This window comes from Bubalus kerabau, chromosome 21, assembly GCF_029407905.1.
Source record: "Bubalus kerabau isolate K-KA32 ecotype Philippines breed swamp buffalo chromosome 21, PCC_UOA_SB_1v2, whole genome shotgun sequence".
NCBI lineage: Eukaryota > Metazoa > Chordata > Mammalia > Artiodactyla > Bovidae > Bubalus > Bubalus kerabau.
This window is the reverse complement of record NC_073644.1, coordinates 56,815,831-56,960,009: the sequence shown is the minus strand read 5'-3', so window position 1 is coordinate 56,960,009 and position 144,179 is coordinate 56,815,831. Positions and strand designations below refer to the sequence as shown.

General features: G+C 39.6%; 4 protein-coding genes, 1 non-coding gene and 1 pseudogene across 18 annotated transcripts; 1 reads left to right on the top strand and 5 right to left on the bottom strand.

Moving 5' to 3' along the window:
- Positions 1-2,055: 2,055 nt before the first annotated feature.
- On the bottom strand, positions 2,056-2,162 carry LOC129636353 (U6 spliceosomal RNA). Its single transcript, XR_008706894.1, has one exon. It is a non-coding gene; the product is annotated as a U6 spliceosomal RNA (small nuclear RNA).
- Positions 2,163-7,231: 5,069 nt separating this feature from the next.
- LOC129635982 (endogenous retrovirus group K member 25 Env polyprotein-like) lies at positions 7,232-9,050 on the bottom strand (annotated as a pseudogene).
- A 12,130-nt stretch (positions 9,051-21,180) lies between these two features.
- LOC129635768 (uncharacterized) lies at positions 21,181-38,926 on the bottom strand. 3 transcript variants are annotated; one of them, XM_055558927.1, is made up of 9 exons: positions 38,500-38,926; positions 35,557-35,778; positions 34,583-34,789; positions 32,822-33,052; positions 30,056-30,209; positions 27,961-28,070; positions 27,293-27,406; positions 25,887-26,033; positions 21,181-23,147 (listed from the first exon to the last, which is right to left on the bottom strand). In XM_055558927.1, exons 1-9 carry the CDS (start codon positions 38,578-38,580, stop codon positions 23,013-23,015), a joined length of 1,401 nt encoding a protein of 466 aa, XP_055414902.1. In that variant the 5' UTR covers positions 38,581-38,926; the 3' UTR covers positions 21,181-23,012. The 3 variants fall into 3 exon arrangements, 2 of the variants coding, with proteins under 2 accessions (XP_055414902.1, XP_055414903.1); XR_008706444.1 differs by lacking the exon at positions 21,181-23,147 and adding an exon at positions 26,713-26,842 and having other exon boundaries at positions 25,904-26,033; XM_055558928.1 differs by lacking the exon at positions 35,557-35,778.
- A 14,517-nt stretch (positions 38,927-53,443) lies between these two features.
- On the bottom strand, positions 53,444-87,024 carry C21H18orf54 (chromosome 21 C18orf54 homolog). Of its 10 annotated transcripts, none has more exons than XM_055558923.1 (9): positions 86,760-87,023; positions 86,070-86,166; positions 83,355-83,677; positions 81,301-82,083; positions 80,825-80,975; positions 78,085-78,187; positions 71,495-71,626; positions 71,065-71,135; positions 53,444-53,616 (listed from the first exon to the last, which is right to left on the bottom strand). In XM_055558923.1, the coding sequence occupies exons 3-9, from the start codon at positions 83,629-83,631 to the stop codon at positions 53,604-53,606; spliced, it is 1,530 nt and encodes a 509-aa protein (XP_055414898.1). In that variant the 5' UTR covers positions 83,632-83,677; positions 86,070-86,166; positions 86,760-87,023; the 3' UTR covers positions 53,444-53,603. The 10 variants fall into 10 exon arrangements, 8 of the variants coding, with proteins under 8 accessions (XP_055414898.1, XP_055414897.1, XP_055414899.1 ...); XM_055558922.1 differs by lacking the exon at positions 53,444-53,616 and adding an exon at positions 55,953-55,992; XM_055558924.1 differs by lacking the exon at positions 53,444-53,616 and adding an exon at positions 56,403-56,710.
- A 115-nt stretch (positions 87,025-87,139) lies between these two features.
- STARD6 (StAR related lipid transfer domain containing 6) lies at positions 87,140-107,009 on the top strand. Its single transcript, XM_055559040.1, has 8 exons — positions 87,140-87,891; positions 88,531-88,614; positions 90,058-90,155; positions 90,321-90,399; positions 93,614-93,740; positions 97,458-97,575; positions 100,013-100,106; positions 106,481-107,009. Exons 3-8 carry the CDS (start codon positions 90,062-90,064, stop codon positions 106,680-106,682), a joined length of 714 nt encoding a protein of 237 aa, XP_055415015.1. The 5' UTR covers positions 87,140-87,891; positions 88,531-88,614; positions 90,058-90,061; the 3' UTR covers positions 106,683-107,009.
- An 8,049-nt stretch (positions 107,010-115,058) lies between these two features.
- On the bottom strand, positions 115,059-138,879 carry POLI (DNA polymerase iota). Of its 3 annotated transcripts, none has more exons than XM_055559045.1 (10): positions 138,732-138,879; positions 136,964-137,086; positions 133,444-133,608; positions 129,524-129,676; positions 127,517-127,753; positions 126,399-126,577; positions 125,507-125,598; positions 123,010-123,140; positions 117,727-117,932; positions 115,059-116,126 (listed from the first exon to the last, which is right to left on the bottom strand). In XM_055559045.1, exons 1-10 carry the CDS (start codon positions 138,877-138,879, stop codon positions 115,311-115,313), a joined length of 2,250 nt encoding a protein of 749 aa, XP_055415020.1. In that variant the 3' UTR covers positions 115,059-115,310. The 3 variants fall into 3 exon arrangements, with proteins under 3 accessions (XP_055415020.1, XP_055415021.1, XP_055415022.1); XM_055559046.1 differs by lacking the exon at positions 138,732-138,879 and adding an exon at positions 138,235-138,691; XM_055559047.1 differs by lacking the exons at positions 136,964-137,086; positions 138,732-138,879 and adding an exon at positions 138,235-138,690.
- Between the last annotated feature and the right edge of the window lie 5,300 nt (positions 138,880-144,179).

The following is a 144,179-nucleotide window of genomic DNA, read 5'->3' as shown; positions in this document are numbered from 1 at the left end:
GATATGCAGATGACACCACCCTTATGGCAGAAAGTGAAGAGGAACTACAAAGCCTCTTGATTAAAGTGAAAGAAGAGAGTGAAAAAGTTGGCTTAAAGCTCAACATTCAGAAAACGAAGATCATGGCATCTGGTCCCATCACTTCATGGGAAATAGATGGGGAAACAGTGGAAACAGTGTCAGACTTTATTTTGGGGGGCTCCAAAATCACTGCAGATGGTGATTGCAGCCATGAAATTAAAAGACGCTTACTCCTTGGAAGGAAAGTTATGACCAACCTAGAGAGCATATTCAAAAGCAGAGACATTACTTTGCCAGCAAAGGTCCGTCTAGTCAAGCCTATGGTTTTTCCAGCGGTCATGTATGGATGTGAGAGTTGGACTGTGAAGAAAGCTGAGTGCTGAAGAATTGATGCTTTTGAACCGTGGTGTTGAAGAAGACTCTTGAGAGTCCCTTGGACTGCAAGGAGATACAACCAGTCCATTCTAAAGGAGATCAGCCCTGGGTGTTCTTTGGAAGGACTGATGCTAAAGCTGAAACTCCAGTACTTTGGCCACTTCATGCAAAGAGTTGACTCATTGGAAAAGACTCTGATGCTGGGAGGGATTGGGGGCAGGAGGAGAAGGGGACGACAGAGGATGAGATGGCTGGATGGCATCACCGACTCAATGGACCTGAGTTTGAGTGAACTCCGGGAGTTGGTGATGGATAGGGAGGCCTGGCGTGCTGCAATTCATGGGGTTGCAGAGTCAGACATGACTGAGCGACTGAACTGAACTGAACTGAACTGATTTGAACCCAGTTGTTCCTTTTTTCCTTTTTTAAAAAAATAAATTCTTTTTTTTTTTTTAATTTAACGAGTGAGGCAATTTACTAACCCAGCATCACTTGCTCGAACGCTCCTTGCTGTCAGCCATCACCTGTCCGGCGATGCCATCTGGACCCTCCCTCCATGAGGTGTCAGCCTGTGGGCCCCTCTCAGAGCTTTCCCGCCTTTTTCAGAGGGCCCCGCGCTCCCGCCTGCACTGAAGAGGCAGGATGCCGGGTCCCTGTGCACCGCTATGTCTCAGTCACCAAGCCTCTCCAGGTGTAAGGGACAGGGACAGGTGTAAAACTGGTTCTCATGGTCCAGAGCAAGTGCTTGAAGCCAGCTGGCTAACACTGCCTACCTGTTCAGTGATTTCGGCCTCTCAGATCCTCTAAGCAAGGCTGCCAGGCGCTGACAGACTCCCAGGGGCCTCTCCCCATCACTTGGTTTCTAGCTGCCTTTGCCCCCTGCCAGGGCACCGGGAGCAACAGCGTTTCCCACGCAGCTTCCGGGCATTGGGGGTCTCAAGAGAGTTCCCCGTGTTCTACCGCTGGTCTCTCTCTGGACACACTGCTGTGCTTATCCACAGACAGGAATGGGTAGGGAGAGACATTTGTGGGTGGCAGGATTTTTCCTGTTTAGCTAGAATTATTTATTTTCTTTTTAAATTTTTTTAAATTTTTTTAAATTTTATTTTATTTTTAAACTTTACATAATTGTTTTAGTTTTGCCAAAAATCAAAATGAATCCGCCACATATTTTTTCAATTGAAGTATGGCAAAAGAGTCGGACAGGACTGAGCAACTGAACTGAACTGATAACTGCTGTTGAATATATATATCACAGGGGTATAATGTAATGTGGTATTGGAGAAAACTCCTGATAGTCCCTTGAACAGCAAGGAGATCAAAGCAGTCAATCTTAAAGGAAATCAACCTTGAACATTCATTGGAAGGACTGATGCTGAAACTGAAGCTCCAATACTTTGGCCACCTGATGCAAAGAGCCGACTCCTTAGAAAAGACCTTGATGCTGTGAAAGATGGAGGGCAGGAGGAGAAGGAGGCAACAGAGGATGAGATGGTTGGATGGCATCACTGACTCAATGGACATGAGTTTGAGCAAACTCTGGGAGATGGTGACGGACAGGGAAGCCTGGCAAGCCGAAGTCCATGGGTTCTCAAAGAGTCGGACATGACTGAGCAACTGAACAACAACAAATAATATGAGTCACAATTTTTTTTTTTTAAAAATATGGAACACTTCACGAATTTGCGTGTCATCCTTGCGCAGGGGCCATGCTAATCTTCTCTGTATTGTTCCAATTGGTTATATCCCATTTTTAGTTATATGAATGTTGGCTGTATTCCCTGCAATGTACAATATATCCTCATAGATTATTTTATACCTAATAGCTTTTATCTCTTACTCTCCTTTCTTCTCCCCACTAATAATCACTAGTTGTCTATATCTGTGTCTGCTTTTTTGTTAATATTCATTAGTTAGCTGTATTTTTTTTGATTCTCTATAAAAGTGATAGTGTACAGTATTGGTTCTTCTCTGTATGACCTACTTCACTTGGCATAGTGCCCTCCGAGTCCATTTATGTTGCTGCAAACCGCATATTTTTGTTCCTTTTTATGGTTGAGTAGTATTCCTTTGAATATATACCATATCTTCTTTGTACGTTCATCTGTTGATGGACTCTTAGTTTGCTTCCAAATCTTGGAGGTTTGTAAATCACGCTGCTATGAACATTTGGCCACCTGATGCAAAGGGCTGACTCATTGGAAAAGACTCTGATGCTGGGAAAGATTGAAGATGAGAGGAGAAGGGGACAACAGAGGATGAGATGGTTGGATGGATCACCAACTCCATGGACATGAGTTTGAGTAAACTCCAGGAATTGGTGATGGACAGGGAGGCCTGGTGTGCCACGGTTCACAGAGTTGCAAAGACTCAGACATGACTGAGCGACTGAACTGACCTGAACTGATGAACACATTGGGGTAGTATCTTTTCAAGTTAGTGTTTTGTTGGGGCGGGGGCATTTCTAAGTGATACGGTAGTTTCATTTTTAGTTTTTTGGGAAACCTCCATACTGTTTTTCACAGTGGCTGCACCAATTTACACTCACCAACAGTGTAGAGGGTTCCCTTTTCTCCACATCTTCACCAACATTTGTTGTGTCCTTTTTGGTGATAGCCATTCTGACAGGTATGAGGTGATATCTCATTGTGGTTTTTATTTGCAGTTCCCTGATGATTTAGCAAGGATGATTACTGAGAAAGGGACATTGGAACAAAGCCCTGAAGTTGTGAGGGAGTTAGAAATCTGACTGGAGCAACCCATGCAGAGGGGACCACCAGTAAATGGTCTAATTCTGAAGCATGCCAAAAGTGTTTGAGGCTCGGCCCAGAGGCTGGTGTGGCTGGAGTGGAGTGACCAGGAGGAGCAAGAGTAGTGGAGCCATAAGGCCAGAAAAGTTATGGGGATGAGGCACAGAAGCAGTGACCATGGAAAAGGAAAGGTATGGAGGGACTTGGGGGCAGCTTGGACAGGTGTAGCTTGGAGAAGTGGGATATGGAAGAGGGTAGGGGTTGGAGGAGGAAGATCTTTTAACTTCTGAGTGAGATGGGGAGTGTCTTGAAGAAAGGATGACGTGACCTGCCTTACTTATAAAAAGGACCTCTCTGACCACTCCAAGAATAGACTGAAAGCAAGAGTCATAGTCAGAAAGAAAGTCAAGTTAAGAAACTCAAGCTAAACAGGAAAGGAAATGATAGCGGCTTAGTCCGAGGCGATAGCAGTGGAGGGAGTGAGAACTCGTCAGATATAGAGTGGACAGAGGATGTGAGACAGGAGCAAGATGACTCTGAGCATCTTGGCCTGAGTAAGCAGAAGGACAGAGTTGCCACTGTGACATGATGTATGACATGTGCTCAGTCGCTCAGTTGTGTTGGACTCTCTGCAGCCCCATGGACCACAGCCTGCCAGGCTCCTCTGCCCAAGGACTTTTCCAGGCAAGAATACTGAAGTGTGGTGCCATTTCCTACTTTAGGCGATCTTCCTGACCTAGGGATCAAACCTGGGTCTCTTGAGTCTTTTGCATTGGCAAGCATGTTCTTTACCATGAGCGCCACTTGGGAAGCCTGGCAAAGTTGCCATTAACCAAGATGAAAAATGTTCAAATGGAATTGACTTGGGAGAGAAGACCAGAAATTCACCTTTTGTCATGTGAATTTGAGATGTTTCCTAGACAAGCAAATAGAAATGTCAGGCAGACTGTTGATAAGTCTAGGGTTGAAGAGGGAGGGTCTAAAGGAGAGATGAGTTTAGGCAGGGGGAGGGGTGACAGCAGATTTCCAGCACCATCACAAGTCAAGCTGCCATCTAGGAACTAGGGACGTGGATTAGGCATGCTTATCATTTCATCGGACTTCCCTGGTGGCTCAGACGGTAAACCGTCTGCCTAAAATGTGGGAGACCCGGGTTTGATCCCTGGGTTGGGAAGATCTCCTGTTGAAGGAAATGGCAACCCACTCCAGTACTCTTGCCTGGAAAATTCCATGGATGAAAGGGCCTTGTAGGCTACAGTCCATGGGGTCGCAAAGAGTTGGACACGACTGAGCAACTTCAATGTCAAAAAAAAATGTCAGTATCATTTCATCACAGCCTTCTCTAAAGTGTGAAAAAGAAGCTTTACACTAAAGATAGGCCTAAAGTCACAGTCTTTGCCATAGTAGCCCATGTTTAGCCTCACATTGCCAGGAGAAGCACTAGTTTAAAGTTGCTATTGAATTTTTTCCTGAAACAGCATGTACAATTCTCTAAGGTTGTGTTCCCAAAACAGAGAATCCAAAGAAGGTGGCAAGCATATCCTTCAGTTAAGTTCAGTTCAATCTCTCAGTCATGTCCGACTCTTTGCGACCCCATGAATTACAGCACGCCAGGCCTCCCTGTCCATCACCAACTCCCGGTGTTCACCCAGACTCACATCCATCAAGTCAGTGATGCCATTCAGCCATCTCATCCTCTGTCATCCCCTTTTCCTCCTGCCCCCAATCCCTCCCAGCATCAGAGTCTTTTCAGGTGAGTCAGCTCTTCACATCAGGTTGCCAAAGTATTGGAGTTTCAGTTTCAGCATCAGTCCTTCCAATGAACACCCAGGACTGATCTCCTTTAGAATGGACTGGTTGGATCTCCTTGCAGTCCAAGGGACTCTCAAGAGTCTTCTCCAACATCACAGTTCAAAAGCATCTGTTCTTTGGTGCTCAGCTTTCTTCACAGTCCAACTCTCACATCCATGCATGACCACTGGAAAAACCATAGCCTTGACTAGACAGACTTTTGTTGGCAAAGTAATGTCTCTGCTTTCGAATATGCTATCTAGGTTGGTCATAACTTTCCTTCCAAGGAGTAAGCGTCTTTTAATTTCATGGCTGCAGTCACCATCTGCAGTGATTTTGGAGCCCAGAAAAATCAAGTCTGACACTGTTTCCACTGTTTCCCCATCTATTTCCCATGAAGTGATGGGACCGGATGCCATGATCTTCGTTTTCTGAATGTTGAGCTTTAAGCTAACTTTTTCACTCTCTTCTTTCACTTTAATCAAGAGGCTTTGTAGTTCCTCTTCACTTTCTGCCATAAGGGTGGTGTCATCTGCATATCTGAGGTGATTGATATTTCTCCTGGCAATCTTGATTCCAACATGTGTTTCTTCCAGTCCAGCGTTTCTCATGATGTACTCTGCATAGAAGTTAAATAAACAGGGTGACAATATACAGCCTTGACGTACTCTTTTTCCTATTTGGAACCAGTCTGTTGTTCCATGTCCAGTTCTAACTATTGCTTCCTGACCTGCATATAGGTTTCTCAAGAGGCAGATCAGGTGGTCTGGTATTCCCATCTCTTGAAGAATTGTCCACAGTTTATTGTGATCCACACAGTCGAAGGCTTTGGCATAGGCAATAAAGCAGAAATAGATGTTTTTCTGGAACTCTCTTACTTTTTCGATGATCCAGCGGATGTTTGGCAATTTGGTTCCTCTGCCTTTTCTAAAACCAGCTTGAATATCTGGAAGTTCACGGTTCACATATTGCTGAAGCCTGGCTTGGAGAATTTTGAGCATTACTTTACTAGCCTGTGAGATGAGTGCAATTGTGCGGTAGTTTGAGCATTCTTTGGCATTGCCTTTCTTTGGGACTGGAATGAAAACTGACCTTCTCCAGTCCTGTGGCCACTGCTGAGTTTTCCAAATTTACTGGCATATTGAGTGCAGCACTTTCACAGCATCATCTTTTAGGATTTGAAATAGCTCTACTGGAATTCCATCACCTCCACTAGCTTTGTTCATAGTGATGGTTTCTAAGGCCCACTTGACTTCACATTCCAGGATATCTGGCTCTAGGTGAGTGATCACAACATCGTGATTATCTTGGTCGTGAAGATCTTTTTTGTACAGTTCTTCTGTGTATTCTTGCCACCTCTTCTTAATATTTTCTGCTTCTGTTAGGTCCATACCAAAGGTTAAAATCTCCAAAGGAAACCAAAACTTTACAAAGTTACCTTTTAACTCACTCCTTCATTAGCGAGGGCTGGACTTCCAGTTCCTAGAAATTACCCATTTCTAAAACAGTTCTGTCACTACCACACTCCAGCGCTTTGTATCTAGGAAGTCAGCTCTTCAAGCTCCAATTTCCTTACCTGGAAAGGAAAGCAACTGGCCTAGCTCACTGAGTTTCAAACCTTGTACTGATTTGTTTGAAGCGGGGCAGGTGAAAGCTGGTACGGGCTTTGAGCAGACCCCAGTTTGGCTCACCTCTGCTCTGAGTCCCAACTCTGTGCAGATGCTTAGGCACCACAGGAGCACAGCTTGCAATTACTGGACTAGCTGGTCCCTTCCCAGCTCTGAAGTTCTCTTTCTCTCTTACAACCTTCCTGAATATGGCTGTAGGGTGAAGTCAAGCAATAGTGAGGATCAGGAAGGCAGAGAGTATAGCAGTGTTGGGGATTTTCTCCCCGGGACTTGGAAGCAACGAACCTGAATGACACTTGGACAGTCTCTTGCAAGGACTGACCAGTTTATTTCTGCAGTCAAGCCTTTTTATAGAAGCAGGAACAAAGAGCTTAGAGTATACAGCCAGCAGAGCGTGTACAGGGTTAACACCTAATCAGTAAAAATATTTCAAGGACAGCGCACTCTAAGTGACCCATGTGCTTATCCCATAACCCGTTTTCTCAAGCAACATCCTTAATATTTATTATTAAATCTTGGCGCCAGGCATAACCAAAGGCAGGAGATGTTTTTCTGCCCGCAGCACCAAGCTGGAGTACTTCTGGCCCTTCGCCATTTTCCCAAGGACTTCCTCCAACCGGCTATTTTGTACTGGGCTTCCCAACATATCCTCCTTTTGTTTTTAATTTAAGCATGGCAGCTGCTAGTTAGACTCCGTTGTGAGAGGCATGGAGTCTTGAGTAGAGACATCTATGTCCTATAAGCAATGACAGAAAAAGCAGGGTGATTAATTCATATATAAAAATGTTGCTTCCTGAAAACCAAGTTTTAGGGTCTAGAGACGATAGGGTTTTGGTTAAAGTATCATAAAATTGAGTGCTGTACAATTCCTTAGGTACCTTAACTTGAAAATTAGCAACTTGTTGTTTCAACAAGTTGATGTCTAACCTTGAGTTATCTGTGAGATCCTGCAAATGTGCTTTAACTTTATCCCAAGGATATTCAGTGCTATTATAGGGCATGTTAGTCAGACAAAAAGAAGTAAAATTCCAGTGACAACGTATACGTGTTTGGAAAGTCAGTTGCTGCACTTGATCTCCTAAGTGGATAACCACAGTTCGTAACTCATTAATTCATGTTTGTAATTGCTGATCTACTTGAGCTTGTCGAGTCCAAAGATCATGAGAGTCTTTGTGCCAAGCAGTGATAAAATCATGATTTTGTATAGAATTATGTAAAGCCATACGGGACAAAGTTCCTACAGTCACAATGGAGATAAGGCTTAGGATGCCTGCAACAATCCACCCAATGATGCGTTTAGATCGCCTAAGTCCAGTTTTCAACAATACAGAAAGAAATACAGGATCAGTCCAAGGCTCAGTTAAGTTTACGGGAAGCCGTAACTCAGATCTTTGTTTAACTAGTGCAATGCTAGCATTGTGATATGAAATGGTGTGATTAAGGCAGGTATACAATGCACATGCAGTACAATTGACAATCTTGGTCGATAAGTCAATATCAAAATCCCTACAATAAACAAGTACGGAAGATGAACACATGATTGAATATAGCCAGTACTATTGTATAGGAAGGTATAATTAGAAGGACGAAACATACCCACAGTCCCATAAACACTAGTGAAGTGCTCTAAGGCTGCTGGAATTTTCCAAATGTGCCATTGCTCTGGCCCCACAATGGGGACGACAATCCTGGGTCATGGGGGTGATAAGCCCCCATTATACCAATTCAGCAATATGTCCTTATTAGTCCAGAAACTTGTCTTAGATTTATGAAAACCTCCAATGCTTGATCTATTAAACCAGGAGCAGTTATGATGTTCCTCCTGCTCTTCAGAACAGTTTACAAACAACCCGTGAGGTCCCCAGTCAACAAATTTAAATGTATGATTAGTATGATTTTGCTGAATTACAGAAACTTTCCCAAATTGGCCTCAACAATCAGACCTATGTAACAGTTGTATCTCCTGTTTTCTTCTCCAAGATACAGTATGACATGAAGGTTCCTCTGGTTGAAAAAGCGAGTTCGAATAGTTGGCTATCTGGCCTGGATGATGTCACTCAGAGCCATCGAGTAAGAAAGATGCCGTAGCAAACATTCCCAGACGCAAAGCAGTCCCACTGTTGGCAGAGTATGCCCAGCACTGTGGGAAGACAGTCATGCAAAGGGGGTGAGATCCGAAACAGATAGGCAAGGTTTTGAATTCCATGGAAATGTTGATTGGTTTTCCCTCATCTTCTTCATGAATTGGTTGCTTTATGGACCAGGGACTTGGAAAATGCATGCTATCATTAGTAAAGATCATAGGGGTTTTATCTACCCAATCCACTATGGAGAGAAGTGGTGGGTTGGGTATGTATGCCCAATAAACATATTCTGCACTTACCCCAGAGGAAGAGGAAAGAACAGCTAACATTGCCAGAAACAGCTTATCTGGAGTCATAGGAGTTCCAGTACTCTTCAGTGTCTGCTCAGCCTGACAAGTCATGTTTTTCACTTGAGCCCGTGTCGGGTAAGGATTCAGACGATGGCGTTTCCTCATTGACGAGACCCTTCTCATCAACTTCGTCACTTCCCGAGGGAGTCCGGTCTTGGGGTCCCTCTCGGTAACGGACATGGCAAAGGGGAACCCAGATTTCCTCTCCATCTGCAATGACAAGACCATAACCCTTGCCTAGGAGTCATAAGATTCCTGGCAGCCACTGATTAAATTGCTTATACCATATTAGTGTATTGATTTCTAATTTGCTGTTTTTGTCTCCTGCAAAATGTCTATCTGCACGACTGTCAGAATTTTTTTTGTTAAGTTTAACAAATTTAGGGAATAAAGAGTTAAAGATAATAATAATTGAGGGTTCATAGGATAAGAAGTGTATCTCCTCTTCCATATTCCCCCTTTCTGTTATTAAATGAGTTTTTAGGGTGTGGTGGGCTCTTTCAATAATGGCTTGACCCTGAGGATTATAGGGTATTCCTGTAATGTGTGTTATGTTCCATTCTGATAAAAATGAATGAAACGAGTGTGAGGTAAATGCAGGCCCATTGTCTGTTTTCAGGACTGAAGGAATCCCCATAACAGGGAAGGTGAGTAAGAGTGCAGAAATGGCGTGTTTGCTGGATTCTGAAGAGATAGGTATTGTCCAGATAAAGTCGGAAAATGTATCAACTGAGACAAAAAGCAAAGAAAACTTTCCTAAGGAGCAGTGATGAAGTCAGATTGCTGAAGGAAATTAGGTTGTTGCCCCCGGGGGATTAATTCTTGAAATAGTAGTCCGTAAATGCAGAGGGGCGCAGACATCACAGGTTTTAATAATATGCCGTGCTTCAGCAAGAGGAATATGGTATTTAGAGTGCAATCTGTTAGCATTGGTATGAAGATTAGCATGTTCGTCACTGGCAGACGTAAAAATGGGAGCTATGAGCCTGTCAATAGCATCATTTCCTGTAACCAGAGGGCCAGGTAAACCTGAATGAGCACGTATATGTGCAATAAAGAAAGTTCCGTATGTGAGCGAATTAAAGCTTGAGTCTGTGAAAAGAGAGTATATAATTCTTCATCTAGGTTATATAAAAAGGCAGTAACAAAATCAGGAAAAAGGGAAGCAAGGTATTTGGAATCAGTATATACATTGAAGGATAATTGTTGAAGCAACAAAAGAGCATATAAAGCATACAACTCAACTCTTTGTATTGAAGAATAGGTGGCGGGTAATTTCTCTTTGATATCAGGGCCGACAATCCCTGCTATGCCTTTCTTGTTGCCATCAATGAAATAGGTGGGTGCATTGGAAATAGGCTGGGATGCAATATTAGTTACAATGAATTTAGTACATTGTAGAAAGTCCCATAATTTTCCTTTAGGCAAATGAAATGAGATAACATTTTGAAAATCATTTCATGCCATTTGCATGGTCAAGTTATATTGTAAGGCAATTTGCAATTCCTTTTTTGTCAAGGGAATGTGTATTGCATATGGATCAAATCCAGTCAAAGTTTGTATATGGCTTCTTCCTGACACAATTAAGTGCCCTATTTCCTCAATATATGATACAATTTTTTTAGACTGTTTAGTATGTAAATATACCCATTCTATTGGGCTATGTTGAGCTATAACTGCAGCGGGCTAATGTTCAGTGGGGAATATATATATAAAGAAACTGGTTGATCATAATCTAACCGAGTTGAAAAAGATTGTTGAATGCGTTTCTCCACTAAGGCCAGTTCTTCTTTGGCCTCTTTTGTTAGTTGCCTAGGGCTATTAGGGTCAGGGGATCCCTCTAAAATTTTAAATAGATTTTGTAAGGCATAGGTGGGGATGCCAATAGATGGCTGCAGCCAATTAATATCTCCTAGCAATTTTTGAAAATCATTCAGCGTGTGTAGAGATTGCACAGAAATTTGAATTTTTTGAGGTTTGATTTTAGATTCTTCCATAACATGTCCTAAATAATTAAAGGGTGCTTTCCATTGAATTTTATCTGGCGCAACAAGCAGGCCATGATTTTGAAGAGTAGTAGTAACTTCATTGTATAACTGTTGCAAACAGAGTTCAGATTCCATAGAAAGAAGTATATCATCCATGTAATGAATTATAAACACAGTAGGACATTTATCTCTAATAGGTTGTAATAAAACAGATATGAGATATTGGAAAATGGTAGGAGAGTTCATCATACCCTGAGGTAGCACCTTCCATTGAAATCTTTTAACAGGAGCCATGTGATTTATAGAAGGAACTGAAAAGGCAAAACATTTTCTATCTTTAGGGTGCAGAGGTATAGTAAAAAAGCAGTCTTGTAAGTCAATGATAACTACAGACCATCCTTTTGGTACCATAGAAGGGGAGGGCAATCCGGGTTGTAAGGGCCCCATAGGTAACATGGTATTATTAACATTTCTTAAATCTATCAACATTTGCCATTTTCCTGATTTCTTTTTTATTACAAAAATAGGGGAATTCCACGGGGAAAATGAAGGTTCTATATGAGCTTTTTGTAATTGTTCATTTACTAATTGCGTAAGAGCTGCCAATTTTTCTTTAGTTAGGGGCCATTGAGGTGTCCATACTGGGGTATCAGATTCCCAATCAAGAGGCAGTGGTGTTAACTCAATGGCCCCCATTAAAAAGGTTCATTTAAAGAAATTGTGGCTTTCGTTTGTTCAAGAAAATCCCATCCTCATAAATTGATAGGGATATTAGTAATATATGGTTTAAGATAAACTACAATTTGATCAGGGCCATACACTTGTAAATAGGATGCATTGACAAAAGTTTGTGTGGCATCAGTTTCACCCACTCCTAATAGTCTAGAAGGAGCCACAACCTTACCCCAATCAAGGGGCCATTCTGCAGCTCTAATGATTGAAATGTTAGCTCCGGTATCTAACATGCCTGTGAATATTTTTCCCCGTATGCATAAAGTAAGCATGGGTTTCTGATGTTCCTTTAATAAGGTGGATAGTGCAGCTGTAAGGTTGGTACTGCCAAGGCCTCCCTGCCGAACTTTATCAGATGCCTTCATTGGTTTGACATATGGCAAAAGTAATAATTGTGCAAAACGTTCCCCTTTTTGTAAGTATACATTTCCCATTTTCACAACATTTACCATAACATGTATTTCCCCTTCATAATCTTCATCCACAACACCAGTCAATACCACTAAACCTCTCATTGTGCAGCTACTACGTCCCAAAATTAGTCTCACAGTCCCAGGTGGAATCAGGCCATAATATCCAGTGGGAACTTTGTGGGGGTTGTATAATTCTATTAGTTCCATATCATAAGGACTAGGTATATCAATGCAAGCACTTTTAGATGTAGCTGCTTGTAGCGTCGTAACGTTAGGTCCTCCTTTTGTAGTGGGGCTAGAGGACGGCCCCTTTATCAGTTTCCCTGTCGTTTTTGTTGTGCACCAGGGTTCAAAGTGTTTCCATCCTTATCAAATTTAGAACGACATTCATTCAGCCAATGGAACCCCTTTTTACATCTTGGACATACTCCTGGGGGTCTCTTCTTATTAGTAGTATTATTATTTTTTCCAGCCTGTGTTGGCATGCGACATTGTTTTTTCATATGGCCGGGCTTCCCACAGTTAAAACATTTGGCATTAGCAGCTTTCTGTACATTAAAGGTTTCCAATGCTGCCAATTTTGCTCTATGGGACACAGATCTGATATCCCTACATGCTTTCAAATATTCCATAAGAGAGCCAGTCTCTCGAATTGGTCTGAGCACGGATCGACATTCCTCATTAGCATTTTCAAAAGCAAGTTGTTTTAAAATAATATTTTGTAAAGTCACATCCTTAATTGATTTCTCAACTGCACCCTTTAATTTTCCTATAAATTGAGAATATTCCTCCTCATGTCCTTGAATAATCTTAACAAATGAACCATCAGAGTTAGCGCTATCAACTTTTGCCCATGCCCTGCAGGCAGTTTTTTTAATGAAATGTAACATCTGAGAGGTAATATTAGCTAATTGCGCAATCATATTCGCCATGGCTCTTGTTCCGGTGAGTCTATCATAGGTTAAATTGGCAGGGTTACCATGAGATTGCTGGTCAATCAGCATTTGTTGGGCCTCATCATTAACCCATATTTGCCACTGAAGTAATTGTTGAGGATTCTGAATTATCTTTGCTATTTGAAAAAAATCATATGACATCCAATGGTCAGCCCATCCTCTGAGAAATTCTATACAGTAAGGAGAAGTAGGTCCATACAGAGTGCATGCTTTCTTAAAGCTAGACAACATGCCAAAATCTAGATTAGCCCAAGTATTTTGGCCTTGGGCAGGTTGATTAAATTGCATTGGGAAAGCGAAAGCACAAGCAGGCATCTCCGGAGGAGGAGTGAAATGATTAGTACGAGCAAAGTTAGCAATTGCTGTTACAGGCGGAGCAGAAGGAAAAACCTCAGATTTGGGCTGTCCGTTGAATGAAATGACCTCCATTCTAAGTGGCTTCAGTTTTGACACATCCTTATATATGTCTCTAAGTTGTTTTTCTAAGGATTGTGTCTGATTGAGCATAACATTCTTATATTTCAAAGCACCTTGCATATCTTGCTCCTTATGCTCATATTCATGTAAAGATTGAATAGTTTTTTACTTCCAAATCAACGTTATGCCCTTCAATTTGTTCTATGATAGCCCGTATGAGTGACCATGTAACCCTTGCCGATATGCTTGCAAAACATTATTTTTAACCCTTTTCTATATGTCTAGATTGAGTGTCCCCTCTTCTGGGAACCATGAATTGTTCCAGTAAAATATGATAGCAGTCGTTCAACTGATCTCTTGAAACATTAACACTGCTTTGTTTCAAAAAATGATGCATTATGGAAATGAAAGGAATTTTACTGCTATGTTGTCCCATCCTGCTTACCTCTTTCTGCAGGGCTCGTCGCTTTGTTCAGCCTTCCTTTCAAGTCCCTGTTCATGGCGCCACTTGTTGGGGATTTTCTCCCCTGGACTTGGAAGCGACGAACCTGAATGACACTTGGACAGTCTCTTGCAAGGACTGACCAGTTTATTTCTGCAGTCAAGCCTTTTTATAGAAGCAGGAACAAAGAGCTTAGAGTATACAGCCAGCAGAGCGCGTACGGGGTTAACACCTAATCAGTAAAAATATTTCAAGGACAGCACGCTCTAAGTGACCCATGTGCTTATCCCATAACCCGTTTTCTCAAGCAACATCCTTAATATTTATTCTTAAATCTTGGCGCCGGGCATAACCAAAGGCAGGAGATGTTTTTCTGCCCGCAGCACCAAGCTGGGGTACTTCTGGCCCTTTGCCATTTTCCCAAGGACTTCCTCCAACCGCTTATTTTGTACTGGGCTTCCCAGCAAGCAGCACATGGGAAGGGGCTTTGATGAAGGAAGTGGGGTCACCACAAGCAAGAATTTTCCAAAACACAGTATAAGCCATGTGGCACTCCAGACAGTTGTGGTGATGCCATTGCAGGTGACAGATTAATCTGATCCATGACACTTAATGGAGGGGGATTTTCACTCCGTTAAACAAAGGTACTTTGGGGAAAGGCTTCAGATACTAATTTGAGTTCATATTGATTTCTTAGATGCCTATTGTGGATGTGTGACTGGTGTTTGGACCCCAGCCCTACATCTAATCCATCGTTCAGATCATGATATCCTTATTAGGAACTGTCCCTAAACCCGTCGTACAAAACAAATTCAAATTTTCCACACATATTTTATAGCAAGGCCTCAAAAGGTGACTCTCTATTCTATTTGACCTTCACATCTTGGGTTTGGGGAATTTTTAGTGCCCACAGATGCAGGATTCTCAACATTTCATTTTACAAATGGAAATGGTTCTCATGCCCCAAGCAGAGGCACGTGGAGGGACCTCTCCAGATGAGCTCTGCCTCTGCAGTCACTTTTCCAATCAGGCAGCCCCAGGGTCAAGGACTGTGAGGAGGGACTTGCCAGAAGGCTTCAGCAGCCCCTGCACCATAATCCACCTCCCGGACAGCCCTCCTTGCAGTCACTGCAGAGTTACAGGAGGGTCTGCATCTCCCTTAGCGTCTAAAACCACAGCAACCATTACACTCTTCCTCCCACTTCCTCCTCCATTTCTCCCTGTCCTGCAAACCCTGATAATAAATATAAAAAGAAATATCAGAAAACAAATGCACAATTCTCTTGTCTTTGTTATATAACCACTTTGACTGCAACCTAAGAATCTAAGTTGACTTGATTCCAGTGAATCAGTTCAGCTCAGTTGTTTAGTCATGTCTGACTCTTTTTGACCCCATGGACTGCAGCACGCCAGGCCTCCCTGTCCATCACCAACTCTCAGAGCTTGCTCAAACTCATGTCCATCGAGTCGGTGATGCCATCCAACCATCTCATCCTCTGTCGTCCCCTTCTTCTCCTGCCTTTAATCTTTCCCAGCATCAGGGTCTTTTCAAATGAGTCAGTTCTTTGCATCAGGTGGCCAAAGTATTGGGGCTTCAGCTTCAGCATCATCCTCTGCCTTTTAGGTCAGAAGAATAAGTTGGAAGAGTGTTGAAATATCCTATTGATTTTCTTGATACTGCATTAGTAATTGAAGTAGACACATTCAGACAGCTATTGGCTTTACTTCTGCACTATGCATTAAAATGAATGAACTGACACATATTTAGTAAAAAGAGGACCTTCAAAACTACAGAGCTACTATTATAAATTTCATTCTGCAAAGAGCCCAGGGGAAAAACTCTTGATAAAATCAATTGCTCAAACTTGAAAGGGTTATTTCATCTAAGCTATATGTTTGTGAAGTTTAAATCTCTCTCTCTTAAAAATAGCTGCTGTTAAATTTATTTTTATGAAGTACTAGCTCATTTCTCATGGACAAGGAAACCAGGAGAGGGAAAACAGTTATGAACAACTTGCCAACCAAACAAGAATGATGTTTTTTTATGAAAGCTGGTAATAGGTCACCTTCCTTTATTTCTAGGTCACCTTCCTTTACTTCTCCCTCCCTAATTAAAGAAAAAGGACTTCTGTTTGGGGGAAAGTGTCACCATGGAATTGAACCTGGCTGGTGTAGCCAGCATTGATCACATTCCTCCCACCTGATGGACTGGGGTGGAAAGAGTTGGAGTAAGGAGAGTGTTAAAGGAAAAGAAACTTCAGACAGAAAGTGCTAAGTTTTTAGCACTTCTCTCTTCTTAGATCTCAGTTCTGCCCAGATAACAACCATGTAGAAGAAAAAAAAAAGCAGGGACAGCCCCAGCGATGAAGGCCACCAAGAGGACCTGACTTCGAGTCACTCCACTTATACACATGTCATGGCTCGCTACACTGAATCAAGGAGGTGACACATGAAAGCAACATGTCTATCTGAAGAAAAAGAAAAAAAAAAAACTAAGTGAAGAGGAGGAGCAACAACATGAATGAGTTTTGAAAACATAATCTTATGGAAAATAAATCAAGTCCCAAAAAGCACACAGACTATGATCCCATGCATACAAAGTTCAAAAACTGCTTATCATATTGGGGGTGGTGACGGAAGCTGGCCCACAAGAGGACTTGCAGGTAATATAATATTTCTTGATCAAAGTGCTAGATGAATGCACATGTTCTGTTTGTAGAAATCACCAAGCTGTACACTTGCAATTGGACATTTTGCTTCTGTATGCTTTATCTAAATGAGGAACTAAAAGTTAAAGACCTAAGGGGTAGTAGCTAAACATATAGGCCAAAGTAGATTATATCTGGCTAGAAAAGTTTTCCAGTCAAAAGCAAATATTTTAAAAGAAAACTGAACATGTCTCATGGAAAGGAAATTCAAGATTTCTACTCCAGCCCTTAAAACTATAGCTTTCCCTTTTCTTGTATGTGTTCCTGCTTCTCTCTGTTCTGGAACTATCTGTGTATTTAAGAAAGCCTTCCCATACCCAGGCGAGGTGGGAGCTCAGAACTATATAAACTTGTAAACTCATCTCCAATGGTTTATTTTACATTAGAGAAAGTACATTTGAAAGGACAATCCATCCTGGTTGACAGAAATTTCTTCTTCTTGGCTTTTACTATCTAAAACGCTTTACAAAGAGAGACAAAATTATCTCCCACGACAGCAATCCTCTGAGCAGTGCTGATTCTGGAGGAAAAGTTATCTAGGTACTGGAGACATTTAAAGGCTTTACATGAATCACTTGAGACCAACCTTAGGAGTAACTGTTCTATTTTTATTTAATTTATTCTCGACACTTACTAACAGCTGCAGCGTACTGCATGCTTAACACCAAAACAAAAACAAATTAAAAAACACTGCCTCTTAATTGTCCAATTTCCTGAAAAGACAAAAAAAAAAAAACAAAAAAAAACCCACAGATACTACTCTTTCCTTTGCAAATTTTTCCTAGGTGATGATTTAAATATCTTAAAATTTTCATTGACCCTACATCCAAAGTGGTCTTTTGGGATGTGGGCTAACGCCTTCACTGAAGTTCCGTGAGTCCAGGCTCCCTCACTACAGCTGGCCCTTCTGGTACAACATCCATTTAGCCTGCACATCAAAGCCTGCTCCCTTTCATTGAGAGCTACTCCACATTCTGAACAAAGGAAGATGGAATTCAACAGGCTAACATAATAAAACAATAGGTATATTGCCAGTAGGATGAAGTTGGGCATTCCTGAATCAAGATAAGAGATGTAAGGGACACCTGCTGAGGCTACATGGGGTTTCTTGTTAATGTTTAAAGAACAGAAGTCAAACACTCTTATCTGGATGACTAAACTTCAGGGACTAGAATGAGGTGCCTTCAAAAAAAAAAGTAGAGGAAAAGCAATTTTATGAGAGTTATGAAAAATTTGAGGACCAAGAACTGTTATGACAGTCTCTGGAATGGGAACCACCAAAAAGATTGAGTGTTGCCTTCTCTGGAAATACGAATGCTTAATATAGACTCATCTCTTTCATTTTTTTCAATTCTGCTACTATGTACTCCTTGTGTGTGTGTGTGTGTGTGTGTGTGTGTGTGTTCAGTCGTGTCTCTGCGACCCCATGGACTGTAGCCCGCCAGGTTTCTCTGTCCATGAGATTTCCCAGGCAAGAATACTGGAGTGGTTGCCATTTCCTCCTCCAGGGGATCTTCCTAATCCAGGGATCAAACCCTTGCATCTCCTGCATTGGCAGGTGGATTCTTTACCACTGTGCCACCTGGGAAGCCCCTTAACGTAATCTAAATGAATAAACATTCTTTTGAATACTCATGATAAGGGCTGGATTCATACAGGGGTGGGGAGGGAAGAGAAATATAGAACTAAATAAGAAACATTTAAATTATAAATTTGTAGAGACCACATCTTCATGTCTCCTGTGTATCCCAGCACAATGATAAGAATATAGTAAAGGCATAATTATTGAAAATGAGTAAAAAAATTCATAAAAATAAGGCCTGAGTAACATTGTATGACTCCACTTATATGAGTGACCTAAAATAGACAAATTTATAAAGACAGAAAATAAAGGTTACCAGGAGCTGGGGAGGAGAAGGGAATGGGGAGCTAGTGTTTAATGGGTATTATGTTCCTGCTTGGGATGATGGAGAGTTCTGGGAATGGACAGTGCTGGTGACTACGCAACAAGGTGAATATACTTAACGCCACTGAACTGTACACCTTAAAATGATGACTTTTATGTTATGTACATTTTATCAGTATAAGTGTGTTAGTCTCTCAGTCACGTCTGACTCTGCGACCCCATGGACTGTAGTCCGCCAGGCTCCTCTGTCCATGGAATTCTCCAGGCTAGAACACTGCAGTGGGTGGCCATGCCCTTCTCCAGGGCATCTTCTTGACCCAGGGGTCGAACCCGGGCCTTCTGCATTGCAGGCAGATTCTTTACCATCTGAGCCACAATATAAAAATTGTTTAATAAAACTTTAAAATGAAAACTCAAGCAGGGAATACTTGGCTACATAGGGACAGTGATCTCAGGGGGCTCTGGTCACCTCTTTACAGAAGCTACAGGTGGTTGGACACCGGGCACGTGCCAGGCACAGAAAAGGAAAAGCGCTGTTGGCACTGGAGCTGCTGAAGTGCAGGTGGCAGAAGCCACCTCTCCCACTTGAAGATGGTCCATTTCCTAGTGTAGAGTTCTGCTTCAGGTGGAGGAATTTTGTATATACTTGAAAACAGTAATCAAAAAACTCTACAAGGATACCACAGAGCAACTAACCCCGTGAGCCGTAACGACTGCAGCCTGCACTCCACAACAGGAGAAACTATCACCGATGAGAAGCCTGAGCACGGCGACTAGACAGCAGCCCCTGCTCCCTGCAGCTAGAGAGAGCCCACGTGCAGCAACCAAGACCCAGTGCGACCAAACATACAGTAAAGAAAAATAAATAAACAAAACATTTACTAGCTGACCCTTTAAAAAAATAAACTCCCCAGGGGAGGTGCAAAGCACCTCAAAAGATCCGGACTTTGTCTCAAATATCTTACTTACAATCTGGGCACCTTGTCGGGTATCACTTTGTCTCTCTGCAAACTGAAGCACTGAGATCACATGATACATGGCCTCTATCAGCTGTACAACTTCATTGTTTCTACGTCATCCCTTAACTTCTTTTTTCCGACAGTTCCAACTTAAGTACACTGAAGAAAACATAGGTTTTCATCTCTTTAGCATCACTATTCTTTTCTGGACTCTCCAGTGTCCTACTGTTCTGTATAAAGGAACAGTGCTCCAAAGTGAACATACGAGTTTCATGAAGCTATGGTGAGTGCAGAGAGTGGAAGAAATACCACTTCTCACTTCTAATTATAGCACAAAGTCACTGTGGCTTTTTTTTTCCACTTTCTTAGTTTTTTTTTTTTTTTTTTTAACAGTAGTAATGCTATATAACTGAAAATCACTTGCAACCGTTGGTAAATTACGGTCATTAAGAATCAAGTTATATAGTAAAAGTAACTATTTTCCTTTTTCTAAATTGGTTGGGCGGTAAAAAGCAGCCTGATTACTCTGTAATAGGAAAGGATAAGAATATGAACAAAGAAACTTTTTATAACCGCCTTGTACTATTTATAAGCAGTAAGGAACACACAGTGGTATTTACCTAACCTTGTAGCTCCTCTAGGCAAATCAATTCGCTCCAGTTATTCAAAGCTGTTGTTAAAAAGTTCTAAAGATTTAAGAACTTTTTATGTACAATTCAAACCATTTCAAATGAATCAAATGTAGCTGTATTATAGACTGGGTGTGTAAAGTGAGTAAGGTAGGTTCAGTTTTAAAGGAGGTTTTCAGTCAAATGCCTGGGTTTTGCCTAAATGATGCCAAATAATCAGTCTGATTGAGCAATTCACTCTTCAATCTATTGATTTGATAATAAATAAAGTAGGTATACCAAAAAGCTTAAAAGCACTTGAGTAGTAATGGATGCAATTACCCTAAGGAATAAAATGGTATTAAAATTAGACATCAGCTTTCCAAACAGGGAAAAAGGACTGAAATTAGAACCACCAAGTGAAAACTAAGAATATATCCTCCCCAAGGAATTTCCTGGCGGTCCAGTGGTTAGGACTTGGCACTTTCACTGCCATGACCCCAAGTCCAGTTCCTGGTCAGGAAACCAAGATCCTAGAAGCTGAGCAGTGTGGTCAAAAAGAAAAAAATCCCCCCATAAAATAATATACCAACAACATCCAATTAATATGTCTTCATTAGATCATTCAATTTTATTTTTACTAGTTTTCTTTTTTAAATACATAGTAGGCTGGAAACCTAAGTCAGGAAACCCAGAGAGTTCCAACACCATAATATTTTTTCTTTAGATGATGATATAGCATATTTCAAGGATGCATAGAAGGAATCCAGTAATGTGCCAAATTCATAAAACTGCAAGAACAGGCTTCATTTAAAATTAAATGACAAAACAGTGGGAATTTGCTGTATGACTCACAGAACTCAAACCAGTGCTGTGTGACAACCTAGAGCTGTGGGATGGGGTGGGAGGGAGGCTCAGGAGGAAGGGAATATACGTACACCTATGACTGATCCATGCTGATGTATGGCAGAAACCAACACAATATTGTAATTATCCTTCAATTAAAAATAAATTTAAAAAAGAAGAAAAAATTAAATGACAAAATAATATGCAGATACACAAAATCTTTATTAAATGACCACATAGTAATCAGATACACTTCCTGATTCAAGAAAAGGGATTATCACCTAGTTAATAGTATATTTTTAAAAAGTCCCAAAGTAAAACAAGATTTGCAGGTAAGCTCTGTCCACACACACCGCCGTCTCCTTTTATGATTACTCTCCCTCTCTTTGGACATCCACCTTCCACACACCTATTGTCCTATGCTCCTCCCTGCATCTTCTCAACCATGCGCCTCCTCCTGGATGGTGACAAACTCCCTACAAAGTCTCTTCAAAGCAAGACTACCACCACAAAATCCCCTGTGCTACTAAGCTCTAATCTCAGCTGGCTCTCCTGGAAAATGGCAATAAGGTAAATACACCTTGGTAGCAAGGGATGACAGGCCTTTCATGACCTGATCATATATAATATGCAGACGACTACTCCCCCATCAAAGGGGGTCATTCCTGATTCTCTGTCTTCTATAAGGTCAACAGAGCTAGTTATCTAAAGAGAGAAACACACATAGAGAGAGAGAGAGAAAGGAACATATAAACAGATTCCTTCTTCAGCTAAGAACCAACATCCTTAAAATATCTAAAAATTTCATTATGAGTCAGGGAAATATAACTGAAAGAGGGTGCTGGCTGAAAGCATTAACAAGTGTCAATACTGACTAGAGCTGTATATAGTATAGCCCAGAATTGACAGTGGTACCCAAGCAAAACGCAGAGGTACCAGATACCTATTAAGATAAACTATAAAGAAAACTCAGGGCTTCCCTGGCGGCTCAGTAGTAAGGAATCTGCCTGCCAATGCAGGGAGCACAGGTTCGATCCCTGGGTTGAGAAGATCCCCTGCAGGAGGAAATGGCAAACCACTCCAGTAATCTTTCCAGGAAAATTGGACAGATGAACCTGGTAGACTACAGTCCATGGGGTTGCAAAGAGTTAGAACAACTTAGTGACAAAACAACAAAGAAAAATCAAGCACTGATTAGATTTGAACAAACTCTTTTCTACTTAAGACAATGACCCCCAACTTAGAGACCACCAGCTCCTACCAGTTTCCAAGTGATGAAAAGTAGTCTTCAAATCCACATACACACCCACCCAATAGACTAAAGAAACACTTGCTTCTCAAATATACAGATGACTGTTCCTCAAAAGTAAATAGTCTGTGATGTGATTAATAAAATTCAAATACATTCAAAGAAAATATTGAATTTATAATTAGTTTGCCATTAAGTATTTCCTCAGCTAATATACAATATGTAAACTACTCATGTGAGTCCTTGAAATTTTGAGCCTTATAAAAGGTATCTTCATGTCGACAAAAGCATTGAGAGTGGATAACCTAAGATTCTACACTAAACTCTCCAGACAAGGTTAGATGCACCTGGCTTCTTCTGGCTGCGTCCGTATGTATGTACATAAGTAGGCTGATCTCCATACTTCCTTCCACAGTGATGAATAGCAAAAATACAAGCATGGCACTAAGTTTCACTCATGTGCAAAAAAAAGAATGGATTTTCATTTGGAGTAATAAATCTGATGCAACAAAAGCAAAATAAATATATACATGCATACTAAAATCCATTAAAAAATAGTAATTTAATTGAGCAGAGCCCCTCTGTAGATAAGCTGCAGAGTACACGGAAATGTTCGCTTAGCACGAGTTGCCTATGATCTTAGCTAAATGAGCCCGTGGGGCTGCTTTCACACCTGCTTGACCAATGTCACTCTGTAAGGAGCTCCAAGTTCATGAGCCAAGTGGACCTTGTTTAAAAACAGTAATAACATATGAAGAAATAAAAATAGATATGAACACATCAGCAAATCTAAGGCAGGTTGACTGCCTGGTCTTCCTTAAATTGGGGGATCTTCTTAAACTCACTTTGCTTCTTGAAGAAAAGCTGAGCCAGGATGTGGTCTGCGGTGGCCTGGAGATAATCATCCATGTCAAGGGTTTGCAACTGATAGTAGAAACCAAGAGAAGAGATGTCAGCGCCAAAGTACGGCCACATAGATCCTACAGCCAGCGGGGCATTTTCAGGACGTTAGCTGCGTGGCTATGTAACACCAGGAGCTGTGAAATCCTGCAAATGGTCCCCTTGTGCTTGTCTTCTCTTGCCAGGGGGAGCTCACTTTTTCAACTCCAGGAATAAGGAAAGTGACTGATGGCTAGAGATGCCGAGGCATCTCTTTAGGAGGGATCTCCATCCCACTGGGAGCTGGTTCTCTTTAAAGAGGGAGCACGAGCTTCTGCCCACATAGAAGCAGGGATTAGTGCCCAAAGGGCCTCTCCGGGCTCCATGCCCAGAGGCACATGATGGAGGCTCACCTGGCAGCCAGGTACGCGGCCCTCCTTCTCTGTAGCCAGAGACAGTCGTTTGTCTCTGCCTCTGGGGCAGGGCTGTCCAGCTGGTTTGACTCTGTCCGCCCTCTCTCCATCACTACCTTCCTGTCCTTCTCTCTGCTCCCCTCCCCCTCTGACACCACCTCCTTTCTCAGCCAGCCTCTCAATTTCTGCATGTATGTGGGTCTCTCTGTGTGGCTCACTGTGCTTCTCTTTCTGTCTGCGTGTGTCTCTGAGCTCGTATGTCTTTGAATCTCTCCGTGTGTGTCTCTAGGTCTGCCTGCCTTTCCCTCTCCTGTGTGCACAGGTCTGTCTGTGTGTGGGTATGTAGTGTCCGTGTCTCTCCTCCTGTGTCTCTCCCTGTGGGTCTCTGTCCCTCTCTCTATCTGTGTTTGTGTGTTTCCTTCTGTCCGTATGTCTCTGCGTTGCTTCTCTCTCTGTCTGTGTCACTCTCCTTGTGGTTCTCCATTTCTATGTCTGTGCATGTCTCTGTCTCTGTGTATGTGTGTGTTTCTGGGCACGTATGTCTCCTCTGTGCTCCCATCTCTCATTCTGTTTCCTTCTGGGTGTGTGTTTCCATCTCTCAGACTGTCTCTCATCCTCCCTCCCTCCTCTCTTTTGATATTTTTCCCTTCTTTTCCTATTTATATTGGATTTGATTTTGCTTCGTGATTTGTTCTTATAATAACTGTAGAGAATAAAGACCAAGGCGGGGGGCAGTAGCAGTGAAAGTACCAGCTGAGCCAGGGAAGCCAGTGTATACCTTGTTTTGCATCATGTCCCCATGACTTGTTTATTTTATAACTGGAAATTTGTATCTTGTGAAAAATGAAAATGAAAGTTGCTCAGTCGTGTCCGATTCCAGTGAGACCGACTCCAAAAGTATGGGACACCAGAATCCTATCCCCCACCTTCCCCCGAGCAGGTCTACAGCTGTTAATAGTTTTCTAGTGCATATCTTTCTCAAAGAGCTCTCCATAAACCTCACCCCAGGTACCACCAGAAAGGTTTGGAGACTCAGAGAAGCAGACTCTGGAGTTTTCCAGTCTCCCTTAAAGAGGGGAAGTGTCATCATGGAAAATGAACATCACTCAGCAGGGCAGGCTCGCCTCTTGGTATAGGTCTTGTTGATGAAACTGCTGAATCTACACTGCGCTCCCCGCTGGAGATCTTGCTGGGTCTCCACATGGGGAGAACCATGGCCTGTCTGTTTCTGGACCTGTCCCAGGGGTCCCCAGACTCATAATTCTCACCCTGTCTCGGCAGGGAATCTAGTCCTAAGACCTTTTTCTAAAATCTAAGTTCTACTATTTATTCTTATTCTTCAAACACATTATTCCATCTAATTAAGGAACACTGGGGTGAATTTTTGAAAGCAAACAACTATTTAATATAATAAATAATTTCTCTTAATATGGGTTTTATAATACAGATCATGGTATATCAGATTTGCTTCAAACAATGATGGGAGGGAATGCTACTCCTTCTCAGGAGCACTGCTGAGTCATACTTCATGCTACTTCGTGTCTCCTATAGTTTCTTTTCATATACAAGAGACTTTCTTTTCCTTCCTCCCTCTTCCTCTTTCTCTTTCTCCCTTATCTCTCTACCATAAATTTCAGAAGAATAATTTGGCCATGCTTACTTTACCTCCTCCCTCTCTGTTTGGGAGCTGGCAAAGCTTCAAAACTCAGGCTGTGTTTCTGTTCCTCTATGCCATAAAGTGTGTAAGAGCTCACCTCAACACCAATCCTGGCCAACCCAGTAGATATTAGGAAACCCACCTACCCACAGATGCTAATCATATTCCCAAATATCTTCATGATTAGTAATAGAAATGATTTTCTAAGTCTCTGTATGCTGCTCTTTGGGCTTCCCAGGTGGCACTACTGGTGAAGAATCCATCTGCTAATGCAGGAGACTTAAGAGACACAGGTTCGATCCCTGGGTTGGGAAGATCCCCTGAAGAAGGCCATGGCAACTCACTCCAGTATTCTTGCCTGGAAAATTCCATGGACAGAGGAGCCTGGAGGGCTACAGTCCATGGGGTTGCAAGGAGTCAGACGAGACTGAAGCAACTGAGCACGCACATGTTACTCTTTCATCTTTTTTCTCGGTTGAGAATTTGGGGAATTGAGAGAGAAATGTGATGTATTGGATTCCTTTATAACCAAATAAAAAGATTATTTGACTTCCAATTCTTCTCTTCCCACATGGGTTCAGCCAGTTCATTAAACCAGTCATCGATTCAATATCCATGTGCTGAGTCCCCTCTATGACCCAGATACACTGCTTAGCAGAGGACTCTGCACATCACTGGCACTCACCAACATCTCCGACACTGGCTTATTCTCACCTGGTCTCCAGTGCTGAAGGCAAGAATGAGAAGCAAATCCTCATCGCATGTGCTCTTAATGTAATGCTGGGTTCCAGTGGGGAAAAATATCACATCTCCAATGTGAATGTTAAACTCTGTGAAACTCTGAGCATTGATAATGCCCACCTAAGGAGGGGGGAAAAAACTATGCTGAACTGAAGCACATAAAATCATATACTCAATAAGGATAAGTATTCATAGTGAACAGATCAATAAAAGCACGTAGTTATAAAGGGACTTCTTAGAGAAGGTAAACAGTAAAAAAGAGGCAATCCTTCATGTTCATGCTCCTGTTTCTGAGACAGAGTTCCACAAAAATCAGAAGATACTCTATTGAAGTAAATGTCCCTCAAAATGCATTAGTGAAATCAATACTGCAGAACTTCATACAAAAAGAGCATTAACTGCCATGTTCTAATTAAGGGTGTCAATGACATTCATTCACTAATTAGGCAGAGGATTTAAATTCCAGTGTTTTACTACCCCTACACCCTCCTTTCCACTCATTTGGGAAAATTCAGCCTTCTGGGAGAGCAGCATCCTAAGGGTCTTCCTTTAAGAGGGTTGGAGACTGAATGCACATAAACACACACACATGTGCACAAAGCACCTCACAAAGAACATCTGATCCTTGAAAGGAATTCTGTGGAGGAGTAATGACAATGCCCTTTTCCAGTTTGTTAAAGCTGTTGCCTCTAAAAACTTAAAACTTTTGCTCCAGATGACATAAAAGGTGAATTTCAGTCTGGTCTGATTCTATCTGTCACGACTGAGGCAGATATACGCTAGAGAAGCCCATTTTTACCTGTAGATCTTCCCAGGATCCCTATGAAAGCCCAGAGGAGCTTCTGTCAAATCACTGTGGTAAGATGATACTCTGTGTGGCTTTTCTTATGGTAATCATATAATTAATTGATCACCCAAACCAGGACTCTCTGTAGAGTCAAAAGGGGTGCTATTAATAATTTCACCAAGGGGACATATGGCCACCCTACTGGGGCTCCACACCTCCCCACCACCCCCACTCATATTACACTGAGAGGCAAACAGCCAATTTCATGGTCCCCAAAGCAGAGCACATTAAATGCTTGCATTACCAGAGAATGCAAAACTCAGAAAATGTAAGCAGGTATTCCAGCCCTTCACCATTAGTGATAAGCCTCTCTATCACTTCTGAAATGTTCTTAGAGCCCTTCTCGTGCTAAGAGCAAATTTGGAAGTTACCTCACAGGACATGCATGGTACCCTCTAAGGAAACCATGCCCAGAAAGCCATGTGCACAAAGTCCTATTCTATTACCAACAACTGAACCAAAACAAAGAAATACCTCCTGTTTGCTTCCTTCTGCACTGAAAAGGAAAAAAAACTGTTCACAGAGAAATTACCTTTGCACATCCACTTATTACGTATCCCATTTCATTTGCGTTAAAATGAAAGTGTGGCTGTCGTAATCCATTGTTATAAATCCTGAGTGTACTCAAAGTGAGGGCTTTTTGATGCTTAAGAAAAAGAAAAATGAATTCCAACATTTAGCCAACATTCAACTCAGCAATTTAGCAATTCATATAATCATTGCGGGAACTAATATTTATAAAGCCCTCACTGAGAACAGGCAATTTTTTATATCCTTTACAGTTATCATGTCACTTATCCCTTATAACACTCTTGCAAGACTGCCACTAACCCTATGAGATGAAAATAAAGTCTAGGTTGCCTGAGTAAACTAGGGACACACTGGCAGAACTGGGGCTTGAATCACGGGATGTGATGCCAGAGCGGTGCTCTTAGTCATTAAACAATACTGCCAGGTGAGCATTTAAAACACATGAAAAGAGAAATCTCACAAGCCTCCAGGCTCTTTATTAATGTAACCATCCATGCCAAGAAGTTAAGCTTCCAAATTCACAACGAGGCCTCAATCCATAGTTTGCACTGATCAAGTCAACGAGTGTTTGACTAGCTCTTTCCTTTTGCTTTGTCCAAAAAAACTGACCCAACCTAAAGCTCATATTTCATCCATTTTGATAATCATCAAAACATTTTTCTCAATTACCTGATTCAGGAATTCACTAAAAATTTTTTCATTGTGGCTCAGTTCACTTCTATTTTTCCAATATTGTGCCAACTGTATTATTCCTCCAGGAAATCGATGTTCTTTTGAGTCTGAATCAGATGAAATTTAAAAAACAAAATAAGACAAAACTACTTCAAAATGGTACCACAAAAGGAGAGTCAAATGCAGTCCCAGGAACAGCCCTTCTACAGTCACAGAAGTTTCTGTGGTAGGAAGTGCTATAGCACATTCTGTGTGCTGCCAAGATATTGACCTGATCCCGCCAGATGCTATCCTACCCTCCTCAAGTTCTCCTGAAATTTCTAACATACAGTGACCTCTTTTAGGACGTTCAACTCAGGGGACCTCATTGTACAACTAGCCATTCAGTTGTATCCAACTCTTTGCAACCCTATGGACTGTAGCCTGCCAGGCACCTGTGTCCATGGGGATTCTCCAGGCAAGAATACTGGAGTGGGTTGCCATTCCCTTCTCCAGACGATCTTCCTGACCCAGGGTCGATTCTTTACTGTCTGAGCCACCAAGGAAGCCATGGAAAACGTGAGACTCATCCCAAATACCAATCTCTACCTCTCTCCTCGATCAGTCAATGAAGTCCTGTCAGTTAGGCAACTCTAAATCCCCTGCTTCTTAACAATTCTGTCTCACAGAGTGAGGCCACCATCATCCCCTACCTGAACGACTGCAAGAGTCCCTGACTCATCTCCCTGCTTCTCAGCTGGCCGCTTTCAATCATTCTCCACAATTCTGCTGGTCATCACTTCAAAAACAAAAACTAACACCAGCTCAGAGAGACAGCTGTGCCCTCGTTCACTGCAGCATTATTTACAATAGCCAAGATACGGAAACGATCTACATGCCCAAGCTCACAGGTACAAGGAACAGAGTGGTAGCTGCCAGAGGCAGGCAATGGGGGTGGTTGAAGTGGGTGAAGAAAGTCAAAAGACACAAATTTCCAGTTATAAAATAAACAGGTCATGGGGACATGATGCAGAACACGGCACCATAGTTAATAACACTGTAAAGCATACACTGGCTTCCCTGTGGGTCAGCTGGTAAAGAATCCACCTGCAGTGTGGGAGACCTGGACTCGATTCCTGGGTTGGGAAGATCCCCTGGAGAAGCGAAAGGCTACCCACTCCAGTATTCAGGCCTGGAGAATTCCATGGACCCTATAGTCCATGGGGTCGCAAAAAGTCGGACACAATTGAGTGACTTTCACTTCACAATGCATACATTAGAGTTACTAAGACCTTGTAAGTTCTCCTAAGAAAAAAAATTGCAACTACTAATATGTACAGTGGTGATGTTACTAATAACTAGACTTATTGTGGTGATCATTTCATAATATATACAAATATTGAATCACTGTGTTTTATACCTGAGACTAACATAATGTTGTATGTCAATTACACCTCAATGAGATAATATAAAATAAATAATAAAAATAGGTAAATTAAAAACCACACTGTATCACTCTCCTATTTAAAACCCCTTAATTGGGACTTCCTTGGTGGTCCAACAGTTAAGAACCCAACTTGCATTGCAGGTTCAATCTCTGATGGAGGAACTAAGATCCCACATACTGCGAAGCAACTAAGCCTGAGCACCTTCACTACTAAGCCTGTGCATCACAACTGGAGAGTCCATGTGCCTCAACAAAAATCCTGCGTGAAGACCTTCACAGGATCTTCACTGCACAAAGATCCCATGTAGCCAAATTAATCAATTATTAACTTTAAAATAAATAAAAATAAACCCCTGAATTGCTACATGGTTGGACCCCTCCTCTCTCATCAGGCTCTTCTACTACAGCATTGCCCAGCCCCAACACACACCCCCTCATGCTCTGAATTTTTTCCTACATTCTCATTTGCTTCCAGGCCTTTTCTCTCATTTCCTACTCTGTTGAGAAATGTGTTTTTTCAAAGTTCTCTTGACTATGCCTTGCTGTAAAAAAATAAATAAATAAAACAAAAACACATTACATCTTAATCCAATACACCCATGTAATCATACATATATAAATACTTAACCAAAAAGTAAAAAGCTTTCACAAAATAACATACTATACCTTTCAAGTCATAGAAGTACCTCCACACAAAGTTATCTGGAGACTGTGAGTAATTAGCATTGACAACCAGTTCTGCCAAGTTGGGAGGAAGATTGACCCCCTGATCCTCCTCTTGCTTATGGAATGTTCTGATGAAATTAATTCCACCTTCAGGCTGAAACACATAAGAGACCATATGAGTGAAAGTGAGTGAAATTTGCTCAGTCGTGTCTGACTCTTTGTGATCCCATGGACTGTATAGTCCATGGAATTCTTCAGGCCAGAATACTGGAATGGGTAGCCTTTTCCTTCTCCAGGGGATCTTCCCAACACAGGGATTGAACCCAGGTCTCCCACATTACAGGCAAATTCTTTACCAGGTGAGCCACAGGGAAGCCTAAGAGACCATATAAGATATCTGTAAACTAAGACTCAGCACAGCTGAATAAATGTTTTAAATTTTAAAAAGGAACAAAGTGCTGATACATGCTACAACATGAATGAACACTGAAAACTTTATGCTAAGCAAAAGAAGCCAGACACAAAAGGCCAAATATCATATGTTTTCATTTATATGAAATAGACAGAACAGGCAAATCCACAGAGAAGGCCAACTAGTAGTTGCCAGGGCCTGGGGGTAGGAGAGAATGGGGAATGAGGGATTGAAATTTCATTTCTTTTTGAGGGAATGAAAGTATTCTCAAACCAGACAGTGGAGACTGTTGCACAGATCTGAAAACACACTAAAAGCTTTGAAACTATACACTTTAAAAAGGATGGATTTTACAGTACATGGATTACATCTCAACAAAGTTGTTATATTTTAAAATGTCCAAAAAAAAAGGTATTTGTGAAACATTCTACAAATTTTAACAACAGAAGAGGACAGCTGAGGATAGGGCAGCATTGACACTAGTGTGATTTTCAATGGCCCAGTCAAAAGAGCTGACCTCAACTATCCCACGATTTGTGATCTTTATGAAAATCTTCCAAGTGTTCAATGGATTGGCACTGGTACTTTGCGGTCAATATAAACTCCTGCAAAAATATACACTGGTTCCCATGCTTAACAATACTCTCACTCTAACGACTCATTTCTTCTACTTCTCCCTAAAACGTTAGAACAGGATCTAATGCAAGATAAATCTCAGAATCCCACTATTGAAGTCCCGAAATTTACCACAGAAGCCCTCCAAATTGCCATGCCTGGACCATCTCCAATTCTGATCACCGATTTGTACTTTCAGCATCTACATGTGACCCTCTAAACCCAGCACTATCAGCAGTTTCTCCAGTGATACTGAGAGAGATCAAAAGCAGCTATTCCTCAAGAAAAACTGTGGGCTCCTCTGCATTAGATTAAGAAAACACAATTACATCATCTGTAGCAAAGTTCTCCCTAGATGAGTTTATGGCTTTCCAGAGACGAAAAATTATAGCAATTTTTACTATCATAACCTTTATACCAATTCATTATATCAGTAGTTTCCAGGACTTCCCTAGTGGTCCAGGGGTTAAGAATTTGCCTTCCAATGGGATTGGAAGAGACTCAATTTGATCCCTGGTAGAGATACCACCCTTATGGCAGAAAGTGAAGAGGAACTAAAAAGCTTCTTGATGAAAGTGAAAGAGCAGAGTGAAAAAGTTGGCTTAAAGCTCAACATTCAGAAAATGAAGATCATGGCATCTGGTCCCATCACTACATGGGAAATAGATGGGGAAACAGTGGAAACAGTGTCAGACTTTATTTTGGGGGGCTCCAAAATCACTGCAGATGGTGACTGCAGCCATAAAATTAAAAGACACTTACTCCTTGGAAGAAAAAGTTATGACCAACCTAGATAGCATCTTCAAAAGCAGACATTACTTTGCCAACAAAGGTCCATCTAGTCAAGGCTATGGTTTTTCCAGTGGTCATGTATGGATGTGAGAGTTGGACTGTGAAGAAGGCTGAGCCCCAAAGAATTGATGCTTTTGAACTGTGGTGTTGGAGAAGACTCTTGAGAGTCCCTTGGACTGCAAGGAGATCCAACCAGTCCATTCTAAAGATCAGTCCTGGGTGTTCTTTGGAAGGAATGATGCTAAAGCTGAAACTCCAGTACTTTGGCCACCTCATGCGAAGAGTTGACTCATTGGAAAAGACTCTGATGCTGGGAGGGATTGGGGGCAGGAGGAGAAGGGGACGACAGAGGATGAGATGGCTGGATGGCATCACCGACTCAATGGACATGAGTCTGAGTGAACTCCAAGAGTTGGTGATGGACAGGGAGGCCTGGCATGCTCCGATTCATGGGGTCCCAAAGAGTCAGACACGACTGAGTGACTGAACTGAACTGAACTGAGAGGCACTAAGATCCCACACACCACAGAGTAACTACTGAGTAACTACATGCCACAGAGTAACTACTGAGCCTATATGCTCTGGAGCACATGCACAACTAGAGAAGCCTGTGTAACGCAACGTCTTTGCATGCCAAAACTAAGACCCGATGCAGCCAAAGAAATAAAAATTAAAACAAAATATTTTTTAAAAATACTTTCCTATAGAAGCCCTTCACAGGGGAAAATAAAGAGCAATTCAACCTCAAGGAGGTTTATGTGTTAAATAGGAAGCAAGTCATGTTCTTGAGCCCGTTACCCAACTGTTACTTTGCTGACTGCCACCTTAGAAACTCAAATAGCCATGCCCTCTTGGTGCCCATGGAATGCACACGCTCTCAGGATCTGTTCTCAGCAGTGGTACACACCTTTAAGTGACAGGGAAGTATTCTCAGCAGTGATACAGACCTTAAGTGACCTGGAAGCAATATCCTCAGGTGTAGAAAAAAATACATCATCAACATCCAGGGTCTGAAGTTCCTCATGTGTAGAAAAGAAGAGCAAGAAAAAGCAGTCTTCACTCCCCACATTCTTTATCCAGTGCACTGTGTTTTTCGGGAAGAAGATCACTTGGCCAGCTGTAACATTGTACGTGGTAACGACAGCACCATCATCAACCACCCCTACCCATGCTGTTCCCTGAAATGGAAATGGAAGAGCATATCCCAACATCAATTTAGAGCAGTGCTCTTCAACCTTTTTTCATTACCTGCCTTCTAAGGTACCATGCTAGACTGTTTTTCTAATCCCCACCCTATGAGACGTTACCATTACAGAGGTACTGGAGACCTGTATATGGCATACACATACTGCTCATGTACTACACGCACATCTATGCTGTAGACATAAAAAGAGTGATACTTTCACCCTGCTAACAACCAGTTTTTGCCCTCTTTGGGGTAATACCACCCCACTGAGCATTTAGAGCTCTAAGATCATGCTAGTTTGAAAAGACTGCAAGCACATGTGTGTGTTCATAGATGGTTGCACAGACATGCATGTGTATGCTTGGGTATGTTTGTGTGTTTGCAAACAGATGTGTATGTATTTACCAGGTAAGAAAAAGCCTACATATAATTTTAATAATAATAATAGTAATAACATAGTGCATTTACTGTTATGTCCAAGTATTCTGCTGCTGCTGCTAAGTCACTTCAGTCGTGTCCAACTCTGTGTGACCCCATAGACGGCAGCCCACCAGGCTCCCCCGTCCCTGGGATTCTCCAGGCAAGAACACTGGAGTGGGTTGCCATTTCCTTCTCCAATGCATGAAAGTGAAAAGTGAAAGTGAAGTCGCTCAGTCGTGTCGGACTCTTAGCGACCCCACGGACTGCAGCCTACTAGGCTCCTCCATCCATGGGATTTTCCAGGCAAGAGTACTGGAGTGGGGTGCCATTGCCTTCTCCCAAGTATTCTTCTAAGGAGGGTTTAATCTCATAGATGAAGCTCTAATCTCTCTTCTTGTAAATTCTAAAATCCAGTGAATTGCCAAGTATAAAAAAGGAATTTTATTAGCAATCAGAAATATGTCACACATAAAAATTGGCTGATCTATTAACAAAATTACCAGGGTAAGACCAAACTCTGAAAGTTCTATGAAAGCTTAATCACTCCAATTTCCCCAGTGTCTGGAACACAGAAGCCATAAATACATTTCAGAATTAATGAATTATTTGCAATTCAGGGAAGGACACTCATTTCACTTCCAGCTCTATTTCACTTCACTTCCAAAGAATTCGGAAAAGTAAAAGCCACAAAAGGGCATACCATTGGCTGATCTCAGGGACTCCAGGTTGAACATCATCAAACTAGTTCGTTATTCCAGTCCCTGCTTTTTTCCCTAAAGGGAAGCTGTAGTCTCTTTGATCATTAGATCAGAGCTACCTGGTTTAGCTTTGGCTCAAAGGATGCAACAGTGATCTGAGCTTAACAATGTATGAAAAATGATTTCAATACTGAAGAAAGAAGTTCAAAGTGATGCCACGAATAATTAAAACAAACAGTCTAATGTTCCAAGGCACTGCTAACTGGTCTAATTGGGTACACAGCCAAAGCCTAGATGTTGTCTATCATCCTATTAGTTAAGTAGGTTTTGCAACAACCTAAATAATAGCCTGAGGACACACAGCACAAATGCTCAAGCACAGAATGTGGGCAAACCAGTTATACCTGTACAAGATAGCCATGTTCGTTGGCATTGAAGTGCCAGTGAGGGGCCCGGAGGCCACTGCTTTTTATTCTCAGGGTCCCCAGGCTCATCTGTGATCTCTGGCTGTTCAAGCTGCTTCCAAAGGCCTCCTCTTCAATGCTGAGGTAGTCATTGGCATTGTTCCTGTACCGGGCCCACTGGATTGCGCCACCAGGGAACTCAAACACCTGAAAAGTCATAGGCGAACCATCAGCATGGAGGCCATTTCCTGAGGAATGTGAGGCCACCACGGCCCCCAGAGTGAGAGGGCAGCACAGGGGAAAAAGAAACGGGGGTGAGTGGATATGGGGGTGAGTGGATATAGGAGGTCCCCCCAGAAAAGAAGAGAAAGAACAGGTCTGCAAGGCTCCAGGAGACAACAGTGCCATCAGTCCCTGTTAGACAGAAAAACGAACACCTATCTTGACAAGAGAACACAGGGCTTTCCATCTGTCCGCCTGCACCTCCCCCGTCCAGCCATAGAACCAGCTACTAAAGCAAAGTTCAGCCCAGAGCCAACATCCACCCACCTTTCCCCTTTTCCATCCCTCACTTCCCTTCATCCAAACAGCCCACAGCTACTTCTTTCCAATGAAGAGAGAACACAGCTTAGTAAACAAGCAATGGAAACTTCGAAATCATTTATAATAGATGATTCTTTTTCTTAATACATGTGATCCATACCACGGAGAAGGCAATGGCACCCCACTCCAGTACTCTTGCCTGGAAAATCCCATGGACGGAGGAGCCTGGTAGGCTGCAGTCCAGGGGTCACTAAGAGTCAGACACAATTGAGCGACTTCACTTTCACTTTTCATTTTCATGCATTGGAGAAGGAAATGGCAACCCACTCCAGTCTTCTTGCCTAGAGAATCCCAGGAACGGGGGAGCCTGGTGGGCTGCCGTCTTGGGGTCGCACAGAGTCAGACACGACTGAAGTGACTTAGCAGCATACCTTAGATTTAGATAAATGATTAAGAAACTGAAATTTTGGATCAACAGCCTTTGGCACCATGGGAACTGCTGTTTGCAGAGATTGGGCTCCGGGTTCTGAATGAGGCTGAGGGTTGTTGACATAAACCAAGGAGACAATCAGGACTCCGATCACCGTGGTAATGGTGCAAGCCAAAAGACACACCAGGAAAATGCTCATCAGTGACCACTGCTTCGTCTTTTCCTAGAAGAAATTAGAAATTATTCTCCACTCTTGAGGCATCAGAAACATTGCCAACTGTCTGAGTTTGGTTTATTTCCTCTTTTATTAAAAAAAAAAAAGGCACATTTGTGGAATAAACATACTGAGTAAAATGAGAGATGTGTAAATCAGTACACACACACACACACACTCACAGTATGGTCAGGCCCCATAAGATGGCTGCTCTCCTGCTCTCTGTATAGCCCTTGCCCCACTCTGCCTCACCCTTACCTGATGTGCACAACTTCCTCCCCTCCTAAAGGGAAACTAATCAGTAACCACATGCATGATCGGCCTGACCCCCACTAATGATCGTTCCAGCCCTTGGACCACATCAGCTCCGGTATGTTCAGTCATCACGGAGGAACAGTGGCCCTTGCAATGGTTGCTACCCAGAGCTGTGAGGAGATGTATTCCAACAGTCTCCCTGCAACCCAGGAGCCCTTCTGACATCATGCCCCTTATAATTGATAGCCCCCTCCTCCCCTGGGCAGGGAAAATCGAGGCTGTGTCCTGCCTGCCCTCGGCAGTACCCAGTGGGTGTCCTTCAGACCCTCAGCCTCTGACCTGTAGGACGCCTTGTCCAGTGCACCACTGATGTGTCTGCTGCTGACTCGGGTTCTCTCTTCAGTCTAGCAGCTGGGCAAGTGCAAGGACTGCAGGACATTCACACATAGCCCATACATCAGATGACACCCAAATAAACAAGAATAAAGATAAACATTTGAGGACTGGGGCACAGAATAAATTAAGGAAATTAAGTACTAGGAAATTAAGTACCCAGCTAAGTACTTCCAAGTCAGTCAATTAGCCCCTATTTACCAGTTTCTTCACCTGAAAATCAATGAGGTTTTAAGGAGCTATTTTCTAAGAATGTTTTGGTTCCAGAATGTACAAATGCATTTATGTGTACAGGTACATGCATGGGAATAAGTAACATATCAGTAATCAATGAGCCTGACCTGACAAGTCTCTGTCTTTCCCTCCCGCCTTCATTTAAATAGCTTCAGTAAATTCCCTTCAATAATAATACATATTATCATGTGTGTTACCTATATGAGGTCCTAAGTCATCACTCAACTCTAAGTCACGGTATTTCCATGTATTTCTATGTTACTACTTCCTGGTTTCATGTCACAAATATATGCTATAAACAACAGTATTATTTCTGAGTTACAATCCACATTACTGAAAGCTGCCAAGAAAATACTCACCCCAACCTTTGAACCAACTTGCCCTTTCTCCTTTGACCACTAAAATGACAATTATCATCAATGACGGCAAGGAGTCCTTTTCCACTGCTCTCTGAGTTCCTAGTCTTGCTCTCTGAGCAAGTACATTTTTGATCACTAATAATTCTAACATAGATAGTCTTACTTTGAAAGTGAAAGTGAAGTCGCTCAGTCGTGTCCAACTCTTTGGGACCCTGCAGACTGTAGCCTACCAGACTCCTCCATCCATGGGATTCTCCAGGCAAGAATACTGGAGTGGGTTGCCATTTCCTTCTTTAGGGGATCTTCCCGACCCAGGGATCGAACCCAGGTCTCCTGCATTGGAGGCAGATGCTTTAACCTCTGAGCCACCAGGGAAGCCTTACTTTAACACTCATAAATATTCAAAAGAACACAAATAACAAAGGTTGGCGAGGATGTGGGAAAAAGGGAACCCTGTACACTGTTGGTAGGAATGTAAACTGGGCAGTCACTGTGGAGAACAATACGGAGGTTTCTCAAAAAACTAATGATGGAACTACTATATGACCTGGAGATTTTACTCCCAAGTATGTATTTAAAACAAAAACACTAAATCAAAGGGATACATGCACCTCAATGTTCATAGCAGCATTATTTACAATCTCCAAGGTATGGAAGCAACCTAAGTGTCCATTAACAGATGGTTGGATAAAGAAGATGTGGTATATATACAATGGAATACTACTCAGTCATAAAAAAGGAACAAGATTCCTTGCCATTTGTAGCAACATGGATGGACTGGGAGGGCACTGTGCTAAGTGAAAAAAGTCAGACAAAGAAAGACAAATACTGAATGATATCACTTATATGTGGAATCTAAAAAAATACAACAAACTAGTGAATATAACAAAAAAAGAAGCATACTCACCATATAAAGAGCAAATTAATGATTACCAGTGGGTAGGCAGGGAAAGAGCAATGGATTGGGGAATAAGAGTACAAACTGTTGGGTGTAAGACAGGCAACAAGGATGTATTATTATACAACAGAGAGAATATTGCCAATATTTTGTAATACTTGAATGTAGTTTTGTTAATGTGTAAAAAAAAATTTTAATGTTTTAAATTATTTAATGATATGTTTGGTAGAGCATAATCATTTACCAACATATTCAGTTTAACATTGTATGAGGGTATTATATTGAACAATAAATAACTCATTAATGCCAGGAACAACAATTCATGGAAAGCTGGGCCCCTAAACAGCTACAGGAGTTAACAGTTTAGGAGAGAAAAGGCAGGTCAGGAGATTTTCAGAATAGGACATGCTACCTTTCTTTAGAAGGTCACTTGAAGAAAACTGGTCTAAGGAGGGGCTCTTTCTTGAGATCTGCATAAAGGTTTTGAGGCAAGTAATCTCAAAACTAATACAATTATGTAAAGTTTAAAAATAAAATTTAAAAAAAAAATTAAAAAAAAAAAAAGATGTAAATCCCCATTTACATTCTTACCATTCTGGAGGTGTTCACCTTCCCCTCAGACACAACCTTCCGCTTTGCATCTTCATGCATTTCAAATGCTAAGTTGTCCATTGGCTAAGAGGGTAAGCAATCCACAGAAAAAGAACAACAGGGGAGGGATGCAGCTTTAGCAAATGCAGAAACACCTGAGAAGAATGATCATTCTTAAGTAAGGAAGTGCTTATATAAAGCTGAAAGTCAAGGAAATGAAATAAGGAAGCTGTTTCTTAAACAATAATCTTGGTTGGGGAAAAAAAAAAAAAAAACCCATAGAAAGAACTGCCAAATTAGAGACCAATAAACACTTCTGGTCCACCACTCTTTGCTCACTGATGACACACACAACAGATAATAACAGTCGCTACTAACGTTTATTTCCTCCCTTCCACTAAGTACCGAGCACAGTACTAAGTGCCTTCCATACATCATGGGATTTAATCTTACAGCAATCCTGTCAGGTATTCCGGTGATTTATTCCCATTTTGTAAATTAGGAACCTAGGCACCAAGAGGTGTGACACCTGCCCCAAATCACACACCTAGTTTTAGAGTAGGAGCAAAGATACCCTTTATCAAAAGATTCTCCCATAACATTGGGTTCTCTGCAGAGTTTGATGTGAGTACAAATGTTTTTTCACCCATATCAGTCCTGCCAGACAAGAATACTGGAGTGTGTTGCCATTTCCTCCTCCAGGGGAGCTTCCAAACCCAGGGACTGACCCATGTCTCTTGTGTCTGCTGCACTGGCAGGTGGATTCTTAACCACCGGTGCCATCTAGGAATCCCTGTCTCTTGACAGTGTGGTTGATTGTTCTATGTGGTTTGTTTATTGGATAATGCTGTTAAAGTTAAATCTTTAAAAGTCATTTTACATCATCTTTCCTGGTGATGAGTTGTAGCCTGACTAAGCTAAAAATCTACTACTATAACCCACAAAACAATCAACCATCTGAATCCAGTAGGTGGTGTTTTGGGGGTTCTAAGGAACTCTGGTCTTTCATGTCTCAGCACAAAAAGAATTCAGCGAAGGGCAAAGTGACTAGAGAAAGTCTGTAAGCAGCAACCAAGACCCAGAACAGCCAAAAATAAATATATTTAAAGGATAAATTATTTATTAGAATAGGACATTTGTGAGGCTTACACACAGCTGGGTGAGAAGGTGCCACCCCGGGAACTTGGTGGGCTACATTCTTTTCATCAAAGGGAAAGTGGGCAGGGGGAATAGGCTGCCTCCTCCCTCATTCTTGAGTGGACATCATGCTTCCATCATCAGCTCCTTCTCCAGACTGAGCACAGGAGTTTTCTTGTCCCTACATGGTCAAGCCAGGACTATCGGGGCTCCATAGAAAAATTATTTCAGGTCTCAGTACAATGAGCGTCTTTCAACTGTCACCTTTCCATAAATTATTGAATTTTAAGTGTGCAGAGAGCATGTCATAGGGGTCATTTCCTTACTGAGCTCACTGAGCAGAATGTGGGTCTCAGGCCACCATTATTTTATTGTTTTGAGGCATATCTTGTGCTTCTGTGGCATGGTTTGTTGCTAAGCAAGCCTGCTTAGTTTTGTGGTTAAGCAAACCTACTTTCTTGAGTAACCATTAACTTACAGGTGTCTCCTATACTTTTTTCTTTATCTACCATTCTCTAGAGGAATTAACTATTTAATTATCTACTTTGTCCCTTTATACCTTCAATAAACAGGACTGAATGCCTACTCTATTTCAGGCTGTATACCATTCTACACATTAAGAAGGCTTTTATTACCATGTAATCTAGTAGGAAAAACAAAAAGGAAAGCAAATAGTTTCCCCCAACAATGTGCTGAGTTATGATAGAAGTATGCACAAGATCTTGGGAGGACAGAGTTAGGGTAACTCTGTCTAAGAGAGAAAGAAAAGACAGGGCCAGTCTGAAAACATAATTTTGAGCTAAGATTTCGAGTCCTGACACAATTTCACTTGTTAGGCATTCTTACTTCCATTCTATTTTATATGTCTGGCTGCCGAGAAGTAGCTTATTAAGAGAGGATATAGTAAAAATATAGATCCTATCTGGGTCAGGCAGCTCTGACTCTGACAAGGCTGAAGGTTAACCTGTGCTCAAATGATGGGGAGTGACTCTGTGACTTTCCTACCATATCTCGCCAAATCTAAAACTTGTCAGTGACTCATATCAATTTAGCCTTTTCCCATAAAGACCTGGAATTTAAATGTATGGCATTTGATTTTTGAGATGATAAAATGTTCAAAATAATTTATCTGTGGCACTAGCAAGGTGATTTTCTCATTGTGCTATTACAGTACCATAAAACATATTTTCCTGTTCAATTTTCCTGGTGCATTTGTCAAACAGAAAATTCTACATTTTAACATCTCTAAAAAGGGGATGTGCTTTACAATGAGTGATCAATAAGATTCAAAGGAAATACAGTTGGTGTGGCCTCACCAGTATATACTAGATGAGTATCAGTCCTGCCAGTGGCTAAAACCAGGGCACAATCTTATAGTGTACGATTTAGAGTGAAAATTCTGGAGCCAGACCATCAAGGTTTGAATCCTAATTCTGCTACTTAATTGTGTGAGCCAGGGCGAGTTATTTAACCTACTGTGCCTCAAGCTCTTCATTTTTTTGTTGTTTGTTATTTAGTCACTAAGTTGTATCTGACTCTTCTGCAACCCCATGGACTGTATAACCCACCAGGCTCCTCTAGCCAAAGGATTCCGCAGGCAACCATACTGGAGTGGGTCGCCATTTCCTTTTCCAGGGGATCTTCCCAACCCAGGGATCAAACCCATGTTTCCTGCATTGGCAGGCATATTCTTTACCACTGAGCCACTTGGGAAGTCCTCTTCATCTTTACAATGGAGATAATAATGTTGCCCTCATAAAGGTTTGAAAAGATTGAGCCAGTTAATATAAGTGTTTCATACAGACCCTGCACATAATAAATGCCCAATGAATCCTTTTTAATAAGCACAAGTAGACTCACTACTTTAATAATTTGCTTATTTTATTTTATTTTATTTTTTTTATTATTATTTTTTTTTTTTTTGCTAAGGGAAAAGTTGCTGCTGCTGCTAAGTCGCTTCAGTCGTGTCCGACTCTGCGACCCCACAGACAGCAGCCCACCAGGCTCCTCTGTCCCTGGGACTCTCCAGGCAAGAACACTGGAGTGTGTTGCCATTTCCCTCTCCAACGCATGAAAGTGAAAAGTGAAAGGGAAGTCGCTCAGTCGTGTCCGACTCTTAGCAACACCATGGACTACAGCCCACCAGGCTCCATCCATGGGATTTTCCAGGCAAGAGTACTGGAGTGGGGTGCCATTGCCCTCTCCGGATCCTATGTCCTAGTGAAAGCTAAATAAGAGATGAAAAACCAAGACAGACTGGAGATAAATCACCGTGAAAACTCAACAGAAGGATGAAGTAAACAATATAATGTGTATCATTAGCTTCAACATAACCTATATTACGGAGAAGGCAATGGCACCCCACTCCAGTACTCTTGCCTGGAGAATCCCATGGACGGAGGAGCCTGGTAGGCTGCAGTCCACGGGGTCTCGAAGAGTCGGACACCACTGAGCAACTTCACTTTCACTTTTCACTTTCATGCATTGGAGAAGGAAATGGCAACCCACTCCAGTGTTCTTGCCTGGAGAATCCCAGGGACGGGGGAGCCTGGTAGGCTGCCGTCCATGGGGTTGCACAGAGTCCGACACGACTGAAGTGACCCAGCAGCAGCAGCAGCAACCTATATTATCCCTTCAATTTTGTGTAATTATCTTTTAACTCATTTTGTTGCCTGTATATAAGTACAAAGGTTTGCACTGCAACTTTCAGTGTGAGTAGTCTTTTTCAATTTTAGCCTTTTTAATGGTGGGTCATGGTGTCACACTGTGGTCTTCATTTGCATTTTCCCAATGACAAATTATATTGAGCACATTTTTGTTTTTTGTGTTTTTTTTTAATTTTATTTTATTTTTAAACTTTACAAATTGTATTAGTTTAGCCAAATATCAAAATGAATCCGCCACAGGTATACATGTGTTCCCCATCCTGAACCCTCCTCCCTCCTCCCTCCCCATACCATCCCTCTGGGTCTTCCCAGTGCACTAGCCCCAAGCATCCAGTATCGTGCATCGAACCTGGACTGGCAACTCATTTCATACATGATATTATACATGTTTCAATGCCATTCTCCCAAATCTGGCAGGACATCTGAATTCATAAATCACCTATTGCCCCTCTTAGTAAGTCAAAGTGCTATATCTTCATCCATTACCTTGAATGATTTATAGAACTGTCCTTATTCTACAAATTAGAAAATCACAGTAAAAAACCTGCTTACATTAAGATAACAGAATTGTAACTAAAACCCAGGTTTTCTTATTGCCAATACAATGAGCCTTCTATCTAGACCAGCTGGATACAGTTATGCACTGGGGTGGGGGAGTGGGGGGGGGGGGAAGGGGGCAGAGCCACTAGAAGGGAAAGAGCCTACTTCTCTGATTCACTATGTAGAAGAAACCCACCTGCCAACCAAGAACACTCATCTCAAACTCTTGCGTAAACAAATAATAAATTTCTGACATATTGCAATATTCTACATTTGGGCAATCTATTTTTTTTTTTACCACATACTGAAACAAACTTGTATCCCTATAAAGTTATATCTCTAGTCCTAGTTCCACTAAAGTATGCCACTAGGTTTATTCTTTGAATGTTTATCTCTATCACAAGGGCTGCTGCTGCTAGGGGCATGCTAAAAATACATTTGGGAAGTGCAAAGAACTGACTAATTAGGAGACCCTGATGCTGCAAAAGACTGAGGGCAGAAGGAGAAGGGGACGACAGAGAATGAGATGGTTGGATGGCATCACTGACTTGATGGACATGAGTTAGAGTAAGCTCTGTGAATTGGTGATGGACAGGGAGGTCTGGCATGCTGCAGTCCATGGGGTCTCAAAGAGTCAGACACAACTGAGCAACTGAACTGAATAACTGCTGATTGCAATATCTATCAAATGAATACATATTAAGATATAACTCTTCATTAGATGACTGGAGTTTATTTTCCTGGAACACATTCAATCAAAAAATACTGTTTGTCTTTGAAAACCTGAGTCAAGTAGGTTCTTCCTTTATGCCATGTTGGTGGATGAGAAAAGGAGGTGCTTCTATGTTCCAGTAAGAACATTTCCCCAGCTTCCCCACCTCCAAGTTATCTGAATTATATAATGATTCAGGTGGAGAAAGCTGATAAGACAAAGTTGGGCAATCAGTTTTGATTACTTCCTTTGAAATGTCTACCAGTAACAAGATGGATCAATGCTCTTACTATGCAAATGTTTCTTATCTATTTCTCAGCTTTCAGATATCCAGACACTGGAGACAGTTACCAGCATCATAGAAGATATAGACCCTCACCTCAAAGACAACAGAGTAATGATTCACACCAGCTAACAAATGCACCAGGAAAATTAAATAACAAGAAAATGATGTTGTATAGTATCCTGATAACAAGATGAGGCTTCCCAGGTAGTGCAGTGGTAAAGAATCCGCCTGCCAGTTTGGGAGATGCAAGAGACACAGGTTCGATTCCCTGGATCAGAAAGATCCCCTGGGGGAGGACATGGCTACCTGCTCCAATATCCTTGCCTGGGAAATACCATGGACAGAGGAGCCTAGAGGGTCACAAAGAGTTGGACACAACTTAGTGACTGAGCACGCACACACGCACACACAATAACAAGACAGGGACATCACCTTACTAGCCCCACAGATAAAACATTTTAAATATTTTGTCACCCCAAAATCCATGCCATACGTGTAAATTTCAGATATTTGTGGGGAAAGGCTCAATACATGTTCCCATTGCCCCCACTGCTACCCATTCCAGAATGTTCTCAAGAACTCGAACACTACAGGTGTTTGGTGGGTATGGGCCCCTAAAATAAGTGTCAGCAAAGGGAAGGAGCTGGGCAGGAGCTCTGAACTTGTACAGAAAACGAAAACATTCTATTCATGCAACTCTACATGATGATCTGATCTTGGCCTAGCTCCTTAGCCTTGTAAGTCAGTTTTCCTCATGTGCATAAAATTAAGGCTGGATTAAATAACCCTTAATACCATCTAGCTCTACCCACTTGAATTGGAGGTAAAATTATCTTGAGAAATAATATTCCTAGATTCCCAACACTCCCATTTTTTCAAGATTCTATTGACATAATTCAAGATATTCTACAGTTCAGCTTTTGTTTGTTCCCCCCAAATAAGTGCTTTATCTGTAATTTTTAGTGTCAATCCAACATTAAAAGAGAAGGCCACTGAGTGTTGATATGAACAACAAAATCAGCTGAGTGCAACTCTAGAACCTGTTACAGCTCACATGAATTCATGCAACGAATACTGACTGAATGCTCACAATGCCCAGGCAATGTTTTAAGTGCCTGAGATAGATCAGCACACCAGACAGTAATTCCCTGCCCGATGTGCAGCTTACATTTTATTAGAGGAGTCAGGACAAATAAACCAATAAACAAAAAGAGGTGACATACATACTGTATTAGAAAGTGATAAGGACTACGAGAACAGACTAAACAGGAGTAGGCAGGAGGGTGTGGGGTAAGAGGGAGCAAGTTTAACAGAGTGATGAGAACAGGTTTTGTCTGGAGTTGGGTAAAATTTCCTAGAAAACAGAGTTTTATGCTAGTCTCAGCTTCATCGGTGACGAGCCACATGCCCATGGATAAGAAATACAAATTCTTTGTGTCTTACTCTTCAGGTAAATGGGTAAGATCATAAGACCTTTCCAACAATACACTTCAGAAGTTTATGACAAAAATTCAACAACCTGTAGAAGAAAATGTTTTGGAAACTTTTACACTCACCATAAAACTAAAGGGATTCGCAGTTTCCTGTCCTCCCCCTTCAGACAGAAATAAACATACATCTAGGTTTCTTGCTTCCCTTACAGTGCTTCCACATCACTTTTCCTTCAAATTTCATCTGTCCTATCTGCTTTCTGTCTGCTCCAGAGAGATGTGTTATGATCAATCCTTCAAATAAACTGGAGAGAGGTTTTAGGTGATCCTTCCGACAGATGATCTCTAAGCCAGGTTAATTTGCAGACATGTCATACTTTACATTTCATTTGGTACCACACACACCTGGAATGGTCTCTGCCTCTGACACCGTTTCCTGAACTTGTGTACCACAGACTGAATTTTTTTTGTTAGACAAAAGCCAAAAACCCGCAGTGTTAAGAATAAAGCAAATTACTGTATACAAGGATCAGTCCACGGACACCCTCAGCCAGAAACCATTACAGCCAACTAACAGATCAACTGATAATGCATCAAGCACTCGTCTTATACAAACAGTGTGCTGAGGGGCTGAGAAGAGTACCGGAAAACATGCACCATGATTCCTGATAGCCGTACACCTGAAACTAACACAAGACTGTACATCAACTATATGCCAATAAAAGTTAAATAAATAAAGTAAAAAGAAAGAAACTGAAATTTTTCATTTTCATAACAGCTGACCTGGGGAAAAAAGAAACATACCCCAAAACATGCGTGCTTCATTCTAAAGACCTGCCGACTAGTGATTCAAGTACCTACCATGAGACCATGGGTAAGGAAGGCAACATCTCTGAGGCAACCCTACACTCACTCGGGGAGCTTGTTTTAAACAACGGCAGCCCGTGTTTGCTGACAAACACTGACACTATGATTGCCAGTCACTACAGTGGTGCATCCTCAACTCTTTTGCATCCTTAGTCTAACTCAGTCTGTAAACTTTGATCCTTTTTTATTTTAATTCACAAAGATTTGGAACAAAATGTAATCAACTATTTCTTTAAAAACTATGAGGGGATTTCCCTAGTGGTCCAGGGCTATAGCATCTGCCTGCCAATGCAGGAGACATGGGTTTGACCCCTGATCTGGGAAGATCCACATGCCACAAAGCAACTAAGCCTGTTCGCCGCAACTACTGTGTCTGTGCTCTAGAGCCCAGGAGCCACAACTGCTGAAGCCCCCACACCCTGGAGCCCATGCTCCACAACAAGGGAAGTCACCGCAGTGAGAAGCTCACACACTGCACCTGGAGTGGCCACTGCTCACCCCAACTACAGAAAGTCCATGCAGCTATGAGGACCCAGCACAGTCAAAAATAAACAAATAAATAAAAAAGTTTTTAAAAACCAAGACATTATGAGTCTTCAGTAGCTACAATTTTATTTCCTGTGTGGGCCTTATAATGTCTCCAAATACAGCAAGTTCTTCGGACCTTACATCCACCTGCCGAGCGCCTTTTCCTTTCTCCCATCTATCTAAACTCTACTACCCCAACTGGGTTAAGCACTCCTATATGCTCTCAGAACACCTGTGTGTTGACAGTCTCATTTCAGTTATACGTAAAATTATTTGTAGCATGAATAGCTCCACTGCCAGATTATAAAGAGCAGAGGCATTATCATTAAAGTTGACCACTAGGTCTGACACTTAGTAGGCTTCAACGAATAAATGCTTAACTCTTACATGATCTTTACATTCAACATAATCACATCTCTTTCCCCCAAACCATCACCAACTAGTGACTAGGCTTTATCTGTCATCCTTTATCTTTACCCTTCTACAATGTTGTTAAATAGGATAACATCTAAAGGATCAGTGAAATCATATTATAGAACTGTTTTTTAAAAAACAGATAGGAATGCACGTGTTCCAAGTTGCTTCAGCCATGTCCAACTCTTTGGAATCCTATGTACCATTGCCTACCAGGCTCCTCTGTCCATGGGATTCTCCAGGCAAGAATACTGGAGTGGGTTGCCATCTCTCCTCCAGGGGATCTTCCTGACCCAGGGATCGAATCCACGTCTCTTATTATGTCTCCTGCACTGGCAGGCAGGTTCTTTACCACTTAGCACCACCTGGGAAGCCCACAGTATAGAAATACGAGGAGCTAAACAAGAAGTACAAATGTGAATTCATGTAAACGGTTCCAGCTCTTCACTACCAAAAACAGCCCAACACCACCTTCAGTCACTGTGCTTTTGCCCTCCATCCACTCTCTTTTGCTTCTCAAGTGTGCAGACTTTGATCTCTAATGTAATTCCCTGCTATGAGGAACAAGAACTCCTGGTTCCTTGGGAGGAGGTTATAAATATGTCCTATGTCAGGAAAAAATCAGGAAGGTCTTGAATATCCAGCTGTTTCCAGAAAGCAGTGATGATGTCAAGAATGTCAACACGAAGGAGGCTTTCAAGGGACCTCACAGGCCAGACTGTGATAACTGGAACCTCAATAATAGTCTATTGGGGTTAGACTATATTACACCTATAGAAGGTTCTAAGGTCATAACAATGCTTAAAAGATAAAAGGTAATATAAACTGTTGATAATAATAATAGAATATATTTCTATATTGTAATAAGAGTGCTAAGTTGCTTCAGTCATGTCTGACTTTTTGCGACCCGGTGGACTGTAGCCCACCAGGCTCCTCTGTCCATTGAATTCTCCAAGCAAAAATATCGGAGGGGGTTGCCATTCTCTTCTCTGGGGGAATCTTCCCAACTGAGGGATCAAGCTCACATCTCTTATGTCTCCTGCATTGGCAGGCAGGTTCTTTACCACTAGTGCCACCTGGAAAGCCCACTGTAATAAGCAGAAGAATATTAATATATTAATATTATATATTAGGAAACAAGGAACCTTGTTTCTTCTATTAATGATATATCTGTTTAGAAGGGCATGGTAAACATCTCCAAGAAGCAGACAACAGAAAACTCATGAGGAATAACAATGATCTTAGTTAAGTATGATCAACACTCTATTGCTTTGATGCAAAAGAGACATAGAAACACTATACCTAGTTACTAATAATAATAGTATTGAATAATAATGTACTAGTTAACATTTATTGAGGCCTCCTTTATGATCTATTTTACTGTTCCATGAGATATTTATGAACAATCCTAGGCTGTAGCTACAATCACTAGTCCCACTGTACAGATGTGAAAGGCAAAGTATACAGAAGTTAACTAAACAAGGTCATATAGCTAGCATGTGGTAGACCCTCAAACAAAGACAGGTCTGACTCAGAGTCCCCACCTAGCCCTTAGAAACAAAGAAATCCCCAGCATTTCTTGTTACACACAACCCTGGTTTTCTGAAACATATGTAACTATGAAGATCTCATTGGTCAGCATTAAAGGATGAAAATTTACAGCATAAAAGGGGGTGTCAACTTCTTTTTGTCTCCAGAGACTGACACGTGCCACATATGATCCTTCCTCACAACCCAGTGATGGAGTTGACTAAGGAATACCACCCACCAATCCTGATACACCTATCTTGAGAATTCCACAGTATACACGCCCATCTCTTTATTTGTGAGCAATACTACTTATGAAAGTGAAAGTGTCAGTTGCTCAGTCGTGTCCAACTCTTTGCCATCCCATTGACTGCAGCCTGCCAGGCTCCTTTCCCAGGCAAGAATACTGCCATTCCCTTCTCCAGGGGATCTTCCCAACCCAGGGATCAAACCTGGGTCTCCCACCACTGCAGGCAGATTCTTTGCCATCTGAGCCACGGAAGCTCAAATACTACTTATGGCTCTACGCAAATCTTGCTTGTGGCTCTAAAAGACTTTTAAACAAGATGTATATTCAAAGATTTTTGCCACATTTCTCTCATGTAAGACTCATGTTAAAAAAATTTCACCACATTCTTCAGTATCAACTTATATGAAAGAAAACTGAATTAATAGAACATAATCTTAAAATGATATATCAGTTTATAAATTACAGGTATATTACTTCTAGGAAGATACTGAAATAAACATAAAGAAAAGAACAATGAATGAGAGGAGGAATCCTGAGACAAACAGATACTGTATCCAAGTCAGGAAGGGCTGAGAGGCATCAATGGTTACATAATAAGTAGAAGGAGGAGGGTTCAACAGATAATCAGCACCTATCATTACACACTTGTCAAAAGAAGGGTTCCAATTGTGTGTTCCAAAAATATCTGTTAGCTAAATTTCTGAAGAGAATAGATAATTACAGGGCCAATCCTCACCTACTAGGAGAAGAAAATTCCCTAGGTGGCTCTACTAATCACAATTAAATTATTTGAGAAATGCATGTTTTTAAAATGTCAACACACCAGGTCAACAAAATATAACAGGACAATGGCTCAGGTACTGCTGGCCAAGGGAAATTTAAAGACTGAATTATTTCTGGGATAAATACCAAGTTTCACAAGTTAAATCTGTATGGAAAAACAAATACTTTAAGGTCTCATAATATAACAGGCAAAACTCATGAAAAGTGAAGTCACTCAGTCATGTCCAACTCTTTGGGACCCCATGGACTCTACCGTCCATGGAATTTTCTAGGCCAGAATACTGGAGTGGGTAGCCTATCCCTTCTCCAGGGGATATTCCCTACCCAGGACTCAAACCAGGGTCTCCTGCATTGCAGGCAGATTCTTTACCAACTGAGCTACAAGGAAAGCCCCATTTAAAAAAAAAAAAAAAACAAGAGGACTCCTTCTAATGCTCCTATAAGCAGGCCCATTATCACAACCAATAATTGACTGTTGATACTCAGTTCCTACAACATTTTGCTTCATTAGGATCCAAAGTCATTGCTCCTTATCAGCAAAACCAATCACAAACGTTCATTTGTTAATGCTGACCTATTTGAGATTTTACATATTTCATCTTTAAACATGTCTTTTCACATAGATAGTTACTGACAAACACTGATACCAAGCACACTATTTTAATTGAGAATATTCACCATTTGGAAAGCAAGTAGACAATTCTATTAGGTTCTTTTCCTGCTAGTTGCCTTTTTAAAATACATTCAGTTCAGTCACTCAGTTGTGCCTGACTCTTTGCGACCCCATGAATCACAGCATGCCAGGCCTCTCTGTCCATCACCAACTCTTGGAGTTCACTCAGACTCACGTCCATCAAGTCGGTGATGTCATCCAGCCATCTCATCCTCTGTCGTCCCCTTCTCCTCCTGCCCCCAATCCCTCCCAGCATCAGGGTCTTTTCTAATGAGTCAACTCTTTGCATGAGGTGGCCAAAGTATTGGAGTTTCAGCTTTAGCATCAGTCCTTCCAATGAACACCCAAGACTGACCTCCTTTAGAATGGACTGGTTGGATCTCCTTGCAGTCCAAGGGACTCTCAAGAGTCTTCTCCAACACCACAGTTCAAAAGCATCAATTCTTCGGCGCTCAGCTTTCTTTAAAATCCAACTCTCACATCCATACATGACCATTGGAAAAACCATAGTCTTAACTAGACGGACCTTTGTTGGCAAAGTAATGTCTCTGCTTTTGAATATGCTATCTAGGTTGGTCGTAACTTTCCTTCCAAGGAGTAAGTGTCTTAATTTCATGGCTGCAATCACCATCTGCAGTGATTTTGGAGCCCAAAAAAATAAAGTCTGACACTGTTTCCACTGTTTCCCCATCTATTTCCCATGAAGTGATGGGACCGGATGCCATGATCTTCGTTTTCTGAATGTTGAGCTTTAAGCCAACTTTTTCACTCTCCTCTTTCACTCTCATCAAGAGGCTTTTTAGTTCCTCTTCACTTTCTGCCATAAGGATGGTGTCATCTGCATATCTGAGGTGATTGATATTTCTCCCGGCAATCTTGATTCCAGCTTTTGCTTCCTCCAGCCCAGCGTTTCTCATGATGTACTCTGCATATAAGTTAAATAAGCAGGGTGACAATATACAGCCTTGACGAACTCCTTTTCCTATTTGGAACCAGTCTGTTGTTCCATGTCCAGTTCTAACTGTTGCTTCCTGACCTGCATATAGGTTTCTCAAGAGGCAGGTCAGGTGGTCTGGTATGCCCACCTCTTTCAGAATTTTCCAGTTTATTGTGATCCACACAGTCAAAGGCTTTGGCATAGTCAATAAAGCAGAAATAGATGTCTTTCTGTAACTCTCTTGCTTTTTCAATGATCCAGTGGATGTTGGCAATTTGATCTCAGGTTCCTCTGCCTTTTCTAAAACCAGCTTGAACATCTGGAAGTTCACAGTTCACGTATTGCTGAAGCCTGGCTTGGAGAATTTTGAGCATTACTTTACTAGCGTGTGAGATCACCTTCAATTGAAGACCAGATGAAAGCTCTTCAGCTGTACAATTAAATAGGTTTTTAAATTTCAAAGTCTTCTTAAGTCAAACAGAGAAGGAGAAATACTGTATGACATCACTTATATGTGGAATCTAAAAATAAATGATACAAATGAACTCACAAAACAGACTCACAGACTTAGGGAATGAACCTATGGTTGGAGGGGTTGGAGTAGGGAAGGACTAGGGGAAAGGGATAGTTAGGGAGTTTGGGATGGACATGTGCACACTGCTATATTTTAATGGATAATCAACAAGGACCTGTTTATAGCACATGGAACTTTACTCAACGTTATGTGGCAGCCTGGATAGGAAGGGACTTTGGGGGAAAATAGATACATCTATACATATGGCTGAATCCCTTTGATGTTCACCTGAAACTACCACAATATTGTTAATTGGCTATACCCCAATACAAAATAGAAAGCTTTAAAAAATGAAAATAAAATACATTTGAAGAACCTATCAAAAAAAAAATTTGGAAATCTTTGTACTTGCAAAGAGGTCCAAAAAATGCTACTGCCTTAAAATCTGTCTATTAAATTTGTGGAGTAGAACTCTCCTTTCTTGTGTTAACATTTGAAAGCACGAGCAGTGTTTGACATTAAAATGCAAGCCACATTAGTTGCCATCAAAATGATGATATCACATATAAGATATGCATATAGCTGATGTTTTACCTTGCAACTTTAGGTTGAACTCATTAAGAAGCTTAACTGTCTCAAAAGCTAATTTCCAAAGCCGTTCAGTATTTACAGTAGAGGAACACGGGCTCTTCTCATTAACAAATTTCAATTTTGGCCCTAAGATTTAAAAAAAAAAATCACAGTAAAACTTAATCACTGCTGAGTCATCAAATTGAAGTGTGATAGGGCAAGAAAGAACAATCCGCTTCTATTTCTGATAAAAGTTCACAGAACTGATAAAGGTTAAGTCCACAAGGGCAAATGAAGTTCACCATTGACGCTACTGGCTCAGTTACACGTGGTAGACTCAAATATTTTCTGCAAAGTACATGCTAATGAATATTACCACAGGCAAGCTATAAACATCTTACATTTCACAACGCTTGTCAATTTGTACAACTAAGCTTTTTTCCTCTGCTTGATGCATGTTTTTGTCACTGTAAGTTGTAATATGTCTCAACAGATTCCACTTCATGTTTACTGATTAGTTTTTCTAAAATTCTTTGAACTATTCCCTTTTTACTTGTAACATGCAGACTATTCATAGAGGCTAATTCTTTGACACTTTAAACTCATCTTTGACCCCTGGAATAAAAAAGAAAGCAATTTAATAGTATCAATAATACCTTTTGGACTCATTAAGAGATAAGAAAAACCAAAGAATCTCTATCAATATCACTAGACCAATTTTTAACTATCAATGTTGCTCCCCAAAATCATCAACTCTTTGGTCAACTGTTCTCCCTAAGAGGTTAATAGTATTAAACAAGTTTATCTCCTATGGACAATTTCTTCAGGTGTTTCAATTAAGCAGAATTTAATAAACCCACTGTCCATAAGCAGTTTTCCTTATTTGGCTAACAAACAAGCCATTCTAAACTTACTGTGACTTCAGCCTCATTTTTATCTTTTTATATTTTTGAAGAAATTATGCTGTGATTTAAAAAAATTGTTTCTAATTTGCTTTTCTGTATAAGTTGGAAATATTGAGTGCTTGGTCTAGTAATGTTGACAGAGACTGTATTCTTTATGTGTCATAAAATATTCATCTTTTAAATTTTATTCAATCATTTAAAAACATACATTCTTAACCGTGGACTGAACAGAAAACCAGCGGCAGGCCAAATTCCAAAAATGAGCCATAATTTGCCCATCCCTACTCTAGACAATAGGCTTCCCTGGTGGTTCAGTGGTAAAGAAGCCACCTGCCAATGCAGGAGACACGGGTTTGATCCCTGGGTCAGGAAGATGCCCTGGAGAAGGAGATGGCAAACCAGTGTTAGTGAATCTGAGACTCTGGGTCATGGAGAATGCTATAAAAATTTCATGCTATAAAATCTAAACATTTTTAGAATCTAGAATTAGGATACAGAGACTCCAGTTTTACAATTCGGAACTCTACAAACGTGACTCAAAGGGGAGCTCCCCGTCTATCCCTACTGAACAGAAACCCCCACCTTTTGAACATCCTGGAAGATCCTCCCCTCTTCTCCTCATCCCTCACCTGTATACCTTACTCACTCACTCATGTTTGGGGGTTCCTCTTTGTGGCCATGGCCAAGTAGAGCCCTGACATAGAAATCGGGACCCTCAAATTTGACATTACATTGTATACAGAAAACAAATCCTAAGTCACAAGCAAACTAGGTTATAACCTCCCGTGTGTAATGTTACATTGTAGGCATGGTCACTAGTTAGCAAACTGAAATTTCTACTAATCCATGAAAAGATTAACCTAAGCAAGGTCTGTTAGTTCAAAATCGTGGTGTTACCAACGTTTGTTCATATTTTTTTTTTATTTTTAAACTTTACAATATTGTATTGGTTTTGCCTAATATCAAAATGAATCCACCACAGGTATACATGTGTTCCCCATCCTGAACCCTCCTCCCTCCTCCCTCCCCATACCATCCCTCTGGGTCGTCCCAGTGCACCAGCCCCAAGCATCCAGTATCGTGCATCGAACCTGGACTGGCGACTCGTTTCATATATGATATTATACGTATTTCAATGCCATTCTCCCAAATCATCCCACCCTCTCCGTCTCCCACAGAGTCCAAAAGACTGTTCTATACATCAGTGTCTCTTTTGTTGTCTCATATACACGGTTATCATTACCATCTTTCTAAATTCCATATATATGCGTTAGTATACTGTATTGGTGTTTTTCTTTCTGGCTTACTTCACTCTGTATAATAGGCTCCAGTTTCATCCACCTCATTAGAACTGATTCAAATGTATTCTTTTTAATGGCTGAGTAATACTCCATTGTGTATATGTACCATAGCTTTCTTATCCATTCATCTGCTGATGGACATCTAGGTTGCTTCCATGTCCTAGCTATTATAAACAGTGCTGCGATGAACATTGGGGTACATGTGTCTCTTTCAATTCTGGTTTCCTCAGTGTACATTTCACCTTTCTGCGTTTTTTTGCTTTCTGTCCTTCCCCAGGGCTTCCCAAGTGGCTGAACGGGTAAAGAATCAGCCTGCAATGCAGGAGACAGAGGAAACGTGGGTTTGATCCCTGCGTCAGGAAAATTACCTGGAAGTGGGCATGGCAACCCACTCCAGTATTCTTCCCTGGAAAATCCCGTGGACAGAAGAGCATTGTGGGCCACAGTCCATAGGGTCGCAGAGTCAGACATGACTGAAGCAACTGAGCACACACATACTCCTTCCCCATCTCACACCTTTTCTCTGACTTGAAATTAAGACTGTTGGGGAGGCTCTGGCCACTGGATTTGTCTACCAACTAAACTTACTTTACGTATGGGAAAGAGGACTGAAGGGTAAGTGACAAGGGTACTTCCCCTGAACCTCCACTCCCAACTCAAGATGTCAAGCCTGTATCTTGTTGAAAACCCAAAGCCAGGTGTTCCTTTTAAGGGCCCCCACTTTACAAAGGCAAACGCATGTGCCTAGGCTAAAACACCTTTCCATTATGTGAGTGTTGGGACAGTAACTAGGAAGAGACAGAACACAAAGGACATTAGTGGTCTAACAGGAACCACTTCAGGACTGAAGCCTCCTGAAGAAGGAGAAGAGAATAGGGCTCCTAATCATAATGACTACAGTCTAAAGAATACATCTGGTTTACAGAATGGGGAGAGATGCTTCTTTCTAAAAGGTTGTAACTTGATGTGAGAAGGAAGAGGGAGATAAGATCATCTCCTAACACACCCCATCAGCTTTCAAGAGCTGTAACTGAGAATGAATGCCAGGCGCTAAGCTCAAAACCCTGGAGACAGGAAAGGCCACCCACTCCAGTATTCTGACCTGGAGAATTCCATGGACTGTGTATAGTCCATGGTGTTGCAGAGAGTCAGACACAACTGAGTGACTTTCACAAGCTCAAAACCAGATTAAGGAGTAGCAGGACTCATCGGAAAAGACCCTGATGCTGGGAAAGATTGAGGGCAGAAGGGGATGACAGAGGATGAGATGTTTGGATGGCATCATTGACTCAACAGACATGAGTTTGAGCAATCTCTGGGAGATAGTGAACGACAAGGAAGCCTGGTGTGCTGCAGTCCATGGGGTCACAAAGAGCTGGACACGACTCAGCGACTGAAGAAGGCCAATGACAAAATTTCTTAATCTTGTTACTGCCAAAGCAGGCAGTGCCCTCTAGTGGGGAAAAAAAAAATTTAAACAGTCCTTATTAAGACTTGGATTGGCTTCTACAAAATATCCATACACAGACAACTAAATGGCAACAATTATGACTAGCTGAAATTCTGAAAACAAGTACTGACATAACTGTATTTAGCAATAATAGTTTACACTGGGCACTTCCCTACGGTGAGGCACTGTGCTAAGGAACTGTTTACAGGCATTCTCTCAATCCCTTCAACTGTGTTCTAAAGCAGCCCCATTAGCTCTGCTTTATAAATTCAATCTTACAGCTCTAACTTGCTCAAGGCACCCCAACTAAGAAGGGGCAGGAGAGAATAAGACATTTGAAGTTTAAACCCTCGTAAGAAATCTCAGAAACACACACACAATGAATGAGAACTACAGCAGAAAGTAGGAAAATGTTTGCTAAACTTTGGTCATTTTTAATAGAAAATTGATACCTCTTTAATCGGAGATGATGAAATAAATCTAAATAAAATTTTTCATATGTCCCTCAGGTCTAAAAAAAAATGAAGACTGAAATGATTTGAAGGAGTGCTGAGTGGTTCATTTGTTGGGGGCATTATCAAGGTCCTTCCAGGGCTCCTGTCATGAGGACTTCTGAATCCCACTCCAAGAGACTTCTTTGTGCTTCTGTTGTCTTCTTATACTCGTGTCCAAAATCCCACATAAATCATTCAGTAAATCAAATAGCATCTAGTACTTCAACCTGAGACAAATAAAGTCCTCTAAACGTTATTATTTAAAAGAAAAAAAAAAACCCTATATTCTAGGGACTTATTTTACAATAAATCATAGGAACATCAGTAAAACTAACTCTGAGCAAAAAAAAAACTAAATAAGGCCTGCTTTATAGTTTTAATTCCTAAGAAAAATTACTAACATAATGCATTTATGCTGTGGTATCAGATTTTAAAGACTTAACTATCAGAAGGAAGAAAAACTGTTGGTTTTAGTATTTGGAAAACAGTTCAGTCTGACTGCAGCCATAAATCAATGTAGGGACTAACAAAAATTAATATTCACTCAAGGCTGCATCAAAAACATAGGTCCCTTTTGCCTAGGGAATAAAATCCAATTCTCAGCTGAGCACACCACCTGCCTCAGAAGGGTTCCCAAGCCACTCTCTGGTCCTCATTCAGAGAAATACTTACGTAGCTCTTTAAATTACTACTAGGCACTATCCTAGTTGTTGAGGAGTAAATAGTGAACTCCGGGAGTTGGTGATAGACAGGGAGGCCTGGCGTGCTGTGATTCATGGGGTCGCAGAGTCAGACACGACTGAGCGACTGAACTGAACTGAAACAGTGAATAATACAAAGTTCCGGCCCTCACGATTCAGTGAAGAAAAATAAGGTCTGAGTTTCCCTGGTGGCTCAGTTGATAAAGAATCCGCCTGCCAAAGCAGGACACACAAGAGATGTGGGTTCAATCCCTGGGTCAGGAAGATCCCCAGAAGGAAGTGGCAACCCATCCCAGTATTCTTGCCTGGGAAATCCCATGGACAGAGGAGCCTGGCAGGCTAGTCCATGGGGTTGCAAGAGTCGGACATAACTTAAGTGACTACACCACCACCACCACCAAAGAGTAAAGTAGAATAGCAGGGCGGGGAGGAGGGTAGGCTTGTCTGATAAAGTGGCATTTGAGCAGACACCTGAAGTAAGGGGGGGAATTAAGAGGCGTTTGTGTAAAGACTGACAAGATGGAGGACACTGCAAAGGCCTGGACACAGAGGCATATTTGTGGTTATTTGGTAACAGCCAAACCAACGTGGCTGAATCAGAGCAGAGTGGTAGCAAAGGTTTCGGCCTTGAGGAGTGACGGGAGGGGTGTTGGCACATCATCTAGGGCTTTTCAGGGTACGGTGGGAACTTTACAACTACTTCTCCAGCAGGAAGCCACTGGAAAGCTTAAGAGGTACATCATCAGACACGTTTTTCAATAATAATTCTTCCTGTAATGTAGAGCATATAGCTCTACCATAAAGGAGGCAGAGCTCTGAAAAACTGCCTTCCAACTGTACTGCTGAAGACTCTTGAGAGTCCCTGGGACAGCAAGGAGATCAAACCAGTCAATCCTAAAGGAAATCAACCCTGAATATTCACTGGGAAGACTGATGCTGAAGCTGAAGCTCCAATACTTTGGCACTTGCTGCGAAGACCCAACTCATTGGAAAAGACCCTGATGCTGGGAAAGATTAAAGGCAGAAGGGGACAACAGCAAGGATGAAATGGCTGGATGGCATCACCGACTCAAACTCTGGGAGATGGCTCATGACAGGGAAGCCTTGAGTGCTGCAGTCCATGGGGTCGCAGAGTTGGACACAACTGCACAGCTTAACAGTAATGTAGAGTAGAAGGGGGAACCACAAGAGTAGAATCAGCCTATGCCTTATTCCTGGCACCTCCCTTACCTAGGTGTATTAGCATTATTAGCAGCTAGTGTTTACTAAGATCACAAATGCCAGGTGTTATCATTCAATCCTTGAAACAAAACTTCGAAGCAGCTGTTACAAATGAAAAGGAAATTTTAAATGAAGCCTCAGGCAGGATCAAGGAGCTTGTTCACAACAGTTAATAAATGGTAGAATCATAAAACACATCTGCCTGATGTTAAAGCACAGGTTTCCTCCACTACGACACACAGTATACCCAACTCAATAAAAAATTTTGTATCCGGCCTTTTTTAACAACTCAAGTCTTTGCACTTCTTGTTGCTGTTGCCTTTTAGTCGTTATGTCCAGCTCTTTTCCAACCCCATGGACTGTAGCCTGCCAGGTTCCTCTGTCCACGGGATTTCCCAGGCACGAATATTGGAGTGGGCTGCATTTATAGGGGATCTCCTGACCCAGGGATTGAACTCACATCCCCTGCATTAGCAGGCAGATTCTTTACCACTGAGCCACCAAGACCCTTTGAATGTCTTACTCTGTCTAAACATCCTTCAGTCCAATTTCTTTGATGAAAAACTTGTTCATTTTGGAGATCAATTCAAGCATCCCCTCCTAAGTGAATTTGTTCCTGATCCTTCCGGCCACTTAGCTGCTCCATCGTCTGTGCCTTAATAGCTATTGCTCCAGCTTCATTTCTCTGAAACAATACTTACTTGGTGGTATATAACTGTATCCGTTTACATATTTCCATCGAATTCCTCGTGATAAGTCATACCTTATTTGCCACCATCTCTCCTACCCCTACCCTCTCCTCTCCTCCTTCCCACCTCCACAAAGCCAAATGCATGCTGAAAAGTGAAAGTGAAGTCGCTCAGTCGTGCCTCTTTGTGACCCCATCAACTGAAGCCTACCACGCTCCTCCGTCCATGGGAGTTTCCAGGCAAGGGTACTGGAGTGGGTTGCCGTTTACTTCTCCAGAGGATATTCCCAACCCAGGGACTAAACCTGAGTCTCCCGCATTGTAGGCACTTTACCGTCTGAGCCACCAGGGAAGTCAAATGCATGCTAGCTGAATGGAATAATAAATCGAAGAGTCATAGACTTTTCATGCACCTATTCTACACATCTTGGACATTCGATGCCATATTTTTTAAAAATTAACTGTCCAAAAAAAAGACAGTAATTGGTGATAATATATTAACAAGATGGGAGAATCTTTTCACAATGTGTATACATAACATACACTTTAAATATCTTTACAATTTGTCAATTATACCTCAACAAAGCTGGAAAAAATTAGCAATGGGTGGCAATAAGAAAAAATAAAGTGGGTGGATATTAAGTAGACTTACACATAAACGTTCAATCATGTCATACACCTCAAACTAATATATGCTAATCCTCTTATCAATGTGCAAAATAAATGCATACTCTAGCACTTTGTTAAGTAGGGCTCTGGATCACCTGTACAATTTAGACATTTAAACAATAAAAGGAAAGCCAGATGGCATTATTACAAGTGAGGCAATTATGAACATAAAATTGTGTCCTAAGTATTTGGAAATTAAAAACAGCCTGAAAGATGGAAGTAGCATTATTTTTGCTGGTTTCAGCATTTTAAGACCAAAATGTGTATATGAGATTGCCTTGAAAGGCAAAATTAAATAAGGGTAATATGTGGAAGACAAAGAAAAACAAATCGTGGCTTCATTGAAGCAATATACTACAATGCAAAGCATTCCAGTTGCAAGAAATGCTCCATTTCCAGAAACACTCATATAAAACCTATGTGGCTATCACGATGAAAAATTGAATGCAATCTACTCCTCTGAAATTCTGATCTTCATTTGTATTCCAGAATGTTTATAATAGTCCCAGATTTCTAGTTGTTTTTTTTTCTATAAAATTATCAAATTTATTAGATTTTGAAAATACTGACCCAAGATTTCTTATTGGGCCTGTTTCCTAAATGAGCTGACATTTTTGTTATTTTACCTTTATGCCAGGTTATTGGTTTGGACAGGCTATATTGCAAAACAGGGTGTCAGAGGTGGACAGGTGAAGCAATTTTTGATTTCCCCTTGTGATGCTTTTTCCCACCAAAACCTTTCAAGTACCTGACAAGTTTCCGAGCCAGTCATCAATTCAGTCTCTCAGCTCCAATTTCACCCCGAAGGGGCTCACTCGCAGCTTTCCAGCAGCTCCAGCATCAGTTAACTCGAAGGATATGAAGAAACCCAGTGGTTCTCTGGCCCAGTCACAGTCCCAGAATGCATGGTTCTCCCTGGCATCACACAGACCTGGCCCAGGCCGGTGATCACCTTCTTTCAACTTTCCCAATACAAACCCCTTTTGCTCCTGGCACCCAGCCAGCACCGTCCAGCATGCGGAAGGCTCCCTCACTCTCTCTCCAGGCCCACACTTGGTCACTAGCTGCAGCTTCCCTGAATCTTGGAGGGTGGCTTCCTTCTTGCCCAGTGACTGCAAACAGACTCTGGTCTGGGAAAGCTTGTAAACTCTGCCATTCAGTGGGCTGCCCCTTCAGCAAGATCAGACTCCCATCTGAGATCCCTGTCCTTGAGTACTTGCAAGCTTGTCCCTACTTGAGTCCTCTCCCTTAGCTCACAAGACTTATTTTGTCATAATTTAGAACTTTTCCCCCCACTCTGCGGAACCTGGGAGGCAGGCAGGCAGCCAGGTCCAGGGAAACATCGCTTCATCAGCTGCTGCAAACACTCAACTCCGGTGGGTCTGACTAGTTTAAAACTTTTGTATATTGAGTTGCTCCTGTTTAAAATCACTGTGTGGTTTGTTTCTAGACTGGACCCAGACTAACAGGTTCCCGTCTAGCCAGGCTCACAGAAGCAACACAGTGAAAACCAGCCACTGAAAGTTTCCCTAGACTTAGTCTGGGGAACGGATTTGTAACATAGGTCATGTACCTGATGAAATGCAGAATACAGAAAAACCCCAAAACCATAAGTCTTGAAGGCTCACGACGTTAGAAAGCTTACAGCCAAGTCATCCAAAATACATAAATGTTAATCTTGCTTGATAAACTGCAGTATCAAAAAAGAAAAGTCTTCCAAAATAGGTTTAATTTACCTCATTTTAAAAAGGATTTGTAGGACATCACATAAAGGATCTGGTTTCTATCATGAATTTACAATCTTATACAGGAAACCTGCCTTAAACTAATCGATTAACATGTCTCTGGTTATTACATCACTATGTAAGAGACACTATCAAGGAGACAAAACAAAATCAATCTTCTAATATTTTTTAAGACATTTTCTCCCCTAGGGATACAAATCTTGCTACAAGAGGTACATCCAATACTTAAAATAAGAAATCTAACAGTTAAACACGTGATGGGGAAAGAAAAAGGAGAGCCAATCTACCAGAGTTTGGAAGGTTAAAGTGTTTGGGCAATAAAGGATAAGCTCTGTCAGAGCTTTAAAGAAATGGCACAGTATTTCAAGTATGGGAACAATATGTACAAAGGTGAAAATGAAAACATACATATGAAGTTTGGCAGAATCTGAGTAAAGCAATTTAGCTACAGCAAACTTGCTGAAATAAATGAGTAAGATTACAGTAGTGGTATGTATAACACTGTCTTGCAAAGACTAGTCAGGATATCTTTGAACCAAAAACGAGGGGAAGAATGGATAAGGTTGAAACAGGTATTAGGAGGCAAATGGACTAGTCTCAGTAAAGAGGCTGCGACACTGAATTGGTCAGGTCTGGGCTACAGTGAGGACAATGCAGAATAAACTGGGAAGATAAAAAACTAGTTGTTCAAAAAAGATCTCAGCCATAGATCAGTTTTGCTCCCTTTCATGCTACTTGCCTTTTAGCCATTTTAGTATTGGAAAAGTTGCTTTACAATGTTGTATAAGATTCTGCAGAACAGCAAAGTGAATCAACTGTACATATTCCCTCTTTTTGGATTTCCTTCCCATTTAGGTCACCACAGAGCACGGAGTAGTTTGTTTCCCTGTGCTGTACAGTAGGTTCTCATTAGTTACCTATTTTATACATCGTAGTGTATTATATGGGTTTCCCTGGTACCTCAGCTGGTAAGGAATCTGCCTGCAATGCAGGAGACTCCCGTTCCATTCCTGGGTCAGAAGATCCCTTGAAGACAAGACAGACTACCTACTCCACTATTCCTGGGCTTCCCCGGTAGCTCTGAAGGTACTGAATCCACCTGCAGTACACAAGACCTGGGTTTGATCCCTGGGTTGGGAAGATCCCCTGGAGGAGGGCATGACAATCCATCCAATATTCTTGTCAGGAGAATCCCCATGGACAGAGAAACCTGGCAGGCTACAGTCCATGGAGCCACAAAGAGTCAGACATGACTGAGTGACTGAGCACAGCACAACACAGCACAATGTATTACACAGGTCAATCCCAATCCCCCAGTTCAGCCCACCCCCTTGACAAGTTTACTTCTGAGAGCACTTCTACCAAAAAGATTTTTAAACATTGTGAAAAGCGGGACAGAAAAACAGGAAACATAAAATCAAAACTATGAGTGATTCCACATATTCAAAACATCGGGGGAAGAAAATCTTGCCATGACTTAACTTCAGGCAACATTTTGGTATAACTACATATGATTTAACATTATCCCAAATATTAAATATACAAAATACCCCCCAAAACCCACATTTATAAACTTCAACAAGAAATAACAAAACTAGAGAGAGAAACACATAACACAAATGAACCCAACACAGAGTTCCTCAATGTGGTCAAAAATCTCTATGAATCTGAAATAAATTATCCCAGAAAAAACTGAAGAGTTCCTACTGACAATAAGGAAAATGTAGTTAAGTTCAAGTCTTCACATATTCATCACAGTTTTATCCCTGGATCTCAGATCATTTTTGTAATTAGGTTTGTTCAATTTTTTCATACTCAACTAAAAACTTGAAATGTCATTAAAGTTTTATCACGTTTTCTATTCAGTATTTTTCAATACGCCTAAATGAGAAAAAGGTTGATAAAGCCTTATATTCACAATGCTATTTTTAAAATCTAATTGCCTTAAATTCCCAACTCAGTTGTCTCAATACTATTGTCTTCTTTTTTCCTTTGGAAATCTCAAAATAATAAATGCTAAAATATTTAATTAATTAAATTCCTTAAATAATTTATTGAACATTTATCATTTACATTTTTCTTATTGAATCACTGATATATTTTTTAAAGGTTACAATTAATCATTTAAAGTTTTCTCTTTTTTGCTAAAAACTTCCATATTTAATACAAAAAAACACTTTGGGATAAGTATCATCAAGTTTCTTAAAATATTAGTTAAAATTCTAGAACAAGTTTATCTTATTTAGTATTGGAGATACGTTTTTGCAAATGAAGCACTAACCAAATCAGTGTTACAGAGTCATTAAGCACAATCCCTTTGCAGATTCCTTCTACGTACACTAAATATATCATGTCTGATCAACATGTAATACATAATTATCTGGTATCTGCTGTGCCTTTAGAATTCGTCAAATTCTGGATTTCCCTGAAACATGCTCAACTCAGATCCATTCATTCATCCACTTAAAAAGCTCAATTCATCCAACTTAAAATCAACCCATCCACACTTAACAGCCGACCACATTGCAATCATCAAAGTAATGTCTTGTTTCATTGTATGCAAACTATTTGCTGTGAAGCAGAAGACCATAATCAGAAAATTGAATGTAGGTGGCAAAAACGCATCCAGAGTAAACAAACTTACTAGCAAGAGACTCTCAAACTGGGCAAAAAGAACAGTAGTGACTCTGATTCACTAGGCAAGGGAAAAAAGACAGGATTCACTCTACAGTCTTTGACATGTAATTTCTGCAACAAAGGTCTTACGTGGTGTTTTAAATTGAGGTGGTGGGGGCAGGGGGAAGGAATTCTTTCACCCAATGGGCTTAGAAATTCTTATTTGACAGTAAAGGTACTAGCAAAAAATGCTCCAAAATTTGAGTAGTGTTAATTTGTATACATACAAACATACTCTTTAATTTCATCAGGCTTTTTAAATATATTTTGCCACGTATTATGACTTATTTCTTCATTTTGTTAATAAACATGCTTCCTGCTTATCAGAAGTTCACTTGATAGAAGTTCAAAAATTAGAGAACTCTGTTTAGTTCTAGCTAGTGACAAATCTTCAAGACTACAGATTGCTTTAAATAAAGTTCAGCATTTACAAAATAGCTTAAATATAGTTACTGATTTTCCATAGTCATTTCAGTTACCAAATTTCATAAAGCAATCGGTCAAATATAGTTTTTACTAGTTTGAGCTAACCTCAAAATTTAAATCTAAAAAATATCAAAATGTTAAATTCTTCCCCACAAAATGTTTTAAAAACTGTGAAGTACTGTCAAATATTCTCACATAAAATCAAAGCATTAATTAAATGAGGTTTTTCTGGAATTCACAATATAAAACAACATTCCTTTTAGCACTGCATTAATGTTATTTGCAAATACAACATATTCTTAAATGTTTGCTTTATGAAACTTGAAAATAACATACTTCCATATAGATAAGATACATCAACAATTTTTATATTCCTTAAGTTCCTTACATTGGATGCTACCTTTATTAGTCTATTTAACTTAAGAGATTTTGGATAGAAACCAAGAAAAGCTTCTAAATGATCCAGAATCAGATAAAATCATGAGGATGCTGAAGAAGGTGTAAGTCCATGTAAGCTTCAAGAACAGAAATCATCCATCTTTGACTATTCGACATATGATAACCTGAAGACCAAAGTCAGACTAGGACTATGGGTCCTCCCAATTCACTTCTGGTGTTTTGGCACAAAATGAGGAGAGGCCACAAAAAAATATACTGATGTTTTCAAGCCTGATTTTTAAAAAATATGTAATACTTGAACCAATCACAGAATAACGTATGGCTTATAGTTAACTGTCAGTTTAAGCGATATGAAAAAAATACATTTTGTTCTGTGGTGACTATTTATTGGTTAAACTTTTATTTTCCTCTTCATATTTTCGGTGACTGTTTCCCACTGGTATCATCAACCAGGTCTCTCAGGCGAGATAAATGGTGCAAAGCCCTTCATTAAAAAGTATAAAACACATTATCAACCAACATCAAGGACTGAATAGGTAATGCAGACAGTAAGAAAGGGTCATTACATTGTTTATTAACTTCAAAATCAGTACGAGAGAGAAACTTACGGAATATGTTTAGCATCAAAACTATGAAAATTTTTCTTTACAAAACCTTGCAATCTGAGTAACTCAAGGCTAAAATAATTCACCTAAAATTCTATAAACACATAAAAACTTATGTTTGACATTTAAAGATTTTCTTTTTAAGTGTACCAAGTAGCCTAATAAAAAACAATAACAGGTATTATTTGTATCACACTTAAAACACCTTTTCCATGTGATTTTCAGAGTGAGATGATGCCTTTTGATATACTATGTATATCATTTAAGAATAAAGGACATAATTCATTTTTAACATATACATTCAAGGCAGCTAAAATTTTAAAAATAGCACTAAAGAATCAGTTACAATTGAGGAAAACTCATTTTTATTGAGCATGGGGAAAACAAATGACAATTACATTGAATAATGTTAGTATACTAGCAACCTGGTCTTCCCAATCATTCCTCACACAAACCAAGAAGACAGGGACCCTTAACTTTCCAGTCTCCCTCTGAAAGTATTCTTCCAGTTTTCCCTCTCCCCTACCCTTTAGATCCTTGAGGATCACTCAGAAAATATAAGTTAATCAACCATACAAAAATATGTCTCTGATAAACAAGAGACTAAGAAAAACAGAAAAATGTAACAATTATGATGTGCAGTAATCTTTAAGGTGAGAAATTAGTGAAAAGTTGTAATGATGTATAATAAAATACATCCTCCACTTTACCAAGAGTAAGACGGAGAAAACTAGTAGTGTTAATTACTATATTACATCACATCTATTTCCCCATGCTCTACTTCTCACTCAAATGTAATAATCTGAATTCTGGCACCCATTCAACAGCTTCTGTTAATTTTTGAGATTGTCATCTTCATTAACTAAATGACAATAACTTACCCAGGGTTACTAAGCAATTACAGGTAAAACTAGACTTTATTATTTCTACATCCTATAGTAATCTCTCTCTACTTAAAGAATTTTCTTCTTCCTAGACACACATTTATGAGGAAGAATATAATCTGTAAATATACTACTTGGGGCTTATCTTCCTTTTTCTTTTCAGGCTGTGATTCAAGAAACAGAAAGACAAGCGGCTAGAATCCGATCTCATTGTTTACAAAATTGGAGGACCACAGATTCTTTAGATTTTAAGGATCTATACAATGGGATTGGGGGGAGGGGATTATCTTTATTTTCATTAAATGCTATCTCTAAATTAGCATTTCCTTCCATTATGAATGTAAGCAACAGACTAAAGTGATCTCATATGCTACAGAAATCAGAGATATTTTCATATCACATAGTCATTGCAAGTATGTTCTATACTCATGACTATTCCAAAATTACAAGTTATAGTTACAAAATTACAGGTTATTAAATCCACTGCTATAACACAGGTACTCTCATTCTTTCTGTCTCAGTCCAAAAGTTCATATGACATAACTAGTAACTATTAGAAAATTTTAAGTCTAGTTGTTCATCCACCAAACAGTGAAGTCTCAGTGGTGACCCAGACATCAATGTCTTCCAATATTCTCTTTAACCGTTTGCTGATCAACATGTGAAAGGTTAAGTAAAAGACCACACAACTGTTTAATGCTTTTATTCAAATTTTGCAAAAGATCTTCACAATAATACATGTTTTTACAAAATGAATTTTAACTTACCTGTATTTTAAATGTATTGTCTTATTTTAAATGCAATAGAGAAGCATTTATTATTACTAATCAGAAATGTATTTAAATATTTTCATAATTAATTCAGTATAACTGGCTTCCTTTCTAATCCCATGTCGTATATTTATGCCTTTAAAAAACAATGTCAGGTAGAAGGGGGGGGGTAATAATAGAAAGGAATAAAAAAGCTAAGTAGAAATATGAAAGCTTTAGTTGCTCTACCTCAGTTATACAATCAGTTGGCAGTTCCTTTCATCTAACTCTTGAGAATAAAGCTATCTACTTAGACTATCAAAAGTGATTGGTATTTCAAAAGTAAGTAAGGGAGAAGGGAAGGATAAAATTGCAGAAGGAAATTTTTCTTGATTTTCTTCTGTCAAAAAGTGAAAAAGCAGGTTAATGGGGAAAAGATCAACTTAAGGATTATATTACAACACTTAGTAATCATTCACCTTAAAAACTGAAATTTAAAAACTCATTTCTTATTGTGACAATGCATCTACCAATGACCATTCAAATACATACAAATCAACCCCCAGAAACTCAGCAACACTGATTATATGATGACAATTCAGTTATATATTAATTTACTTATTGATATCTCACATTTGCTTTTCTATTAGTACAACTATATTGGCTGTTCTCTTAAATACTATGTTTACTGACCAATATTCAGCCTAGTATTCAGCAGGAACTGAACAAAAGGCTTTTCAAGACAAACTGCCTACTATTTTCTAGATCTAAGTAACATACGAGCACATTAGAATAAAGAAAAATCTTTGCTTTAGGGTCATGTTTTACAAGTCTGAGAGCTAATTCTGTCTATCCCTAGTATAGAACGAACACCAGAAAACTGAGCAGGAAAGGAGATTTGAGAAACAAGACAATTTTCCAGCTATCATTAAGCATGGTCTTCACAGCATGTCCTTTATTATTGAGAATTCTTACACATTCATCTCCAATTTATATACAAAACTACATGTCCTGAGGCCAAAACCAAATTATTTTTGGAGGACTGATAATTTTGCAATCATCCACCACTCACCTTTATAGAGTGTGAACAATATGCAACTGCTCATTTTTTACAACCAACCTAAGCTTATATGACATAATAAAAGATCCTAGAAAAGGTACTGGCTCAAAAACCAATTCTTTCATTTGCTTAAAGATGATAATTTTAATATGCAAATGCATAAGACAAACTAAGTATTATAGGGATACAAAACAAATATAACTTTGATTCCTACTAAAAGCAAAATCTTTCTGGAAAAAATAACATTTTAAGCTGTATCAGCCATTTATACTTCAGGTCCAATGAACCTTTATCTCTGTTATTTCTAATAGGAGAACCTAAGAAAACTGTGTCCAGGAGAGTAAACAGAACCCATACTAAGATCTTGGAATTTCCTAAAGCTAAAAAAGATATTTTAATGAACTGGTTAGCAATCCAAACTGTTAGAAAGAAAATCCAGTTATTTGAGGATTGGGGAGAAACACCCTAGAAAAGTAATTAAAGTGCCTAAAATACAACCTATAACTTAGGCAAAAGTTGGGTCCTTTAAAGTATGAAAAGATGACCATAATCCTAAACAGAATATTTTGCAGTCTAGTAAGAGGAATCCTGAGACTGAATTAATTTTAACTTGTCCCTAAATCAGTCTTATCTAAAGACTGAAAATAAGGGGGAGAGGGGAAATGACATGCTTTCTTCATAAATCTAAACTTACTTCATAATACTACAAATGCCTTACTGATAATACTTTCAAAATGTAAAATAAAAGCCAAATTAAGGTTGTTTCAGCTAATCCAAAACAATCAACAGCTAAGACCCATCTAACAAAACTGGACTCTTACTCTCTAAAATTGGCCTTCTGTAGGCAAGATTACTGGAGAAGGCAATGGCACCCCACTCCAGAACTCTTGCCTGGAAAATCACATGGATGGAGGAGCCTGGTAGGCTGCAGTCCATGGGGTCGCTAAGAGTCGGACATGACTGAGCGACTTCACTTTCACTTTCATGCATTGGAGAAGGAAATGGCAACCCACTCCAGTGCTCTTGCCTGGAGAATCCCAGGGACAGGGGAGCCTGGTGGGCTGCCGTCTCTGGGGTCGCACAGAGTCGGACACGACTGAAGTGACTTAGCAGCAGCAGCAGACAAGATTACTAATGGTCTAAGCTAGAAAAAAGTTATTACTATAAAAAAAAATTATAGAAAATGGTAAAAGCACCTGTACAATCAGTATCAATTTTTGTGGTTAATTACATATGGGACAGAGTTCATTTCCACCAAGAAAAACATCTTCTGGGCTATGTACTTTAACTCAGAAAATACACTTAAAGTCTTGTGACACAAGTTCAATATCAATGTTTTTAAGTGTGGAAAGCTTGAGGTCATCTACTTTAAATTTTAAAGCAGAACGAGGTCTTTATCCAAGATAATCAATTGAGGCACTGCACGGAGACTAAAAGGATAATGCACCACTATCATTAATGAGAGTAGTATTAGGAACACAGACTGTAGAATCTGTCTGGTTTGAATTCCAGTGCTGTTTTACTAGCCAGGCAGCCTTGGGCAAGTTACTTTATTACTTGATCTGTATTATGAAACAAATAATAGTACTTACCTCACGGGGTTGTAAAAATCACATGAATTACATACAAAAGCACTAAGAACACTGATACTTGGTAAATGTTCAATAAAGGTTAGTTATTAGTATCATTACTCACTGAATCCTATTAGATATGAAACATTACAGCCAAGACTATGGCAAGCAACAAAGAAAGAGGGATTATTTCTACCCAGAATAGAGGCAGAAATTCATACATATTTTTTAAAGTATGCAAACAAAAATGATATACATATCTTTCTCATGACAATTACAAATTTACATGTCTAGGGTTTCACTTTTTCACTGCTTCCTTACATAAGAGAATCCTAAGCAATTCTGAAAGGACAAAAGGTAGTCAGTATTTGTCTAGCCCACTTACAGTCAAGCAAAATAATGTTACAAAGTAAAAAATTTTAATCTTAGTGTTTACTAAGCTGCATATTCCATCTTTTGAGGGCACTTCATATTCACACTCCAGTATTCTTGCCCGGAGAATCCCAGGGACAGAGGAGCCTAGTGGGCTGCCGTCTATGGGGTCGCACAGAGTCGGACACGACTGAAGTGACTTAGCAGCAGCAGCAGCATATTCACACAACCAAATCCATAAAATATAACCTTCTCATCTATCAATATCATGACTATAGGAAAGAACTGCATTCTTTCCAACTTTTAAGATAATGTAACTAAGAAAATAAGTAGATTAACACCTTAGGGCATCTGGACCTATCTTTACATCCAGAGCATTATATTCCCTTTAGATTTCTGCAGAGACATATTAAACAACGATACAATTACTTATCTCTTCTAGAGAGAACACAGGACAACATGTTTCAAGCACAAGCTGTTCGTCCAGAATGCCCACACCAACGCTCTCTCAAACTGTTGATGTTACTCAGAAGGGAAAAAGAAAACTTCTCCAAGCCATTCACATCTATTGTATTTTAAGTGTCCACAGTTATCTCATTAAGCCATAAGAATATTTTAAATAGAAAATAGCACACGTTTAAGAGAAAAGTCTCAGGATTAAACAACATGCTCCAGGAAGCTTAAATATACCTAGTACATGTCTTCCTTCTTAGAGCTACTTAATTCCATCCTATAACCTTCTGATTTCAATCAAAGCAATGACTAAAACAGATTTGTATTCATAACATACTCAGAAATTAACAGAGAACACTTACTTTTGAAGTGACCTAGTAATAGGAGCCATACTTTCCTTCAACTGTAATTTAGAGAGATCATCCTCTGAGATCTATTATTGAAAACACCAAATATAATGAAATAGTAAAAATATTATATAATTACAAACAAATGTTATTTAATATGTGATTAATAAGAACACATTAAAAATATCATCTGTATTCCCAAGGAAATAAATCTAGTAAATAATTTTCAGTAAAGCTTAAATATATATACTTTTAATTCTAAAAATATAACTTTATTTTGCAACAGTCCTAAAGTATGCCTCTAAATGTTTGTTCACTATATACCATGCTTATTAACATAAAACTAGAGGGAAAAACTACAAAAAGATCTAGGAGGAAATCGTATCCTTCACAGATCTCAATTCGCATTCATAAATTTCAATTCATAAATTAAGTTTATGCTTACTTGTTTAATTTCTCCTTTTGGCTCTGCAGTTTTATTCTGATTGAAACTTTCTTGCACTGCCTGAAGATTAAATAACATTTGCTTCAGGGCTTCAACAGGTCCATGATGTTTCCCTCCAGAAAGGGTACAGCTCTAAAGTTAAAACACATGAATGATAAACCACTCAAATTCTTAAGGGGAAAAGTTATATTCTGCATTATTTCCCCACAATATAAAATTAATGCAAAACCCAAATAATACATGTCAATAAAGTGTTTTACCAAATCAAAACTGTAACTCAACCTCCTCTTACCCAGTCCCCAGACGGAGTCACTTAAAGACAATCATTATTAAAATGCTGGCAAATCCTTTCTAGTCCTTGTTCTTTTACATGAATGGTGCATGTTTACATTTGCAACACATTCATTTACCACATTTAAAATCATAGATATTTACAAGTGAAAGGTCCTTAGAAGCAGGTAAGCCAACATGCTACTTTCAAGTGTGTAAATGAAGCTCATATCAACTGAACAAGAACTAGCATTTCAAATACACAATGGTGTTCTCTTCATTCTAAGAAAGGAAGGAAATTCTGATACAACGTGGATGAACCTTGAGGACATTACACTAAATGAAGTAAGTCGATAACAAAAAGAAAAATATGATTTATCTTATACTATGCTATGGATTGAATTTGTGTCCTTTCCCACACCCACCACCCCATCCCACCCCCGAAATTCATGATGAAACCTAACTGAATGTGGCTGTATTGAGAGACAGGGCTATAAGGAGGTAATTAAGTTAAGTCAGGTCATAAAGGTGGGATCCTGATAACCATAGGATTAAGAGACCAAGGAAAGGCCATGTGAGGACACAGTGGGAAGGTGGTTTGTCTGCAAGTTAGGGAAAGGGCCTTCACCAGTAAAATAATAAGTTAGCATCTTGATCTGAGATAATTTGAAAGCCTCCAAAACCGTGAGAACTGAGTATCTATTGTTTAAGCCACCTAGCCTATGGCCTTTTGTTATGGCAGCCTCAGCAGACTAAAACATACATGGTTTCCAGAATAATCAACTTTATCAAGAGAAAGTAGAATGGTGCCAGCAGAGGGTAGTAAACAGGCATGGCGGTAAACAGGCATGGATAGTTAAGTGTTTAATGAGTACAGTTTCAGTGGGTAAAGATGAAAAAGTCCTAGCAATAGATAGAGCTGATGGGTACACAACAATGTAAAGATACTTAATGCACAGAACTATATACTATACCCTTAAAAATGGTCAAAATATTATGAATACTTTAGCAAAATTTTAAAAAAGAAGAAAAAGAAACAGCATAAGGATTTAGTTTGGTTTATACTCCTACAACCTTGGAGACAGCACTTGAGGCGTTATCGCTAAATGATCTGCATCCAGTCACTGGTTTAGAAGAAATTCTAGCTGCCTAATGCTAACCAAAAAAGTTACAAAGGCTTGCCTCTGAAATTTGGTGTCTGCCTTGAGTGAACTTTTCAGGCAAAACTGTGGTCAGAGTACCAAAAAACAAGAAAACGAAAAAAACAGATCATATGAACTGTTGTGTGTCATTCATGAATGAATGTTTAATAAATGCTGTTCAGTATGTTTGATAGAATTTGTTCTGAGACTTGGCATTAAATCCTGGGAGTGAATGCCTCTGAGTACATCTTTTGGTATAGCTTGACTCTTAGAACTATAGTACTATTTCACATATTCAAGAAACAACCATTTAAACCACACAAAATTTGGGAATAACCCAATTTACACAATAAAAAAATGACCTAACAATATTACAAATGAACAACATGACCACACTGAAAGTTGAGCAGAAAATAATTAACCAAGGTAACTTTGTTAAAGAACACTTTGGATATCATACGACTAAAGACAAAAAGTGTGTGTGTGTTAGTCGCTCAGTCGTGTCCAACTCTTTGAGACCCCATGAACTACAGCCCACCAGGCTCCTCTGTCCATGGAATTCTCCAGGCAAGAATACTGGAGTGGGTTGCCATTTCCTTCTCCAGGCGATTTTCCTGACCCAGGAATCAAACCGAGGTCTCCTCCATTGCAGGCAGACGCTTTACTGTCTGAACTACTAAGGAAGCCCCAAAGACAAAGAGAATCACACATCAACAATATAACTTAGCTGCTGCTGTTGCTAAGTCGCTTTAGTCGTGTCCGACTCTGTGCGACCCCATAAACGGCAGCCCACCAGGCTCCCCTGTCCCTGGGATTCTTAAGGCAAGAATACTGGAGTGGGTTGCCATTTCCTTCTCCAATGCATGAAAGTGAAAAGTGAAAGTGAAGTTGCTCAGTTGTGTCCGACTCCTAGTGACCCCATGGACCGCAGCCCACCAGGCTCCTCCATCCATGGGATTTTCCAGGCAAGAGTACTGGAGTGGGGTGCCATTGCCTTCTCCGATATAACTTAGCTAGTAAATCTATTTCTTACAGCAATTCTGAAACTATGCATATGCTAAGACTGAAAAAACAAGTAAATCTATTATAGATAATAAGAGCAAAGATTCTTACCAGAGGAGAAGGAAGTTATAAATAAAGAACAGAAAGGGCTAAAACTAATACCGTGGTATTGAACTGGAATTAGTATAAGTATGAACTCATGATTTTATACCTACACATAAAATATATTAATACATATGTAAATAGATATAGAAACATGTATACATGTATATGTGGGTTAGTAAACATGTTTTCTAAGTCTGCCTGCTGAGAAAGTCTAGCATAAAGAACCCAGGAGCAATAAGCACAACTCGTGCCTAGATCTTAGTTTCTAAACACAGTTTCCAAATAAAAAGAAACCATGGCTCCTCAAAGAAGTCCTCAAAAAATGATAGGGACATGTTGAAAGGATACAAGAGCCAACCTGAAGCAACTCTTATGGCCTAAACTGGAACAATTTAAGCAGCAAAATAATATCATTATATTGTAAACCTAGAAAATAATACCAGGCTTCCCTGGTAGCTCAGATGGTAAAGAGTCTGCCTGTAGTGTGGGAGATCCAGGTTCGATCCCTGGGTAGGGAAGATCCCCTGGAGAAGGAAATGGCAACCCACTCCAATTTTCTTGCTTGGAAAGTCCCACGGACAAAGGAGACTGGCAGGTTATAGTCCATGCGATAACAAAGAGTTGGACACGACTGAGCAACTTCACTTTCACTTTTCTTTCTTTCAAACCTAGAATTAAGTATCTATAAGTCCCCAGATTTAGAGAATGAACTTATGGTTGCTAGGGGGGTTGAGGGAGGGGATGTTGGGGGGAAGGGATAGTTAGGGAGTTTGGATGGACATGTACACACTATCTATTTAAAATAGATAACCAACAAGGACCTACTGTACAGCACATAGAACTCTGCTCAATGTTATGTAACAGCCTGGATGGGAAGGGAATTTGGGGGAGAATGGACACGTGTATATATATGGCTGAGTCCCTTTGCCGTTCACCTGAAACTTTCACAAAATTGTTAATCAGCTATACCCCAATATAAAAGAAAAAGTTTAAAAAAAAAAATCTGAGTCCCAATAAAAACAGTTTAATAAATGGGGAGGAAGAGCTCATTACACAAGAATTTCAACTAATAATTCAGACAAAAAAACAAGATCCACCAATGATGCTAAAAACAGTGGATGGAAGTTTGAGACTATTAATACTTGCACAGTCTCACAGCATCTCCCTAAGATATTTATTAATTACAAGGGGAAACTCTAATTTTACTAAAGAGAAAGCCAGTAGGCACCATATGTTCAAGACTAATATCACCAGTACTAACATATTATTATAGTTTTATCTATAATAAATATAAATTATCTATAAATAAATATAAAAAATAAATTTCTACGATAATTACATATTATCATATCAGTATACTGCTCTAGACTGAATGTGTGTGCCCCCTACAATTCAAATGTGCAATTTGAATTAATCCCAACATAACGGCACTTGGAGGGGCTTCTATGAAGTAACTATGTCATGAAGGTGGAATTCTCACGAGCGGGATTAGTGCCCTTACAGAAAAGACACAGAAAGCTTGCTCCCTCTCTGCTCTCTCCACATGACGATACAAGAAGATGGCTACCTGAAAACGAGGAAGCAGGATCTCACCAGACACTTTCATCTGAACTTCTCAGCCTCCAGAAACGTGAGAAACAAATGTCTGTTGTTAAGCCATCTGGTCTATGGCATATTTGCTACAGCAGCCTGAATTAAGACACATTATCAATATTATCAATGACATCATGACCCCTCTGATATGATGCACTGAGAAGGGCACAGCATGATTTCTGTTGCATTCTTGCTAAAAATTCATAACCCCATTCTAATCATGAGAAAACGTCAGATAAACCCCACTGAGGAACAATCTACAGAAAAAAACCAACTGACCATTAAGTCTTCAAAAGTATCAAGATCATGACAGACAAGACTGAGGAATTGTCAAGACTGAAGCAGACTGAGGAGATACGACAACTAAATGCAATGCTACATCTTGCAACAGGACACTGGCAGGAAAACTGGCGAAATCAGAATACGGTCTGTGGTTTTAGTAACAGTATTATGCCAATGTGAAAATTACACTATGGTCAGTGAGATGTTAACATTAGGGAAGCTGAGAGAAGGGTGACAGGAACTATCTATATTATTTTTGCAACCTTCTATAAATTTAAAACTATTTAAAAATTAAAAAACACAGTGGTAGTGAGGTGGTGTGTGTGTAAAGGCAGAAGAAAAGGAATTGGCTGGTTAGTATTTAATGGTCACCCATCTCAAACTTTACAAAATTTACACAGATCTGTTCCTTCACCAGGGTTCACTTCAACTAAGTACACTGTACCACCCACTGCTTTAGTTGTTTGGCTCAAACATCTGGGACTCACCCTCTGAATCTTCTGTCTCCATCCTACCCAGTCACCTTAAGAACACATCACAAGTCTAACTATTTCTGACCACTTCTAACGCTCCCACCTAACCCAAGCCTTTACAATCCCTATTCTGAAAGATGGCTAAAGCCTCCTAACTGGGTTCCTTGTCCTTCCCCAGCTCCTCTCAAGTCTATGTTCCATACCACTGCCACTTCATATTTTAAAATGTAGATCTGATCGTTTCATTCCTCCACAGTACTCCACGCACTTTTCATCACACTTACAATGTAAAATCTTCATTCCATTGCTTACATACCTACACGATCTGACTCCTGATTACCATCTTATCTCTTAACCATTCTTCCTTGCTCATTCTGACTGAGCTACACTGACTGGACTCTCATTTTCCTTGAACATTTTTCTGCCTTGGGGTTTCTGCACTTAATGATTCCCTCTAAATGAAAAGTTATTTCCCTACGAGTACATGTGTGACTTACTCATTTTAGGTTTTGATGCAAACATCACCTCACAAGAGAGGCCGTTCCCGCCCACTCCAGCTAAAATTTCTCTGCCCTCGTTTCTCGATCTCAATCAGTTTTTCTTCACAACATCTATAAGACTCTCCTCTATACGTGGGCTTCCCAGGTGGCACAATGGTGTAAAGAATCCATCTGCCAATGCAGGAGACACAGGTTCAATCCCTGGATTGCGAAGATCCCCTGGAGTAGGAAATGGCAACCCACTCCAGTATTCTTGCCTGAGAAATCCCATGAAAAGAGGAGACGGGTGGGCTGTAGTTCATGGGGCTGCAAAGAGTCAGTCATGACTGAGCACAGCACTTATACATTACTGTTTGTTGTTGTTATTCAGTCACCATTACCTATTTCATTTTGATATAGCTCCTCTGTCCAACTTGGAATAAAAAATCCAAGAGGCAAGGATTCTTCTCTTATTCACCATTAGGAATACAATTCCTAGAAAAGTGTTTGGTACTCAAATTTATCTGGCAAATAAATATTTGATAATTAAGTTTCACTTACCCAGCATTTGCTATAGTATCTTATTAGAGCACTAAGGTCAGACATATTCTGACAACCTCTACTTTCTCTAGTAAATTTCACTGAAGGAAAAGATATATATTAAAATTTTTAGCTAATTTTTGTCTGGAATGTTTAATCTCTCAAATCTTCCAGATGTCAGTATCTCAAAAGTATATTTAATATTCAACAGCCATGAATTAAAATTATAAATCGTATTATAATCATTCCTTACGTACATATATAAACATTTACACTTTGTTTCAGGATTACTTGCAAGATGTACATGTGCTGATTTTATAAAGCTGAGTGATAAATTTCTCATTTTAAATTAAACAGATGTATAACTGTATCTTAGAAACACAACTCTCAATAAGCAACTGCCCTATGGGAAAATATAATTTACTCTGTAAGGTGCTGTTTTACATGTTTTCCAGAAAAAAAAAAAAAAGAAATCACTGTAATGACAATTTAGGCTCCCCAGAGAGTTCAATCCCAGGTCCCTCTACTTCAGAATACTAAAATTATCAGTAATTCTAGGAATAATGGTCTCATGGATATGTGCTGGGGAAGAAAGGATTTGAGCCATTTTTTGTGTTATAATATCCAAGTAACTTAGAAATTAGTATCTATAAATTAGTCATAAATATTCCTTTAATAACATAAAAAGATTTAACGTCACCCACCTGATTATCATCATTTAAAAAATCTTCAAGGAATTCATTAGCATACTTTGTCTTTGGAATTTCTTGAGGACTATCATCAGTATTAACAGGAACAGGAGATTTGCTAGGATTTAAGGATACAAGACAGTATATAAGTTCCCAATTGATAAAAATTAGACAGTATATAACTGACTGTTATCATTTTAAATGGTCACCATGAAGTAACCATTATAGATAGGATTCCTATGGATGTTGCTTGATAATTCCTTCATCTTCTCCCTAAACTTCTTCCTTCATCATGCCCTATCTCCTTGCTTCTCCTGTAAAGCTTTAAGGAAAAAGATAAAGAAACTGAAGACATTAGTCTTTAATTAAATAAATGAGCCTTCAAATATACATATCCTCCAAAAGCACATTTGTTTGAAACAAGCAGAACATTTTTCCAACTAAACATTTTTGGTCACTCAATATTAATACACAAAGCCCCCACAAATTTATAAGTTTCTATTAAGATGGAACTACATGCTCCTACATCAAAGCAACAGGAAAGACTTCTCTAGAACTGGCACTAAGGACAGATTAAAGTGGGAGAAGGATTAATTCTGAAATTAAAATTCCTGAGTTCAAATCCCAATCCCACTCATTGTATGACTTCACAAAACTTTACCTTCACTTCAGTTTCTACATTTGCAGTCCTTCTTATCTCATACACTACATAAATTTAACTCTCCATACCTGGGACATTTAAAAGAAGTTCAATAAATAAGTTTTTTTCTTACTGTTCAAGGGGAAGCACAGTGCATCCCCAGCAAAAATAAAAATTTTTTCAGAACAAAATTCCATTAGCTGCAGAGAATAAACTCATTCTATCTCTCTCATTTATATATCAATATGTGTTTCTAACTCGTGTCACATATCTAAGACTCTTAAAACACTTAAACATCATAATGCAAATTTTTTTCTCAGTAATTAGCAGTTCTTCATTATTCACTCATCTGATTTGTAATTTACTATGAACTTTTTCTTGTTCCCAAGTAGTTTTTCCTCCCATTCTTTACCAAAGAGTTTGTACATCCACCAACTATCATCAAAAAAGCATTTATCTGATTATAAAAAAATGAGTGCTGGATACATATGGAATCATCATACTATTCCTCTACTTTTGTATGTGTTTGACATTTTCTATTACAGAAAGTTAAACCAAAAAAACAAAAACAATTTTCTGGCTGTGGTTATTCTTTTAGCACACTATTACCTAGTCAATTTTGTTTTTAATGACAAGTTAATAATTTATCAATATCACACTGAAGTCAAATCTATACCTTATCACACCATCAATAATTTTATGTAAAACATATCCATCATAATACGATGGTACTGCTGCTGCTAAGTCGTTTCAGTCGTGTCCGACTCTGTGCGACCCCATAGACAGCAGCCCACCAGGCTCCCCCGTCCCTGGGATTCTCCAGGCAAGAACACTGGAGTGGGTTGCCATTTCCTTCTCCAATGCATGAAAGTGAACTAGGGCAAACCATTAACAATAATTATACAAGTCAGAAGTCATAGTATCTAATTACAAAATACATTTAGTATATTCAAAAACTTTACTCAATTTAAACACCTCTGATATTTGCTCACCCTATAGGATTTTACAAATACAGACACAATACAACCAACTGATAAGAAAATAAGAAATTAGTAAATATGAAAAATAAGAGAACTGTTTAAGAATTAAGTGAACAAATTATTAATCCTAGTTTTTTTTTTAAACACATTAATGAACCAACAGTTGAGAAATGAAGCTGAACAAACAAAAAATATTCTGGATGATCACCACCACTATTACAATTTACAAGGGAGCGTCATAAACCAGAAACTGTCCTAAGTACCTTATATTTATTTTCTAGTCAACTGAATCCTCACAACCCCAAAGTAGAAGCAACCTGTACAAAATCTCAGCAAGGAAATGACAGAATCAAGATTCTAAACTGCAATTACAGTCAATGACCACATTTAAGAAAATAAGACGCTCAACTGAGAACTAATCAAAGGAGTCAGGAAATAAACTCTAAACAGAATGAAGGTTTAGACAATTGAAGATATTAAATTATCAGAGCCTAGGACAGGATTTAGGATTACAAAGAATGCATTTCTGACATGGAATTAATATCACTGAGAGAAGAAGCTTTCCTAGATTCTTCCTCTACGCTCACATTCATGGGTAAACACTTTTTAAATTATTCTGAGCAACTATATCACAGAGAGGTTTAGCACACAAATGAAAACACTCTTAGAAACTTCAAACATTTACTATACAAAAATTGTACCATCATTTATGGAAAATAATGATTGAAAAATATTAAAATGTAAATGAAGAGAAATGAATATTCTAAAATATAGAGAATATAGAGGGAGATAAAACTTAAAAGTGAAAAAAGAAAGTAGTAAAATTTTAATAGCCTTCTCCATTTGCAAAAGCGTTGCTTTTGGTTCTAATTCCTATTAAACATATATCAATATTTTATAGTGCAACGAAAGGATCATGTAACAAAGACAAAAGTTATATAAGGTACCTAAAGTTACCACCTTCTTGTGGTAACTAATGAAAAATGCGATCTAAAGCAAACAACACTGAAAGTTATGCTCTATAAAAATACCATGATACTACCATTGTTAATTATCATTAAGTTACTTAAAGATGAAATCAGATGTGCACATGGCATTCTTCACTTGGAAAACTGAATGCTGCATTTTAACTTACAAAGTAACAGGAATATTTTCCCATGATCTTTCCGCTTCAAGTTTATCTAATGAACAAGGACTGTCATCCTTTTTCACAGTCTTTGGTAACTCTTCAGTACAATGCTCTAGATTTCTCTTGGCCTTCAGGATAAGCAATTCAATTTTGTCACCTAATTTAAAAGATTACATTAATTCTTTAAGAAAAGAAATAAATGCAAAGCATAGTAAAATCTTATAAAGGCAACAAGAATTTACATTATTTGGAATATAAAAATATCCACAATAGCAAGCTATGTTAAAATGTGACATGTGTTGTGACACAAAGAAAAAATAAGACCTTTTTCTACTACATAAATAAAGGCGATACGAGTTCAAAACAAAAATATCACTTGAGCATTCTATCAAGAATATAACAGATCCTAGATGCTACATCAAATTTAGAGCACTTTCTTTGGTTCTTAAAAACAGTAAAAACACAAAAAACAGAACAATTACCACTGAATGGCTTTTTGGATCCTGGAAGAAGCGGATTCTCACACAGACAATGGCTAGGTTCAGGACCACATTTATATTCATTCAGTAATCTTTTATCCTCACTCAAGGAATGTGAAATGTTTGAAGGTTCAAAAGAATATTCAAAACAATCTAATTTATTCATTAGCCGAGAAGTTCTTTGTGCCTGGTAACTATGCCTCGGAGAACACTGATCTTCTTTAAACATTTGATGTATTCTTTGACTATCTGTGTCAGGTAACAAGTCTTGATTGTAGAGCCAGACTGGGTACTTGAAGTCTGGTATACTAGTTATCCCTGAAATATTAAGGTCAGACTTCTGGCTAGTGAGCCATCTTGGGTAATTCTTTTCAAGATTGTGTTCTGAACTGTCCCTAAAAGATAATTTTTTGGAAAAAGATAAAGATGGTACAGAAACGCTTTTATTAGCCTTATTCATGAGTTTTGGGTTTTTTAGCCTACCACATTGCCTTCCTTTTATATTTGTGTATACAAGTGGGGTAACTAAGTTATCCTTGCCCTGGAGAGCAGCTGGTTCTTGAAAATTCTGCTTCTTTATTCTGTCAGATGAACTCAGTCTTCCAATATGTTTCCTGTTTTTCTTGCTACTTCCGTGACCTGATCCAAAATAAGTGAAAGAAAATGATCCATCTGCTGGAAGCTTTAATAGATCATCAGTTGTTAGACTAATGGAGTCTATGTCATTAAGAGTTTGTCCTCTATAGGATAAGGATAAATGTCTTTTGTCATCAAGATTTTCAAAAGCTGAAAAACAAAGAAGAATTCTGTTTATCTTCCTGTATCATATATAAAAATACTTCATAACATTCAACAGTAAATGAGAACTAAGAATTAAGAATCATGTTTGCTGTTTTTCCTTAATCTTTACTCAAGCTTTGATTAAAAGTCTGAAAGGTATAGGTTGATGTAATTGGATATGGTTTTTTTCCTTCATATGTCTTCAATTTAACTACTTGCTACACTTTTTGCTTTCCAGCCTCCTAAATATTCTCATATTCTTTAATTTACAGTTTCTTCATCTAGACACACCCAATGCACTAATACACTCACATGAATACCGGTCACTCAACTGGCTTCAACACAGGAAAAAAAACAAGTCATTAAACTAGGTGAAAAAATAATTTGCTTTCTTGCTTGCTAACCCTGAAATAGCATTCACACGCACAGAACAGCTGTTCTAATTCTCCTGTTCTGGAATATACTGCCCACTTTTTTCTAACAGTTGATGTAAACTTTTTTCACCCTAGGGGTCAGTCAAGTGTTAACTGGGTTATCAACAGATGCATTTTCCAAACTTGTCTTCACGGACCTCGATACCGTGCTGTGCTGTGCTTAGTCACTCAGTCGTGTCCGACTCTTAGCAACCCCATGGACTGCAGCCTGCCAGGCTCCTCTGTCCATGGGGATTCTCTAGGCAAGAACAGTGGAGTGGGTTGCCATGTCCTCTTCCAGGGGATCTTCTCAAGCAAGGGATCGAACCCAGGTCTCACGCATTGCAGATGGAATTTTTACCAACTGATCCACCAGGGAAGCCCCAGTGGACCTCTGACCATGGAAAAATCCTTAACATCCTGTGAATGTTACTGCCCCACAGAATACAGACAAGAAGACTAATACAGCCTTATCCTCTCAACTGAACTGATCAAGTATAAATTCTGAAAGGCTGAGATTTGCTCAAAGTCATTAAGCTAGGTCATGAAAGCTAGAACCACCAAGTCAATGCTCTGTCCATTACACTGTAACAGAATGGCTTAAGGGTTTATAATCAGCCATGTGCTATTACTAGTTGCATTTTATGAGCTTCTACTCCAAAGTTAAAAGAGGATCTTTACCCCAAAACTCCAGAGAACCAAAAATCACAGAATCATTTAAGAAATATATACAGATCTCAACATTACAAGTCATTTTTTATTCCAAAAGAACAAAATAAAGCATCTAATTTTCTAAGACTACTATACATCTCTCAAAATTCTTTAAATCAACAGGTAAAAAGAAAACAAAGGATAAAAGCATACCATTGTTTGGTTTACAAATGTAGTTGGAGAATTCCGGCATATTAGCAGAACATTTATCAATGTTAATCTTTCCAGTGCTTGCACCAAGACACATTTGGCTTAGATCAAAATCATCAATATAGGCCTGTAGAGCCTGAGATGCAGAACTGTACAGTTTATCCTTATACTGAAAAGAGCCAGAGTTAGAGGAATTACTGCCACTCAGGTTGCAGCTTAACAGAGAAGATACTGAAGATTGCCGAGAACAAACTCTGTGTTTTGTATCTGATTTCGCCATGGCTTCCTCAAAATTGGTGATTTCTATTCATTTCTCCTAAAAACAACTATAATACAAAAAGAAAAGATTAAAGTTCCAATTAAAATAATAGGCCACACACAGAGAAACTACTAAATTTGTATAAACTTTTTACAACTTTACAAAATAAAACTCATTGTCTATAAATTATTTTTAGGCAATGCACATTATATATTTTCCATTTTAATTACTGTAAATTCTTTCATCATCGATTTAGAAAACATGTGAAGTGAAGTCGCTCAGTCGTGTCCGACTCTTTGCGACCCGTGCACTGTAGCCCACCAAACTCCTCCGTCCATGGGATTCTCCAGGCAAGAATACTGGAGTGGGTTGCCATTTCCTTCTCCATGTACTGAGCACCTAATATATGCTAGGAATTATATATACAAAAATCATCTGATGAATGATGCAGGGAGCTCAGATCTGCTGCTCTGTGATAACCTAGAGGTATGGGATGGGGTGGGGTGGAAGGTGGGAGGGGATTTAAGAAGGAGGGGACATATGTATGGCTGATTCATGTAGATATGGCAGAAACCAACACAATGTTGTAATTATCCTCCAACTAAAAACAAATACATTTTTTTAAAAATCATCTAAGACTATATAGAAAGTGTCAAGGGAAGAATACTCACTTTTTTTAAAGTCCTGTAAACTACTGACGTAGTCTTTTCTTAGGTTCATACACTCTATGACATCATAATACATAACATTCCCCTATACAAAATATTGTTCAACTCATAAGTCCACCATATACTACACACAGTAGGAGCCTGATAAATTTTTAAAAGGCATCAAATGACATAGTTGAAACAAGAAGGAAAAATGGAGACTAATTATCCACTTTTAACATTTTAATTGACAATATGTAACTTTAGGCAAACTTTTCCCCAAAGATTTGAGCAAACAAAATAATTTACAATATTCATCGATAAATAAACTGCAAGTCTTACCATGAAATAAGCTGGCAAAATGTTCTTTTCCTAAAATAATGCAGTTTTAACAATCCTTTTCTGACATTCGTTTTTTGATACTACCCTATTTTCAATTCTCATGTAAAACAGATTCAGCCCTCCTCTCGAAGGAGACTTAACAGTATGGAAAAATTGCCTCAATGCACTCATCTTTTTTTCCATTATTAAAATTGAGAGAATTTCAGTCTACATTAATATAGCAACAACAGTATATTTGAAAACCTAAGAAGTAACAGAATGAACCGGAGAAGGCAATTGGCACCCCACTCCAGTACTCTTGCCTAGAAAATCCCATGGATGGAGGAGCCTGGTAGGCTGCAGTCCATGGGGCTAAGAGTCTGACACGACTGAGCGACTTCACTTTCACTTTTCACTTTCATGCATTGGAGAAGGAAATGGCAACCCACTCCAGTGTTCTTGCCTGGAGAATCCCAGGGATGGGGGAGCCTGGTGGGCTGCCGTCTAGGGGGTCGCACAGAGTCAGACACGACTGACATGACTTAGCAGCAGCAGCAGCAGCAACAAATGAACAGGGACTACTTCAGTAAATAATATGACATTCTTTTAGAATCAAATCATGGATTTTCTGAAGTAAAAATGAAAGCTTAATGTCTCGGACTTATCATATGCTATGATATTATAACATGTTTCAGTTCAGTTCAGTCACTCAGTCATGTCCGACTCTTTGCAACCCCACGGACTGCAGCAGGCCAGGCTTCCCCTTCCATCACCAACTCCTTGAGTTTACTCAAATTCATATCCATTGAGTCAGTGATGCCATCCAACCATCATCCTCTGTCGTCCCCTTCTCCTCCCGCCCTCAATCGGGGGTTATAATTTTGGGAATGTTTAAGTTATAATAATATTTAATGTAATTTCAATAGCTGTCAAATTTGATTTTAGAACAGTGAGAAAGTCTTCAGTTTAAGAAGAGAAAAAGGTCAGAGTTGACAGTAGTCAACCGAAGCATCAGTAGAATGTAAGATAATTGTTATTTCCCTGAATGTTCTGATACGGCTAGACCAAGTCAGCTTTGCCCTTTCTTCACCTTTCTAATGATTTTAAATCTTCTCAAGTAAATATTGCTTGGATGACAAACCTGACCAAACACTTCCTCCCTTACTCCAACACAGCACAGGTTACCAATTTTATATTTTATTTTACAAAATCTTAAAAACAAAAACAAAACCCTAAAAGGGAAAGCTGTTAGATTACAGTTCTCAGTAAGTTGGGTAATAACATTTATCTTAATTCACAAGAAGCAAAAAGAAAACCCACGACTGAATTATTAGTGGGCAGTTTCCAAAAGTACACAAAAGAAGAAAATTTAAGTCAACTCCTGGGCACCCTCATTCTGCATCAATAACCAACACAACCACACTCTTTATCCACCCACTTCTCCTCACGTTCGCCACAGAATTATTTTGAAGCAAATTCGCTGTCTCTTACCGTTTCTTCCGTAAACATTTCAGCATGCCGCTCCAAAAGGAAATCCATCATTCCGACGAATATAATGCTGAAACGAGTGGCCAGTGGTTTCAACTACCTTTGATTTAAACGCAGAACGTACAGCGTTAACCAACCAATATGGTAAGCTCACAGGAAATAATAAACAAACGACTCAAAGGCTCTGTGATTTATGTTAGGAAAATGAACGTGTTTGTGGTTGCCGCAAAAACAAGACTTAATGACCCTGGAAAGTGAAGATCGCTGGCGCCCCTGCTGAGGGGCATCTTCGGGTTCAAAGCCTGCGCCCTGAATGAACCAGGACCCCCCTCCCTCGGGGATTCCAGCATCCCCCGCCAGCCCACCCAACGCCGCGGTCACAGACACAGCTTCTCTAAACCGTTATCAGACAACAGGAGGGGGCGGGCTGAGTCTTTGCGAGGCGGCGGCCCCCGAAGCCCGAGAGCCTCCCTCCCCGCCCGCTTCAGCCTCCGGAAGCGCCCGAGGGCCAGGTCAGGCCCCCTCCGTCCCATTCCGAGCCCCTCCTGTTGAAGCTGCCCGCTTTCCACCCGGCCTGTCAGCCCCCGCCTTGCCTCGGGAAACGCCGTCCCTCTCCCACCCCGCCATCTTTCCCTTAGCCCTCCCCTCCCTCAGGCTGTCAAGGAATGGGACGCCCCTCGGAAATACACCCACCGTTCGGGCCGAACTCACCGACGAAGGCCCAAAAAAATAAAAAAAATAAAAAATAAAAAAACGAGAAAAGCGCACACGTCCACAACTCTCCACTGAAAGCCTTGGGCTGTCACCGGATGGGAGACGCGACAAAGCATCCCTACCGGGTAGCCGCCCCGCCTCCGCCTCAGCTCGCGCGCATCTCCCTGCGCCGTCACAGCCCAGGGCTACGCCCGCGCTAGCTTTCAAACTGACCCAACATGGCGCTGACTTGCGGTGCGCATGCGTGGTGCTAGGAAGAGGGCGGGGTGAGGAGCGGGGCGGAGAGAACGGGGCTGGGTCGCGGTCGCCGCTGGGAAGTGTAGTTTTTCCTTCCGGGTCTACCGGGGTGCGGAGATCCCAGGCTACCTCCGCGTTGTTGACCCGCACGCGCTACGTCCTCCCGGTCTTAGTTACGGCTCCGTGCGGCCGGTCTCCACGGATGACAGGCTGAGCTTCCTTCGGCCAGTTTCCCAAGGCTTCAAGAGGGGACTGGGCAGAAAGGGGGGACCTGGAACCCTGGCGGCTTCCGTTTCAGTCTTTTGAGAGCTAGCCCCCCCATTCCAGTCCTCCCCACACGCTCGGCCTACCTGCTTTCAGAAACCCGCTCCCAGGATAAGACAGCCACTGGGCCCGGGGGGCCGCTCCCCAGACCACGTTCTTCCCTCCCTCCCTCTGCGCCTTCCCCTTCTCTTCCGTGAACCCGGCTTCCCTGGTCTCCCCACCAGCCGCCTCGAGTTCAATTCCGAGACGCGGAATTGGAGGAGGGAGTTGGGCCCGCGATGACACTTAACAAAGTCCTTGGGGACCTTGATTCCCAGGGAAGAATGGCAATGACCCAGCACGGATTGGGGACCCACTCAGGCAGCCCAGAAAGAGGGAGATTATACAAACAGATGTAAAGAACCACTTAACAACATATGGGAACCTGTTTACAAGGCTGGGACAGGATGTGAGGTGCGAAGAAACCAGTTTCAACCGAGTGGTGTTATCAGAAAAAGATGCCATCTCAATATTGGTTTGTGTTTATTTTCCACTGACCCTGTGGGTGAAGATATCCTTGATCATTATCCCATCTGAACATGTTCCTGCTCAACCAGTGTTACATCACCAGGTAATACTGTCCAACTGGAGTCTTGCCGTTGGCTCTTTTCATCTCGTCACCCTCTCTAGCCCACTAGGCTTAACCATACCTTTTTTTTTTTCTTGGCAAACGAAAAGGTCCAGAAGCTATAAAATTTAGTTGAGTGGTTCAGTTAAGCACATGTTTGTTGTGGCAGTAAGCAGTGCTAGCGATTTGAAAATGAATAAGACAAAGTCCTTGCAGAAAGTTTATGTTCTAGCGATATGTTGCAAAAAATCTGCAATTTCATGATCCTTCAGTATCAAGTATGTTGTTGGTAGGAAATAAAGGACTGTGTTATATACGCTGGGAGAAGCCCAGGTCAGGGACCAACCAAGGATTGTTAGTGGCATGAGCTTAAAAACTTAGACATTTTAATCCACATTTCACACTTAAGTGTCTTTTAAACCTGTCCTTTTAAAAGATAATTTCTCAAAGGTTCTTTTCATAAACATTATCTTTATGTTCTTACTACCTTTTTCTTACATTGAGGAAACATATAGTACATGTTTCCGAATGAGTACATAAAGTACAAATCAAAGACACTGAAAAAATATTAAGGAAATTATCAAATATATTTTCTAATTCATGGATCAAAATAATTCTGCTTCCACTTTTGTTCCTTCACAGGTTAAAAGATATGGAGATATCCATCAGGATTTGGAGAAGAGTCCCAGTAGTTATTAAAATTCTGGATTAGATCTACTAGGAAAGGTAAAGAAACCAAGAGTCTCCTAAGAAGAAGGAATTATAACAGTTTACCAAACGTTTTTCAAATATAGATGTCAATTAGGTGCTACACCTTGCCGAAGAACTAAAACAAGAGAAAAGTAGTTTATGATCCAACCTAAAGGCATTTAGGTGAGGGCAGGAAGACATATGCTGATAATTAAACTCTGAGAAGGTTTATTCAGGCAGCTCTTAGGAGAGTTTTTGGTTGGTTGTTTGTTTTTAGCTAGATTTAAATATGTCCATTTAAAGAAAAAGCAAAAACTAACCTTTGATCACCAAGAAGGGCCTGACACTGTTTCAGTCACTTCTACATATATTGAATCACTTAATCCTCATAATAACCCCATGAGACAGGTATTACTATCCCCTGTCTATAGAAATGAAAATCGAAGTCCAAAGGCTAAGCAGTTTACCCTAAATTTTAAAGCTGGTGGTAAATGGCAAAGCCAAGGTTTGAATCCAGTTCTGTGTTGTCATTCTTTCCACCACACCAGCCAGCTTCCCTTAACTGAAAACTGGGTGATGGGCCAAAGGACCAATGAGACACCACCTTCCTGAGCTTATTCAAAGCAGGAACAGGATCATACTCAACTGCTTTTGCCACAGATACCACAATATTTAGCCCTTAGCAAGAGTTTAATATGTCTGTTTGATCTGAGTTGATATGAACTTGATCCTCTCTGAAGAGAATATTTAAGCAAAGACACCAACGAGGAGGAGTCAGTTGTGAGCACACTGAGGAAGAACATTACAAGCACGGGGAACAGCAAGTACAAAGACCCTGAGGTAGGAAGTTGCTTGGTTGTATCTGAGGAACAACCAGGAAGCTCAAAATGATTGGCGTGAAGAGGGAGAGAAGGAAACAGGAAGAAGTTGATTTTGCAGAGGAAGCCAGGGGTCAGGTCCTTCAGTGCCACTGCCACTCACTTTAAAAGAGATAAAGCCCCAATAACCCCTGATCAACAGATTATGTTGCTTCACAGGAGAAAGGAAGCAAGACTGAGCTGTTAGAAATAATATGTGCCAGGTAAAGGGGTAAGATGTTTAAGTGTATTGTTTCAATTAATCCTCACATCAGTTGTACTGACTTAGGTATTATCCCAGTTTTACAGTTTGATAAAATGGGGAAAGAGAAATATTAAATAATGTGGTTTACAATTTGTCAGTGGCAGAGACAGGATTTGACTCCAGTCTCTGACTCCAAAGCTAAAGCCTGCTCTTTGTAATGTATCACATTTTCTCATTTGAAATACTGAATAAAAAAGAAGAGATCCATGCATGCATGCATTGAAAACAGAATTATTGTTCATTGCTATGTGACAGACATTTAGAAATAGTATTAAAATGAAATAGAGCATTTAAAAAAATCTTTGTATGATTTCTTTCTCACCAGTCATTTGCTTTTAATACTTTGCATATTTGCAGGTAGATGGACTATAAGGCACTTGCCCAACAAACTGCTCAAGAAATTTTAGGTTACTATCAAGATTCATCAGGCTGGAAAGTGGTTAAGAATTCAGTAAGAAAACAAGTTAAATATATTTCAAGAGTTTGTTTTTTAATGGAAAACAAATTATTGCAAAGACTTTTTTTTAATATTTTCTTTTACAAACCAAAAAAGGTTTTTACTTTCATTTTTTTTGTTTGTTTTTTTATATTTCATTTCTTTCTGTATCTGACAGCTAATTTATTTGTGGATTTTTTATTCCTCTTTGAGAAAAAAATAACTGTTTCCAGCAAGGCTTCTAAAAAATTCCATGGAAATCTGTGAGTACAATTTCCTATTTATAATCATGGTTTTGAATTCAATGACATTGATCTATCTAGAATTCAGTGCTGCTGCTACTGCTGCTAAGTTGCTTCAGTCGTGTCCGACTCTGTGCAGCCCCATAGATGGCAGCCCACCAGGCTCCCCCGTCCCTGGGATTCTCCAGGCAAGAACACTGGAGTGGGTTGCCATTTCCTTCTCTAGTGCATGAAAGTGAAAAGTGAAAGTGAAGTTGCTTAGTCGTGCCCAACTCTTAGCGACCCCATGGACTGCAGCCTACCAGGCTCCTCCGTCCATGGGATTTTCCAGGCAAGAGTACTGGAGTGAGTTGCCAGTGCCTTCTCCAAGAATTCAGTGCTACTTCATTAGCTATAAGACATTATTGGATAGTGAACAGGAAATAGAAATTACTTATAAAGTCACTTGGTTGAAACATGGATTAATAAAAATAGAGTAATATGTACCATCGAATTTTCAAACTTGAAAACAGAAAAAAAAAATCACTTCTAGTGAATACGTCACAAAGCTAGGAAATTTCCACTTCAAGAACTAATAACTGTAAAAATAGATTGGTTTTTTCATAGAGTATTTTGTGGTCTTTTCAACATTTCACCTTTCCATTAAGTGAACCACTTAAAGATAAAGTTTATTTCCCCAATATATTTTTCTTGCAAATATATATAATTTTTTCTGTAAGTGCTTTTAAGGATATTGTGTATGTGTGTGTGTACACATGTGTGCACGTTTAGTTCCACAGTTGTATCCGACTCTTTGCAACCCATGAACTTTAACCCTCTAGGCTACTCTGTCCATGGAATTTTCCTGGCAAGAATACTGAAGTGGGTTGCCATTTCCTCCTCCAGGGGATCTTCCCGACCCAGGGATCGAACTTATGTCTTCTGAGTCTCTTGCATTGGCAGGCAGATTCTTTTATAATTTTTTCTGTAAGCTGCTTTTTAAGGATATTTTTTAGGAACCTGTTGTTTCAAATTCAAATACACTAAGGGAAATTGTGCAGACGTTTTTTAAACCATATTTTTAAGAGTTGTTCATTTATTGATCATGATATGTTATTTAGAAAACCAAATTTGACTCAGTTTTTTTTGATGGCGGGGGCAGGGGGGAGGGTTGTTGTTCAGTGGCTCAGTGGTGTCCGACTCTTTCCGACCCCATGGACTGCAGCACTCGAGGCTTCCCGGTCCTTCACCATCTCCCTGAGCTTGCTCAAACTCATGTCCATTGAGTCACTGAGCGCATTCAACCGTCTCATCCTCTGTCACCCCCTTCTCCTCCTGCTTTCAACCTTTCCCAGCATCAGGGTCTTTTCTAATGAGTCAGTTCTTCCCATCAGGTTGCCCAAGTATTGGAGCTTCAGCTTCAGCATCAATCCTTCCAATGAATAATCAGGGTTGATTTCCTCTAGAGTGGTATCATCTGCATATCTGAGGTTGTTGATATTTCTCCCAGCAATCTTGATTAGAGCTTATGAGTCATCCAGCCCAGCAATTCACATGATGTACTCTGCATAGAAGTTAAATAAGCAGGGTGACAATATACATACAGCCTTGCCTATTCCTTTCCCAACTTTAAAGCAGTCCATCATTTCATGTCCAGTTCTAACTGTTGCTTCTTGTTCTGAATACAGATTTCTCAGGAGACAGGTAAGGTGGTCTGGTATTCCCATCTCTTTAAGAATTTTCCACAGTTTGTTGTGATCCACACAGTCAAAGCCTTTAGTAGAAGTCAGTGAAGCAGAAAATTGGAGAAGGAAATGGCAACCCACTCCAGTGTTCTTGCCTGGAGAATCCCAGGGACGGGGGAGCCTGCTGGGCTGCTGTCTATGGGGTCGCACAGAGTCAGACACGACTGCAGCGACTTAGCAGCAACAGCAGTGAAGCAGAAATAGATGTTTTTCTGGAATTCCCTTGCTTTTTCTTTGATGCAACAGATGTTGGCAATTTGATCTCTGGTTTTCTAAACCCTGCATTTTCTAAATCCAGCTTGTAAATCTGAAGTTCTCAGTTCATGTACTGTTGAAGCCTAGTTTGAGGGGTTTTGAGCATTACCTTGCTAGCACATGAAATGAGTGCAGTTGTATGGTTTGAACATTCGTTGGCACTGCCTTTCTTTGGGATTGGAGTGAAAACTGACAGTTTAATTATAATACAGACAGACCCATTTATTATATATTGTCTATGGCTGTTTCACTGCTGCACTAATAAAGTTGAATAATTGCAACATGGAACATGAAGTCTATGTTCTATGTCATGAAGCAAAGCCAAATTATTTACCATCTGGCTCTTTACTGAAAAGTTTTTTGACCTCTGCTTATATCATATTATTCTTAAGAGTTAAGGCCACAAGATGCTGCACAACCACACAAGCATCTCATCAGTTACTTGAGGCTTATGATAAATACAGCATGTAAAAGTTTATGAGAAAGAATTTAGAAAAATTGTAAATGAAAGTAGTCCTTTTAAAAAGACAACAATAGGGACTTCCCTGATGGTCCAGTGGTTAAGCATCCACCACCCTATACAGGGGACATGATTCAATCCCTGCTTGGGGAACTGAGATCCCACAAGCCATAGGGCAACTACACCCACTCCCCTTGACTACTGAGCATGTGCACTCTGGAGACAAGCCAGACCCAGAGGGGAGCCCGCACACAGCAACAAAGGCCCACCTGGGTTCTGCGACTAAGACACGGTGCAGCCAAATAATTAAAAAAAAAAAAAAAAAAAAAAAGACAACTATAGAAACAGTACAAACAAAATTTGTTGAAAAATGAATTTTTAAATACTTTATATTAACTATTGTAATACGTATTTAAATAAAACTGTTACTGGCTTCCCTGGTGGCTCAGTGGTAAAGAATCCGCCTCCCAATGCAGGAGACACAGGCTTGATCTCTGGGTCAGGAAGATCCCCTGGAGAAGGGAATGGCAACCTGCTCCAGTATTCTTGCCTGGAGAATTCCATGGACAGAGGAGTCTGACCGGCTACAGTCCATGGGGTCACAAAAGAGTCAGACATGACTTAGCAACTAAACAACAACTTACAATGGAATATTAGTATTTTAAATCACTAATATTACCTTCAAATTTTCTTTATATTATTTGTTAAATTAGTGTGCTTAATACTGTGATACCATATTTTCAACTTAGGCTAAATTCAATTAAATTTTGAATTTTCTTTATTTTGTTAACCATAGATATCGTGTTGAAGCAATGATTCCAGAATCGACATCTAAACTATCTGATTTCCTCTTCAAACCTGAAAACAGAGTCACATGGGACAAATCATTGAAAATGCACAACATGGTACTAAAGATTGATTTGGTAATCTATTGTTTAATGTTGGACTTTTACTGTATTCATGCAGTTTTAGCTTTTATATCTTAGTGATTTCAGTTTATTACATCTGTATTTTATATATTCAAATCAAGTTGAAATCTTTATAAAAAGCTTAAAACTTTTTTCTTTATTAATTGAGAGTTCAATTCCAGTTAGCTTTATTCTATTTTTAGTGCATACCACATTCTGAAACTGGTCAGCTTTCCTGCAGATGTGTGCCTTTGGGTATTGATAGGACTGAACTCATGGATTTGCCTCCTCCATCAAGGGGAAAAAAAATTAAGCATGCCTTGTTGATGGAAGTCAGTAGATTTATCGTAGTCATAACACACTAGATAACATTGTAGATACTGTTAAGGACTTAGGAACAAATAGTATGTAACTTTTTACAAGCATGTGTGAAATAACATTATGAGGTTGTGGTTTTAGAAACACTTTCAAATACATTATCTCAGAGATGAAGGGGAAGAATAAAAACAGAGAAAAGAAAAATAGAGGTAATGGAGTAGGAAGTTAAAGTCCTAGAGGTGAGAGAAAGGAAGACAGAATGCAAGAGGCAAAATGGGGCTTAGAAGGGCAGAGGAGCAGGGTGAGGGGAGGCCACACTGAGAGCTCAGGAGGAGAGGAAATGGGTGAAACAAGAGAGACTGAGAGACTGAGATGCGGTGGGAAGGGGGAGAAACAGAAGACGGGAGTCGGCTGAGGGACTCCGAACTCTGCTGCAGTACCATGTCACTCTGGTACTTAACGAAGACTGCTAGATGTCACCATACGTAAATTACACCTTAGCAGGCTGTTTTTCAGAGAAGGCAATGGCAACCCACTCCAGTACTCTTGCCTGGAAAATCCCATGGATGGAAGAGCCTGGTAGGCTGCAGTCCATGGGGTTGGGAAGAGTCGGACATGACTGAGCGACTTCACTTTCACTTTTCACTTTCATGCATTGGAGAAGGAAATGGCAACCCACTCCAGTGTTCTTGCCTGGAGAATCCTAGGGATGGGGGAGCCTGGTAGGCTGCCATCTATGGGGTCACACAGAGTCGGACACGACTGAAGTGACTTAGCAGCAGCAGGCTGTCTTTAAAAAATGACTTCTATATTTTGGCTAATAATAATTTTATTAGAAGGAAATGGTAGAGGTGAAGAATGTTGGCGGAATGCAAACTTTTATGATTTTTACAAACAGTTGCATTTGTAAAATTCCAGATTACTGAGTCTGGTTCTTTAAGTCTCCAAGCCCATTTCACTCATCAAACAAATGTCCCACATACCTGCCATCACTTTACCGTTTATTTACAACTCTGTAGGTTAACTGCACCTCCTTCTATTAAACTGATTTTAAAATCTGGAATGAGGGTGAGGTTGCAGAAAAGCCCGGGAAGGTAAAGTAGTTTCATCTTGGAGAAAGGCTCTGGAGTTCTTGTCCACAGAGAACACATGTCTGTGACCCTCTTGGGATTTGAACTTGGTCTATCACAAATGAAATGCAAACATTGTTATTGTTTCATTCATAATTATATGATACTAATTATACAGTTTTGTTAGCATTTCAGATATTTCTGTTTTTGCTGCAAGTCAGCTACAATAATGGAAAGTATAGTAGATTTGGCATCAAAAGACTTGAAAACATATTCAGAGAAATTTCAGTTCAGTTCAGTTGCTCAGTCGTGTCCGACTCTTTGCGACCCCGTGGACTGCAGCACACCAGGCCTCCCTGTCCATCACCAACTCCTGGAGTTTACTCAAACTCATGTCCTTTGAGTCAGTGATGACACCCAACCATCTCATCCTCTGTCGTCCCCTTCTCCTCCTGCCTTCAATCTTTCCCAGCATCAGGGTCTTTTCAAATGAGTCAGTTCTTCGCATCAGGTGGCCAGAGAAATTTAGATTTGCCCAAGGTCAACACAGACAGTGTATGGTAGACCCAGGACTTATACTGATCTCCTGATTCAGATTTGATGTCTTTTTCAGTATACCATAATATCTCTGAATCACATTACACAATGAGAAGACTTTTTCTGCCTTCTTATGAATGTTTGTAGCATTCATTTTGCAAGGGTGCATTTTAATTGACTCATTCACTCCATTGGTGAGGAAGGGATTCCTGCTCTAGGGTTATGGCGGTGGTCAAACAAACACTTTGACACCAGCACTTAGACAAATAAGATCTACAGCAGTTTATTAAGACTAATCACAGCCCAGGAAAGGAAGACTGTTAAGACTTTGTTAAATTAACATTTGTTGGTGGGGCACAGGATGCCAGTGGTGAGCCAGGTTCAACAAATGACCACAAAAGAAATTGAAATAGAGAAGTTTATTACAGTCCTGGAGGAAGTGCATAGCACACGTCAGGGGCCCTGTGTGGGGTGGTCAATGCAGGGTGCAGACAGAGGTGGACTTGTGCCTTTATTAGGGTCTGTGGGTAGAATGCTTTGGGGTTCCTAGGCTAAGGCCAGATTGATCATTTGGAACCAAACATGGCAGGATTTTAGTAAACTACACAGGTGGTCTGATTTAAGGGGCTCACAAGGGGAAGGTCCTGGGAAGTGTGGGAGACTGCTGACCAGAAGGGCTGTTGGGGAAGTCATATCAGGAACTTATATTTGCTTGCGACTCTGCGGGCTATTATCTAGGCTATGCTTACGTGAAAGAGCTGGTGTTAGTTTAAGCCCCCGCAGGCTGCTTGGCCAAACAAAATGGATGCTGAGGCAGCAGTACGTGGAGTAGCTCAGCTAAGCTGCCCAGGACACACCATGCCCCGCAGTGTGACAGGGGAGTTGCACTCAGTAACAGAGTTAATAACCAGGAGTTGTGCACAGCAGGTTTTGTAGTATCAAGAAGCTGAGGTGACCCCTGATTCTTGCAGGAGGATCTGATTGGTTGTTGGACTAACTCTACAGGATAGCAGGGTACTGAAACCCACTACTCAGGTGTCAGTAGGAACTGTGTCTTATCCTGCTGATAAGGAGAGTTGTTGGACTAAGGGCTCTTATCTATGGGAACAGAGTGAAGAGAGGATCTTGCAGTTTGGCCATTCAAGACTCAATTTTAACAGATGTCAAAGCAGCACATATACTGGTCTTTAATTTTAGGCTTTACACCACAGGCTGCTACGTCAATATGTTATTCTGAATATATTACCTAGTCAGTGTGGAGTAGCAGACACACTGTTGTACTGGAAATCTGGAAACCCAGGTTCTAGTTCTGTACATCTCTCTAGCTCTACACGTTAACTTAATCGCTAAGTCGCTTCAGTCGTGTCCGACTCTGTACGACCCCAATGTTAGGCTTCAATTTCTTCATCTAAAAATTCAAATATTAGATAATATCAAGATTCTTTTCTAAATTTATTGTATTTGTAATTTATATTAACCCCTTGTTAGATATATTATTTGCAAATATTTTCTCCCACTCTGTGGGTCGCCTTTTCATTTTGTTAATGGTTTCCATTGCTGTGCAGAGGCATTTTAGTTTAATGTAGTCCCACTCTTTTATTTTTGCTTTTGTTGCCTTGCACTTATAATTACATATCTAATATTTCTTTAACACTGAAAATGCAAGCTGACTTGGTGATAAATTCTTAAAACCTCAAAGCCATGCTTTTTCCAAAAACAGGCCAAACTTAGTGAAATTCTTTGGGGAGCAGTACAAAGAACAGATATTAAATAATTGTTTCAATCTTTATGATTTGATTTGTTTCAGGATACATTCCTGTGTCATACCATTACAGAAAGTTTTGCCATGGGCTCAATTTCCCCCCGAGACTTTATCAACTTAGTCTCTTTGAAGCACTACGAAGGGAATATGGATGTTATCAGCTGTAAGTTGAAACATTTTGCCCACACTTGGGAATTACTATGAGTCATTAATAAATTTTTTTCTTTTAACTCACAGTTTGAAAGAATATTTTCAATTAATTATTCTTATATTTATTTGGTGAGTCCAATAAATACATGTGTACTGTAGGTAAGCCTGAAGTTTTTAACCTAATTCTGGAGGTGCCATTTATATCATAGTCAATGACTGTGGCATCTCCTGGCCTTTTTGCAGCATATACCCTGCAGCACTGAATATAGATAGATATTTGCGGCTAAACCTTCACAGCGTACATCACAAAACTACCAAGAAACAAAATGGATCTTTGGATATATACTTCTATATTTGAATATGTAGAATGGGTATATTTAAAAACTGATAAAAATCCTGAAGAAAATTCCACTAGATAGCTCTTTTCATAAATGTGCTTACATTTCTTTTAAAAACTGAAAGTTTTAACATACTCTTATCCATTGCTTGTTGCTCAGTCACTAAGTTGTGTCCAACTCTTCATGATCCCATGGACTGTAGCCAACCAGGCTCCTCTGTCCGTGGGATTTCCCAGGCAAGAATACTGAAGTGGGTTGCCATTTATTTCTCCAGTCCTTATCCTACCCCCCACCCCCAGCCAAAAATGTGTCACTCTGTAAAATGCAAATGTGTAGACACTTGCCATTTGCATTATTCACTTAAAACATACCAGTTTACACCCCAGAGATCTTTGGACTCCTAGAACTCAAGATAATTTATGGAGAAGGGACTTTGGTAGAACAGTAGTAGCCTAGAGCCTGTTTTTTTCCTCTGAAATTCAATTTAATCTCGCTACTCCTATGTGAATAGTTGCCCCTACTGTAACTATTTGGGGACAGGGACAGTTAACTGTTGCTAATTACTCTTTTCCGCTTGTAGGACTCTAAGTTTCAGAGTACAAGTCTGAGTAATAGCTCTGCTAATAGCACTCACGCGCACAATTAGCTCTGTTGACCGTATATACCACTGGGGACTGATGTTCATCACTTTCACATATTTGTCTCATATATTTTCATACAACTGTCATTAGTCATCTCATTTTCAAATGAGGGCACATAAAAACTTATTCACTGCCTATAACACAAAATACTGGCCATTTGAATCAGAGATCTCTTATTGATCTCTTATTGTCTATCTTGAAACCATTCTATTTGTGTCTCATTTTTGATGGTCAGAAGGAAGGTCAAAAAGAAGTATAGAAGATAAAATCCATGAATAGTTATAATCAGTCATTCAGTGATCACTACTGAATTTGCTTTTAAGTGATTTTCTTTGAATGAGTTTTTGATGAACACTGATAGTTTTCTTCTTAATGTTTCCACTGTTGTTTAGCTTACTGTGTACTTTGCTTTTAGCGAAATGTTTTGCATGCATTTTCTCACCAGTAAGGAAACTGAAGTTTACAGAAATCAAGTTACATAGCTAAGCAGCAGCTCAAGTCTTTCTGATTTTCCAGAATCTGTGCTAACTACCATACTGTGTGCCTCACAAAAGACCCATACTTGTTTGTGGAATGTAACAAAATTAAAAAAAATAAAGACAAATATAATCTCCATATTTTAAACAGAGAAAAAATATGTTAATATCAATTTTGACAGTACCATTTTGCCAACGTAACTGGCTCTATTAAGATGATGGAACAGATCGTGAAAATGGGAAATGCAAACACATTTCCCACATTTTGTCTCCTAACTAGAGCTTAATGTTGTATTTCCTACTGAAGTGATTATGTATATTAAAATCATATAGGAAAATTCTCTGATGAGCAGGATTCAGTTGCACAGACTAAAGAAATACATATTTTAAAATGTTTTTAGGAAGAGTATCTATAATTATCATAAACGTGAAGATAATCAGATCTCCTCCCTTCTACCTTCACATGCAGTTTTGCAGTTACACTGCATAATTCCTAAAACAAAATCTACTGATTTTTAATCATACATTGAAGTTAGCTACAGGGAATTGGCAGAAAAGAGCATTTAAACTGCCTCCATTGACAGGCTAAATAACACATCAAATATTTTATTTTAAAAATGATAAACCAAAAAAATCTATCCTAGTAGATTAGTCTGTTTCTTTGCAATTTCTGCTTCAGACCTCAGAAAGTAAATAAATTATACTTTTAACAGTTCTTCTTGTGTGTAAAAGGTAGCAGTGTCTTTAGAAGTACTAGCGTGAAAAAGTTTAAGAGGACAGTAGTGATACTTTTTCATGCTAGTACTTGTAGTATGATACTTTTTCATTTTTGGCCTGTGTACACACTCAAGTGTGCAAACATACATACCTATGTTAATTAATGTCAGTGTTAAATCAAATGCTATGCCATGCATTTTTGAAAATATGTTACTGGAAACAGAATTTTTCATCTTTGTGGCATAGGTTTCATTTTAATTTTTCTTTTGATCACTTAGCTACTAGTGTGGATTTTCCAGCATATCCTCCATCCTCAAGTTACATCCGAGGTTATAACCATGCTTGTGGCTATATATGTTTACCTGTGCAAAAGTAAGTGTTATTTCCATATATTTATTGTTTAACCATTTTTTAGTTCAGTTTGTAACTTGCTAACTAACTCACCAGAAATATTTTCTGGTATATCCTGTTGGGGGGAAAAAATGCCCCTAAATACATTTTTTAAAATAGTTTTTCAAGTATTTTTCATCTTAAGTAGAATCAGAATAGATAATTCCCTATAAAGTATAATTTACAGTTTCTGGCACTAGTCACATGTTCACAGACATCATCATGCCCTCCAATGAACCTTAGCCTGATGTTTTATGTTTCTCCATTCGTCACTTCTGTGAATTATTAAAGGATTTTTGCAAATGAAAAATAAATTTCTCTAGAATTATAATAGTTACATTTATCAGCAATGAATCATGCTTTACTTTGAATATATTCTTTCCAGTGGACTACTTACTATGAACAGATACCTGCAGAATAAGCTACCCAGTAGGTAAATTCAGAGAGGGAAGAGCTGGAGAAATTAGAGATGAGTCTCTGCCCACAGGTGGCCAGCCACTGGATAAGATGGTGACATCCAATACACATATTCTGTAAATGCATATATATATTAATTCACTATATATCAGTCTACAACTTTCTTACATATTTGCTAAATGACTTTATATTAAATAAGATACTAGCATATAAAATGACATGTAAAACTTTATATTGGTCAATATAAACCACTCAGTAGGAGAAAAATATGTATGTGAAGGAAGTCAAAATAAAATGACACTTAGACCCATATTCCTTAATGTTTTCTACTGAATTAGAGAACTAAAAGAAATCCACAAATATTTACATTGATGGACAGGATCATTGGTTCAGATGATGATGATGATGACAATGTAGTCTTTCTCCCCATCTATCAATTTTGATTATATAGCCAAGACTGTATTCTCCACAGCAGGAAAGGATAAAACAAGGGAAAGATTATTACTCCATATCAGGTAGGTGAATCAGCTGCTAGTGGGGACTCTGGTTGGGAAGTTACACAACCTAAGGTGTGCTTCACAGGCAAAGTCCCCTTCTTGCACCTTGTCACCATTCCCTTTCCACTGCAAAAAAAAAAAAAAGAAAAAAAAAAGAGAGAGAGAGAGAAACACTAATTTAGATATTCTACCCAGAGTGGTAACTCTGCCTAGCAACCTGCTGGAGAAGGATACTGACAAAAAAGTGATTCTTCTGTACCTTTTCCTTTTGTGCAGCTCAAGTCCTGTAGTAAATTTATAAAGCATATTATCTACAGTAAACATACTCTCCAGTAAATCTTGGAAAAGCTTTGTTAAGTGTGTAAAGCCCTAGTAAATTCACATAGAGATTTAAGGCCATACAAATTGCTAATGAGTCCAGCCATTTGAGACAATGTAAAAATAGTCTAAACCCTGCATAGAAAAAGGTTTAGGAAAATAGATGCTCATATGGTTGGTTGGAGCAGTGGTCTTCAAACCCCTCTAAGAGAATTTTGTAAAATTGTATATTGCCTTGCACATTTTTAAGTTGATATTAAAATTTTGCATAGCATTATATCAAGAGGGTGAAATTTCCAGCATACTATAAATCTGATATTTTTACTCTTTTTACCTTGCATAATTTTATCCAAATAAAATATATTTTATGCTTTGGGTTCTTTTATCAATCAGTGTTTATGCTGTGGGTTCTTTTATCAATCACTGTTTACTTTCTATCATACCTCTATAAGAATAAGTACCTAATTTTTAAAATTTGTTTTAATTTCTGCGACCCTAAGTATCTAATGCTGAAGAAGCTGAAGTTGAACAGTTCTATGAAGACCTATAAGACCTTTTAGAACTAACACCCAAAAACAATGTCATTTTCATTATAGGGGCTGCTGCTGCTAAGTCGCTTCAGTCGTGTCCGACTCTGTGCGACCCCAGAGACAGCAGCCCACCAGGCTTCTCCGTCCATGGGATTCGCCAGGCAAGAACACTGGAGTGGATTGCCATTTCCTTCTCCAATGCATGAAAGTGGAAAGTGAAAGTGAAGTCGCTCAGTCATGTCCGACTCTTCCCGACCCCATGGACTGCAGCCTACCAGGCTCCTCCATCCATGGGATTTTCCAGGCAACAGTACTGGAGTGGGGTGCCATTGCCTTCTCCCTCATTATAGGGGACTGGAATGCAAAAGTAGGAAGTCAAGAAATGCCTGGAGTAACAGGCAAATTTGGCTTTGGAGTACAGAATGAAGCAGGGCAAAGGCTAATAGAGTTTTGCCAAGAGAATGCACTGGTCAAAGTAAACGCCGTCTTCCAACAACACAAGAGAATACTCTACACATGGACGTCACCAGATGGTCAACACCGAAATCAGATTGATTATATTCTTTGCAGCCAAAGATGGAGAAGCTCTATACAGTCAGCAAAAACATGACCGGGAGCTGACTGGCTCGGATCATGAACTCCTTATTCCCAAATTCGGACTTAAATTGAAGGAAGTAGGGAAAACCACTAGACCATTTAGGTATGACCTAAATCAAATCCTTTATGATTATACAGTAGAAGTGAGAAATAGATTTAAGGGACTAGATCTGATAGACAGAGTGCCTGATGAACTATGGACTGAGGTTCGTGACATTTTACAGGAGACAGGGATCAAGACTGTCCTCAAGAAAAAGAAATGCAAAAAAGCAAAATGGCTGTCTGAGGAGGCCTTACAAATAGCTGTGAGACAAGAGAAGTGAAAAGCAAAGAAGAAAAGTAAAGATATACCCATTTAAATGTAGAGTTCCAAAGAATAGCAAGGAGAGATAAGAAAGCCTTCCTCAGCAATCAATGCAAAGAAAGAGGGAAACAATAGAATGGGAAAGACTAGAGATCTCTTCGAGAAAATTAGAGATACCATGGGAACATTTCATGCAAATATGGGCACAATAAGGACAGAAACAGCAAAGACCTAAAAGAAGCAGAAGATATTAAGAAGAGGTGGCAAGAATACACAGAAGAACTGTACAAAAAAGATCTTTACGACCCAGATAATCACGATGGTGTGATCACTGACCTAGAGCCAGATATCCTGGAATGTGAAGTCAAGTGGGCCTTAGAAACCATCACTATGAACAAAGCTACTGGAGGTGATGGAATTCCAGTTGAGCTATTTTGAATCCTAAAAGATGATGCTGTGAAAGTGCTGCACTCAATATGTCAGCAAATTTGGAAAACTCCGCAGTGGCCACAGGACTGGAAAAGGTCAGTTTTCATTCCAATCCCAAAGAAAGGCAATGCCAAAGAATTCTCAAACTACCGCACAATTGCACTCATCTCACAGGCTAGTAAAGAAATGCTCAAAATTCTCCAAGCCAGGCTTCAGCAATACGTGAACCATGAACTTCCAGATGTTTAAGCTGGTTTTAGAAAAGGCAGAGGAACCTGAGATCAAATTGCCAACATCTGCTGGATGATTGAAAAAGCAAGAGAGTTCCAGAAAAACATCTATTTCTGCTTTATTGACTATGCCAAAGCCGTTGACTGTGTGGATCACAATAAACTGTGGAAAATTCTTCAAGAGATGGGAATACCAGACCACCTGACCTGCCTCTTGAGAAACCTGTATGCAGGTTAGGAGGCAACAGTTAGAACTGGACATGGAACAACAGACTGGTTCCAAATAGGAAAGGGAGTACGTCAAGGCTGTATATTGTCACCCTGCTTATTTAACTTATATGCAGAGTACATCATGAGAAACGCTAGCCTGGAGGAAGCACAAGCTGGAATCAAGATTGCCGGGTGAAATATCAATAATCTCAGATATGCAGATGACACCACCCTTATAGCAGAAAGTGAAGAGGAACTAAAAAGCCTCTTGATGAACGTGCAAGAGGAGGGTGAAAAAGTTGGCTTAAAGCTCAACATTCAGAAAATGAAGATCATGGCATCTGGTCCCATCACTTCATGGGAAATAGATGGGGAAACAGTGGAAACAGTGTCAGACTTTTTTGGGGGGGGCTCCAAAATCACTGCAGATGGTGATTTGCAGCCATGAAATTAAAAGACACTTACTCCTTGGAAGCAAAGTTATGACTAACCCAGACAGCATATTGAAAAGCAGAGACATTACTTTGCCAACAAAGGTCCATCTAGTCAAGGCTATGGTTTTTCCAGTAGTCATGTATGGACATGAGAGCTGGACTATAAAGAAAGCTGAGTGCTGAAGAATTGATGCTTTTGAACTGTGGTGTTGGAGAAGACTCTTGAGAGTCCCATGAACTTCAAGGAGATCCAACCAGTCCATCCTAAAGGAGATCAGTCTTGGGTGTTCATTGGAAGGAATGATGTTGAAGCTGAAACTCCAATACTTTGGCCACCTGATGCCAAGACCTGACTCATTTGAAAAGACCCTGATGCTGGGAAAGATTGAGGGCAGGAGGAGAAGGGGACGACAGAGGATGAGATGGTTAGATGTCATCACCGACTCAATGGACATGAGTTAGGGTAAACTCCAGGAGTTGGTGATGGACAGGGAAGCCTGGCATGCCACAGTTCATGGGGTCACAAAGAGTCAGACATGACTGAGCAACTGAACTGAAGTATCTAAATGTTAAAATAAGTTTATTTGTACTGGTTTAAATTGTTATTATTACCCATTGATCAAAATAAAAATGTATTACATAATTGTTAAATGTAAAAGCAAATTGTTACTGGAAACACTTCTTAGTAGCAAAACTTAGCATTTACTATGTGTCAGACACTGTTACAATTTACAGATACCAAATGTCAACTATTTGATCCTCACAAGAACCCCATAAAGTAATGGTCTTACTATCCCCATTTTGCAGAAAAGAAAATGGAAACCCAGAAAAATTAAGTAACTTTCTCAAGGTTTCACATAGGTAACAGCAAAGCTCAGCTTCAAACTATGCATTCTGGTTCGAGAGTAAATGCTTCTATCACTTACACTCACCTACCTGTAAAAAACGTGGGACAAAAGGCCTGCTCTAGATATCCCATCAGATAGAACGACATCAAGTCTACTTCTACTTTGCATTTTTATGAATGTAACTGTAGGAAACTTTGTTCACATGAACAGGTGGGTTAAAATGGAGAGTAGAACTCTAGTGCCATCACACAATCCCTTGACATTCTTCTGAGTTATATTCCATGTTACATAGTGACCTATAATCAAAAATCGTTTTTAATGACTTATCAGCTGACAACTCAATTAGATCCTTAAATTTTATTGAAAGCAAAGAATTGACATGGTAAGGTTTTATTACTGTCATCTGTCATTCACTTTCTTAACTCACTTCCAATTGATGGAATTTTTCCTTTAGCAACTCATGTTTATATGCCAGGGTAAAGCACCTTAGTACTATTCAGTCTTATTTAGGGGAGATGACAGATATCCCTTGGTTCTATAAAGCAGAAGTTTCTATAAAGAAGGCTGGTGTGATCAGGCTGGTGGAACAAAAGCTGGAATGTCCATCAGAGATATATTCTTAGATCAGTTTAAGGAAAAGGTACATGGGAGTCAGAGGTTTGAAAATTTATTCCCTTAAATGTTATTCAGCCTCTCATACCCCTTGGCAAGTCTTCATATCCTCTAGTTTGAAGTTCACTGGGTTAGAATATAAACTACTATGGTCTTCTTGGAAGGTAGATTGGAGATAACATTTCAAAATGTTAAATACACAAAAACATTGACCTAGAAACTCAATATTTCTAGACATGCAAATGGATATATTACAAGGTGTTTTATTGCAGCTTTATTTATTGTGGCAAAAAGTAAGAAATAACTCCATGATAGTCAATAGAGGACTGGTTAATAGAATATGAAATACCATATGCAATCATTAAAAACAATAAGCTGATCTGTATAGACACAGAGGTGCATGGTATCATACTAAGAGGAAAATGAAACTAGTTCCAGAAAAATAAATATGTCTCATTTTTGCAAAAGTAAGAATGTACATGTGCATGTATATAGGGTACATAAACATATGTGTACACACGTGTTGTCTTCGTATATCCATAGATGATAATCTGAACAGATACAGTCAACACTATAAATAGTGACTGTCTCTGGGGAACAGAGTGAAGAGGAATTATGAAAATGCTCTACTGTTTAAATTTTCATAAGCATACATTACTTTTATAATTTTAAAAAGTTGATAAAATGACAAGAAAGAAATGATAACTAAAACTGAAGACTTTAAGATATAGTCTGACTACTTAATATTTTTATGTAAAATAATTTTGAGTGTGCAAATCATTCCACATGTTTTTTCCTTCTTCAGTCACTATTTCCCCTGTCATAAGCAGTGTTGGCAATCAATGGTAACTAAGAATCCTGCTTCTAATAAACTTGTAAATTCAATAGATAAAAATTCTTTGTATTTTTTAACTCTTCCTTTGTTTACAGGAATCCAGCATATTCCAAACTAGTGATGTTTGTTCAGACAGAAATGAGAGGAAAATTGGCCCCATCAATAATTGAAGCAACTATGCCTTCCAGTTTAGTAAGCTTCATGATCAATGTAAAAGATGGAATAAAGACACAAAAAATTCCATCAAGACGTGGATATCATCATAATGGGCATTCATCATTCCTAAAGAAGAAATGAGGCCATTTAAAATCATGTGAGGCAGTTACAGCCTTTTGCTTCTAAGTCAATATGCATAAATACTGTGACACTCTTCTAAACAGTATTCTTGAACAAATTACTGAAGGTACTTCGTGAAAATAAGACCACACAGTTGTACAAGACAACAGCATTAAATACAGTTTTTAATCTCATATAAGAATAATGTTAAATAACAAGGGTTCTTAATGCACTTTTATCTTTTGCTTTTTCCCCTGGAAAATTCTCTGCAAAAAGCATCAAAAAGGAAGCATATACAATCAGAAGTCAGCACTAATTAAAGATTAAAATATATTTTAAATTGTTTTACCTACTGCTTAAATCGATAACTGTAGGAAACGTGAACGTAAAAATTGAAAAGAAGTCCGCTAGAATGTTTGACAGTTGATGTCTGTAATGTGCAGGCTTCCCTAATGAATCAGTGGTCAAGAATCCGCCTACCAATACAGGAGATGCAAGTTCGATCCCTGGGTCAGGTAGATCCCCTGGAGGATTGCACGGCAACCCACTCCAGTTTTCTTGCCTGGGAAATCCTATGGACAGAAAAGCCTGGCAGGATGCTATTCATGGGGTCACAAAAATCTTGGACACCTCTTAGTGACCTGTTGGGGAATGTTAACAGGAGGATTCCTACGTGCTGTTTCTCACAAGTCCTTTGTTTCTTTTTAAGCGGAACAGCACACTGCTCCCAGGAACTGGGGTCATTGTGTGAGACAGGCTTGAATCTCCTTTAGTAAACATTCTCTTTACGACAAAACTGCTTAGTCTCGATCCCCTTGAGAGATGGATTGTCTCCTGACCTTGTGATCATCATCATCCCTTGTTCCCTTGGTAACGGTTACTGTACGTTTGGTTTTCTGATCTTTATCATTGACGAAAGAAACTTCTTGTACTGCAGACTATATATACTCACAGAAAAATCATTATAGCACCTTTGCTCCATCAGAGCTTGGGTCCCTGTGTCTGTCTTTCTCTCTCTGTCTCTTCGGCTGATTCCTTGGAGCGCAGAGACCGTCTTGTTCACTCTCCTGCCCGGGCTTCTAAGACTGTCTCAAGAAGGTGCCCTGTGCCTTCACCCCCCCTCGAGAGGGCACCCGGTGCCTTCATGAGAGACTTAAATCCTGTGTCAAGGACTTTGTTGGTTTTCTGCGTAAACCAGGGAGTATCAGCCTCTTTCTCTCTTTCACTTTGTTATAGTTGCCTCCGGACCACCAGGTCCCAGTTCATTAAAGGACCCCAACAATGACCAAACAATAACAACAATCTGGCATCAGGAGCTGAATCATGAATCAATTTCTGGTCTAGCCAGAATGTAGTAGCCCATTCCTCCCAAGTCTTCCCTCCTAAAACTAGAAGACCGTGCACTCACCAGACAAGCATAGGATGACTCCAGCTTAGATGGAAAGAATGTGGCAAACTGGACAAGGACCTGGGCACCTGAGGAATGTCCTAGCAGAGAGTTCTCTGGGTTCCCTTATTACCATCTGTATATTAAAGACGGGGCGCTGCAGAGGACTCCAACCTGGCACTGCTGAATGGCAGGTAGAAATCAGAAGAGGTGGGGGAGGCTTTAGGAAAGAGCCTGTTCCCCTGCTCCTCACGTAGGAGTGTCCACACACAGAAGGCTGGTCCATAGAACTGTAGCCAAACAGCAACCTAAAAACCTCAGCCGCCCCGCCTCCTGGTGTCTGCAAGGTTGAGCAGAAGCTCCCTGTCCACCTTCACCGCCAGAGGCAGGTTCAGAGCCTTGGTATCCCGGCTGGGGTGGTGGCAGTGAAAGCCAGTGGCAAAATGAGCTTTCAGCCCCGCCTGGCAGCACCATGAATTAACCAGCTAGTTCAAGGAAGGGCTGCTCACCAGTCAGCTTCCCTGATCCCCGGTGTCACCGCGACCCAGCAAATGCCAAGCGGCCCACCCCACCCAGCTGCGATGGCCTCCCGTCTGTGGTGAGTGGACTGGTGACCCCAAAAGGCATGTCCTTGTCAAATCCCTGGAGCCTGTGACTGTATTTGGAAAAAGGATCTCGGCAGATGTAATTAAGAACCTCAGAATGAGGTCACCCTAGATCATCTGGGTGGGCTCTCAATCCAACCCCAAGTGCGGGAAGAGTTGCACATGGGAGAGCCGTGTGACGAAGAGGAGGCTGTGTGGAGACAGAGGTGGGGATGACATGCTGCGACCACAAGCCGAGGGACAAGGATTCTCCCCTAGAGCCTTCAGACTGAGCGCGACCCTGAGGACGCCTGGATTTCAGACTTCCGGCCGCCGGAATGGAGAATATCTGTTCCTCCAAGCCACCAAATCTGTGGGCATCTGCACCACTTAAGGAAACCGGTGCCCCCTGGCTGCAGTCAGCGGGGCTCAGCAGGAATCTGGGCCTCCGCTCCTAGGTGGCGAAACCAGGTGTGGGTCGTGGGGCCGGTCGGCACTGCACGTCCCCATCCTGCCCTGGTGTCCTCGAGACCAAGTGCAGAGCTGAGCTTGTATTTGTAATTGGAAGCAACATAATGCAAATCAGGGCCCATTCCTGCCAGGAACGGGGCTGTTCTGCCTCCTTATGGCTCGGTCAGTGTCTCCGTTCAGCAGGGTGGTGAGAGCTGGGCCTGGTGGGAAGCTGAGTGCACACTTCCACCAGCCCTCCGTGACACCACAACTAGGAGACTGCCTGCCAAGACGGATCGTTCAAAACGGTCCACAGTCCTTCGGAAAGCAAGACCAGAATGGGTAAACAGAGGTGAAAATGGCAAATGTCATTAATGTATCCTCGGGAGTACTTTAAAGCACATTCGATGGCTGTGCATGCATGCTCAGTCGTGTCCAACTCTCTGTGACCCCATGGACTGGAGCCCGCCAGGTTCCTCTGTCCATGAGATTTTTCAGGCGAAAATACCATAGCAGGTTGTCATTTCCTCCTCCAAGGGATCTTCCCGAGCCAGGGATCGAATCTGTGTCTCCTGCATTGGCTGCTGCTGCTGCGTCGCTTCAGTCGTGTCCGACTCTGTGCGACCCCACAGACGGCAGCCCAGCAGGCTCCCCCGTCCCTGGGAATCTCCAGGCAAGAACACTGCAGTGGGGTGCCATTTCCTTCTCCAGTGCATGAGGTGAAAAGTGAAAGTGAAGTCGCTCAGTCGTGTCCAACTCTAGCGACCCCATGGACTGCAGCCCACCAGGCTCCTCCATCCATGGGATTTTCCGGGCAAGAGTACTGGAGTGGGGTGCCATTGCATTGGCAGGTGGATTCTTTACCACTGAGCCACCTGGGAAGCCCCCGTCTGATAGCCGGCAAAGGTGCGAAAGCAATTCAGTGGAGGAAGGACAACCTTTCAGCAAATGGTGTTGAAGTAACTGACATCCAAAGACCTAACCTTGCACTTTATAAAAAAATTAACATGGAACAGGGGCTTAAATGTAAAACATTCAATTATAAAACTTTTAGGAGAAAAATCTTCATAACCTACAGCTAGGCAGAGTTCTTACACTGGATACCAAAAGTATGATTCATGTAAGGAAAAGTAATAAATTAATCTTCATCAAAATTAAAAGTTTTGCTCTAAGAAAGGCCTTATGAAGTAGTATTATGAAAGGTGTCATCTGCAGTAACAAAAATCCCATATAACACAAGTTTGAAGGTGATACTGTCATCCAAATAATATGAAAAATAAAAATAATTCTAAACTGATTTTTAAATCTTTTAAATAATCTAATCATGCAACTCTCCTAATAATCTCAGATACTCAGACATTACTGGAATTACCAAAATAAAATGTTTATATTGAATCAAATAAATGCTTATTCCCTATGCACCTTCATAGTTTGGATCTTATCTAACCATGATGCTGGACATATGTTAATGAATCAGAACATGATTATATCAATTAAGAAAATATTTGGCTGCAAAAATAAAAAAAGGACTTTCAGAGAACATACTGTTGAGAAGTTTACTGCTCGCATACAAGAAGTCTGGGAATGCACAGTACCAAACTAATGATAACTGAGACCGGGGAGGCTCTTTACATCAATTCTGCTTTGCTTGCAGCTCCTTTCTGCCCCGGTGTTATGGGCAGGACAACGAAGGGTAAAAGCTAAGACATTTTACTTGATTTCACCCTGTTACAGTAGCTTTTTTGGAAACCCCCTCATTCAAAGACGCTCACATCTCATTAGCCAAGAGTGGAGCACATGGCCATGCTTGGTATTTAAAGGTATTCCAGCATCTGTGGTAGAAAAAGCAAAAGGGGTGGGGGTGGGGGTTCCACTGGAGTGCAGAAATAAAACAGTACCACTTCTATTTTTTTTTTTTTTCAAAAAAGCAAATAGCTAATTACTAATACATACTGAGTACTTTGACTCCATTGTCACACCTAGCCATTTATGAAAGAATCCTGAGACACATACATCATACATGACATTCTGAGGAGTAAGAATAAGTCCCACAATGTGGAAGTTCTGAAGTGACTGTTGGCTTTCAGTATATTTTGAAAACTGGGTTTTCTATGGGTAAGTTTAAATTGATAGTTTTAATAAAAAAAATCCTTGGAAAATGGAGAAATAAGTTTAAAAGATTTCTATAAAGAAACTAAGGGCTGAAAATGCAAATAATGAAAGCAAAAACAATACAGCAGAGCTGACGTTTCACTAACGTGAGCTCTCTGCAACATCAGAAAGCAAACAATACCAGTGTATGCAGTTAATCTCACAAGCCAGAAAAAGCACCAAGACTCTGTGAAATACAAAATTGCATCCACTATCAACGAAAATGAGTTTCATCCTAGATGTCTTTCACGTCTTGAGATACTTAACAGAATAAATTTACAATTTTAAATTCTATAAAAATAAGTACATTGAATTAAATATATTTTGATCAAATAGATGAGTATTAAAATCAGTATCTGTCCAAATTAAGGTCCCTCCTATTATCAACATCATAGGAAGAACTGGGATAGATAAACCTGAAGTTTTATCAAAAGATATTTATTATAATTTTGCTTAAATTTTTCTGAAGTCCATATTTTAAAGTTTGACAGGGTGCAAGAAAAAATAATTTCTCAGTTTTGTCAGCTTCTAGACGATACCTGCAGACACTATTTTGTACACCTTCACTACACTGGTTCAAGTGGCACATATAATGATACATCAAGGCTGTATACTGTCACCCTGCTTATTTAACTTATATGCAGAGGACATCATGAGAAACGCTGGGCTGGAAGGAGCACAAGCTGGAATCAAGATTGCCAGGAGAAATATCAATAACCTCAGATATGCAGATGACAACACCCTTATGGCAGAAAGTGAAGAGGAACTAAAAAGCCTTTTGAGAGTGAAAAAGTTGGCTTAAAGCTCAACATTCAGAAAACTAAGATCATGGCATCTGGTCCCATCACTTCATGGGAAATAGATGGGGAAACAGTGGAAACAATGTCAGACTTTATTTTTGGGGGCCCCAAAGTCACTGCAGATGGTGATTGCAGCCATGAAATTAAAAGACGCTTACTCCTTGGAAGGAAAATTATGACCAACCCAGATAGCATATTAAAAAGCAGAGATAATACTTTACCAACAAAGATCTGTCTAGTCAAGGCTATGGTTTTTCCGGTGGTCAGGTATGGATGTTAGAGTTGGACTGTGAAGAAAGCTAAGCTCAGAAGAATTCATGCTTTTGAACTGTGGTGCTGGAGAAGACTCTTCCGAGTCTCTCGGACTGCAAGGAGATCCATCCTAAAGGAGACCAGTCCTGGGAGTTCACTGGAAGGAATGATGCTGAAACTCCAATACTCTGGCCACCTCATGTAAAGAGTTGACTCATTGGAAAAGACCCTGATGCTGGGAGGGATAGGGGGCAGGAGAAGAAGGGGATGACAGAGGATGAGATGGCTGGATGGCATCACTGACTTGATGGACATGAGTCTGAGTGAACTCCAGGAGTTGGTGATGGACAGGTGAGGCCTGGCATGCTGCGATTCATGGGGTCGCAAAGAGTCGGACACGACTGAGTGACTGAACTGAACTTCTTTGGACATAAAATCTGTTTGTTTGTTTTTTTCAGGTTTTTCAGTTATATGAGTTTCTTCAGAATGAACTTTGATTTAGGGTTTATAGCTTTGACAAAAATCAAAAATCCTTTTAAAAAAATGGCAGTCTATAATAATTGTTTTAATAAGTTGCTTTCAACTTTGTTGAACAAACTTTGTCCTTTGAACAACTTTGTCTTCCACTTGAAGGTTGTTTTGGGATTTAACTGAATAAAATGTTTTCCACTGCCATTTTTTTTCACTAACGCTTTCTTCACATACTTTATCTTCTTCATAAATTAAGGTGACTTCTGTACTACTTCTGACTACTGTAAATTATCATATATCAATTGCCACAATAATGATGTATAACAGACAATCACAACACCTCAGAGGCATACAATTAACTTTATTTATCCCAAGTCTGGCACTGGCTGTGGGTCATCTGAGAAAGGATGGCCTGGGCTGGAACAACTGGAGTGACGTTGCTCCGCTTCCTGGGTCTCCATCCTCCAGTGGGGATGGAGCTGTTCTCACAACGAAGGCAAAGGAGCAAGGAAAGAAGTGGAAAAAACCTCACGTGCTTTTTCAATCCTAACATCCCACTGGCAAAGCATGTCACCTGGCTAAACTCATAATCCATAAGCAAGGAAATAAAACCTGCCTTTTTAGTGAAACTGCAAAGTCATGTGGTAAAGGAGCATGAATACAAGAGGTGCGGAAGTGAGACCGTTAATCTTGATGTTTGACATATGCTCACTGCTCACTTTGCCACCTTGTTAACCGGGGTGGCTGGAAAGTAAGATGGCAAGTTTTCCACTTTAGTAGTTCTGGTTCTCTGTGTTTCCTTTAATTTCTGCTTGCAGCCTACCCATCTCTCCTCTCTCTAAAGCGCCTCTTTTCCTGCATGTAGTACTTTAACCCATATAGCTGAAAGCCACCAGGTGGCGCTTCAGAGATTTTGCCTGGAGATGACCTTTCATTAGGTACGCTTTGTTTTCCAAGATACCATAGGTAGCTGTTTTATCAAATGTTTCATAAAAGCTTTTTAATAAAGCAACTTCCTCATCATTCTTCCAGCCTCAGCTAACAGTTTTCTCAACTCCCTACTGAAGCCAAAAGCATATTTTCAGGCATTTGTTGGTTGGTGACAACTCCCCGCCTCTTGAATTTTGTAGTAGTTACCTATTAACAAAATAAAGCCACAAAACAAATAACCACACGTTTTTTGTTGACGCAGAAAGAATGTTTACCATAAAGTTATCGAGTATTTGCACCACCTCAACATTCGTATTAACTGTCAATACCTTTCCCTACTCAATAACTGAAAATTATTGTCTCCAATACATAGCTTTCATAATTATCAATTAGTGCAACATTTTACTTTGCAATAATTACAAATGCATACTTTGACTAATGGAACTTGGTGACATCTAGAAAGAATGCTTACCTATATTTGAAAATGAATAATACTCAGATGCCCATAATAAATCTAAATGTGATAATAAATGCTCATAATAAATCTCAATCAGTGGATTAACACTGATATGTTAATCTACATAATCACAGAACTGCTCCAAACCAGTGCTGAGCCATACTTTGGAGTCTTCTAGAAACATCCTCTATGCCTTGCAAATTATAAAATGTCCACAATCTTATATCCAGTTTTTAATCTGGAAGGCAAAAAGGGACAACAACAATGGGGAACAGCGGATACCATCCATGTAGTCACTGTGTGTATCTGTTGGGGTATGATAGCCTTATCTCATCTCTCAATCTTCATCTACAAAATTGTAGAGAAGATTCAAACACATCCAATCTTAAACCTTACAGACAGGCCAGAGGAAGTGGACTTATATTATCTGACAGTCCTAAAGACAGATCACTTTGAATTTCTGGTGTCATCCTTCCCTTAATCAACTCGTATGGAGAGTTCCTTCTAGTTCTTTACAACATATATATTCCACCACCCAATTCCTCATGGGGCCTGTGCCACACAACTCATTCTTTCAATATTTACTGAGCATCCTCCATGTGCCAGGCATTGTGGTAGGTTCTAGGTATACTAAGGAGCATTAATTGAATATACACTGCTTTGGCATTTTTTAAAAAATCAACTTATCAAATGGTACATAGTACCAAGACCTATACATTTTTAGCAGCTTAGCTGGCAATAGAATTTTTTATGGCTATTTCCTAAAGAGGTGAATTTCTTGAGCAACTCTGTACTTCATAGGAAAAAGCCCTGTTCTTTGCTCTAGCATAGCAATGATTTGGCTACTCTATTTTTTATACACAGTCATATATATCTTCCTCCCAGTGTTTCCATGATGTATGGAAAATATACTAATGCTGATCATGATATTCTTTTTATTGAAAAGCAATATAAAACATGTTAGGAATGAGAGGAAGGTAATATTTTACATTATTTCTGTTATATTTTTATGATTTATGCCAGAATTTCTTCCCATAACTATGTTTGCTTTATCTGGAACATTTCATATTACATTTCTACATTATTGAAAGTATTAGTGTTTAATTTAGAAGAGCTTAATAAACTGTTAATCTGGGAACAATGGTCTTTCCCTTTTTTGGAGCATGCTCATTTATGTACAGTGTGGAAATCTGATCCCGTTCTCTTCCAATCAGCCAACAGTTCTTTTTGTACCTCTTCAGGCAGTTCATAGAAAACTTCAGGATCAATGTCAGAAGGAAAAGTAATTTTCTCATCGGGAGACTCTTGCTCTCTATTTTCTTTAAGTCCTTCATGACGTGAGACTGTTGCCACTGGTTGCTTATGGCTGTCTGTGGTGCGGTTTTTGGAGAAAAATTGCTCACTTTGCAAATTTGGAAATGAATGGAAAACAGATACAGCAGGGTTTGTATTTGAAAAGTGGAATCCTTGAGATTCTTTAGGTCCTTGACTCATTCGTTCATCTTTTAAGCTACTGTCTAAATAATGTGAATACTCTTTTTGGCTAGACACATACGAGGAACTGCTCCCACGTGATGTTCCTGGTTCACAGGGAGATACAGAGGAGACCTGTTTGCTTTTGGGTACATGATCTTTAGGATTTAAGGAACTATCCTGCTTTTGTTTCGTAGAAAAGAAAGACAATACTCCTCTAGAAGCATGTAATGGACAACTCAAACTTCCTTTTCCTTCAACTTTTTCTCGAGATTTTCCAGAAAGGATTTCTTCTTGAATATCTACAGGAAGCTGCTTGAAGACTTCTTGGTCAATATCCTCGGGAAGTAAGGAGACGGGAAATTCATTACTGTCTTTTTCTTTAGAAGAATTTATGGGATCTGGTGGAGACTCCCCAGTTCTTGTACTTTCAATCCTTCCAGTTGGTAGAAAATCCCGATTTGTTTCCTTGTCTTTAGAAAAATCCTCCATATGACAGTCTTTCATTTTCTAGAACATAAGGATAAGAGAGTAATTTAGGTGTCCGATATCTTTTAAATATTCATGCTGCTGAAGTCTAACTGTAGCTATTATGGGACTAACATGCTTCTACCCTGCTCCATAACTTCAGTCCTTCCAGCCAGTTCCAAATAACTAGAAATGATTAATCCACCACAATGAGTCACACTGCTCTGTGGACCTTTGCTCACTATTCCAGGAAGAAGGCTTCCTTCCTAGACAGCACTGAGCCAGAAGGTAGGTATGTATCTGGAGACCTGAAAAGGACCTTAACAATCATGTATTCAAACTTCCAATTGTGTGGATAACAGAATGGTGGCCTATGCAAATGATGACTCACCAATGACTCAATCTAAAACATGTATGTGCACAGATAGGATCAAGGACTGGTTTTCTAAAATTCTCTACTTTGAAGTGTAACATTTAACAGAAAGAAAAAAAATACTTCTACAGTAAAAATCTGATATCATTTATAAAATGTAACATTCTTTTATATGTACCTGAAATAAAAATTTTAAAACATCTTCCATTTTAATGTGTATAATTTTCCCTCTAGTTTTAAGCACCATAAAAAGTGTATAGATAGTCAAATGTAATTCAAGAAACATCAACACAACAGTAATTTCAAAAAAGTAAAAGCAGAAGAGATTTGGGCCAGAGCATTGACTGAGCACCTTTTGTGTGCCAGACATGAACAAGGTACTTTCACTTATGTTTACCCCTCTAACACTACTGTGAATTAAAGATGTTTAATCTTCATTCTACAGACTAATTTTAAAAAGTAAACATCTTTTAAAATTTCAGTTAATAAAAAGGGTCACTGAAAAAAAGTACTTTGAAGAGGGCACTAATTCAGTATTTCCATAACACTATTCTGTTCTCACTATAGGCTCAATCTAAAACATGTATGTGCACAGAGTACACATACTCTGTAAGTGTAATCAAAAATACTACTAAAATTATATTAACAATAAAATAACAAAAACATTTAAATTAAGAGTTAATGGTAAGCATAAATAATTTAGTAAAAGATTATTTTATAAAACATCCCACATTTGGTAAACAAAAGTTACAGAATGGCCATCTATATAGCATTTTCTTTAATCATTTGAAATTATGACTGACCTCTGCCTCTCTATTACCATACTCTTAATTTCTACAATTATAAAGTGAGCATTCATACTCTATCAATATTGCTACTAGAATTCAATATAATTTCAAAACCAAGAAAATTTAAATACTTGAACAAAAACATTGGTGTGGGGGAGCTGCTGGTAGCTTGTGTATAAATTGACAACAAGATTCGATTTCTAGTTATTTGAAAACATTTTCATATGCGCTCACCATCATATTCCTATATACTGTTAACAGAGTACCTCTATCAAGGTTTTCTCTTTTATCCAGTGATGCTTATGTTTTATTTTTATTCCACAGTACAATATACTTAAGGCTAGTAACCATAATATGAAAGATACTACTAATATATATAAGTCATTCAAATCTCATCCTCAAAAAGCCTCTAAATTATATCAGTTAAACACAAATTTATATTTGTAATTTAACTAGACAAATCCAGTAACAGTGTACTTACAAAACTGCGCTTTCCAGCGTGTGAAGTTGTTGATAATGAAGGTGTTAAGTAATAATCCATAGTCCCTTTCTTAGCAGTATTTAGGGATTTAAGGTTGCAGAAGCACACACTTAGTAGGGTAAGATGAAATGGCATCTTCACATTCACCATATTTCGAAAAAGTTTCATAAGGATATCAACCATTGGGGTCATCACATCATAATTTCCTAAATAAAATGTATAAGAAGACAATAAACATACTATGTCATAAATTAATGTTAAGAGCTTAATCTAATTTATATTGCCTAGATTAAGAAATTAAAATCCTAGATAGATATCATTGGGACACCATGACATTACATACTGAACTGGGACATCTCAACATTAACACCAACTGCCAAATGAAACTTTCCAGAGGATTTGAAATGTTGAACTTTTAGTTGTGGGATAATGTGGAGGTTGGAAAATCTCCGCATAAAATTAAAACTGAACAAAATGGTCAAAAATAATCATTTTGAAATTCTGGAATGAACCAAAGGTGAAAAAATTGAGAAGCACTGACTTATGAAAAACTGCCAGAACTCAGGTACGAAAGCGGGGACAGCGGGCTTCTCGGCTGGAGTCGTCTGTATCCCCCACTCACAGGGCGGTTGGGTAGCAGTTTCACCAGGAGGAGGCTGGCCGTCAAAGCCAGCAGCTTTGCTGCCAGCAAAGACTGACCTGATTGGAGGAAGAGGGCAAGAGCCCGCAACCGGCAATGATGCCAGAAAAATGAGCAAACTGGCCAGGAAACAAATGAGATCACGTGGCTCTTGAGCTGGGACTGCAACTGTGGCTAGGGTGAGTGATGATCAGTGGGCCAGACGTAACATTCAACCAGGAGATAGGGAAACAAGAGAACCACAGCTGACTGAGAGCAGAGAAGGCCTCAGCGCGCCACGTGTCTCTGCCTAGAATAGACAAGCATACCAGGGAGATGCAAGAGGGAGGAGTGGAAGACAAAAGCCAAGGCAGTCCTGAAAAGAGCATATGTCTCAAAAGTGCCCTCCAACCAAGCACATCTCCCTGTACAGATGAAAGCCTTCCAGCCTGTAGTATTTGAGCAAACTTTTGACCAATTATTTTCTAACTACCAAACTATGCAGACAACAGGGTAACCTCCTAGGAAGTCAAAATAAATGTTTTTAATTTCAAAAAGAACCTAAGCAGAGAAATCAGGGCAACCCATCACAGGAGAGGTAGATTATGCAGCTTAAGTCCAGACAAGTTACAAACAAAGAAAAGGAAAAAAAACGCCCACAGAGGGAAAAATCCAAGTTGAGAGTTTTACATTATCTAAAATGTCCAATCGTCAACAAACTATTACAATACATACAAAAAACAGCAGTGTGATTCATACTCGGGGGGGAGACCAGTCAACAGAAACTGACTTTAAGTATGATTTAGCAAAGACTTCAAAGTTGCTATTATTTTTCTCATGAGTTTTTAAAATTTCATTTTCAAATTTTCGGGTGCACTGGGTCTTCAGTGCTGTGCTTGGGCTTCCTCTGGTTGTGGGAAGCTACTCTCAAGTGGTGGTGTCCAGGCTTCTCGTTGCTGTGGCTTCTCTTGTTGCAGAGCGCCAGCTCTAGGGCATGCAGGAGTTGGGGTGCATGGGTTTAGTGGCCTCATGACATGTGGGATCCTCTCAGACTAGGGATTAAGCCCATGTCCCCTGCAATGGCAGGTGGATTCTTAACTACTGGACTATCAGTGTGCGTGCATGCATACTAAGTCACTTTAGTCTTGTCCCACTCATTACAACCCCATGGACTGTAGCCCACCAGGCTCTTCTGTCCAAGGAATTTGCCAGGCAAGAATGCTGGAGTGGGTTTCCACACCCTTTTTCAGGTATCTTCCCAACCCAAGGATTGAATCCCTGTCTCCTGCAGCTAACACACCTATAGGACAATATCAAGCATATATGCAATGAGACTCTCAGAAGAGAAAGAAAAAGGAAAGAATATTTGAAGAAATAAGAGCCCCAAACTTCTCAAATTTCATTTAAAAATTTAGTCTACAGAATCAAGAACCTCAATAAATTCCAAGTAAGATAAACACAAAAACCACTGGAGAAGCGAATGGCTACCCACTCCAGCATTCTTGCCTGGAGAATTTCATGGACAGAGAAGTTTGGCAGACTCAGTCCATGGAGTCACAAAGAGTCAGGCATGACTGAGGGACTAACACACATATAGTCAAACTGCTAAAAGAGGTAAGTGACTCGTCATATAAAGGAGAACAAGGGTACGACCATGCCTGGTAACAATTTACTGCCTCTCAACTCCAAATCACACTTAGTACCTGCTGTGATAATGTGGTAGACTCTGAAACTTTTTTTACATTACACATAATTCTTAAGCTTTGTCAGTGGAGAGAACTGGAGGATCACTAAATTAGAAAGGGGGCTTCTCTTCCTGTTCCAGTATACTGTTTTTTACTTTTTCTTGCTTCTGTAACCTGGTCTGTGCACAGTACATACGTGTGGAAATATCTACTAGTGCTCTGCCACACCACATGTGAGTGGAAGGCTCAGTCCCTCAGCAACCCCAGCCCCAGTCAAGCCTAGTGACGGTGTTCCCATGGTACCACCAACTCAAACACTGCACACAGCAGGCCTGTGGCTCGCCTGGAGTCCTTCCACACACCCACCTAACAGGCTTGCCGTGCCTATGCGGGTTGTTTCCTCCAGCTCTTCCTATGCAGGCACCATACCCTCCACCTTTGTACTAGCAGAAAAATGAAGATCTCTTCAGTATGAACACCTACTGATCTTAGCTTGCCCACATCCTGGAGGACTATCAACAGAAGCCCTCCCAACACAGACGCCTGTGTACCCCAGCTCACACGCTGCCCCACCAGGGAGAAAACTCCCATCATCCCAAGGCCGCCCACGTGCCCACCAGCCAGCCACAGCTCCTCTGGGGGTCAGGGGGTGGTTTCTCTTGGCCCAGTAACTACGGAGCAGCTCTGGGCCAGGTAACTCAAAGGATTTCTCCACCATCCAGTGTTCCACAACCACATCTTCTCCTAGAGGGGAGGAAGACTCTCTTTCCAAGTCTGCTCTTCCTTGGCTACTTTTCCTTAGCCCCAGGGTACCTCTTAAGGGTATCTTTGTATCTTGATAGTTATTCCCTATCATAGTTTAGTAATTTTTGAAACCTTCAGTGTTCAAATCTCTGTGTGGTTATGCTTTCTTGATTGAAACTAGTAACAGGAATCTCTCCTGATTAAACTATTTAACAGCTGCCTCTTCATCAAAAATAATGGAACACAAAGCAATGGAATACCATACTCAAAGTATGCAAAGAAACCAATCAAAAATTACATATCCAGACCAACTGTCATGCAAAAAATGCTATTTTAGAGGAAGAGGCCACAAATTTTAGCTCAGTAGAATGGTATGACAGTGTTGCTCAACTCTTCTTTTCAAATGCAAATCCTGGAACACGCTCCAGGACAGACCATAAGCAAGGCAACAAAAGAAGGCTCAATAAATATAAGAGGACTGAAATTACTCAAATATCTTCTCTGGTCAACATAAAGACAAATTGGAAATCAACAATAAAAGGTTATATGAAACATAATCAAATATTTGTAAATTAAACAGCAAATTTCTAAATAAGTTTAGGGGTCAAGGAGGAAATCACAACAGATATTAGAAACTATTCTGAGCTTAATGAATAAGAAACACAACACAACTTATGGAATACAGCTAAAGAAAGCACTGCTTAAAAGGAAATGTGTAACTCTAAACCTGAATTATTAGAAAACAGGTAAATATAAAATAAATAAAGTAAGCTGCCCATCTTAAAAACCCAGGAGGAAAAGGCATATTAAACCTAAAGCAAGCAGAAAGAAGGAAATAACAAAGATCAGAGTAGAAATAAATGAAATACAAAGTAGAAAGAAAACTGAGAAATTAATGACACCAAAAGTTGAATCTTTGAAAAGATGAACAAAACTGATAAACCTTACTAGAATAACAAAGGAAAAAAAAATCATCAAAATCAAGAATGAAAGAGAGGATATCACTGTAGACCCTATAAAAATGAGAAGAATTACAAGGGAATATTAAAAATTCATGATAACAAGTTAGACAACCTGGATGAAATGCATACATTCTGAGAAGATACAAATTACCAAAACTGACTCAAAATGAACAGAAAATCAGAATAAACTCATAACAAGCAAAGAAATAAAATTCCTTTAAAAAAAAAAAATTTCCACAAACAAAGCCAAGGACCATGAATAGCCAAAACAACTTCATAAAAGAACAAAGCTGGAGAACTTACACCACCTAATTTCAAAACGTACAAGAAAGTATCAAGACAGGGTGGAACTGGAATAAGGATAAACATACAGATCACTGGGATAAGAAAGGCAAAAAAGAAACCCTTACATTTATTATGATCAGTTAGTTTTTGACAAAGATGCCACGGCAATTTAATAGGAAAAGAACAGTCTGTTAACAAATCCTATGGAACAAGTGGACACTCACATGCAAAAGAATAAACTAAAACTCTAACTTTACACAACACATAAAAATTAATTCAAAGTGGATTTAAATATAAATCTTAAAAGTATAAAATTTCTGAAAAAAAAAAGCATAGGAAACATTTATAATCTTTGCATTCGGCAAAGAATTTTTAGATATGATATCAAAAGTAATATCCATAAAAGAAAAAACAATGAAAGACCACTACATAGTCATGAGAATGAGTCAAAAAAATGGTAGTATAAAACATAAATGAGAATATGAAAAAAACTGAAAGCGTCTATACTGTTGCTGAATATCTACCTTGTTATACTTACTGGAAAAAAATCTGGCAGTTTCTTAGAGTTCAACTACCATACAACCCAGAAATTCCATGCTTTGTAATCTACCTAAGATGAACAAAAGCATATATCTGCCTGATGACTTGCACCCAAATGTCCACAGCCCAGTTTTTTAGAATAGCCAAAAAATGGAAACAATCTAAATGCTCATAAAGAAATTATCTCATGCCATATAGTTAATTATCATAGTTTGGTGTTTTCTTTGGAGTTGGGAAGCATTCTCAACAGGGCATTTACTTTTATTATCTATCGAAACAACAAAAGTTTTCTAATGAAAATTTCTTGTAGAAAAAAAGTACTTAATAGCTCACTAACTCCATGTGAGGATTACCCATTTTTGGATCATTTTTCTAACTCAAAGTTTGTTTTTTTAAGAGTTCAACCTGCCAATTAAATGATCAGAATGCCAATTAAACGATCCATTACCTGCTCCTAACTTCTGAATTATGTGGGATGGAATTGGGCACTGACGACTCTCACGGTTATAGTGCTTCTCAGATGAATACCGACGGATTATTAATCTTATTGTATGTGGCTTCCTTCCATCTTGGCAGACTCTAAAAATAAAGAGAAACAGGAAACAAGGAATTAGAAAAAGTTGGTTTTTTTTTTTTTGGATGATCGACTATACCTCATTTATTTAAAGGTGCCAGACTGAGTAACTGTAACAATTATAAATATAGTTGATAATCAGGCAGTAGGCAATAAAGGTCCCTGAATAGCTCAAGTAAACTTCATAAAGTCTTCATAATAAAACTCTTGAAATTTTAAATGTAAGGCTCTCAGGCCTCACACAGAATTGAGTGCTATCAGGAAAAAAGCAGAAATAAGATACAACTATAACAAGCCATTTTATTATCCAAATCCAAATCATAACTAAAAGTAACATGTTAAAATCAGCAGGAAATTTAAGAAACTGAGAATCATTTACTGACAGAAGCAAATATATGAAAAATGACAAAATTTTTACACATTAAAAAGACTACAAAAAGAAAACAAATATTTAATGAAATTATTTGTCAAAAAGCACTTCTCAAATATATCCAAGGGAGTCAGTAATATCACCATTATATGGCATATTAGAACAATAATGTGAAGGGTCAATTACATATTTAGGAAAGGAAACACTCATCCACGAATCTTAAAAAGTGATCCACCAAATTATCTTGGTTTTGTTGTTGAAAACAAAAGTTTTAATGCCATGGAAAATTTGCTTAAAAAGTAGAAAATCTAATCACTAACAGAAAATAAATGTCATCAAAGAATAACATTTACCTTTCTATATGTATGCCAATGCACTAAAAGATCACAAACATGAAATACAAATAGTATTAAGCATAATCAAATTGATTCTGAATTAGAATATTTAGATTTTTGTAGTAAGCATTTTTTTCCTTATTGCTTAATCACAAAACTTCTTGACTGCTGTTTTATTAAGATAATAAAATATCTCAACTGGTTCCTATAAACATGTTACTAGTTTAAACATCTTCCAGTTAAACTTGTTCTGTTAAGTTAATATGCAATTCAAAGAGTATAATTTGGCTCCTGTAACTAATTAAGACATACAAAAAAGGGGTTATACTCTAAGCAATCTTAAGGCCAGTGCCTGGAGAAAGGATTAAACAACGTATGATTTTATACCTCTTACATATCTGTAGTATTAATAATCATATGCTCAAGAACAGTCACGCATACTCAGATACTTTTTTTTGCCAGCTAGATGGCATTATATACCTCAGTCACTGAAATAAGAAGCCACTGTATAGAAGAGGGCATGCCAAGCAAAGATAAGGAGATACGGTTAATAGTGTTTCATAGGTTTAGGGCATCTAGACTCATTTCTGGGTTGATTCTTCAAATAAGGGAACCTATGAAATGTATAATTCTTGTGGTTTCCCTTTGTCTAGAACTGTTTCCAGTGGCTTGGCATTTCATAATAGTCTTATTTAGCTGAAGCAAAGCAGATGACCCAGTTTCACCAGCATTCTTGAAGGCTCGGCCTGAGTCATATCCCTGAAGCTGCATCATACAGTCAGCCAGCTGTGTGCAGCAAATGATGAGTTGCATGGCCTTGCTCAAGACATGAGAACTGCAATGCATGTGGCAGCAAAGTTGAAGGAAATTTCACTTTATCAGTTTTCTGAGAGTTAGTCATCCAAAAATGATTTTTTTTAGTCACAGAGGCCATCCTAACATCATTACGGAAGCACACTTACCCAAAGCTGTTAGACCCCTAACATCCCGTTTTGAGAAATCAAAGAAATGGGAGGAAAGGAAGTAACACTCTCCTATGGAATATTGAGAAATAGATATATGACAGCAAAGGAGCATCAGAAAATGAAATGTCTTTTATTTTATGCTATGCTATTTGTATACTCATAATTCCAATTAACACTCTTCATGTATTTAAAGGCCAGTAACCCTGAGCATACACACAGTCACCCTCACTGCTCACACACAGTCCCATTAAGTTATTCCTTCGTCTGACTCTATAGTCTGAGGCACAGGAGATAAAAGGGTTCTTCTGCTTTCTCCATCAATTTGCTATCCTCAATCATCACAAATTTGTGAGTGTAGCGATTCCAGAGATACCCACAAAACTCCCTTAGGTATGATCAGCAGCTTAAGAGCCACAGCAAACCACAATGTTACTAATATTAAGACCAGTGGAAGTAGATGAATTAAATTTAGTTAAGGACATATGTTACTACCTTTGTAATACTTTATAATGTGGAGAGGTTCAGAGATAGATGATCTTTACATGTTTAGTCTCCAGTTAATCTGCAAATTCCAAGAAAGAACATCAATTATATATATATATACTATACATAGTATATATATATATATATATTAAATATATAGTATTTCCATGTACTATACACAGAATCTGTAAGATGATATGGTAAAATGGAAAAATCACCTGTTCAAAAGACTAGCAAGTAGTTCTTCAATCTTGGTTTTAGCTTCAACTTCTGATGAACATTTTTTAAATGAATCTTCCTCACTAAAGGACTACCAAAGAAGCACAAATAAGTATTAATATAAACCCAAATAAGCATATCCAATTATCAGTGTATATGTCAAATAAATAATCAACACTTTCTTTACCTCTTATGCTTAGTTTGAGCCATTTAGCTCACTTTTATACTAAATCTTTTTATCTGCAAGTTGTACTCCACTAGAAAGTGCATTGGAAATCAAGAAAATTACAAAGCTCTAGTACCAATGCCAAGCTTTAATGTGTGATTACAGTGAGGCTCTTAATTTCCTAGGACTTGAATCTCAGTTTAATCTTGGGCAAGTTACTTACCCTTTCTAAAATACAGTATCTTCATCTTAAAAAAAATTACGGGAGGAAAAGGGAGTAAGGTAGGGAGGAAAAGGTATGAACAAATGTTAATACTACCTACATGAAAGGTTTATGATGACTATGGGATATATATATATATTATTATCTCACAGGAAAAAAAACCACTGTTACCTGGGTGATTATAAACCTTCTCCACTTCCTAAATCATTAGACTACTCTGAAAATAATATTTTTACAAATTATTTTGCCTCCTATATACAATACAGGCTATTAAAATTAAGCAATAGTCAAAGTGGCTAACTTGAGATTTAAATACTAATTCTTAGATTCAATTTAAGAATATTTATTAATTTAATATAATAGCCTTCTCACAGGAAAACCATCACGTACTAACCTAATAAGCAAACTGGAACAGTAAGAATACAGTAGTAAAACTGGAAATCTTTATCTCAAATAATGTGACCACCAGTACTCCATTAAAATAAGTAACATCTTCACATACCTGAGGTGGTCCTGAGGGAGTCACAGGAGAGTCATCCTCTCCAAAACTGAGCTTCTGGATACGCTGAGCAACTGAAATTCCTAATTCCTTTTCTAATATTTTGGATGAAAAGGTCTGAAGATCACGCACACTACTGATACCCAGTGCTTCCAGACGTTTGGTCGTTTTATAGCCAATACCTAAAGCAAAAAGAGGTGCCTGTAGTGTTACAATAGCTTTTCTCTTTAAAATTAGCTAATTAAAATATTATAAATATATCAACCACATCTTTTGATACCATAATTTTGGATACCATTGGTATTTTTGTTGAGATCAAACTTAAAATTTAATGCCACAGAAATGAATTTTAATACATATATTACTGATAGTCTATAAAAATGTAAGCATTTGATCTTCAGAAATACAAATTTGCCCAATGATATGAACCCCTCATTGAAAATGACCTCAATGACCTCATTGAACCCCTCAAGAAAATCAGTTTCCTCATCTTTAAAATAAAAACTGGACATAGCTGCTTTCGAAGGTCCTTTGTGGCCCTAATATTTTATATACAATCCCAAAATAGAGTATGTGAAAGACCAATTCCATTCTCTAGATGGAGGTACAGTATTAAAGTATGAACCAGGTACTAAAAATAAAGGACCATATGTTTCCAGGTTATAAATTTCATGATCATATTCAAACAATATAAAAGCAGGGAAAATTAGAAAAGTACTTTCATATATATAAATTCCTAATATAGATTCTCTCCAGAAAACGTCAGGTTTTTGGGGGGGACTTTTGGTTTTCACCAAGAGCCAAGTATACTTCCCTGATGGCTCAGACAGTAAAGAATCTGCCCGCAGTGCAGGAGTCATGAGTTCAATCCCTGGGTTGGGAAGATCTCTTGGAAAAGGGCATAGCAACCCACTCCAGTGTCCTTGCCTGGAGAATCCCAGGACAGAGGAGCCTGGTGGGACTCCAAGGGGTTGCAAAGAGTTGGACCTGACTGAGCAACTAACACACACAAGAGCCAAGTACACAGAGTCTATAAGAATTAATTATGCATAACTGTAATATTTAAACTTAAAAGAAATATAGTAAAACCAATATATGTTTTTCAAATATATTTGTCTTACCAGGCATTTCCTTTATGTGGTTCAAACTATGAATGAGATCTTGAGAACTTTCAGGTAGTAAGACTGTTTGTTGATTTGGTTTAAAGACACCAGAAACTAATTTTGCCAATAATTTATTAGATGCCACTCCAGCACAGCCAGTGAGACCCAGCTGTTGGTACATGGCTTCCCGCATCTCGGCCGCAATCTGGGATCCAACGAGGAGTCTGATGTGCAACGTGTCATGTGGGTTTACAGCTACAGAAAACAGCCGATGTTGTTAAAAGTCATCGTCAAAACATTGTTTGTTTTTTAACAAATGAGTTTTTAAAAGATAAAGGGCTTAATCTATATCCAACCCTACCCCTCAACACCACCACACTGCTGCACACTTAACTAATCTCTTTTGGCTCTTCACAGCAATTCTGTAAAATAACTATCACAAGTGAATTCCAAGGGCCTGTGACAGCAAATACATACTGAGAGTGCTGAATGATTAACAGATTACAAAAATTGATCTCTCATAAAAAATTCCTACTGGCACTACCAGAACTTTTACTCATGTTCACCAGGAAGTAAGCATAAAAGTAAAAATGTTACATTAATGATATAGCTAATATTTCAGATTCAAAGATTTGAATTTAAAGTTTTCACACTAGTGGTATGTGCTACTAAAAACAATTTTGGGTTTGTATACAGTTAAGACATCTTTTATTAAAAGTATAGGGAAACTGCTATATAGAAACAAATTTCCTTAGATGTGAAAATGACACTAGAGTTATATGAGACAGTCCTGATCCTCAGGAGTATTTACGTCTGAAGTGCCATGATGTCTATAATTTACTTTCAAATGCTCAACGATCTATCGGCTGATCAATAAACAGATAAAGCAAATGTGTAAAATGATACAAAAGGAGTATCTACAAGGAAGGGCATAATGACTGTTCTCACTGTACTGTTCCATCAACTTCTCTGTAGGTTAAAAAAAAAATTAACAAAATCTTATGCAAAAGAGAAAAGAATCATGAAGAATTAGACTTTGTAGGCCATAAAACCTAGGTCTCTATAATATGTTCTAACTGGTAGACTCCAAGTTTGCTGTAAAAATTATACAGAAACACACCTGGAACCTTCTTGTTACCCAAGACCTTGTAAGTGACAAACGAGCACAAGTACAAAGGACACGTGAAAGCGTCATATTTTCTTATAAAAGAGAACTGTAGCTCCACCTCTTTTCTTCTTTAATATCAGACAGGTGGAGAATGACTGGAGCTTGATCACATCAGCTCTCGAAAAGGGGAGTAAGAGGAAGTACAGGCGGGCTGAGACCCAGGAGCAAGTAGGTCAGGACAAATCTTATATAGAAACACAGGAGCTGCCTTCTATGTGGTAGGGTCTAGAAGTCACCAGCAGTCACTAGATGTTTGACAGCCCAAGGAGATATTCAGTGGAGCTGACTGCAGCTTATTTTCAAACACAATACTACCCTGGAAATATCATCAGTCATTGGCACTTTAATTGTGAAGGAGATGAATTTGAACTGATTAAATATGAACGTGCAAAGAACGGTAGGTAGGCCAGGCTAAGCTCCCACAAGGGCTAACGTGGGAGGCTCTTGGTGCCCTGGGAGAATAGAAGCGAACAAGCAAAGAGGCAACAATGGCAAATTTAGTCTACCTAGAATTTTGCTTAAGATGGTTTTAGGAAAACCAAAAATTACTCCAAGAAGCCAACTCCTGTAACTTAAAGATGGCCTAAAAGAGGTATGACACTTAAAAATGGTTAACACAGGACTGTGTCAGAGAAATGAAAAGTGCACAAAGCACTGAGCTGTATGTCATCAAAATACCTTTTTCTGCCTGTTTAATATGGAATAACAATGTCTAATTTTAACCACCTTGATGGCTGAATTATGGCAACAAAAGCCATAAAACTTTCGAAAGACACAGTCAACTCACTGAACTGATTGAACATTAAGAAATGCAGGTACTTTAAGTTACTAAATAGAGCGCATAAGAACCCACTTACGTTGATTATTGTATACATGACCTGACACAGTCAGTGCTGAGAGCTCATCACTTTGAAGCTGCTCAAGTCTCTTCTCAACCACTTCTGTTAGATCCACAAAATTTTCATCAAACCCAAGTCTCTCAACAACTGGACTAAATTCTTCCAACAACTCTAAATTAAAATAATATTGGAGCACAGATGTAACTGAAGTTATAACTAGAATAGATTTAACTCTTTTATGCTTAAAAAATAACAAAATAAAGGTTTTACGTATATTCACAATTACACAATATCTTGAATAAAGTCAGTTAACTGCGATTTTTTTTTCTGTGCCATATTCTGCACAAAGGCAATATTTTCCAATAAAATAAGTCCAAAAATAACATTCCCTGGGCAGATACTCATAGCAATATTTAGCACAATCTCCTATACCAATAATTTATCTGTAGTACATTAAATGTCAATGAATATAGTTAATTATGATCTTGAAGCAGTAGGTCATAGAGTCTGCTTAGAAAAGTAAAGTAATAGACTCAAGCTATACTTTTCACTAGAATTTTAAAAAGGCAAAACAAAATAAAACTTAAATTTCCAAGGAATACTAAGTCAAAAAGAAAAATTACTTAATACAAAATATACTACAATGCAATATTTTGACTAGTCACCCTCCAACTCATTCCATAAGGACAGAGACGGATCGTGACTCACATGTATCTGAATGTCCAGCCTCTAGCACAATGCCAGTCCTTATGTCAAATGTTTCCTAAATTGAACTGAACCAAGATTTGAAATAAGTTCAAAAAGACTATCAAGTCTCATTTTTAGGATTAAAATTTAACTTTGAAACCATTAAGAAGAATTTTCACTTCTCTCTGAATCATCTACTGATACCAGCTGGGTGGCAGAAAACAACTTATTAGTCACTTATTATACAAAAAGGCATATGTTCTTAAAGTCCTATAATATGAAAGCTCTGTTGTATTAGTGCTAACACTGATAACAGCAGGGTAAAACAGTTAATAAAGAAACAGTATGATCTAGTGACCATCAAAAATCACTTCCAACCTACTAAGAGAAAACCGAGAGAAAAACTGACAATGTGTCTGACCATATAAAAGAGTTCTTTTGAATTTCCCTCACCAATTTCTGCCTTTTTTCTCCCAAAAGCATATATCTGATGCCTAGCAACAACAGGTAAAAAATAAAAGTTTATCAAAACAATACTACAATAAGAAAAATAAAGGACAAATTTTAACTACCAAGCAGAAAAGCAAGTTAAATACAGAATCATGTACAAAGCTGGTAACTGCTGAACATGGATTGATTATATTATTTCTATTACCAGGTCACAGGAATAAATTACTTATCTATTTGTGAAGTTAACCATTTTTGCTGTCAAAATGTCAATTTCATAAACACGATGCATTTATTAAACCTTATGATTACACAAGGCCAAAGAAAGGAGTTTATAATTAGAGGAAAAAAATGGAATACTATAGAATAAAGGTATGAAGTAAACAATAAGGTTATATGTCATAAATAGGTCTAAGATAAATTCAGTATAGGACTATTAGGCTACATTCCTATTTCAACTCCAAAAATACCATGAAAAAAAATCAACAAAATAACTTTTTATCAATGTATAAATCATGCTTAGAATATTTCTTGTTATTATATTAGTGTATTTTTAAATTATTTCAAGATACTAATTTATAAATTAAGAATCAGTGTAAAAACTGAGATTTATGCATTGATTTTCTAGTGTACTTTTCACTGTGAAGAGCTGCAGTGGTACAGAAATCATTTAGACTGATGAGTCTGACATTATAAAGCAAAAAAGACAAAACATGTATATAAATGACCAAAAATACACCAAAAAAATGCTCAAACTTCTCATAGAGAAATGCAAATCAAAACAATGATTTACTGTTTTTTTCAACTATCAGGCAAAATCTTTATAAACATCTAATACTCTCATACATACTAGCAACGTGCTAGGAAAATCTGAGTGCACCATGTAGCAGCACTCAAACTTCCTAACGCAAATTATCTTTGATCAAGCAGTTGAACTTTAGGAACTTACTTTAAGGATATCTTCACGAAAGTATGTGAAAATTTCTATACGAAAATGTCTACTGAAGCACATATTGATATTTTTTAAGAGCAAAAAGTTGGTAAGAGCTTAATAACCCCTCACTATAAGAGTAACTTGGAGAAGGAAATGGCAACCCACTCCAGTGCTCTTGCCTGGAGAATCCCAGGGACGGGGGAGCCTGGTGGGCTGCCGTCTCTGGGGTCACAGAGTCGGACACGGCTGAATCAACTTAGCAGCAGCAGCAGCGTAAGAGAAACTACATAATTTATCATCCAAAATGAGATATCTTTTGAATGAAAGGAGATGCAATTAATGATTACATAAGGACAACAGGCATAAAATGAGATACACTGTCTTCAAATCAGTAAAGGAATGGTTAAATAAGTTTGGGACAAAATATAATAGAATACTGTGCAGGCATTAAAAAGAATGAGGAAGAGCTATATGGATGATGTGAAAGATCACCAAGAACAAAGATGTACAACTGTATGTATTACATCATCTCTTCTATGTACATAAAAAAATATTTTCTGAATATTCAGATATATACATATAATCACACCCTCTCTTCTTTCTCTTCCTAAGCGTACATAGACACATACACATATGTGGGGGAAGGTGTTTGGGTCACTGTTTTACACATATGGAAAAACCTGATACAGGTTTTTGCATCTTGCTTTTTACCCACTCAACAAGGCATACCTCTATGAATCAAATGAAATGATACCAATGAGCTATTTTTAATGGCCATATAATATTCCATTATAGAGAAGTCTTAAATTCATTTAGCCATTTTCATCCTGATGAACATGTTTTCATTCCATATTTTTAGCAATTATGAATCATGCTATGAGACATTTTTGTACATATGTGTTATCATTTTATTTCTATTTGATAAATCCCTAGCAGTTATATTTTTGGGTTAAAGAACACAGTATCTTTAATTTCAAAAGATGCTTCTAGATTGTTTTAAGACTGTAATACTTTGTTTCTACTTTTTCTCACATTCTTATTTTTAGTAGGAATGAATTTAAGCATTCCATTTTCACATTGTCGAGTTTGCTTTTTGTCAACTGCCTATTCATATCCTTTGTCCATTTTGCTTAAGCTTGTTTCCTCTTATTAATTTGTAAGAGCTCTGGGATAGTACATTTAACTCTTTCAGCTGAAAACTGCTACAAATAACAAAAGAACAAATAAAAAATACTAGCAAACAAGTAAAAAGCTGATTCTTATACACTTTAAAATGATATCTATTTGCCATATGCCAGTACACGTATGGTTTCATTTTTCCTATAATTTACTAAAACAGCAAGATTCAAATCCAAACCTTAGTAAGGGGGAGTTTATCCACACTGAAATATCTAATACATACATAAAAATCTAAAAAAAAAAAACTAATATACTCATTATCTTTGCTAACAGTTCCTAACAAATTGTTTTTTAATTATGTTAATCAAACATTACAGAAGTCTCTCTCAACTACCATTAGTATATTAGAGTACAGCATATTTCTTCATAGTTCATTCAAGCTTGCATTTAAATTTAAGTATCTGGTTTTCTTTGGTTTATCTTCTTCCATTTTCTCACTTTAAAATTTTTTTATATTTTCTCATATTTATATAAACATCACCCATGACTGAGTTCAATTCCTTCCAACTATACGTTTCTTTCACCATTTACTCATGACATATTAAGTCATTCTCATATAAATTTTTTTAAATGAGAAAGCCCCCAAATAAGAAAACTGACTTATGCACTTTATACTTACTGAACAATCATGTAGCTAACAGGCATCCTATATAAAATTTAATGCTGAAAGTATATTGCCCAAAATCTGTACCTGTAACCTTGTATGACATCTCTCTGTAGCGAGTCAGGTCTTCTCCATTAACTAATACTAGCTGTGGACACTTTTCTTTTGCATCTCTGACACTCATAAGTTTCTTAACTCCAAGTTTCCTAGCTTCATAGTTGCAGGTAACCACCAAATATTTCTGCTGAACCCCTGTAAAAAACAAACATTTTATGAGAAAATTGAAAATGAAAATTTACTTATTTCATATTATAATTGTAAGTTATAATACAATGTTTTGATAAGAATAAAAATCTCTATCTCAGTTAAAAAATATAGCCTCCATCCATCAAAGGTCTATGAAGTACAATTTAACAAATCAGGGGCTTCCCTGGTGGCTAGAATAGCATAGAATCTGCCTACAATGTGGGAGACCCAGGTTCAAACCCTGGGTTGGGAAGATGATCTGGAGAAAAGAATGGCTACCCACGCCAGTATTCTTGCCTGGAGAATTCCATGGACAGAGAAGCCTGGCGGGCTAAAGTCCATGCAGTTACAAAGAGACAGATATGACTGAGCAAATAACACTTTCACTTTTACCACAAATCAACAATTCTGTGAAGTCTTCAGCAAAAAGATACAAATAAAGTCCTTCCAGGATTTTTTTCAAACAATAAAAAAAAATATATTGAATTAACTCTATATAACTTTATATATAACTCTAGGCCATGTTTGGATGTGAGAGTTGGACTGTGAAGAAAGCTGAGCGCCAAAGAATTGATGCTTTTGAACTGTGGTGTTGGAGAAGACTCTTGAGAGTCCCTTGGACTGCAAGGAGATCCAACCAGTCCATTCTAAAGGAGATCAGCCCTGGGATTTCTTTGGAAGGAATGATGCTAAAGCTGAAACTCCAGTACTTTGGCCACCTCATGCAAAGAGTTGACTCATTGGAAAAGACTCTGATGCTGGGAGGGCTTGGGGGCAGGAGGAGAAGGGGACGACAGAGGATGAGATGGCTGGATGGCATCACTGACTCTATGGACGTGAGTCTAAGTGAACTCCAGGAATTGGTGATGGACAGGGAGGCCTGGCATGCTGCGATTCATGGGGTCGCAAAGAGTTGGACACGACTGAGCGACTGAACTGAACTGAGGCCATGTTTTACCACAAGTAAGGCAGATGAAAGTAACTGACTACAATTAACTACTGGTCACTACTAGAAAATCTAACTTGTCTTCTGAATAACTTCCCAATTAATATAAAGCTATGTTCTGTTACAAGTGCCAACCTCCTGCTGCTGCTGCTAAGTCGCGTCAGTCGTGTCCGACTCTGTGCGACCCCATAGACGGCAGCCCACCAGGCTCCCCCATCCCTGGGATTCTCCAGGCAAGAACACTGGAGTGGGCTGCCATTTCCTTCTCCAATGCATGAAAGTGAAAAGTGAAAGTGAAGTCTCTCAGTCATGTCCGACTCTTAGCGACCCCATGGACTGCAGCCTACCAGGCTCCTCCGTCCATGGGATTTTCCAGGCAAGAGTACTGGAGTGGGGTGCCATTGCCTTCTCCGAGTGCCAACCTACACAGTTATTAGTAATCTCCCCCAGTAAATGTTCTAATGACTGAACTTTTCTTCACAGTAACCTACAGAAAAGATTAGACAGTGAAGTGGCATCATGAGCCCCTCCTTATCAAAAAGATTAAATTATGATCATCTACACACTGTTTAAAAATTCTAATTTACCACTGACTTATAACTGCTAAAACTGTTTGCTTTTTCCCTAAAATTCTCATATTATAAACAGGCAAAGAAACATTTCACTTATTTTTGATATGTCAGATGATGCCCCAAAACAGAATCAGGGGGTCAAAAGTAATAAATTATGATTCATCAGTAAACTATATTAAAAAACCAGATTAGTCACTTCCTTAACTAAAAAATCAGTCTTTTAAGGCAGGATTATATGGACTCACCATTGTGTCACCAGCCCAAGTTAAGTAGTCATATATTTGCTAATGGTGGCTCAGCAGTGAAGAATCCACCTGCAATGCAGGAGACTGGCGCTCAATCCCTGGGTTGGGAAGATCTCCTGAAAAAGGCAACCCACTCCAGTTTTCTTGCCTGTTGAATCCCATGGACAGAGGAGCCTGGCAGGCTACATTCCATGAGGTCACAGGAGAGTCGGATATGACTTATTGACTAAACAAATTAAAATGCAGTAATGAATTATTACCAGGAAATAAAGAATATTATGCTGACGGTTTCTAGGAGAAAACAACATAGGCTTTCATTTGTATTAGCAAATATTGTCATTGTTGTTGTTTAATCATTAAGTCCTGTCCACCTCTTTTAGGACCCTGTGGCCTATAGCCCGCCAGATTTCTCTGTCCATGGGATTTCCCAGGCAAGAATATTGGGAGTGGTAGCCATTTCCTTCTCCAGGGATCTTCTAGACCCAGGGATCAAACCCACTTCTCCCACACTGGCAGGCAGTGGATTCTTTACCACTGAGCCAACAGGGAAGCTGGCATCTTAATTATACGACCCCTCTTTACTAATCATTACTTACACAACATCTTACAATGCTACTAATTAGAAATGCCTAATGAAGAAAATTCAGGTTCCCTAATCCTAACTCCTTGACATCTTTAGGAAATTTTAAAGACCCTAGACCTTAACCAAAATGTACTCATCAGTCATCCTCTGTTCCTTAGTAAACTAGGCTGAGCTGAATTGGGTTTTATCAAAACCAAAGTAGACACCAGAGGGTAGCAGCAAGTGACCAAAACTGCTGTTTATGCTTTTCAGTTCAGTTCAGTTGCTCAGTCGTGTCCGACTCTCTGCGACCCCATGAATCGCAGCACGCCAGGCCTCCCTGTCCATCACCAACTCCTGGAGTTCACCCAAACTCACGTGCACTGAGTCAGTGATGCCATCCAGCCATCTCATCCTCTGTCGTCCTCTTCTCCTCCTGCCCCCAATCCCTCCCAGCATGCTTTTACTCAAAGATAAATCCTTACTACATGCATAAAATTTTAGAAATTTACTTTTCTAATGTAAAAATAAAATATTAAAATAAGCCAACACAATACTAACTCCCCAATGTAAAATTTCTTTGCTTTTTATTTTAAAACATACTTATGTTTTCATGAAAAGCTTGTACTATGCATGCCTTAATATTTTGGGTTGTTCAAAATCCAATTATTTTGTCACACAAAATCCAAATATTTTGTTACACAATTCAATAGTTAATTTCAAAAGTGGGAGAATAGTTGAAAATGCCTATTACTTTTTTTTTTTAAAGGTTATTCTTGAGATAAAATGGCTGTAAAATTTCAAACATCAAGAAAAATACTAGACGTTTATTGTGGTCTTCCTATTTGGTTAATTATACTACTTCTCTCACATTTGCCATTTAGAAAATGAGGCTCATAAAGTTTACATCCAGTAGTGAAATAAAGATTACTGTCTATAAAGCATCACAGAACTGCTTCCAACATGATTAATAAATCAGAATAAATAATAACAAATCATATCATACAATGAAAATAGTATCAAAGTCCAGAATTACCTAAAGGTTTGTCCTTTAGTTCTGGATTGGAGATCATTTCTACTTGTGCATAAAAGCAATCCAGATCCACGTGTACTATGACTCTACATGAAAAACTTCCTGCTGGTTCCAGCTCATCATGAACTGTGGCATGATATGCAACCAAATGAAAAAAACACATTCAGCCTGTTTATCGTCTCTGAGCAACTGCCAATCCCTTAAAACATGGCAACCAAGAAAGAATATAGATTTTTAAGTTTTTTTTTCCTGGATTTATTACATGTGTCAAAGAATCTAAAACTTACAAGGATATGAGAGAAACTCCACCCACAATAGAGTCCTCAGTCCCATTTACTATTTCTTTGTGTATTGCATTTTTCTCAAGATAGTAATAAATTTTAAGGGAAAAAAACCTTTTATCAATAATGGAAGATGCAAGAGTTAATCCTAGGACTTTGAAGTTTATAGGAAAATTTAAAGTAAGTTGGAAAGGGCTGAAAAGTTTGTAAACGCAAATCTTCCAACCAACTTAAAAATTATCCTTCCCTGGTGGCTCATTGTAAGATTTAACCTGTCAATGCAGGAGACTGAAGTGACTTAGCAGCAGCAGCAGGAGACAGGGATCAAACCCCGGGTAGGAAAGATCCCCTGGAGGAGTGGCAACCCACTCCAGTATTCTTGACTGGAGAATTCCATGGACAGAGGAGCCTGGTGGGCTACAGTCCATTCCATGCAGTCACAAAAGAGTCAGACATGACTTAGCGAGTAAACAACAAAAAATTATTCTAAGTGGCATGTCCTTAAAAAAATAACCTGAAACACAAAACAGAAGACAGAATCTCTGGGTCCCAGTGGACTATATTTAGCTCCCATGAGATCAGGATTATTTGGTTCAATGCTGAATAGCCGATACCTAGACTACCAACAAATACTTGCTAAATTTAAAGATTGAGTAAATATTTCCTGGATTTTAAAAAGTAGTTCACATCTTGGTGGAGGGGGCAGAGGGATAAGACAAATTTCAGCTATTAACAGCAGTTAAAAACAAGGCAGGCTAAAATGCCATGTGGTATCCTGGTTTGGAGTTTGGAACAGAAACAAATTAAATGGAAAAAAAAAAAATCAACCCTGGTAAAATCTGAATAAAGCTTGTCCTTCCGTTAAGAGAATTAATTACTATGCCAACGTTACTTTCTTTTAACAAATGTATCGCGGTGACGTAAGACATTAAAGTCGGTAAAAGTTATTTGTGCATCTCTCTGTAAACCTAAAAGTATTTAAAATTTTTCAACCTTTTTAAAAACGAAGGGCGGGGAGGCTGGCAAGGAGAGAGCCTTGGCCCCAAACCACAGGGGTTGGGCCCCGAGGCTGGAAGCGGGTCAGCAGAGAGGCGGCCACTTGCAGACCCGGCCGGGTTCGGTTCCGAGCCGGGCGGTCCCTTCCGCTGAGGCCGGGCCGCAACCTCTGCCAAGTGGGCGACAAGGTTCCCGCTTCCGCAACCCTGAGGCACCCGAGGCCCCTTCCGCTTTCGCGGGGCTGTTTGAAGGGAGACAAGCGCAGCCTCCATTACCCCACTGGACGCGCCCGACCTTCCCTTTCTGGGCCAAGCCGCCCCTCTCGGGGACCTTGGCCTCAGAACACCAGGCGGCGATGGGCCGCTCTCTCGGCGGAGCCGGGAAGACGGCGGGACGCGGGCGGGAAGGGGACGGTCGCTCTCCAACGGCGGCAGCCGCCTCCGCCGCTGCCCGGGGCGCCCGCCCTCGTCGCCCCGCCCCGCCTGCTCATTTACACCAAGGGAGGTCGTCGAGCTCGTCAGGCTCCAGCGCCCCGGGCCAGCCGCCGGGCGCCCCCGCCTCCGCCCGCTCCATGGCCCGAGTCGCGTCCGCTTCCTCGTCGCCGCCGCCTGCCTCCTCAGGCTCCACCCCCCGCTTCTCCATTCCCCCCCGGCGACCGCCCACCGAAAGGCAGCTTCCGGCCGCGGCTGCCCGCGCTCCGCGGGGAGCAGCGGGGCTCGCACCTGCGCAGTGTGCACTTAGCCACGGGCTGCCCTGACGGTCACCGGTGCTGCAAATCCTCCTGACCGGCGTCTGGGACTTCTCTCCTGCGTAGCCTTGAAGGAGGGTTTACCATCCCAAACAACTCTTCTTTTTTTTTTTTTCCCCTTGCGGTCTTCGGAGTTACTTTCTTATCACAAGTTTTAAATGTTTATTTTTATGTAGAAGGCAGCTTGTTCTCCCGGTCAACTGTTAGAAATGCTAACCTGGAGATGCTGAAATTTTATGGTGATGGGGATGGGGGAATAGATGGAAATTTTGGTGAGAGCCAGGCGACCTTGTAAACTAATATGATTGTGTTAGTTGCTCAATCGTGTCCGGCTCTGCGCAATCCCATGGACTGTAGCCCACCAGGCTCCTCTGTCCATGGGATTCTCCGGGCAAGAATACTGGAGTGGGGTTGCCATTTCCTTCTCCAACTAATATGATTAGCTAGTATGTTAAAATTTGCGTTTTGTTGTTTGACTCAAAGATACTGTGACACTGCTGTATTTAAAGTGGAAAACTTAACAAGGACCTACAGTATAACACAGGGAACTCTGCTCACTGTTAAGTGGCAGCCTGGATGGGAGGAGAGTTTGGGGGAGAATTCGTGTATAGGTGTGGCTGAGTCCCTTCACTGTTCACCTGAAACTGTTGCAACATTGGTAATTGTCTATGTGCCTGTGTGCTAAGTCCCTTCAGCCAGCTGACTCTTTGCCGCCCTATGAACTGTAGCTGGCCAGGCTCCTCTGTCCATGTGATTCTCCAGGCAAGAATACTGGAGTGGGTTTGCCAGTTCCTTCTCCAAGGGATCTTCCCAACCCAGGGATCAAACCCACATCTCTTAGGTCTTGTGTATGGGCAGGCAGGTTCTGTACCACTCAGTTCAGTTCAGTTTGGTCAGTCGAGTCCCACTCTTTTTGCCACCCCATGGACTGCAGCACGCCAGGCTTCCCTGTCCTTCACCACTCCCGGAGCTTGCTCAAACTCATGTCCATAGAGTCAGTGATGCCATCCAACCATCTCATCATCTGTCGTCCCCATCTCCTCCTGCCTTCCATGTTTCCCAGCATCAGGGTCTTTTCCAGTGAGTCAGCTCTTCCCATCAGGTGGCCATAGTATTGGAGTGTTAGCTTCAGCATCAGTCCTTCCAATGAATATTCAGGATTGATATCCCTTAGGATTGACTGGTTTGATCTCCTTGAAGTCAAAGGACCTCTCAAGAGTCTTCTCCAACACCATGGTTAAAAAACCAATTATTCAGCACTCAGCTTTTATTAAAAAAACTAAGATCATGGCATCTGGTCCCATCACTTCATGGCAGATAGATGGGGAAACAGTGGAAACAGTGACAGACTTTATTTTGGGGGGCTCCAAAATTACTGCAGATGGTGACTGCAGCTATGACATTAAAAGACGCTTGCTCCTTGGAAGAAAAATTATGACCAAAAAAACCTAGACAGCATATTCAAAAGCAGAGACATTACTTTTCCAACAAACGTCCATCTAGTCAAAGCTATGGTTTTTCCAGTAGTCATGTATGGATGTGAGAGTTGGACTATAAAGAAAGCTGAGCACCGAAGAACTGATGCTTCTGAACTGTGGTGTTGGAGAAGACTCTTGAGAGTCCCATGGACTGCAAGGAGATCCAACCAGTCCACCCTAAAGGAGATCAGTCCTGGGTGTTCATTGGAAGGACTGATGCTGAAGCTGAAACTCCAATATTTTGGCCACCTGACTAGAAAAACTGACTCATTTGAAAAGACCTTGATGCTGGGAAAGATTGAAGGCAGGAGGAGAAGGGGATGACAGAGGATGAGATGGTTGGATGGCATCACTGACTCGATGGATGTGAGTCTGAGTGAACTCCAGGAGTTGTGATGGACAGGGAGGCCTGGCGTGCTGCAACCTGTGGGGTCACAAAGATTCAGACACAACTGAGCAACTCAACTGACTGAATTGACAGCTTTTTATAGTCCAACTCTCACATCCATACATGACTAGTGGAAAAACCATAGCTTTGACTAGAAAAACCATAGCTTTTGACCACTATCACCATGTTGGAAGCCCTAAATGGCTATACTCGGGTACAAAATAAAATGTTAAAAAAAAATACTGTTAGATTGTATACCTGAATTTTTAATCATATGGAACAGAAATTTAATACATGAGCTTTGGCATCTGGTAAGATCTTAAATGCATCCCTGGTGTCTGAGACAGTAAAGAATCTGCCTACAACACAGGAGACCTGTGTTCAATCCCTGGGTCGGGAAGATCCCCTGGAGAAAGGAATGGTAAACCACTCTAGTATTCTTGCTTGGAGAATCCCATGTACAGAGGAGCCTGGCGGGCTGAAGGCCATGGGGTCGCAAAGAGTGGGATACGACTGAGCAACTAACACACACGCACACAATCTTAAATACAGACCCTCCAACTTGCTAACTGTGACATTAGGCAGGTTAAATAACTGTTCTGAGCCTGCTTCTTCATCATTTAAAAGAAGTCTTGAGTGTATTGAGATTAAACGAATAAGTGAAAACTAATACATGCTTTAGTATTCCAATGAATGTAAAACAGCTGGGTCATGGAACAAAAGAAGGTGCTCAACAAATGTTCATTCTCTGTGCATTTTGTTGAGATGCCTCGTGTTCCTGTGTGTGTTTCTTCCAGTAGAGAAAATTTCTATGCATGTGTGTGTGTGTGTGCATATGTATGTATATTCACACAATTACTTTGATTTTTTTTTACAGGAGTCTCTCTTATAAATAGGAGGTGAAAACTTTGAGAAACCCATTAAAGGACATGCTGATGCATCTGTAAAGAAGGAATAAAGGGCAGAGCTGGGGCTCAGTGGTTTTAGTATTAAGACCCAGTCTTCCTTTTTGGGGTTTTACTCTTAGACATCTGGACCAGTTTCCTATAAGTCTCCAGGATAGGATCAAATATACCAATTTAAGACTATGCTGCCTTCTTTGTGGTTACCGTTTCTTAAGCCTAGATAACGTGCTTTTGAGTCGAGTGGCTCTTGGCCGCTTGGTGCCTCTTTGGCTATCATCAAGGCTGCAGTTATTTGTAGGCAACTAAGGCGCATGGTGCTCAGTAGCTCAGTCGTTTCTGACTCTTTGCGACCCTATTAAAAGGAGCCCACCAGGCTCCTCTGTCCGCAGGATTCTCCAGGCAAGAATTCTGGAGTAGGTTGCCATTTCCTTCTCCAAGGGATCTTCCTGACCCAGGGATCAAACTTGTGTCCTCTATGTCTTCCTGCATTGGCAGGCAGATTCTTTACCACTGAGCCACCTAGGAAGCCTGAACATCTAAGGCATTTTGTTTTAATTTCTCCATGTTGAGAACGATGCAAACCAGAGAAATACTATGCCAGATTAAAATAGTTCCTTTATAAGAGCTCTAGCCTCACTTAACACTCAACAGCTTGACCAACTGTGAACCAGCATTGAAAAACAACACCCATAATCAAGCCCTCTTTGGTTAGTTGAATATATATCCCTCTCAATTGTGAAACTGGAAGAGTGACTTTTAATTTAGTAGAAGAAAAGACAAATGAAACTGAAAAGCCTAGGGGAGCGAGGTGGGCTCACTTTGTGAGTGTACAACCTTTGTAATAACACAGAGCCCCACCCTTAGAAGGGCCCATCACTTGGTTTAATGTTCTGCTGTTGCTGACTTGAAATTCTTAATTTTTGAACAAGGGAGCCCTCATTTCCATGTTGCACTGGACCTCAATTATTTAGCCAGTGCTGGGAACAAAGGAGGGAAGCAGCATAGAAAACGATGCTTATAAAACACTTGTGTGTCAGGTACAAGCCTAACAGCATAATAGCACAAAATTCACTACGCCTTGGAGGGTGGGTATCATCATTTTCATTTTACCAAAGATGAAACAAGCCAGCAGAGACTAAGATGCTTACTCAAGATTATGCTTCTAGTAATGGTAAATCCACTTTCCAGAGTTTTCCATAGAGAATTCAATGAGAATGTTTCTTCCACCAAAGAAACATTTTCTTCTACCCATTTTTCTTGGTGCTTCCTTGGCCAGTTTGTATTCTTTTTTCCATCCCTTCCCAACTTGCCATCTGCTGGTCAACATTGTACTTTGCATTCTCTAGAATTTCATATAAAATGAAATTCTCCAATTACTTTTATATGGCTGTTTTCACTAAGTGCATAGATATATTTAGTGCTATTCATGTATATGCAAAAGCATGGCATTAAATAAGAATAAGCAAGGCCCTGTTATGTATTAGAGCTGCATTGTTTATAAGCAAATGTCCTTTTATGTACTGACAATCACTGAGAATAAGAGTTGTTTAAAGTGAGAAGTGAAATTGCAACTAAGTAAATTGAAATTGTTTCATATCAATTCAACATCAATAAGAGAAGTTTGAATCATCTGCCTCATTAAAAAGAAAAACCCAAAATAAAATTTACTTAAGCTAATATGTGTTACTTTGTTGTGGGATGAATTAGGGAAAGCTTTTTTTTTAATCAATAAATCCCTTCCCCCAGTTTTAATTCATTGGCTCTAAGATAATTTCCAGAAATAAACATTTTGAGCATGAATCATAACTGTGTATTTCGGAGAAGGCAATGGCAACCCACTCCAGTGCTCTTGCCTGGAAAATCCCATGGACAGAGGAGTGTGGTAGGCTGCAGTCCACGGAGTCGCTAGGAGTTGGACACGACTGAGCGACTTCCCTTTCACTTTTCACTTTCATGCATGGAAGAAGGAAATAGCAACCCACTCCAGTGTTCTTGCCTGGAGAACCCCAGGGATGGGGGAGCCTGGTGGGCTACCGTCTCTGGGGTCGCACAGAGTCAGACACGACTGAAGCGACTTAGCAGCAGCTGCAGCATAACTGTATTCAAGCGCCAAATAAAAAAAACAATTGCAAAGCAGAATAAACATTTAATTAAAATTATGTTTGAAACAATATTCACGGGGGAGCATGGGTTTTGCAGAGTGTGGGTAATGGATAAAGAAACTGGGGTCATTCACAAGCTTCTGGAGTCAAGACATTATGAATTTACAGACATTAAAAGTGATGAGCACGTGGACTTCCCTGGTGGTCCAGTGGTTAAGAATCTGTCTGCCAATGCAGGGGACACAGGTTCAACCCCTGGTCCAGGAAGATTCCACGTGCCACAGGGCAATGAGGCCTGAACACCACAGCTACTGAACCCTC

Bases quoted from the DNA above. Each gene is read 5' to 3' on its own strand.
- LOC129635768 (XM_055558927.1), bottom strand. From the start codon at position 38,580: ATGGACAACTTAGCATTTGAAATGCATGAAGATGCAAAGCGGAAGGTT. The intron at 30,210-32,821 runs GTCTGTATCACT...TATGTGTTTCAG, and splicing joins TTGCTTCCAGGTCACTTAAG to CCTGAAGGTGGAATTAATTT. The intron at 28,071-30,055 runs GTATAGTATGTT...CATCTGATTCAG, and splicing joins GTACTTCTATGACTTGAAAG to ACTCAAAAGAACATCGATTT.
- C21H18orf54 (XM_055558918.1), bottom strand. From the start codon at position 83,631: ATGGCGAAATCAGATACAAAACACAGAGTTTGTTCTCGGCAATCTTCA. The intron at 82,084-83,354 runs GTATGCTTTTAT...TTTGTTTTTCAG, and splicing joins CATTTGTAAACCAAACAATG to CTTTTGAAAATCTTGATGAC. The intron at 71,136-71,494 runs GTAAGCATAAAC...TTTCAATAATAG, and splicing joins CAAAAGGAGAAATTAAACAA to ATCTCAGAGGATGATCTCTC.
- STARD6 (XM_055559040.1), top strand. From the start codon at position 90,062: ATGGACTATAAGGCACTTGCCCAACAAACTGCTCAAGAAATTTTAGGT. The intron at 97,576-100,012 runs GTAAGTTGAAAC...TTGATCACTTAG, and splicing joins GAATATGGATGTTATCAGCT to CTACTAGTGTGGATTTTCCA. The intron at 100,107-106,480 runs GTAAGTGTTATT...CTTTGTTTACAG, and splicing joins ATATGTTTACCTGTGCAAAA to GAATCCAGCATATTCCAAAC.
- POLI (XM_055559045.1), bottom strand. From the start codon at position 138,879: ATGGAGAAGCGGGGGGTGGAGCCTGAGGAGGCAGGCGGCGGCGACGAG. The intron at 127,754-129,523 runs GTAAGTGGGTTC...TGTTTTCTGTAG, and splicing joins TCATGTATACAATAATCAAC to CTGTAAACCCACATGACACG. The intron at 116,127-117,726 runs GTAAGTACACTG...CTTATGTTCTAG, and splicing joins ACGCTGGAAAGCGCAGTTTT to AAAATGAAAGACTGTCATAT.